General features: G+C 33.8%; 2 long non-coding RNA genes across 3 annotated transcripts; both read right to left on the bottom strand.

Annotated features, from left to right (window-relative positions):
- Positions 1-47,896: 47,896 nt before the first annotated feature.
- Positions 47,897-67,011, bottom strand: LOC149919150 (uncharacterized). The gene is made up of 3 exons (XR_016464819.1): positions 66,895-67,011; positions 48,346-48,380; positions 47,897-48,023 (listed from the first exon to the last, which is right to left on the bottom strand). It is a non-coding gene; the product is annotated as an uncharacterized LOC149919150 (long non-coding RNA).
- A 2,846-nt stretch (positions 67,012-69,857) lies between these two features.
- LOC149919149 (uncharacterized) lies at positions 69,858-105,465 on the bottom strand. 2 transcript variants are annotated; one of them, XR_016464817.1, is made up of 5 exons: positions 105,413-105,465; positions 104,039-104,109; positions 84,065-84,153; positions 71,354-71,430; positions 69,858-69,931 (listed from the first exon to the last, which is right to left on the bottom strand). It is a non-coding gene; the product is annotated as an uncharacterized LOC149919149 (long non-coding RNA). The 2 variants fall into 2 exon arrangements; XR_016464818.1 differs by lacking the exons at positions 69,858-69,931; positions 71,354-71,430; positions 84,065-84,153 and adding exons at positions 100,609-100,716; positions 102,060-102,196.
- Between the last annotated feature and the right edge of the window lie 783 nt (positions 105,466-106,248).

Below are 106,248 nucleotides of genomic sequence, written 5' to 3'. Positions count from 1 at the left end.
ATGTTACCTTAAATTCCTCTTGACAGCAAAGTGCTCTGGCCTTTGTGTGGGCAGTGAACTGGATATGATATTGAATATCTGAATACTAAAAATGCTGATCTGCTTATTTAAATCATGGGATAAGCAAAGATTATACGAATTTCAAAACAAAACAATGGTGGACCATAAATAACTTGATTTTAGAACACTACACTGACTATATGATTACTCCATTTAATAATATAAAGGAGAGCTACACTGCATTATAACAAAAGTTTGATTAGTTCTTATTTTGTATCTTGCAGCAGCCAACTGTAGATGCTCAGGAAAAAGACTAGAAATAGGCAGATGTGCAGCCCAACTTCTAAAGACATGCAGCTGGAGAACAGCCTAAGCCAAAAGTGATAAACTTCATATTTTATAGCTTTCAGTAAATTTCTTGATTCATGGAAGTTTACCATTTTTACAAGTACTTCCTTAAAAAGATCAGCAAAGTTGGATGTACACTTATTTTCTTTTGTATTTCCCCTCCCCCCCCCCCCCTTTTTTTTTTAATATAACCATTTCTATTGTAAACATCTCAGTAAAGTATCAGAAAGCAGTGTATTAATACATAAATAATACATTAAGATTTTATTTGGTTCACAATTATTTCACACCATTATAAACAGCTGTGAAGATAAAGCAACAATAGTAAAGAGTGAAAAGGCATAAATACATTCAGAATCCCCGCACTCGTTAGGTCACCAGCTCCAGTTATAACAACCATAAGCCTGAACTTAAATAGATCTCAAGATAAAAAATGACTTTTTTTTTCCTTCTTTAGCATCTACAGGTTTCCTACATTGCATTTCAAACACTTCATTCTAAACAATGAAGGTTGTAAGTTTCTGTTTTGAATAAGAAATTAATTCTCAATCTAAGCCTATAGCTAATGCACAGCAGATAAAATGGGAGAGTGAGTATTAGCTTATTAATACAAAATACCAATAAAAGATCTGCATCTGAACTATCATCTACTCTACATAAGCATCAGCTGATGTGCTCTTGCTCAGATGATGGCTGATAAACAAAACATCACCAGTTTATATTTCAACAGAAGTTGCATATTCTAATTTTCTGTTATTGACATTGGCCAGCAACAAGCACTTGGGAAAAGAATGTAGGAAACAGAGCAAGTGTGAGTAAATTGCATTTAGTGATGCTATTCAGTACCAATTAGAGTAGCAGATTCTGATTGACCTATCATTAGGTAAACCTCTTTTTCTCCATCCAGAAATATGCAATGGCAATGTATCTCACAAATTAAGTCATAATGCCGTATGTTAAAATAATACATTATTTTGTTTTGCTTAAGTCCGGCATTGTTAAGTGTAAAATGTCGTAGCTAACAGTTTTCCATTCTTCAATGATTTAAAAATCTTTTTGTTCCTTTATTGACATTGTATGTAAGGATCACATCATGCCTCTAGTAAAGACAATATTTTACACAGAAAGCTACATATTTTAAGTACTTAATCAGGAAGATTAAGGCATACCTTTAGTTTCCACCTCAGCTATGCAGTATACAAATCCTGTCCCTTCAATTTCAAAGGAGAATAACTTGGTAATTAAGCTGCAGAGTGGTTAAGTATATGTATAGTTAAATCAGTTTTGTTCAAAATCAAATATGTAATATCCTCCGCATTTTAGACTTGACTGACTTCATTTCGAGAATATCTGGGAACAGTTGGCTTAACTATTTGATCAATGCCACATGCAATTACTGGGAATAATTTTCTGCTTAAGAAATTGTGACAGAAAGTATGAAAGAAGTCCATATATTTTTCTGCCTCTGGTCTTCGTATCCTATATGAAATCCTCCCCTAGAGTACCTATAAGAGTGCCTTTGTCTTGATCACTGGAGCGTGCTTAGTTTTGCAAAGCCTTATGATGGACAGGGGAAGGGAAGAATTATTTTCAGACTTGTTTAATCTATTTCACCCACAGATCTTAGTATTTCACCCCCCCATTTATTATTCTTAGAAGCTCACAGTTGTATTCTTAAAGGATGAAAAAGACTGTGACAAGCAGTATCCAATTCTAGTTAGTAATGTATTTCAGCTGAATATTACTAGCATCTAAGATCTAAAGGATAGCCCAGCCTTTGAGGTAGGTCCTGCACTAAAATGAAGATTAGACTTACGATTATACACAATTAGTTACATAGTATAATTACTTTCCAAAAATCTTGTATTTACTCAGGGAATTATTGTGGGACAGCTCCCATTCATGATGGGAGGTGTCGGTTGGAGGACGGTCCCTATTCACTGAAGAGGTGAAAGTAATGATACCAGTTTACACTCAAAGACCGAACAAGATATCCAACAAACTAACTCACAATTCAAGCCAAGAATGAAATATAAACATACTACTCAGAAAGAGTGGTTTTGGTTTCTGAAAGTAAACTTAGATTTATGCACAGCAGAGAAATACCAAAGATGTGCAACGCATGGGAAAAAAAAATGGCATCCAATGCTGCTAATCCAAAAAACATCTGTTAGGAGATTTTTGATGTTTCTATTCTTCACATTTATATCAAAGTAAGTTTTTACTTTTAACCTCAAAAACACAGTTCACAGAAAGTAGTCTGTTCAGCACTGCAGATGTACAAACAAGCAAGGTCAAAATAGCTATAGAGCAATTAAACAAATTATTATCCAGGATATTCTGACAGAGGACGTTAGAAAATCTGAGATTTACAGTGAATAAAACTTTAACAAAGTTTCTCAGATCATAAAAGATAGGGCTTCAATTATTTACAACACTTACTGTTTCTTGTTATATTACATTGGTAGATGTAGTACCAAAATAATACCTGTTCTACTCTTATGAATTACATGTACCTTACACTTTCTGATAGTAAAACAATAGAATGTGGGCTTGGCATGGAAGTTTTGAGAAAAATAAAACCAATATTTATAATTATTATCAATATAACTTAAGATAATAATTATACCTTTGAATATTACAGAAGAAACAAAATTCAAAAAATAATATATATAATCACCAGAGTTAACTATTAAAGGAGTCAGAAATAAGAGGAAGGGACAGAAAAGTCCAAATTTTCACTTCATTTTCTCTTTTTTATCTTTCAAGGATATAACTTGACAGCCATTTCCAGAAGAACTGTCAATCATATATCATCCCAGTTAACAGACTGTCACACTGAACATTTTACACAGCTCAGTAAAATTGGCACTGCTGCATAATTGAGGCTGTTTTTTTTTTTTTAAAAAAAAAAACTTTTCAATTATACAGTAACATGAGAGTCAATAATAAAAAAGCAGCAGCTTTTTCTTATACGTGAAAACTTTGATCATGTTCTAAATGAAATAAGCAATAAGCTTTTGCATTTTAAAATCCTCAGAAGGCAAGAAACTGGATTAACTGTTCTCATTGTTAGATTAGTGTGTTCAGGTCATAAAAAAAAAAAGGCCTTTCATATAATATTTGCATTCATATTTTCGTAGGTATTCTCAAACTCCTTTTTAGTACCTAGCATACTTCCTATATATTTGGAAGATAATCTGAACATTGAAACATGAGGAGTCGTCTCTGCAACCACCTTTCAACATGATTTGTTTAATCAAGAACTGCTAGTTTTGTTTGTGCAAAATTGAGCTTAAGGATTAAGTTGCTATTTAGGACATGAGATTTCAAATAATGATTAATCAATAAAAGCTCATTTTAGTTATTAACATCTATATACATACCAAAAGTCACACATGAAGCCAATTCACATAGAATTACTGGCACATTTTTGAAAATGAAGTGCTCACCCTTATTTCAGAAAGTAGTACTCATTTCATTTACATTGTTTTTATGAAAAATGTTATGATGCATTCCCTTCTCCTAAACTATAGAGATGTGATGCAAGATAAAGATGTTAGCCAAAACAGAAAAGGATTAAATTAAATAAGCATGAAGTTTGTGATTACACAACAATGACAGCAGGGTAGCAAAGTCCAAGCTGCAACAAGTAACAACGTGCTGCTCAAACACAACATCTGTGGGCACAGAAACAGAGAGAGAAGGAAAAAAAAAAAAAAAAAAAAAAACAAAAAACCAACTACTTATTTTTAGAACCCCTCAGGTAGATTGAGATCTCCAGCAACATAGCCTTACCTCCACTGCAAACGCTTAAATGAGGTCTGGGAGGGGATGGATCCTGGTTCCGCTCCTTCTGGTCACTCAGCTGCACTGCATGCACCTGAGCTCCCCTGAGTTTGCCCTGCCTTCCCATCAGGTGCTCAATCACTGGTTCAAGCTGTGACTTAGCATTTCTGCTTCACGTATGCATGGTTATCTTGACTTATAAAGGACAAAGAAGGACAAAATTCTGTATTTGTCAATTAATCACGGGATGTTCATCAACTAGTAGTGTAATAGAAACATGAAAAAGCCACTATTCTTTATAAGTGATGAGGCCCTGTGCCTGGAATTAGCATGGAATTGTAAAAAAATTGTAAAAATTCACACACCTTGAACACCTTCAGGGATGTGGGCATCCACAGCCTTTCTAGGCAGCCTGTTTCAGCATCTCACCACTCTCTCTGTGAAGAACTTCCCCCTGACACCTAATCTAAATCCTCTCTCTTTGAGCTTAAAACCATTTTCCTTGACCTATCACTATGTACCCAAATAAAAAGTTGATTGCCCTCCTTTTTATAATCCCATTCTAAATACTCAGGATAGTCAACGGATATAGTCAATGGATATATAGAAAATTTGTAAGAAAGGAGAACATCTAATCTCCAGGTAGGCATAAACCTTTACAGAGATGAAAACTACACATCTGGAAGAAAAAAAAAAAAAAAAAAAAAAGTGAAAATGTTTTTCAGACATGGATGCAGAAGCCAGAGTGGGCATAAAGTTTGGTCCCACTGCAAGAAAGCTGTGTCAGCCTCAGCAGCCCCAGCTAATTTGCTCTTTTTCCATGAATAAGTATTCAGACAGTCTAACAGCCCCTTGTGAAGTCAGGTTTAACTGCTGATTGCATGTTGCCCCTGCAGGAGTTGCGCTTGAACTCCTTGAAAACTGCGTGAAGCTCAGTGAAATATTATTTGGTTATTAAACTTAGATCTATTTTGTACATACTTTTGTGTGTGTTCATGCATATATTGGGGGTGCTGACCTTGAGGTTTAACTGTTCCTCTATACAAGTACTTCTTAAATAACTGCTGAACTAGAAAATAAAGTAGTTTAACTGACCCCCTGTTTCATCTGATCCTGTAAACCTGCAACTGCTTATATGGAGACCACTAGGTTTTATCCTCTTTGCAATAATAAAGGATATATAAAGCATTCTTGGAAATGAAAATGATTTGGATCAAAAAAGTAACAAAAACCCACAATAACAAAAACAAAAAACAAAACAAAAAACCATAGATGTCCAACTTTTTGTGTAAGCAGACATTTATAACTGAACAGCAGAGCAGACCAATAGTATTCTGAATCTAGCCACAAATTTCCTTTGCTTTTACTGTGCAAGATGAAATTTCTTAGCAGTCTGAGTGGAACACATCTTTTAATACTAAATATGTTTTGAAGATTTTCATAACAAACACTGTTTCTTCACAGCCTTGGTTTGGTTCCAAAGGATCTCAGTCTATGTTAATGTGCATACTGTCAAGTCATTTTGGTTTCAATTGAACTTGGCATGTTGACTTCAGTAAGAAGTAATTTATGAAACTCATACAGACAAGAAGATTGCTATTTAGTTTCATTCCTTATGATAAATGTCCAGAGAACCATGTCTCTATTTTTTTTTTTTGCAAAACAATCTGCTTTTAACAAGAGCTATGTTAACAAATCTAACAAATCTGTTACAGATTGTAAAGAACCTGCATGATATGTTAGAGGTCAGTCAAAGAACTGTGATAGAACACACTCTCTACTTCATAAATAAACAGGCCACTCCTCATTTAATGCTTCACATGTATGTTTATTTTTTAAAACTTTCAGCAGCCTTACATGTTCTTTGTCAGATACATACTTTTATATAATGTGTCTATTTATGTTCCATCTTTTTTTTTTTTTTTCCTCATCAACTTAATAGTATCTGGAATAGGTGAAATGTGGTTCTTCTCTTCAGTGACCACTGAAACTAGTAGTCAGACTCTTGATGGTTCCTTAGGACATAAATAAAGGCAAAATTTAGAAATAGATAATAGTAAGATAAATGATTTCTTACAAATTAATGGGAAGTAAATTTAGAAAGATAAACAAATAAGAATAATGCAGACATATTCAAAAGCTCTTGAACTGTTATTCAGCCAGTAGATGGCAAGTGATGATCAGTGCAGAAAGATAAGGCTGAAGATCTTAGTTGTACTATGCAAATATGCTATGAAATGAAGATCCAGACAGACTTTTTTCAATGACTCATCCAATTATATACTGTGCTGTTCTTTTCTTACTGGGAGAAGGAAAAAGAAAATATACACCCTAGCAACCTGAAGGCTGATATGTTGTAAGATGCAAAATAATTCCTTTGTTATGAACCTGAAGGAGCATCATTTCACTTCCTTAGTGGATGTTCTAATCTGGAATACATTAATTTGCTTTCATTTTGGAGTATTAATCTCTGTTACTTGCCAGAGCAGGCAAGGGACATGTAGTGGGAAAAGGGAACAGTATCAATAGTTACTGAAAATAAATGCTGAAGATTGCCAATAAATCATTACTGTTTCAATAAAAAATTATCAAAGACAGAAAGTATAGCTGTATCCTGAAGTAAACACTACAATAAAAATAACAAGTATCTAGAACGTTAGTAAAAAATAATGTGGTAAAAAATAAAGAACAAAAAACTTTTTCCTTTTCTCATACAGTGAATTATATCAAATTTAGTGTTAGTGTTGACAAGAATATAAGGGAACAGCTTTTAACTAACAATACAAATTACTCTAAAAATATAAAATGTTTTTTAACAATGCAGTTCTGAATCTCAGTGCATTTGTTATATTATCTAAAATCATTTTGCCTGAAAAAAAAATGTCTTACAAGGCAAAAGCCAAAGTTTCCTCAAAAGGTATGATCAGCATGATTGTGTACATGGCCAAGCACATGCTGATTTATGTACACATCATCTGAAGAATCTAAGGGACAGATTTTTATATAAATGCTTTCCAAACAGTGCTAGTCAAACATCTGAAGGGGATGTTAAGATAAAAGCATGCATTATTTTCTCTAGTTTGTGTGAACGCTAAAGTTTTCAGCTGGCTTTCACTTACACTTGTTAACAATTCTAATTATTCTCTAAGGGTAAATGATTTTTTCTTGGCTTTCTCTGTATAATACTAGATACCATCACTCTTTCTTAAAATGTGCATTTGAACTTGGCTTTCTAAACATGCTCACTAACATTAAAAGAGCAAAAATAATTCACAGTAAAATTATGATTAATTATCTTAATGGAACTAAGGCAGGAAGAACATCACAAAAAAAAAAAAAAAAATATGCAAATTGGATCCTTCATCCTTAAAACAGTTTGCTTTTTTTTTTTTCCTTTGGTAACAGTAAAACATAAATCGTGACATGGATATAACAGCATACTACACAGAGTATGGAGTAAAGTCAGAAGACTTCAGTTTTTTACAGCCTTGATGTTAATTGGCTTAACGATCCTGCCAAAGCAATTAAAGCAGCAGTGGGTGGTTTGAGGATGATGCAGATCCTTGATGCCCTATCAAACATAATATAGTTACAGCCATATTTTGTCTGAGTGGATTCTAAATGAACCACCCACACAGGTCATAGATTTAAGAAAGCCTCTGTTTGAAACATTTTGGTGATAAGTATATCACAGAAGTTTTAAGTGTTGCACACTTCTTGGAGTATAGTGTCAGACCTGACAACTATATCAGACCAGATTTCAAAGAAAAAAAAAGAAAGAAAGAAATTGAGTAAGAAACAGCAAGTGCTGCTTTTATATGACCAAGAGAAGAAAGTACATTATCATTTTCAGATTTTGCACAGGATCAAGCATAGCCCTGCCAAAAAGGACTTGAGGGTACTGATGGATGGGAAGCTGGACTTGAGCTAGCAATGTGCCCTCACAACCCAGAAAGCCACCTGTATCATGGACTGCATCAGAAGTGTCTAAAGTATCTAAAGGGAAGCTACAGGAAAGAAGGGGACGGACTCTTTAGTAAGGTCTGTTGTGATAGGACAAGGGGGAATGGTTTCAAACTTAAAGAGCAGAGATTTAGATTAGATATAAGGAAAAAGTATTTTACAGTGAGGATGAGAAACTGGAACAGGTTTCCCAGAGATGTGATGGATGCCCTGTCCTTGGAGACTTTCAGTGCAAGAATGGATCAAGCCCTGGGCAACCTGACTGTGGATTTCCCTATTTATTGCAGGGGGGATGGTTTAGATGATCTTAAAATGTTCCTTCTAATTCTAAGTAGTCTATGATTCAATGATTCTATGATTTTAAATATTACTGCTTCTAGATAATTAATAAAACAAGGACAAATTTTATCATTTCATTTCTAAGTACATTTTAACTTTCAGTCATGTAACTGTTGTCTTTGAAGACAAACACCTTGAGTTCAAAATTCAAAACTTCTAAACGTATTCAAAATGTGCAAAAATATAAAAGCAGACTTATAAATGCATCCAAGTCAAGCCACTCTATTATCTCAGATAATTAGAAAACTTGCCAACCACTGGACTTGCTTTAGTAACTTTATTCTCAAACTGCTTGTTCAAATAACCTATGTGAAAATATCTTTGCAGTGACTTCTAAAAAAACAATGTAAATATTCTGTTAGAAATTCAGAAAATTAAAGACCAGCTTCTACCTTCCTCCACTGTATTTTTGTTCTTTTTATAATCTGAATTCATAGACCTTAACATCATAAGGAGAAAAATGAAGACTTTGGGAGTTATTTTTCTCTTTATCTGTTCCATTAGTCTCTGCATCAGAAGGCCAGATTCTTATCTACAGTAAATTAGAAGATATTTAAATTAGCTGTTTTAGTAAGACAAAAATTTTAAGAAATTTAGTAGCTGGAAGTTTTCTGCTTTTTTTCTTTATGCTTCCACAATATGGTGTATTATAGTGCTGCAAAAACTGATTATGAACTGAGACTTGACTTATTTTTTAAAATACAAGACATCGTGAAAATGATAACATTCAGTATTTTCTTTCAGAAAAAAATATTTGAAGAATGTATATTCCTGAGCAGCTTCTGTCTGAGAAAGTCCTATGAAATGCATCTGTTCTCTTTTATGGTTAGACTTGGTGTAAATTTTTCTACATAAACTTGTATGCCTATCTGAAAATTCTAATTAATTTCACTGAAATATAAAACTTCTAAAAGTATTTATTTCTACCATTAGCTTTTAACGTATCCATATCTACTGATTTTGCCCTTTTGCAACAAAGCAATTTAGCAACATCCCTCTTTCATAAGGTCTAGAATCCTGGAGTAATCTCTAACCTGCAATAATAAATACAATTTTCTAAAAGCTGACACAATTTCCTGTCCTAGCACTTTAGAATTTCCTAAGCACTTCAAAAATGTGACTTTCAGGTACTATCATGTGTATTTTACACACTATCATGAGTATTTTATTGCTAAATTATATAATTCTTCTTGAATATTTTCTGCTTTGATAGAATAGGTTTTGTATTGAAAATATTTGATTGTAAAATAAAAACAAAAACTAACCAAATGTTCATGTAAATCTAGAACTCTCTACATGTTTTCTCAAAGCCCTCTGTGACTTACAGTTTGCTCATAGGAAAAATACATATGTGTAAATTACAGAAATCCTAACTATAGATAAATCAGAAGTAAACTCCACAAAATTAATCAGGGACCTTGAATGACCAGCTGCCACCAGCTGGAAAAAATGACTAAGAATGCATGTATCAGGGTGAAGTAGGCCCTTTTCAGTGAAGGTGATGTGTCCTGACTTTTTGACATGCCAGTTTGAATTGATCTCTGAATAAAATAGATAAAAACAAGGGTGTTTTTTCTTGTTTTTGTTTTGTTTTGTTTGTTTTTGTTTGTTTGTTTACTTGTTTTACTGCTATTTTTCTCCTCATAGTCATTTATAGAGATGTTTCCTATAGAGGAAAAATAAAAGGAAAAGAAAAATGTGAATTTTGTGAGGAAACTTTGTCCAAAACTTTGTGGGTAGCTGAAGTAAAAAATGCATAACATTAACTATCTCCTTTGCATACCTGCATACATATGCCAGCGCAAAACTGAATGTGAAGGTATATTATGTACAAATAGAGAATAGGAAACACGTTGTAAAGGAACAAAAACAAAAGGAGAGACATTTATTCTGTTGGCACTATGCAAGTACTTTGACGTTGCTTAGAACAGCAAGCACTGTTTTATGCTCTTAAAATTATTTTTGTTTATTTTACTAAAAGCAGTTTCCATAGAATGCCTTCAGTAAACAAGTTTCTTCAGAGTTTACAATAGTATTTCTTATTTTTGCTGGCCAACTTAAAATATACTGTTTTAGCAGCAGGTACTTTGTGCTGTGGACTAATTGCTAACTTTAGGCACTTCATCAGCATATTAAAAAAGCTTACTCTTCTTACATGATAAATGTAAATACTACTGCATATTTCAGCCTAACACAATCACTTTACCATTTTAGAAAGGATGGTCCAGTCAATTAACTATTAGCTAGGTAGAAACATTACCATCTTACAGCATCCTGTAATACAGAAGTATAAATAATGAAGTCAAGTGTTTTTTTGTTGTCATAGCAAATAAATTATCTTTTGTCTTTTCATTATCTATTCAATATACGGAAAAGCTTCGATTTTCTTCTTTCAGCATCCTTACAGCAGACTTATGATGTCTGTATCTCCAACCTTTGCTTCAAATTTGATCTCCTTCTACTTTTTTATTGTAAAATGTACTTTTTGGCTGAAATAAGCATGAGCAAACAGAACTATATATTTTTATGCTGTCTAAGTTTTTTTGAAGAAATCAACTGTACTGTAAATGACTAAAAAGACACATAAAATTTAGGATAAAAACATTATAAGAAATTAATCAGTTAAAATATTGTTTGTTTTAGTATAGTTAAAAAGTATGCATATTTCTAAGATTTCAGAATTGTGTTTTTTTTTTCAAGATTTATTTGTTTGTTTGTTTTTAAGATGAAACAAAAAGTAAAGACATTTAGTGCATATTTTCCCATTACTATGGTGAGCTCTGAAAATCCCTTTCTAGATGTGACTGACTACCTACTAAGTATTATAAATTCTATTTTTTGAGTAGTTGTGTTAGTTAAAGCTGAAGAAGTAAGCAATATTTTCATGTATTTATTGCCAAGCTGTGCTACTTAGTCTAATTTTTCATTTGTTCCTTAAGACTAGGAATCAATACTTCATGACATCTAACTAAATAGATAGGGTAGTTACATTTCAACAGTGTTGGTATTTGTTGTGGTTGAGAGGCAATACAAAAACTTGTTCTGCTGCATTTCAAAAGATTATGGACTTTTTTCACATCCAGTAAAAATTATTTTAGTGCAATAAATTTCTTTCAAGAACATTTTTCTCATTTTGTATTTTATATTTCAGGTAGTCAAATCTATCACAGAGTTTTTCGGTGTGCCTTGCTTTACCCATCATATGCCTTTCTAAAACTTGATTCTTCCTCTGGATGGAGAAATGTTGGAGGACCCAATCTTAGAATATGTAAAATATGCTATACTCATATTATCTACTAAAATCTCCACCTTTCTTCATTGAAGGAAACTGCATGCAATTGTCTGAATACCATGTTCAAAGATCATCAATAATTCTTGCATTTCCAGAAAGCTTTTTTTTTTTTTTAATTCATTTTCTAACATTCCAAGGAATTTTCTAGCTAACTATTAAAGCCTTCTTTTATTCCAGGTGATGCTAATCACTTGCCTTAGGTGCCTAAATTAGATCCTCCTTCAAACCATCTCTAACAGTTTTATTAGGATTTGCCAAATTTTGGAATCCAAGAAAGACATAAGCCATTCACTTTGGAATTGTGTAGCAACAATATTTTAAAGCTCTATGGCAGTTCAACAACTTTCCAAAGGAGAGTCTAACTCTTCACAGACTTTCTACACAATAGAGGGCTGAGCAGTGGAAAGGTGACAAGAAAGAAATGACAGGGTCTAATTTTCACACACATTACTTGTTCATAAAATCCACCATATTGTATTTTCATAAAAGGGGCACACACTGTAATCTCTTGATTTGTGTCCATAATAGAACTGAATTTGGTGAATAATTTCACTCCCTATTGTGCAGAAAATCACTGTTATATTTCCTCTAAAACTTTTTCACACTGTCCCCTTTAGATGAGTGCTGTTTCCACAAAATTTCCACAAAAATTATTCCTACATCAAGAAAAAACATTTATATAGCCATCTTATTGGTCTTCCTTTTACTTTCATTATCTTAGGCTGTCTTTTACTTGTCTCTATCTTTTTTTTTTTTAATTTAAATCATATATAATAACTGTCTCCACTGCATATTTTTTTAATATATATTTCAAATTTTCTTCCTATGGTAGAAGGTAAAGTTGTCATTATTTTATTATTATGTTTTAAAAATTACTATTATTATTTCAGTATAAGCATTTTATGCAAGTAATTATGAGAGAGGTTAAATTTCAGAATACAGCCTCAGGTGTCTTAACATTTATTTCTAATTGGTTCATTCCATTGGAGACATGCAAATTAGAACAAACCAAAGTTGCATCAAAGGAGATGTTTTGTGATATGTTTTGCCATGGTTGAATGTTTCAGATCAATAGATCACTGTCAGCACTCCCAATTTTTACAGTTCCTAGCTAGCCTCTCAACACCAATTCGTTTTTACATTCTAGATTTTATATGGTTTAATGGAGAAGGCAGGAAATAACAGGGTTGGTTACTGCTGACCGCAGTTTGGGAACAGATTAATAATCTCCTGTAAATCTTTTATTTTGAGGCTAACATCAACACGTAATTTGGCAAGACAGTGACATGAACTTCCTAGATGGCATCTATTTGCACAGTGCTTCATACTTTTGGAAGGAGGATCATTCTGGGGGTCAGCTTTATCTGTGAAGAAGTTTAACATGATTGTAACATGATCTCAATCAGTATTTAAACATTAAAAATTTATTTTTTGCTATTTGATAATACTGGATTTCAGCAAGATCATCTGTTTGTTTGTTTGTTTTTCATTGACATAAAATGACTTCTTTTAATCACATTTTTATACTATTATAATATGACTGTAACCTTACAAAGACTCATTTCCACAGCCCTCAGCTTTACAGCTTTTATCTTATCTTGTCTTGTCTTATCTTAGGCTATTTTCAAACCTCTTGAGTTTTTCTAGTATTTGGAGTGAAAATCAGATGCAGAATATCTGCTACTTTACTGCAAAGAGAATTATTTATGAACTATCAAAAACTATTTCCTAGGAAATGTGCATTCTGCATTTCAATATACAATGCAAAAAATAAGTAAGTAGTAGTGGGATTGCTGTTCTATAGAGAAACAAAGTGAAAATAGATGAATAAAATCTTGAAAAATTGGGACACTATCAAATTACTGTTTTTGTATTTAGCTTGAGCACTGACATGTCTAGTTGCTGGCCACCAAATCTTATTAGCCATTCCTGTATGACTTCTGGGAGAGGATATTGTGTGACTATTTTCTCATCTTTTTTATTAACTCAGATTATCAGATTGATAAGTAAAGACAAACCAGGTTTTTGTGTGACTGTGGGAAGCCATAGCTTCAAAACAAGAGATCTGTTGCGACACAGACATCATTATATCCTCACAGGCTTCATGCTACTGGCATGTTTCCAGCTTCTATTAAACATTTCTATTAAATGTTCTCTGACTGGGGAAAAAAAAATAAATAAATAATAAAAAAAAATAAATAAAAAAGTGAGCTAGAAGCACAAAAGCCATCAAAAAGAATTGGGCAGAGCTTTTCTCCTCTTTTGTATATAATGAATGTTGAACAAAAGTTGCCATTTTTATTTATAGCATATTAATTCTTTACAATTAAACTATCGGAGGACTAAGTAAAAGGACATGCCAAATCTCCATAAAATAGAAGGAACTCCTATACTCTCTTTTCACTCTTTCTTTTACTGCTTCTGTTAGAACGTATCTCCATCATCCACTCTGTAGAACATTACCTGCATAAATATATTGTTTAGATACAAATTTAAAAAATATATATTAGGAACACTATATTACACACTGGAGGTTGGCCATAAATATCCACTGCCAGATTGAGAGAACTTTAGAATATTGAACACTGTCTTAACAGTCACTCACCAATTGCTTCCCTATTGCCTTTGCTGACTGGGGTAGCTGAACATGTGGCCACAGCTTCCTTGCATTTAAGCATAACAGCTAACTCAGTTTTGAAAAGGTACCCATATATCATTATATTTCCTGGATTAAAAACAAACAAACAAACAAACAAAACCAAAACAAACCAAAACAAATAAACCAGTTCTCACCCCAAACAAACAAAAATACCAAAGTGAATGAGACAGGAGAAGACGACATGCAAAAATAGTAGAAGACAATGGGAGCCTTTAACTAAGTACACATGGTTGGATAGATGGGGAGATTACTTTAAAGCCTTTTAGTGTTCCTATTTTTTCAAATCCTGCACTAGTCCTCTGAGGTGACTTCAGAGGAGATTTATTACTTCAGTCCAGGTAACACTGAATTTCACAAGTTATAGAGCAACACTAGCATTTGATGTCAGCAAAATCTCAAATTACTTCTCTAAAGATATTGTACTTTATGAATATAAAGTCTGTAGACAACAGTGACTGTTCTTGAAACCATTACCCAGAACTTAGAATCATAGAATGGCTTAGGTTGAAAGGGACATTGAAGATCATCTTCACACTTTCAAGTTTGGTTTCTACAGTAAACAGTTTAACTTTGATTTCTGTGAGTGGCTATTCCAGTTCTGACATTTTTACCAAAACTAGGAAATGGGTTGGAATGAAAGCATTCCTGAAGTTCCCCTTTCCATTATCTTTTTTCTTCAAACATTTTCTGTAGTCCAACTCACGATATGATCGTAATTTTTCTGGCAAGCTTTGCAATGACAATTCAAGCTTTTGCCACTAGGGGACCACAGTATATATACTGTATCTATACTGTATCAATTACTTATCTAGGGGTAATTGATTAACATAGAAGTGTTTGGAAAGCTTGGAATGATTAAAGGAGAATACATGCATCTCTCCCTTTTCCTCAGGTGCACACCCATCCCTCAGCAACAACAAAATCAGTAGCGTACTGTTAACACTTTCTCAACTAAAACCATATTGATATTTAAAGCTATTTCGGCATCTTAAACACAGAAGAGATTCGTGTTGACAGTAGAAGATTTGAGAATAAAATTAATAAGACTAAAGTTGAAGGATTGTTTCATGTTTTTGAGTTCCTTTTCTAAAGACTGAATGTATAACATCCACAGCTGCCAAACCAGAAACTCTAAGATGGACACTGTAACAACCTCTTTAACACTGAATGACATCAATTCTATCAGATAACCACAATGCAAACATTAAGTAATTAATACCTTGTGCATATCTATACATATTTATACATACATTGTCATATTTTTAGAAAGAAAATTAGGGTAATTGCCACACTTAAAACTGACAAAAATTCCACTTGTTTTTAGAATCTAATAATCTAAATATTCAATCTTGCTGAGATAGTCAGAAAAATTTCCCCTTGTCTGCAATGAATGCTTAGTAAACACTGTAGGGTCTTTCATTTACTGGAAACGTAAATCCTAAATGTTAGATACAAGAGACTAAGTAAAAGCCTTTCAAAAGTTTTAAACAAAGATGCTGTATCTTTGGGCGATTCTGAATTTAATGCTTTTATTTTTAAAAAGGAGTGTACATGAAGTGATTTCCTGACATATTTAATCTATTATATATTTCATTCTTCAGTTGTATTCATTTTTAGCCTTTATTTTATTAAGTTGAACAAGCTAACTTGTATTTTACACCCATAGTTGAGTCTTCTGTTTCCCTGACAATATCTATTAATTCTGTTTTAACATTTCCAGTCTTATTTATCCACTACTGAAGACATATGCCAGCTTTAATACTTAAAAATTTCTTCTAGGGATGCTACTATCCACACGTAAAATTATCATTACTACTATTATTATTATTATTATTATTATTATTATTATTATTATTATTATTATTGTAACATTGAATAATTGCCTCAAAAATGTCCTATGGAACACATTCACTAATGTCTTCTTCCCCTACTGTTATTTCATTTTGGAAAAAAAACTGCTCTTAGTGACAAATAATTAGTTAAGGTCCAATTCACTGAATTTCCCATCCAAGGCCAAAAAAAATGACAGAAAGTGTGATTCAAGAATGGAATAATCTGTAAGAAATTCTTTTATCTCCTGTTAACTCTAGAAAGAGTCTACCTTAACCATCTGTCTTCTCACAAGCAACCGAAGTGCTGGAAATACCTGTAGTCTTCTTCTACAGTGTACTTGATGATTAGTCCGTGTACAATTAAAAATGTAGCATTCACTGTATTTATAGGAACAACGTATTTCTTGCATAAATGGTTGTAGTTTGATAAAATAAAACATGATATTCCTAACTACACATAATCATATCAAGTGAAACTGAAACAAATTAAACACATATGTGTTACATATTAGATTGTTTTTAATAAATCTTATAGGCTCAGATAATTCCTTAGTTATTTGGCTTAATTACATTTCCATTTATTTCCCATTATAAAATTGTTGTTCCAATGCTTAAGACTATGTCATAGTATAGATTTAGAATTTACAATGAGAAAACAGTAGTTAAAGAAAATACCAATAAACTCACATAAACACAACAAGCCTCAGTCAGGCAGTCTTACACAGGAATAGCAACATCAGCCTCTACTCATATCAGTGACCTATACGTGTCTCCTTAAACATTTGAGAAAATAGATAGGATTTGTACAAAGCAAAATCAATATCCTATTAGTTCCTTATCCTGACCTACTGTCACACCATCAGGACTGATATACTATAGCCATGAAGAGAAGATCCTAGCCTCTGGACTCTATTTCCAAAACAAAATAGCTTTCTTTCCCAACTTTTCTGAAACCATTAGAGTTGGATACAACTATCATTTAAACCAGCACACCTATCAGTGCTACAGTATACATTATTTTCCTCCCAAGCTAAAAATATATTTCCACCATCACAATGTGTTATTTACTCATCAAAAGGGAGAATGTGTTATCTGCTTCTCTCTACTTGCTCACCTTTCTTGATGAGTTATTGCCATAACAGCCAGTTATGCCGTCCAGATGAGATTATCTGTAGGTTTACACAACACTGTGGAAAAATTCCATTTCTGTTGATATGTGCATGTTACAGGATAAAGCAATATTTTAATCTCTATGGAATTAATGTAGTATGCTCTCCATATAATCCATTAACTAAAAAAATTGTATTCATAAAATTACTTTCAAGGATAACATTTCATAAACTGACTTCAAATGAAATTATGCTACTATAAATTAAATGATAACATGAATGGTGTGGAAGATGAAACTTCTGCTAAACTAGATAACAGCAGGTAGCAATAAAGAAATTATTTTTTTTATTATCTTAACAGTAGTAACATTTTAACGCACTTTATGAAAGTTGATTCCATTTTATACTGCTCAAAACAATAAAACTCTGGTGATGGAGACTGTTTTTTTGTTTGTTTTCATTTTTCCCTTATCTTTTTTCCTTTTCTCATCTTTGTTTAATCCCAAATGGATTTAAATTACATGTGGAGTGAATGTTAGCTTCCTTATAAAATGAAGGCTGTATCTACACCTAATGCACAAACTGTTATGACTCTGGGAAAGATTTAAGAAACTACTAAGAAAGAAAGTGGAATGACTTTATAGAAAGTTTTGCAGATGAAGAAAAAAAGGTTTTCCATTTGTAAAAGTTTCAGAAAAAAATATACGAACAAGCAAAAAGATGAAATGAAAATTAACATACTAACACAAAAGAAAATGTATCAAAAGACTTAAATGAAAATATATTTGAAGAGGATAAATTTCTGATTTAATCATAGTTTGGGGGGCTTTCACAAAAAAAAAAAAAAATTCTAAATAACTTTCTAATATAGGGAAAAGCATATTATGAATCAATATCTAGTCTAAATTTAGACAACTTCATAGAAGGAAGTAGTCACCTAATGGGTATCTAATACTTTTGGTAGAAGTGGATGAAATTGATGCACTTTTTGCCTCAATAAAAATTAGAAATATTTTTGGAAACACATTTCCCTCAGGGGAAAAAAAAAAAAAAAGATAGCAGATTTGTAGTTAACTAATATAAAAACCTATGTAATTAGACCCACATTTATGTGATAATGAACTATGTGAAAACTACAGCAGTAAACTCTTTTAAAGATATCCTTCATTTTTAGGAAGTACTGAAAATATTCCCTAATTCAACTCTGTGTCTACCAGTGAGTTCAAATTTCTTCATAACTACAAAGTTTCATCATAAAGATAGCAGCAGTCTTTGCCAAGTTGAATCTATCAGTTAAGGATATAATGTTGATGTAAGATCTTTCCAACTATTCTAAATTTTGCATGGAGTCAAAAGAAAATCAATTATTACACTCATTTTCTAATGTGTAGCAGATGCAAAGACCATTAAAATCTTGTCAAAATCACAAGTATTATGCTGCAATTTGTCTGACATTCCTCATGTTTATACCATTCTGACTTTTACAGTAAAATGTGGATGACAAGAGAAAGCAAATGATATATTGTTTCTAGATTTGAAAGCATAACATCAAAATGTCTTTAACCTTGAAATAAATGAAAGCATTTTAGACAACTGTTATCTCAAAGTATCAGAAGCTGTTTCACTGAAAATGCATAAACATGATGTGTAAAATAGGTAAAAATGAAAAGAACTGAACTAACCCTACACTTTCAATGCCTTCTTAAAAAAGCTGTAACAGTGGAGCCAATCCTGCCTCGAATTTGAACAAATAGTTTGAGTCACTCATGAAATGAGTTTTTGTAGAGTTTTGTTCATATTAGACAATGTTGAAAGGCAAGAAACAGAATTTTTTATTTAAATGAAATTGTGGGTATCAAAATTCTTTCCAACCCAAGCCATTCCACAATTCTATGATTGTATAAAAGTGATATGCTATTAAAAGGAAGTTTCATGCTAACTTCATTTAATTCTACAGATTTGAGTGAAGTTTAAATTGATCCTGGTCAATGGGCTGATTAACTAAATTGTAGTAATTTTATTATGTCAGTTAGTTTTGCCACTTTTATTAGCACTAATTCTTGAGAGCACAAATCTAAGTAAAATTCAATTTTTCCTTTCAGTTAACAATTTTTCCTTTCAGAATGCAAGTGTTTCAAGGAATGACAGGATGTCTAAGAAAAGGAATGGAATATTTTCTCAGCTACTCAGTACAAAATTATCAGAATCACAAGTGTACAACAATTAGACTTTACTGCCATTGTTATACAACAAAATACTGTAGTTAAATTAGATAAAAGTTAAATATATGGTTCTGCACTGTGTTCCAAATAAGCTATCTGAAAATCTGGTCTCCAAGTGGATCTAGTCCTGCTGGATTTCCATCAGTAATGGAAAGAAAAAATACAAGCCCCAAGAAGGTGCATGTCTTCTTTCTTAGGCGTTTGCCTTGCTCTCTGAAGATTCCTCCCAGCTAGACAACTTTTCCACAAGCTTATTGACAGAAAGCAAATGAGTAGAAAAGCCTTATTATACAAAGTGGTCACAGAATGATAATGAGCTATCAGTGTGAATTAGCGGAGAAAAGATTAGGAACAAAAAAAAAAAAAAAAAAAGAAAGAAAAGAAAAAAAAAAACAAGGAAAAAAAAAAGAAAAAAAAAAACAGGGAATCACCTTTCTTTATATTCTTAAGTGCTGAATATCATTCTGTTTCCACATGTACAAGATCAATAGTGTCAAACTACAAAAAGATGGTGTAAAGAGCAATAACAACGATAAAGTGAGTTGAGCATAGGAGAAGAAACAGAAAACAGTTTATTATTCATTCTAGCAGAGTACTTCTAATGTACTACAAGATGGAATTGCTGTATTGGAAGTAGCTTACTACAGATTTAAAATGTCATCTTCTTGTCAAAAATATTTACATGAGGCAAGGAAGTATTTTTTACTAGAATCTAGAAAATTAAACTCTCTGTATGAGATACAATATAGCAAAAGAAAGACAGAGAAACAGTATGATGCCTCTTTACAGGACACAAACAGAATATAAATATCAACAGAGAAAAAATGTTTTGTTTTATCTGCAAGTCAATATTGGCACAATAATAGATGGGTAGATACCAGCTGTATTGAACCAGAAATTAGAAAAATTGTCCTGAATAGTGTTCCAGTATAAATATGGTTGTCAGCTTCAAGAAAGAAAGACAAAGATTAATCAATACAAAGGAAAATCCACATATTTTAATATGGATTTTAATAGGTTTTTAGATAGATAATAGAGCTATGATTACTGCAATAACGTAAAATTTGTTTGTCAAACACCCAGGAGCTCCCAGCCAGAGCTATGTTTCTATGTACTGACTGCAAGCCATATCTCACTGTGTAAGGCCTAAAACGATTTGGAAATAAAACTATATATATATATATATAATATATATATAAATTAAAAAATACTATTGTTATACTTCAGTTACATGATGCAAATGGTTTCTGAATAATCCTGGTAGCAATTTTTACAATAAAACCAAACATAGAGACCAAAAATAGGAACAGAAAGTGTTGGAAAAAAAAGAAAAAAAACTCAGAAATGTTAATTCATTATAACATTAAATTAATGTTCACATGCATATATGAATCTAAAAATTTATGTCATATTTAGGATTGATATATATTATGTGAGCACTAAACACAGAATACTTAGCGGCCACAGAAATAACACTTCATTTCTGCAGAAAAGATAACCCATCACAGCTACTGCTGGAAAACTTGCAGCAAATGATTTCAGAAACAAAGACTGTGCTTGAAGTTGCTAAAAGGTTTTTGTGACAGAACCAGTAGAAAATGTCCTTCTAAGTTTGTCCTTCTAAGTTTGTCTGAGTAATTGGAAGAATTTTTATCCTTTTGTTCAGTATAGTTTTAAGTGCAGGTGGTCAAGCTCCCATAGGAAGATAAAGGATAGGTTTAATTTCCCGGTTTTGTTAAATTTCCCCTCCAAAATTAAGAAAAATCATATTACCAATTACTGACCACCAGGAAAAAATGAGAATCTTGGCTAAGCGTTACTGTAATTCTCCTGTGAAACAAGCCACTGGCACTTAAGCAGGTTTTAATTCCCTTTCAGGCTTTGTTTGGTGGTAGTATTTTTGGTGAGTAGGTCTTTCTCTCTTTCTTGTTGTTTTTTGTTTGTTTTATCTTGTATTGTTTTAAATCTAACCACAAATGAAAGAGGAACAAACCCGATTGTAGAGCAGGACTGAATTTCTTTAATTCCCATCAACATGAAGGGCTTTAGATATGATTAGATAGAAGATGTTCAGAAAAATTTCACCTTAAAGATTTCATTATCAAATCTATCTACTCTCATATAAATGCACTGACATGAATATAGTTACCATGCAGACTGTGTGATTGCAAAAGAAATTTTTGTAGCATTATTTTATCACAGATCATTTATAGAAGTGAATGTGGCATATCATAAAAGAGTAATGTAATAAAGAATTATTTTGATTGTAAATATATTTTTTCTGCTTCTCTTTCAGGCTGCCATTGCTTAACATTTATTTTGATTACTAAGTCACAAATGCCATATGACTATAAACTGTTTCTATTCTGCATTAGTTTATATGGACACAAGTAGCATTACATCAAAAATAAGATTTGTAACTAAAAGTTTTGGTCACTAGACTCAGTAAGGAGTCTAATGCCTCAGTCAATTGAAGTTGGCCTATTTGACTCGTTACTGTACTCTTAGATTACAGAGCTTCCTGAACTACCTTGGGAATGGTTATAAGTTTCTTGAAGTGAATTTGCCTTTTTAATTACAAAAGCTAACCAAGTTAAATCCCTTGCCACAACTTACAAACTATCTTTAAAACATTACTGACAAAAACACTCATTGCACAAAAAGAAGTTGCTCTAAGTTAAGAACTTCATTTTTATGAATGAAACCATTGGGATTCACATATAAAGTGTACATTTATCTATCTAAACACCACCACCAACAGTGCAGTTAACACAGGAACAGTTAAGATAGGAATTGCTTTCTTTGAGCTTTTTTTTAAATCATCATCTTGATTTAATTTTATCAGTTAAAAAAAAAAAAAAAAAAGAAAGAAAGAAAACAACAGAAAGCTATTCAGTGTTCTTGAATTTACTTATTATCATAAAAACAAGTGTTGCAAAAAAAGACATTTTTCAATCAATATCTCTTAGTGGTGATTGCTCAGATACTACAGTATTAAAACACATTTAATATAGAGAATTACACAATACCTTTATATTTTTAATCACAGAACCACAGAACTGCAGGGTTTGGAAGAGACCTCAAGAGATCATTGAGTCCAAGCCTCCCCTAAAGCAGCTACCACAGGTAGGCGTCCAGACAGGTACTGAATGTCTCCATAGGAGACCTCCTCCTCCATGACCTCTTTGGGCAACCTGTTCGAGTGCTCTGTCACCCTTACCATAAGGAAGTTCTTCTGTATGTCTGTATGGAACTTCTTATGTTCACATTTTAATCACAGTAGTACCAAAAATAAGCTGATACATATAAATAAATGTGCAAGATAAATAAGTATTATCTGATATCACCTTTGTCTCACTTATGAGTACAAATAGGTCTCTATTTAAGCCACAGACTACATTAGATAATTATAATTAGATAATGCACTATTTTGTTTTGTTTTGTTTTTGTTTTCCTGACCTAAACCTTATATTGTAAGAACAGAAAACAAATTATGTTAAAAAAAAAATAAAAAAAAATCTAACAGTAACAATAATAATCTTTACTTGCTCCTCTAAAGATATTAGGGTATTATGTGACTTCCTTGTGGTCATCCTTAACTTTACAATGCTAATTTAGTAATGTATTGATCTTTGGTCATTTAACACAGCCAAGTGCTAAAAAGAACATAGATATTAAAAATTATTGAGAACTTCAAAAGCAGCATTGTATATGTTGGCATAAAACTTTTCAGACACATTTAAAACTTTGGATGCTTTTCTTCTGAGTGCTTTAGATAAATGCAAGTGTAACTGACAATAAACGGCAGATTTACTTATTAATGAAGAAGTAGTAGAAAACGTCATTACAAGTAGTAAACCTTCCTAACAAGTCCCTAGATTATTCATAACAAGTAGCTGTTTATTTCTCTGTCACTTCTAATAAACTGAAAGCATTGCATTTCTTTTGTCTATTGCCTCCTTTAATCTCATTTTATCTAATTTGAAGACCTTGAATTATACTATTTCAGTTACAAAAATGAACAGATTTCAAGTGTCATCATTATTTTCAGAAGGGAAATAATGGTAGCTACCTTCTTTATAAAAGCTCTTTGAATTCTTATGGTCAGTGTATTGTATCAATAATGTATATGAGTATATTGTATTTTTAAGGTAAAAAATATTAACTAATAACCCCAAATTATTTATTTTGTCTCTTAACATTCTGTTAATATATATTCTGTTATATATATTGATCTTTTAAAAATACACAGAATAACTGTAATTGTATTTCTTCTGTTTTATTAATTCTTAATTAATTCTGTTTTGTTAAAATTCTTTTGCAGATCATCAGAAACTACAATAACTTCAATTCTTTCTTCTTTTAGAGTAGTACAGTTTTCTGGAAACAATGGCAATATTATTTGAAAAAGCATAAACCCTTGAATTTGGTGTTTCTTTAGTGAGTTTTGTGAGGTAGTCTGATCAGTATTAGAAATGCATACAGTATCAAATGCTTTTTTCAAGAACTGCTTCAACAATGAAGCTATTTCTTAAACTTTTATTATATGGACATATATGTTAAACAATTAAATAATTTTGTATTATAGTCCATATGTAGATGAAAAGCAAGTCAACATGTCAACCTGCCTGATAGTAGGAAGAACCCTACAGAGAGATCTGAACAGACTGGATAGCTGGGCTGAAGCCAATGGGATGAAGTTCAACAAGATCAAGTGCCGGGTCCTGCACGTTGGCCACAACAACCCCAGACAATGCCACAGGCTTGTGACAGAGTGACTGGAAGACTGTATAGAATAAACAGATATTGGGCTGTTGATCAACACTCAACTGAATGTGAATCAGCAGTGTGCCCAGGTGGTCAAGAAAGGCAGTAGTATCCTGGCTAGTGTTGCCAGCAGGAGGAGGGAGGTGACTATTCCTCTGTACTCTGTCCTGGTGAGGATGCACCTCAAGTATTGTATTCAGTTTGGGGTCCTTCACTACAAGAAAGACATTAGGCCCTGGGGTGTGCCCAGGAAAGAGCGGTGAAGCAGGGGTCTGAAGCACAAATCTTATGAGGAATGGCTAAGGAAGCTGGGATTGTTTAGTCTGGAGAAGAGGAGGCTCAGGGGAGACTTTATTACTCTTTACAACTAGCTGAAGGGAGGTTGTGGTGAAGTGGGAGTTGGCTTCTTCTCCTTTGTAACTAGCAATAGAACTAGAAGGTATGGCCTCAAGTTGTGTGAATGGAGACTCAGGTTGGACATTTGGAAATACTTCTTGGAAAAAGTGGTCAGGCTCTGGAATGGGCTGTCCATAAAGGTGGTGAAGTTGCCATCCCTAGAGGTGTTCAAGAAACATTTAGATGTACTGAGGGACATGGTTTAGTGGGAAATATTCGTAGTAGGTGAATGGTTGGACTGGATGATTTCAGAGGTCTCTTCCAACCTCAGTGTTTCTAAGATTCTATATATGTTACACTGATTAGCAATATGTGCAAGACACAGCTGCCTAAATCTATAAGTGTGAGTTTAACATCCAACAAAAAACAGTGAATAATCTAGTAAACTACTATTAATTTACACAACATGGCTATATTTCTAGAAACCAGGGAATTAAATTTATATTTAGTAATATGATACTTTTTGTCATTACTGAAAACTATGACAGCTAAGGCTGATTTCAAAGCAAGTGATCACATCTAATTTTATTCTGAGATAATGATTCTTCACAGTGAAACCACACAGTGCTGCATGGAACATCAGTCACTATTACCCATTTGGATGTTTGAGTTATGTGAAAATGAAAGTCAACATCAGGAAAGAAAACCAATTAGTCACTTTAACGATTAAAATCTCTGGAAATGTAAATAACAGAAAAGATAGCATAAGTTTTCTTCCTCTCTCTGTTTATTAATATTTAGCAATGTGCCTGAAAGTCTTTGTGCTATGAAGATGCTTATTACTTTATATTAAGAACTCAAAAGCTTGAAAAATAAAGTCCATAGACGACTACAGACTAAGGTACTCCAATGTGAAGCAGAAATAAAAAATATAGTACAAAGCTTTTTTTTTTTTTTTTTCCCTAAGTGAGTAGTCATTAGAATTCTTTTCCATTTCTATTTTTACGCAAATTGAAAGCTTTTTAATTAACAGACATTATGAATACAGTGTATTTAGCAGACATAGCTTCTAGAGAATCAATTTGTCTCATATTTAAAGTAAATTCTACTTTCTGAGATAAAAATAGATTCATTCAGTTATATACAGCAGTTTAACTCAAGAGCTTCTGTATTTTTCATCCTTGAAACAAGAATATCCTAAGTGTAATAGAAGCAACCAATAAAATTCCTGCTCAAATCAAGCTCATTCCAGGTGGGTTAAAACAGAGTGTGGCAGCCACTTCTTGGATAAGAGGGTATGAAACATTTCTGCTCTTATTAGAGCCTACAGACATGGCACCAACAATAATTGTTGATTTTCTTCCCATTATTCTGAATTCTTAAGAAACTGCATTCACACAGTAAACTTTCCATTTTACACTGACAGTAAGCTTTCCATTTTACATTGACCACGGCATTCTAATGATCCTTTCTTAAGTAGGCAGGTCACAACTTGCAGGAAAATTAATGTTTGTTATTTTCATCTCAATAGTGACTTGAAACTTCCAATTATTAACAAAAGTCCCAGCATATTAGACAAAATGCAGACAAAAGATAGGCCTTGCTACAAAGAACTCATGAGTGGGTGATCATTTGAACAAAGACCTATCTTGACCAGCCCTAATTTCAAGTTAATGATTACTCATTTAAAAGGAAAGCAAGAACAATTTGACAGCTGCTTTTTGGCTTTGTGTCGGCTAATGGCAGTAAGGAAAGAGGCAGTAGATAGACTAAGACACTTACTCTATAGCTAATGCAGATAATAAAGACTTGGGAAGTTACCTCTCCAGCCTTCCTACAAGGCAGATGCTTTATGAAGAACTACCTATATTGATAACTTCAAAATTTCAAGAATCTAAATTTGAATTTCACTGCAAACTCTGATACAAATAAATCGTAACCATATAATCTTTAATCTGATGTTGTTGCTTTTTGTCTGTCAGTCTTTAATGTGTGCAAGATTAAGGATTTTCTTGTGATTTTTTAGCATATCTTCTTCACCTGGCATTTAAAAAAACAAACAAACAAACAAAAAAAAAAAACGAGAAAAAGGAACAAGCTTTCATTTCATAGCTGTTTTGATTCTACTTCTCTACTGTCTCACTTCCTGAGATATTCTTTTTTTTTTTTTTTTTTTTTTTTTTTTTTTTTTAACACATTATTTTCTTTTCTTTCTTCTAGACATGTGAAAGACAGAGAAGGTGGTCTGAGACAACCAGCATTGCTTCATCAAGTCCTGCCTGACCAGCCAGGTAACCTATGTTGGTATAACAGTATCACAGCATCAGTGGATAAAGGAAAATACACTGAAATCATCCATCCAGACTTCACTAAGGCCTATGACAAGCTCTGTCATAACATCCTTGTCTCCAAATTGGAAAGATATGGATTTGATGGGTGGACCACCCAATGGACTGGGAACTAGTTGCAAGATTGCACCCAGAGTGGTCAGTGGATCAGTGTCTGGATGGAGAACAATGATGATAGGTACCGGGTACCTCAGGGTACTAGGACCAATGCTCCTTAGTATCTTCATCAGTGTTATCCATAGAGGGATGCAGTGTACCTTCAGCAAGTTTGCAGATGACACCAAGCCGCATGGTGAGGCTGACACTACTGAGGGACAGAATGCTGTCCAGAGAGATGAGACACACTTGAGCATTGAGCCCAGGAGAACCACATGAGGTTCAACAAATCCAAGTGCAAGGTCTTGCACCTGGGTCTTGGCAACCCTCCACTACCAATACAAGCTGGGGGACAAAAGGATTGAGCGCAGCCCTGCCGAAAAGAACTTGGGGGGTGCTGGTGGATGGCAATCTGGACATGAGCCAGGAATGTGCCCTAGCAGCTCAGAAAGCCAACAGTATCCAGGGTTGCATCTAAAGAACCATAGTCATCAGGTTGAGGGAAGCGATCCTGCCCCTTTACTCCACATGGACCTGCTGAAACATGTCCAGAGGAAGGAAATGAAAATTATCTAAGGGATGGAACACTCCCCCTGCAAGGACAGGCTGAGAGAAATTGGGCTGCTCAGCCTGTAGAAAACAAGGCTCCAAGACAATCTGATATTGGCATATCAGTACTTAGAGAGGGGCTATAAGAAAGAAGAGGACAAACTCTTTAGCAGGATCTATCCATTTATAATGGATAGATTACATTATAATGGATAGAACAAGGGGAAGTGGTTTCAAACTAAAGGAGGGGACATTTAGATTGGATATAAGAAAAGAGGATAGTGAAGCACTGGAACAGATGGCCCAGAGAAGACAGAGATGTTCCTGGTCATTGCAGGGGAATTGGATGACCAAAAGAAATATCTATGATTTTATTTTTAATTCTTAAAATTTATTCTAAAAAAATCTGTGTGATTTATGGAAAAACTCTTTTACAACAAAATGCTTCATATTGATCAATCAGTAATTTGGTGCACTAATTATACTTCAAATTTTTAAATGCTACTACTTATGCAAATAATAATCGCATACTCATACTTCCATATTTTTTTCTAATTTTCACAATGATGCCAATAATCATATTATCTAATTACTGTAATCAATCTCTGTAATCATAAAACCTACTGTAATTCAAAGTACCTCATATGCATAACTCATTCTGTATTTACAGAAATTACCTTTCTTTTATAGCCGTGGTACCTCTGAGTTCAGACTCTGACTGAGATCCAAGAAAAAGTTTTCAGTTCATGTGAGACAGAATCTTTTTCTACGTGGCGAAAAGAACATCTGATCAGGTTGCAGAGAGGAAATTTCTATGTCTCATCTCTCCAGCTGAGCTTGCCTCACAAATTTCAATTTCTCAGAAATTCCAAAACAGGGAAGTTCCTCATGCTTTTGCAAATATTTTACAAATGCTTCATGCCAGACATTAGTATTTTTAAGTTTGAAGTCAGGGCACAAGAACTGGACAAAAAAGTAAGAACTGTGTATATTAAAATCTATGGCAGCTATTTTGATATTATTTACAAGGGCTGCTCCAAAAGTAATGTCTCTTATTTATTATGATAGCTCATGACATCAGAGGCTGACAGTGGTGGTGTGACAGTTAAGATTGAACTTTCCTGCCAATATTCCATTATATTTGTTGCTGTGTGACAGATGGCAGCAGAGGGGCAGTCTGACAAAATGTCATCTGATGTACACATGAAGCACAGGTGTGGAATTGAATTCCTTCATTTGAAAAAAAACCTGCATCCTTTGATCTTCATCAATGCTTGCTGAATGCTTTTGGAGACCATCTGTAGAGTGAGGAGGTGGGTGGTATATTTTAGCAAGAAAGCTGTCTTTACAGCTGTGAAACAGTGGGTTATCTCCACCGGTGTAGATTTCTGTGAGCATGGTATGCTCATCACTGGTGAAAAAGTACTGCTGATGGTGGTGAATATGTGGAAAAATACTGCTTCTCTATCAAGTACTTTTATTGTGCCCTTTGTATATGTTGTAGATTCCATGGAAATAAATCAAAGGCATTATCATTCAGAGCAGCATATGTAATGAACCCAGTTGTGACAAAGGAGTTGTACAAATCACTGTCACCCTCGTAGTTTACTAATTTTTTTTTTTTTTTTTGGCCTACTTTTTTAATATAGTGAGATATCAACATGCAAATATAATAGATAATGTGTGAGAACAAATATGTTCACACTTGAAGAAGGATAAGACAATGGAATATTACCTAAGAGGTCTGATCTTATTATCTGTATCTGATTCACTTATTAGCTTATTAAGCCTCATTAACATTCAGGTGAAATTCCTGTTCTTGTTGAATATCTAGTATTCATTTATATCTAATATTCATAATATACATTTTCTGTACATAGACTGATTCATGCAAAACTTTTCTAAAGCAAGCTTTACACCGCATTTTCTATACAATCAAAAAGCAAACATACATACAAAAAAACAATATAAAAAACTCAACTTCTTCACTGAATTTTACAAAAAACTTTATAAAACCTTGAAAACCACAGAAAATAAATATAGAATGCGTCATGAAGTACACAGGAAGCCTTCTGCCTCTTGGATAATTTAACAGTGAAAGCTATCACAAGATAAATTTTATTTCTAATAAAAATTTGAGACCACCCTTTCAAATATATATGTATACAGTGACTGTAGCACATGTGGCTTCTTTAATTTCCTGTGTGATAACATTCTTATCCAACAGTGGCTTTGGAAGCTTTTTGTCTTTTTCGCAGCATTTTAATGTTACATATCAGATGTCATAATGTTGCTGGGTTTTTTACTGAAGTAACTAGACATAACCAACTGAAAGTTGTAAGTGGATCTGAATCACAGTGGTACAATCGATAAGCATACAGAGGTTAGGCTAAGTAGGATTACTGCAGTGGAAAACTAATAAATGGAGAAAATGTTCACCAATGTTGTAGGCTCATAATAAACTCCACTAGGAGCAATCTCCAGAAAGAAATCCTTTTTCAATCGCAGTCAGCACTTAAATGGGACCTAGGAGAGGCGGAGCCTGGCTCCACCCCTTCCAGCAGCACAGGTGAACTGCCTTTACCTGTGCTCCCGTGGCTGACTCATTGCTTGCCTCAGGTGGTCAATCAGAGGTTCAGGCCATGATCAACAGTTCTCATACAACAGTTTAAATGAAGTAAATGAGATATAGCATAATAATAAGTCAAGATTTTATTAATATATATACAGATAGATGTTCACTTCTATTTTGAATAGAAAATTCCCATGCAATGTTTTCTATGGCAGAAGCACGCTAGTTTAAACTCAGAGTGTGCACTGTGCATTTAAGAAGAAAAATTCCCTCTTTATATTACTGATAATGATAATCCTGCAAAGATTTAGTATACATTTAAATGGAGAAAGAATATGAACTAGTTTTACTTGTGAAATTGTTCAGTTAATGACATATGGATGTTCGGGTAACTTCAGTTGATATCATTAGCTAGCTTGTAAAATGCCTTCTGTATGATATTTTAAAATATTCAATAAAGTAGTCTTAGCCAAGAAGAAATTAAGAAAATGTAGAAATGACTCAGTATTAATAAATGAATCTTTGGGAGAATAATTTCTTATTTAAATACTATTCTAAAATATTTTAATGAAAGGGACAAAAAATGTTAACACATAATAGTTCAAGAAAATCATCTTGAGCACTATATGTAAAAGTTCACTTATTAAGGAAATAGAATGTCAATTAAAGCTGTGATAGTAACTTCAAAATGTTTTATGTAGTCAAAATAATCCTAAAATTATGTATGAAGTGATGGGATATAAATTATCTGTACTCACTTAGGAAAAAAACTGTTGAATCACCTAATATAGTTCTTTAAAAATAGCATCTTATTGCTCATTAAGGTCTAAAGGGTCAAAATAATAGAAAATATTAGAAAAGCACATAAGAAAAAAGTAGAAATCTTTGTCACAGTTCTAACGTGGCTCAGTTACAATGGATGTGCCAATTCTCTTCTACACTTTCTCAAGTGTAAGGGGAAATGGTCTCAAGCTCAAAGAAGGTAGATTTCGGTTAGATAGGAAAAAAATATTTTATAGTTGAGAGCATGAGAGCAGTGAGGCAGTGGAACAGGTTGTCTAGAAATGTGGTGGACGCCCTGTCCCTGGAGACTTTCAAGGTGAGACTGGATCAGGCCCTGGGCAATCTGATCTAGCTGTGGTTCCCTGTTCACTGTAGGAGAGTTGGACTAGATGACCTTCAGAGGTCCCTTCCAACTCTAAGGATTCTATGATTCTGTGATTCTAAGTTGAATCATATGGACTAGCAAATAAAGCAAAAGATATTGGAAATTTCAAAATGTAAAAAGGCTCCCACAAAACAGATTGACAAAACTGAGCAGGACTGTTAGATTCAGGACTGGCAATACACCATTACAGATGATGACTGATAATTCACTAATAATAATAATAATAATAAAAAAAAATAAAAATGCCAAATGTAATGGCAATCATTAATTTTTTTTTTTTTCCCCTGAAAAATAAAGGAAATTCACAAGTTGGATTTAAAGAAGTAAATCTACAGTTCAAATTTTATCACTTAATAAATGTTTGATACACATGAAAATAATTAAAATGGGTATCATAATATAGATTATGCAGAGTGTATAACATAATTAAAGGTCATTATCTACTTGGAGAAAGCTAATGCATACTGACAGTCATGAAAATCTGATGTGGCACAGATAGTTCCACTTACAAGCTGGAAAACAGAACCAGAAATCCAAAACATCTTATTAAAACCTGTCTAGAACTGAAGATGTTTGACATGATGTCATTCTCTCTGTTTGGGAGCTAAAATGTTGATAGTGTCATCATCACTACAAAGATCAAAATATTAAAAAGAGAAAGATGTGTGATATAATAATTTAGGCTCTTTCAACAATACACTCCCAGGTGCAAGAACCTACTGAGATACAAGGAATGCAATAGAATCTTTCCTAAGTCCAGTAACATTGCAAGCCACAAAGGATCAGATAATTATAATCCTAGGATCCCTTGGATGCAAAAACAGTGAGGTTTACAAAGCAAGCTGTCAGCTTTACAATATGGATTAAAACAAAACCTTCCAGCTCCCAAAAATTGTTGATCAGCCTTTTCTTTGGTAACACTGGCAATATGGGAGGTACTGCAAGTGAAAACTGAAGAGTGCTTTACAGCTACCGTAACAAACAGGCAAACTTATGAGCCTCCCTGTTACCATTCATTCAATTCAAACCCAAATACTTTCCCATTTCTGTTTGATGGCCACATTGGCAGCCAGGAAGTGTCCCACTGCCCTGCCACATACAGAAGTATGATTAACAGAAAAGGAGATGGACACTGTCACTATCTTTACTAAACCTTCTAAACCCATTCTTTAGTATCCAATGGTGAAGTAGTTTAAATACAAGCTATATTCATCTCATGAGATCAATGTGTTAAAATCATAAGGGAAATACAGAGCTTATCTGAATATGAATATATTCAGTTACAGTGTTTAATGGTAAAACAGACAGTATGAATTTATCATAATTTTATGTACAGACTGTCCAGAACTGCCAGCTCTTACAGCACTGCTATACTATGTAAGCCAATTACAGGTATATCCAACATTAATAAAAACTGAAAAATTTTACAGATTTTAAAAGGCAAGAAAATTTGGCTGAATACTTTGCCTACTTTAAAAGTTAGAAATGCTTGTAAATGTTCTTCAAGTTTAAATATTTTCCTCCTTATAAAAACTCAGATATATGTTTAACTGAAGAGTATTTTCTGTGTCATTTACATGCTACTTTTAGATTTTAGACTAAGAAATAAAGCTTCTTTATTACATTACAAAATTATATTACAAAATACAAAGCCATTACAAAAAATAATGTAGGCCTAGAAATTTTACTTTTGTGTTTTCCTAATATGGTTGCATGTTCTTTAAAAGCTAATAATATTTAAAGTGTTTCACTTAGAATGATTTTTTTTGTCTGAATCCATATAGTATGTTGGCCTTTTTCTGCACTCAGTGCACTTTTATGGGAATTTCTGGCACCTTCTGAAGTGGATGCAAGAAATAAATCATAACAAGACACAAAGACTGTCTTGCCTTACAAAGTAACCTTACTAGTATATAAACCTAAAACTACTATGTTTTGATATCTTTATCTAAAATGAGTAATTGGACATTATTTTCTTCTATCTCCCACATGACTGCAGTCTTACAAAATTGGCAGAGTAAACAATAAATTATTTTGTTCAGTGACTGATTATATAATGATACTATGAATGTGGGATAAATATGAGTTGGGTTAGGAACATTAGATTTTATCAGCAGGAGTTTTATATACAATTAAATGTCATCAAAATTTGAGAATAAGTACTTACTGTGCCCTTTACACAGCAGGTGTCTTAATGTAACCTTTATCTAGTGAGGTTTAGAAGGCTTTTTCATTGTGATGATGATGGGTCCTGCATTCTCACACCGTAATTTTCTGCAGGATTTCACAGGATTTCTGAGTGCTTATTCTACTCAACAAATAAAACTTACTATTTCTTCATAAATAATTTTGCAACATTTACTTTAAACAGTAGTGGCAGTCCAGATCCAAGAAACCAAATATATAAAAATATATATCTAAAAGCAGCACTCAGCTTTTAGCTATCTGTACACTAGAGCATGATCAGCTTTCTAATAGATGACGTACAGGCAGTTACAAGTAAAAGCAACACAGATCTGAAAACATAACCCCTAAATACTGAACAGGAGTCCACTAGAAGTTAATACTTTCAGCAATTGTATATAGCATCTCTATAGGCAGGAAAGGTGAAACACAGAGGACAGCAGTGACCTCACAGGACAGACTCAGTGTATGGGAATTAGATCTCATCCAGTCAGGATTTGTCTATTTGTCTTCATTTTGGAGGATTCATGCAAGAAGCGAAAGTGAAAGGTTCACTATCTTTTTTAAGGGCATTCAAATTCATACACACCTAGAAATTACTTTGCATAAGTAGATGATAACTAATGTGAGGCTAGGAAATTCACTTTTAGGAAAGTGAAGAGATCCAATGAAGGAGCTGCAATTTCTTATTCCCAAACCTGTTATATGATCTTTTATTTGTGATGTCTCAATTATCAACACTCCTTAGAGCCAGGACTTCTGTTTTATTTGCAAACCTATGTTTTAAATTGAAACTGATGAGTCATCAGCTCTGGGGATGATATATAAGATATTATTATTCTAATAACTTTTTTTTTTCCCCTTAAATATAGCACTGTTTTATACCTGACATTTCTGACCGCTGATAAGTGTAAGCCAGAAAACAAACCTGAAAATGTTGACTGCAGACACAATCATCAGAGAATTTTTCTTCCTTCTTAAAAATGGGGAATATCTGTTTCCTTGTAAGTAATTTAAAAACAATGAAAACAGAAAGCACAAGTGGATAATAATTTATAAGACAGTACTTTTAAGATTTTGTTCTTCTTTTAAAATAGATATTGAATTATACCAGCCCCATGCTCTACAGAGAGACCAAAAGAAGCCAGTGTTTTGAAGTCAAGTTCTGAAGCTATAGATGTACAAACCATTTCCATGATTTACAGTCTTATTCAGGAACTAGTCCAGTACCAGACCAGCTATGGATAATTAAAAATTAGTAAGCTTTCTGAAGCTAACTTTGAAAACATGAAAGATGCTAATATAAGCAGATGTAATGAATAAAAGCCTGGTCACTGTTAATTAGATCTCACATATACGAAGGGATATAATCAAAAATTTTGTCATCTCAGCAGAAAACTTCAAGTCTATTTATTTCCCACAGCTCTGATATTGTGCAGACATGATTTCTTATTTACAAAGTTCTTTATTTACAAACTTATTTATATCTTATTTACATGAGTTCTTTATTTACAAAGAAAGTAAACAACTGAAACCTAAACCATGTAATACACCAAACTGTAATACAAAACTACGTAATTCCTTGAGAAATAATCAATATGCTACACAAAAACTACAACACAGGAGAAAATCCAGACAATGATTTCAGACATTTCTGTGGAAAGTTTGCATCGTGAAAGCTAGCCTGAAAGGAATTCACTTACTTCTGAAGCAGATGGCAAATTCTGCAATAGATGAGGAGAAATTAAACTATACGTATATTTTGGTGTGTATCTTTGGAATCAGAACAGAGTTTCATAAAGTTGGAGAATATTCAGAAGAGGATTAGAAAGCAAGAATTTGGAAAAAATATATTTTCCTTTCCTAATGCTTACAAACACTTAGGAGATAATGATTTGTTTTAATATTTGCTAGATCTTTTCCCCCCCTTTTAAAAGAAAAAAAAAATTAGCTTTACTAAAAATTAATAATAATGTAAAAGTACCTTCTGTAGTTATGAGATTATTTTCATACTATAATAGAATAATAGAATTGTTTGAGCCATGTCAGCCTCTTGCCTTCCTTTTCTGACTTCCTACACCAGGATGCTCTGCTAGCTAGGTTGTGTTGATTAACTCCCTGAAGAGCTGGAATTTGGCTTTCCTAAAATTTAGCATCCTGATTTTAGTCTTTGCTTTCCCATATCCCTCAGACAAAGAATTTTAATCCAGCATTCCAGACAATGAGAAATTATTAGATTTAAAATCAGAGATGATATGCTGATTTGCTTCAGGCAGTAGTAACAAAGTGATCTCTCTTACTTATTTTTTATTTAACAGATTGACAAAGATTTAATGCACTCTGAAGTGAAAAAAAGTAGGTACAGTAGAAGAAACCCAAAGCCAGTTATCATTAAGGACAATATTGATAACGTGACTGTTTCAGTTTTCATTCAGATTTTTTTCTTGAATGGTAATAGAAATTACTTTATTAATACTACACCCTATACTGCTACTAAATTTTCTACTTCATCAGTTGATCAGACTTGTCTGGAAAAGTCTTCTAAATACGGGAAAACATTCCCTTCTTTGATTACTTTTTGTGTTACTCTTAGCTTTTAAACTCAGCTCAAACAGAAGATACTAAAATAGGAACCAAGGTAAAGACAATAATAAGTTCAGTAAATTTAGATTTTTAAGTGTATTTATGGTTCTGAAGATGTCTAGTACGCCTCTCCAAACAATATGGCTACTAAACTTTGACCACACTCAGTAAGTGCCTTCCAGATTCAGATTCTCTTCTAGAAGCGCCAGCTGTAGTGGTTTGACACTGGCTGACCCCTGCTCATTCTTTCTCCCTCCTCAAAAGTAACTGAGGATAAAATAGGATGAAAAAACTCTTGTGTGATGATTACAGGAAGATCACTTACCAGTAAATGTATGGGCAAAGCAGATTCCATTTTGGGAAAAATAATTTAATTTATTACCTATTAAAAAGAGAGTAGGATGGTGAGAAACAGACAAAAACTTAAATCTCATTTCTACCCAAGCTCAGGCTCACTGCTTAGTTCTCAGCTTGTCTACCTACCTTTAGAACAGCACAGGAACATAAGTTTTAGGGACTGCCTATTTAAGAACATAAATATTTAACTAGGTCACTTCTAACATAATCACTCTTCTACATGGGTACTATATATTTTTTTTACTTTCTACTATACCTGCTTAAAATTACATTTTAAAAAATTCTTAATATTTTATAAATTTTTGTGTGCTTTCTTTTCTTTAGTTTAACACAAGGTTAGACTATCCAAACCATCAAGATAAAGAAGTTCTAAGTCCTATGAAAGTTTTACAAATTCCTATGAACTCAGTAGGTCATGAAAAATTTGGTGCCTGACTTTCTTGACAAAGATTAATAAGAACAGAAAATGGCTTGGCATAAATCCATTTTGTGACAAAAATTGCCATGAGAATACAAAATAGCACAATATTAATCCATTCTCATGAAACTGATGGTAATGAAAATGAGAAATGGCATCAGTTAAATCCATTTTCATTACTCTGTTATGATTGCAATCTTGTAGCTCTCAGATAATGTGTTGAGTGAAAAGATCTGTTTTAACCACAATTTTAGTGTCTTTGATGCACATTTCCTGGTCATTCTATACTATTTCATTCTATACTTCATGTTGTTATTTTAAAAAGCTTTCAAATCAGTTCCAGGTAGCTAAATCTGTCAGCATATATATTAATTGGCTGTTGCTAAACACACAGAAACAAAGCTGTGGGACTGTGAAGAAATCACAGTGTTTGACCTGATTTGTGAAAATGAGGACACCCTTCCCCCATATTTGTGAAACTTATGTAAAAATTGAGAATAGTATAAAACCGTAAGTATTCAGATTAAACTAACTTTCCCTGGAAAAAAAGAATAGATATTCCACTGAAAAGAAATATCTGAGTTTTTTTGCATTCCAAGTGGCTTAAGATATTCAAATTTTTAACAAGGGAATTTCTCTTGCATTTAAAAGAAACTTGACACATATTACAAGATGATTTTCTCTTAAAAATATTCCAATTTTATTCACTTAGAATTATTTTTGTCTTTTTTTTTCTAAGTAATAGAAATATCTTGTAATTGCAAAATGTATGATTAATTTTTTAAAAAATAGAAAGTTTAGAACTGATCAGCTTTGAATTGAATTCATAGTCTTGCCTTGCTTCTTACACCTTAGCTTACAACATTAAATCTGCCTTTGGTCCTGGTATCCTAATTAAATTCAAAACTGACCCATGATCTTCACAACAGAGTCATTATTACTCTTCTTTTTGCCCATTAGCTTTTGAAGATTTTTTTAAAAGAAAGTTACTCCATCTCCACTTGCAATCCAGTTTACACATTCAATTGCAATCACTATAACATGCATATAAATTTACATATAAAATTCTATGTAAATTATATGAAACTCATTTCAAACTGTTATTCAAAAAGACTATTGAAACATTAGCTAAGTTGGCTTTTGTCTCTCTTTTCGTTCCCACGCAATCTTTGTGCCATGTCTAGCTATCTTATTTTTTAATGATATCATGATGCTGTCTCATAGGATCTAGCTGATAAAATTCTCCCAATGAACAAAATGGTATCTCTAGGCAGTGACATCAGACACTGTCTTCAAGGTGATCCAGGGTCTTATAAAGTATTAGTGTTATAAAATTACATATACAGTTCCTTGAAAGTCATATCTAGGGCAGTTTTTGAAGAGAGCTGATCCAATGTAGACAGCAGGGAACCCAGCACTCAAATCTCAGATTAGTTTAAATAGAACTACTTGAACTGAGCAGAAGCTGAGTGGTCTACACCATCTGAAAATTGGTCTTGAACAGTCAGATTCTCTGACTGAACTTCTTTGTGTAGGTTCAATGATTTTTCTAAGGACAGATGTTACACTTAGTTGTAGTGCCCCTCATAAGGCTGCTGTGTCAATTACCATTCTTCTGTTCTCCCTCTGCTTTTTAACACAGAGCTCCTAGCTAAAGAATTCACCAAGAAACATGCAGGCTTGATGATATGATCGAAAGTGCAAATTAAAAACATCTAAGTAGACGTGCTACTGATGGACTGAGTTTTGATAGCTTGAAAGGCAAATAAAGCGAGTTACACATACAAAATTTAACAACAAAAAGAAGAAACCCTAGAAATGGGAATAACTCTAGTTTAGGAGAAGAAAACTCTCTCAATCTTAATGAGGGAAATAGTATTCTGTATAAAATATGAAAGACAAGATTCTGTATCTCACTGAAATAGAATTCCAGAGTACACCGTTTAGCTCTCACAGTGATGTTTCTTAGTAGATAATCTATATTAATGTATATATCAGACACTTCTTTCATCAGTTTGGGAAATAAGTCTCTGTGTATGTGTGTATCTGTGACTAATACTTTCTTATGTAAAGAGTTACATGCATTGTTTTCTTGTACTTTGATTGTCAACATTTTCTTACTTTTTTTTTTTTTTTTCTATTAGGATGACAAGAACTGCTAGTTTTGTGTCTGACTGTGAATCAGAAAGAATAAGCTTTTTCTCAGTACAACAGGGGAGTAGGTACAACATGCATAACACTAGTGATATGCAGAAAGGTGAAGGAAACACTTGGCCGTTTTGGTAGATCTGCAAGTTTCTTGAAGGTGTTAAATACATCTATTCTGTTCTGTTCTGTTCTGTTCTATTCTATCCTATTATTCTGTTCCTTAAACTGGGATTTGTGTCTGTTTAACAACTTTGGAAAAGTTTGTTTCAATAGAATTGGTAAGCTATTGATGTCCAGATCCACTGGCGATGAGTCTCAGAGATTGCTAGTTCCATTCTGTCTTATTTTTCTTTACTGAATCACGCAATTGCTTTATCTTTGGCTGCAGTAGTGCTGGAAACAAAACAGACCTTCTGATGACAAAAAGCAGCATCATTTTGTGACTTCTAATACAATGCAGTGTCCAAAGTACTACAGAAATGTTTTATAAGATATATGATGATTATATATATGATATAATGACTATCATCCCGCTGGTGTCCTGGATCTAAACAGCTAGTTTACACATTGAACTGCAGTAGTACAGTCCTTAAAGGGTCAAAAGATGATATATCCTCTTTGAAGCAGTCTTGTAAAAAGATGAGCACAAAAACAAAAAGCAGATTTCATAAAAGTAAGGAGCCATAAAATGAAGACTACACCAAGTGGCATGATGTAGGATGGGCATTAACAATTCTCTGATAAATGAAAATCAATATCAATTGACATATCTTATCAGCTTTCATATCAGCATGAGATGCCATTAATAACATAGCATACAAATATGCAATTAAGACATTAGTGTAAAAATGACTTTCTATAAAAAATAAAATCCAATAAAAGTATGCAATTCAGTGTGCTGCCTCGATTACAGGATTTGTTTGTGTCTTTGCTTTTAATAAGATGCATTTTGTGTGCAAAAATTGTATCATACTGTGTCTGACTTAATGTGTGAGGCACTTCAGTATGGCATGATTGTTTTCTTTCTTCAGGCATCTCTCCAGCTGTGGACCAGCACTTGGTCAAACTGATTTGTTCCTGTCAGGAAGCTAAGAACGTTAACCCTTCCAATTGAGCATTATGACTTTAGGGGGTTGTGGTGGGAAACAGCCCAAAGTGTTATCTCAGCCCCTCCAAAAGTGTACAGTTTGGTCTGCTAATCAGTCACAAGCTCTGATCTTAAAAAGGGTTAGATTAATGCTAATGTTGAAGTCTTCAAAAAAATGCTGTTGAGCTTACAGCAGTTTGTTAGTTTGTTAGACTGCACTACTCCAGTCAATTACGTACTGATTCTCACTCACGACAATGATTGTAACAAGAAGAAAATTGCAGAATATGAACCTTTTCTTGTGACAAAAGTTATTGCAAGGATTTGACAGGATAGAGAATTAAACTCATTTTCTTAAAAATCTTGAAATTATCATCTACTGTCCTCTTCAAATGCCATGATGGAGGTGGTTGCTTGGACATTGTCAGTCACAAAAATAGAAAGCAGATCTGTGTGCTCATTCTGACACAGTGAATCATCATGCGGAGATTGAATTGTAAGTGATAAAGGCTGCTACTTATGCAAATTAATTATCAGGCAAGAAATCAAGTCTTTTAATTTAGCTGAACAAGACAGGGAGAAGGGATGAAAAGCAGAGCTTGGCCAAATTGACATGTTTGGCAGAATTCTTCCTTTTCTCATGTTGAGATGAAAATGATTTGTGTAATAGAATCAAAAGAGTACATGCCCAGGCCATCCTGCCAGCTTCATTTTTAAAAATGCTTTGCTTTTTCCAGTATGTTGCTGTTTTTCATCCTCTTCTCTGGTGTGCTGTTGAGGCTACTACCATTAGTATTTAAAAAAGTAAGGCTGAAAATCATTTTTGTTTGTTTTAATTAGATGTCCTTGCAATTAGAATAATAAACAAAGATATTTCCTGAAAATCAAAAGAAAAAGGACATATATTAAACAATTCAACTGGCTAACATTATCTGAATTACATACCACAGTTTTTTGTCAGCCTGGAAGATCTGCAATTTAGAAATTAACTGGCATATCAAATGCCCTTTATGTTGTAGTCACAGGCTTTTAGGCTCTGTAATATTCATCAGAAAGCATTAATGTTAACTAGTTCAGTCATTACTGTACTGACTATTTCAGATTCATTAACACAATGGGCTAAATTTGCAAAACTTGCTGGCTGTGTTTCACAACTGAGTTAGCTTCACATTAACTTGAAATAAAGCAATTGAAATGCAGAGCTGAACAAGAGCATGACAGAGTACAACATTATTTACATGATCATTCAAATATTGTTTCAAAAATTGAACCTGAAAATCCTTCTTTGTCTTGTTCAGATAAAATACACATATTAGACTAAGGAAAGATAGATTCATTCTCCATTACATCATAACCTTTGCATAAGCAACATGCAGGTTCATTTTTACAACAGCAGCTGGTTTTCAAGTACAGTTCTTAACACTTCAGCTAAAATAATCTGAAAATATATTAAAGATAGTGAAATGTTATGCTATATGTGTTATACAAGAGAACATTCTTAGAACACACTAAGAATTTTCTTGGTTTTACTTTTTTTGTTTGTTTTCTTTAAGACTATTAATACAAATCAAATGAAGAATGATAAACAACTACGTTTGATAGTTTCATTCCACAAGCACTGTTTGTATTTTAGGCAAAAATTACTATTATTGTCTGTTTTAAAAACAAGAGAACAGTTTGCGGCCATGACAAGGTCACAGAGTCCTAGTACTGTTCTCCTTTATGTTATAAATCACCATTTGATTTTCACTAAAGTAATCCAACCTGTGCAGATGCAAAATGTGACAATGAATGAAAATAAATTATTTCCAAGGTGACAAGTTGGGAAAATATGGATGCATTGTAACAGAAAGTGATTCATCCATGTAGTTATACAATGATAAGGGCATACACTTTTTAATTATGAGATGGCCTAAAGGTGTCTTTCTTATGTTTGCTTGAGTATAAATAACTACTCTGCTTTCAGCAATGCATCATTTATCTTTAAAAGAACAAGCATGTACTGTAAGATAGCAGGGACAGAAAAGAAATTCTGATTAATAACACTGCCTATGAGTTCCTGTTGTATGATTAGCAAATATTATGAAAATGTCCAATTAGCTTTTTAACTAAATTGAATAGAAGGTAGCTCTGCTCACTACAGAGTTAAAGGTAATAAGGTAGTTCCTTCAATGAAGGGACTGCCTTTGCAGTTTAATCCACCACCTACAGAAAGTGAATAATAAACTGAGAGTTTGATAAATACAGAGGGTATTACAGCAGGTAAAGCTGACATTATGCAGTGGTGAGAGATGTGGCTTTAGAAGAAATTTTTTTTTCCTGAGAATTTGCAAAGATGTGCAAGCACCTACATTTCTCATAACCTTTCTCAAGGAATGCTGCTTTGCTTAGAATACAAAAGAATAACAAAGTGTGAGACATCAAAGGAAGGAATTTACAGAAATGTAAGCAATATCTCTAGTCTTCCTAGTTTTAGTTCCTCCTTTTCTTTATGAAATCTTTATCCTGATGGACAAAGCTGTGAAAATTTTACACATTAAAAAACAAAACAAAACAAAACAAAAAGCAAACCAGGAAATAGGAAATTTACCCTTTACTGAAAGGGTTATTAAGCAATGGAATAGGCTCCCCAGGGAGGTGGTTCCCCAGGGTCACCAGCCCTGGATGAGTTTAAAATCCGTTTGGATGTGGTGCTCAGGGACATGATTTAGAAGAGGGTTGTTATGGTTGTATGGTAAGGTTGTGGTGGGACTTGATGATCCTTAAGGTCTTTTCCAACCTGAAAAATTCTACGATTCTATGAAATTGGAGAATGCACTACTTAGTAAAAAGACTGCTCAGCTGTTGATTTTGGTATTTTAACTTTATTTCAAGCACTCAGTGCATAAAGAAATGGGTAAGCACGGGCTTAATCTATAGCTGAAGGAAGAATTGTGCTGCAGAGTTGTTTTTTATTTTGGATCAGAAATGCATTTTTTAAAAGTCTGCCTCTTCTTAGCGTGCTTCAGATCACATCACATAGTGTGTTAAAATGATTCCTTTCTAATGACATTAAACCAGAATACGCGATCCTGATGTTTAACTAAGATATCCAACAACTAACAGTCTCCAGATAGTGGCCAGACTTAATCCAAAACAAAGGTCCTGAAATGCATACCATGGGGATTCCAAGCACTTAGCTTGAATTATTTTGCTGTCAAAGATTCCCTTCAGTTGGGTCATGCAGCTTTGAAGCTTGTCGAACTCTGCTACAAAAAGGCAAACTGTCCCAGATTTTGCGTACCATGCACAGTACCCTTCCAATTTTCCTTATTGCAGCCTGAGACAGAAATATTCACTATAGCCACATGAGTTTCCTATTTAAGAGCTTTAAGGAAGACAAGAGAAAATTTGTGACTAAATTCAGAGTTCATCTTTAGGAGTGGTATTTCTCCCATGAATTCTGATTCTCTTTATGACTGAACAGTAAAGTCTGAAGTAGATTCTGTTATTTTTACCCAGAAGTTTTATGAGGTTACTCTGAAAATTACCATGCCTGGAGGAATTACAGTGGGCTAAAACGCTACTTATATTAAAAAAATGTATCTATCTATCTATCTATATAAATGTGTACAATGTTAGAAACGATGCTGCTGATTTTCTCCTTTTCTCCCAAGAAAAAGTTCTATATTGTTCCTAAGAATTTTTTTTTTTTTTTTTTTTTTTTAGGAAAACAGGTCTTCGTATCTGAAATGCTCCCTGTTACTTACTTTTGTACTTCATTACATCAAATCACCCTGGATTTAACAAAATCCTGAAGAAAAAAAAAAAAACAGTTTTTTTGTGGCCATAATGTAGAGGAAACTCTACTGCTTTTATTTTAGTAGTTATTCACTCTCATTGTTAACATTGGTTTGGTTTGAGTTTCCATCTTCTAGCTTTGATTTCTGTATATTAGTTCCTACTGTTGTGCTTATGCTATTAAAAAAAAAGATAATAATATGAAATAATTATATTAAGATGATCTAAGATAAACTTTCATTCTTGCATTGACAAAGTTATGTTCTTGAATTCTATCACAAGCATTGAGAGGTTTAGTAACAACAACTCCCCAGAGATTTTTGTGATTCTCATTATGTCCTTTTCCCATTTTCAGCATAAATGATATTAGATCACTGGTCTCACCATAAGCACGTGTAGGAGTGCAATTAATCCTCTACTCTGTTTTCTTTATTTAACTGTTAAGTTCTGTAGTTGCTTTTATTTAAGTTCAACATTGGAAAGGATTTTTGGAATAAATATGTTTGCTTTCAAAACAGCATTTTGAAATATCCCACTTTTTGATATTTTAATGTTTTATAAAAACAACAGAACCTTCAAAGTTAAGTCATAAAAATTATCAGTAAATATATAACATTTTCATAATGGCAGCAATGGTGTCATATTTATATAACTGTTCAGTCTTAATATGACAAGAGGATTTTGTGCTTCACAGACACAAGACCAGTTTCACTGACAGTTTGCAAAAATAAAATTGCTTAGAGTTTTATGCACCTCATAAACATTGGATTAATGAATATTTATGATTCCTTGTCAAGAGTGTAGTTATAAAGGACTAGAGGAACATTTGAGTTTTGTTTCAATAGCTCAACATAAGTGTAGAAGAATAAAATAAATCACTTTGGATAGATTAAAAGAAAATAATTCAGCAGCCATTTATTTAGTTTTCTTCATTGAAATGAAAAGATACAAAAAATACTTTTCCCCAGAACAAATCTCAAAGTGTGCTCCTCTTGACACAGAGTATATCTTTCTGATGTCGATGTTGTAGCATTCAGGAAGTAAACTAACCTTTTAGCTTAAGTAGTTTGGGTATTTTATGCATGTTCTTCACCCTTGTAAAATTCCTTAAATACCAGGACTTTAGTTATTCCCACTATCTAATTGAAGCTAACTTGAAATGTATAAAAATATAAACAATCAGTGAGCAAGCAGATGAAACAATAGCAAGCCTTCCCCAAGCAAGTGCAAGAAGTAGCTTTAAAACTTCAAAGAAGAAGGAGACTCTCATAGAAATCCATGTTAATCTCTTGACTATTAAAGTATAAAAACAGCTCTACAGTTTCAAACTCACTATCTATCTGGAAGAACTTAATATCTTTCCTATACTTTGCCACTTAAAAATATTTCAGGCACCTTGTATCCCCTTCTCCTATGAAGGTTTAGCTGTGTGACTAATTTCTCACTTCTTTCCTTTTTCTATTTTTCCTTTTTATTTTTTTTTTTTCTCCCATTTAACAGTACTTTGTGCTGTTAATCAAGAATAGATAAATGCAAAAAGTATCCATTCAATCTGTGAAGAAATCAAAATTCAATATTATAGATCTTTTAAGATCTATAGTGAACGTCTCTGAGCATCCAACAAAAAAAAAAAAAAAAGGAACTTACACTGTAACACCTTGATAGTGCACCAAGATATTTTACAGTCTGTATCAATGAATACTCTTTAAAGGAAAAAAAGAATCTTTGTGCCTTTTAATTTAATAAATAATTATTATGGTTTATAATTGCTGTAATAATAGGGCTCATCCAGAATATCAGTGCTCAAGATGTATCTCAAGATACATTTATAATAACAGCTTCTTTATTATGTACCTTGGAAATTTTTATTAACTTTAAATATCTTTCACACTTTAGTATGAAATTCACATTAAAGACATTTTGCGATCAAGGTGACTTTTAATATAACTCTTGTCTGAGACATGCTTTGCATTATACACATGGTGATCAGCACATTGAGTGACAGATCATGATCCAATTTTGCATTCCATTTACACAGGCAGCTCTTCAGCAGATTTTACATTGCTGTCCATTTGATTTGTTAAGTTTATAAAAAGTGGATTTGCAAATCAGCATGGAAAATGATGTTATTTTCTGTTTTACTTCATCATACATATTTTCCAGATAAATGGTTTGTATTGGTAGAATAAGTGACGTTATTTTTTCTTTTTCTGTTAACTCTCTATAGCTTAAGGAGCCTCAGGAATATGGGACTTGGATATGGCTAATTTGATTGGCAGAAGAGAATGGATGATAGACTGAGAGAATGGGGAGATAGTAATGGTAACAAAATGCATCATTATATACATGAAATCATCATGTTGCTGCATCTATCACAGTCAGTTCCTGTCACCATCTTCAGTATATAATAAATCTCACTTTCTTATAAATCTTCTATTTTCACCAAATGCTTTAAACATGCATGAAAATGTGTATATATATATATATATATTTGCAAACTTCAAATCAAGGTGTATGGCACCAAAACCAAAATCAGCTCTCACAAGTGGTTTTGTGAAGACTTATTTTCTAAGCTTATATTTATTAAGGTTTTTTGTTTTTTTTTTTTTCTTCTTCTCTAAAGCTCTCTCCTGTTACCATCCTTACATCTTTGCAAAAGATATCATGTCTGTGCCAAAGTTCCAGTAATTGTGGATATTTTCCATTCCCAATTCATCCTCAAATCAGTTCAAAGTTGCCATTAGCATCACACTATTTCCTATCCCCTTTCTTGTTGGAAGCGTATTGAGTGTGCACCTCAAATGAACAAATCTCTCAGGTAAGTTTATTCAACTCCTCTTCACAGATAAATAAATGTTGACATTTTTGTTTTGCATTGCCACAAACCACAAATACATTTATGTAGAGAAGTACATTTGTCTTCTACATTTAATACTTTTCAAATATGTCATACTAAAATAATATTCTATCTTTACGACATTTTTCCAGTGCTTATTTACATGCCTCTAATACCACACCCTTCTCTAGCAAAGGCCAGCTATCACTGATGTTTCCTGAAAAAGGCCCCCAGATATTTCCTAGATATTCTGATTACTTCAGAAAAGAGGCTTAGCCCTTAATTGTATGAACATAGCATTTTAATGAAATTGCTTAAAGATTTCTTACTAATCACCAGAATTAATGATCAAATTAGTTAACAATGAAATAAGAAATTCTAGTTAAGAGTTAAATAACTTGCAGTTATTTAAAGTTTAGTATTACACATAATTATATGATTTCATTGCAAAACAATCTAGAAGACAAAAGGGCAAAAATACTGATCATGTGAAAGTTCTTGATGCTTATTGCATTTTATCTTAGTGATGCTCTTTCTCATCAATAAAATGTCAAAGCATTGTCTCATAAATGTATTATAAAAATGTATATTATATCAAAACATTTCTTACTTTCTTCCAAAGGCACAATCTCTTTTCAATTTATGTAATAGTCACAACCAAAACTGTTTTATACAACTTTTGTCATATATTTGCTCACTAACATAAATACATTTTGTACACTAGTAACAGTACTTCAAGTTTATGCAGGTCTTTTTAAAAACATGTCAACAATGCTTTGTGTAAATATCCAAATAAATGGATGCTGTATCTAAGTAAAATTCCCTAAAAACATAATCAAACTTATCAATAGCAACAATTCAATAGGATCATAAATAAATAATGAGAAAGAATAGATAATTACTAAAATGAAATTCCCCCTCATATGACAGCTTCTCATGTCATTTGAGTGAACTTTCCACTGGCTTTAGGGAAAAAATATTTTTAGGAAAAAAAAAAAAAGACAATTTATTTGTTTTTAGTTATCAGAGAAAAGCCTTTAGTCAGGATACATTAAAAAGTACCAACAAATCAATCTTCAAATCTCTTTCAGATGCATTTTGCAATTTTCCTTAATGAAATTCAAAAGAGTTCTGCTTAATGTTCACAATTATCGTATATTTTGAGTGCAGTACAGTTGTCCATTTTGTGAGTAAGAACTCCTAAGCCCCACTTTACTTGTATGCAGCTTGCTGTTGTCAGCCTGGAGAGAGACAGCAGTGTGAAAACAGTAGCACTGAAGCTAACTTTAAACGCCTTGAGAATATGTTTTTCCTTTCAAATATATATCTAAATTAAAGTAAAGATTTTCAAGATGTGCTGCCTTAAATAAGGACTAAAAGCCCGTAACCTCTTACACTTTACAGAGTAAACTCATAAGCGCATGTGTGGGCCTACATATAGCTCAGCCTTTATCTTTCTAATCTGGTGAAGAATTCAGCAGGCCACCATCTGGTGTACACGTACATCAACAACTAAAATACAGCTCTACAATTCAATAATCACAAACTTTAACTGCTACTTACCACTTCTTTCCAGATACGAAGATTTCAGACTTAGCCTGTCAAAAAGCATAGAGGAAAAGCACAAGATTAACTGTTTTTGTTCCGGATTTCAGAAGTAGTCACTGGAGCAAGGAGAGCTCTTCTGTTGCTACAGAAACCTGACGCTGCGGATTTAATGACAGCATCAGATGGTATTGTACTGGAGATTCTCTGCTTGAGGGACTAGGCGGAAATCCCGTTGATAAGGAGAAAGAATGAGTACCAAATATTTTCAATTTGCTTTACTGGTAGAATTTTTTCATTGCCTCAAATGTATTAATTTGATAACAGATACAAAAAGCTTAGAAACAAATACACAAGTGAAACATAATCTGTCTGGAAACTGCCTAGGCAGATAACTAATCTTCCTTAAGCCTTTACTTGATGTGTAACATTGATAAAATTAATATTGCATTTCATGTTTTTAGTTTGAGGAATATTTATTTTGCTGCTCAAAACCTTTGTCCTTTAGCTGACAACATACAACAATGAAGAACTTCTAATTCCATGTACATACGTTCATTATGTACTGTTAGAAAAGGATTCAAAATTGAATTTTTTTCAATATACTACAGATTCATAAAACTCTGGAATAAATCGAATTCAGGGATTTGTTTCATAACTGGCCATTCACATAGAGTTGTAAATATTTTTATTTTGTGATGTGAAATTTAAAATATTATTATAGTTAAAAGCAGTCCGCATGAAGTGCAAGACATCGCCTGTCAGATCATAGGTACACACACATATGTGGCAGCTTAATATTTTCTCAAATAAAGGCTTTTTGCACCTGAAGATAACACCATCAATGAACCTCACAATTAGCATTGAAGGATATTTCTGATTATATTAATAGTAGGTCCAAGAAAAAGCTCTACCTTCAAAATAAATTTAAAAAAATAGTGACAGGCTGACATAGAGAAATCTCTTGATCTGAGAATATTTGGTCCTATGGGACTTAAAAAAATACTAAAAAAAAATGACTAAAAAAAATGTTGACTATTGATCCTTGGTCAAGTTAAAACAACAAAAAACTGATGATGAACTTTTTCATTTCTGATTAAGAGGAGACTTGAATAGAGTTAAGATAAGAAGGTTTCTTCAATATAAGTCTTCCTGGGTTAAACAGGTGGGGGAAAATGTAACTGCGAGCAAGTCAGCAAAGAGTTTATCTTTGATAGACCCTATCACTGTGAAACCTTGGAGGCTGGAGTGTAAGACAGAAAGCAAACGGTATCTGTTTGTGTCTAAGAGTAAAAGGAGGTTCTGTATGTATGCATTGTTAATCTTATCACACTTAAGAAACCTTTCATCCTTTACCACTGTGTTCTGGGAGAAGCTAGGCCAATTAACTGATTAGAGGGACAGGAATTCCTGGCTTGTAAGTGAATGGTATATAAGATGTATGTTGAACACAATAAAGCAGAACTATTCGGAGAACTATTCTGATGCTACAAGAAACTGTGAGAGCTCCCTAACTCAACTGAGAGCCGACAAAACACCTGGGGAAAAAAAAAAAAAATCATGAACACCTCTAGAAAAATTCAGATTTCCTTTTAAATGTAGATTGTTTCCCATGGAAAAGTTAAAAAAAAAACTTTTTAAACTATCCAAAGAATGTGCATTTCACACATGAAATATATTTATATATTTTAACTTTCTGAAAAATTCCCTTGTATTTTAGCCCAAGCTGCTCGCTAATTCAAATCTTTATTTTTTCTGTTCCTTCTTCCCAATTTCTTATTGCACAAAATGAATACTGATCAGAACCAATAAAGATTTGCACAGTATCTGCTGCACAATACCTTCAAAAATCATCCAGGAGGAGTATTTCCTAGATATATCACTACAGAATATAATATGGAAAAGAATATTGTATTTGAACAGAAAACATGCATCTTCAACTTCCTAATGAAAGATGGTATCAGAATGCAGAAAAGTCTTGAAGAGGCCCCAGCAATGGATTTTAGAAAAAGAAAATGGAAAGTCACTCTGAAGTTCTTTGAATTAGAGGGGAGAAAAAATAATCTACGATGAAATTTGCATGACAGCAAATATGATTATGGTGAAAGCTAATGAGATAAAATGTAATATGTAAATTTTATATTTGTATAATAACTATAAATTGATCTTTTTAAATCTTTTTCAATAAATCATATAAAAATCAAAATAATACAGATGTTGAAGATATCTTAGACAAATTTGCTCTTCTAATCATTGTGACACGCAGTATCTTTTTTGTTGTTGATTTTTTTCCTGGTTATACAAAATGTTTAAAAGACATGTTCATCTAGGAGTGAGAGAGGGACCTCTCACTCCTGGCAAGCAAGTGAGCATGCTTAAGAGAAGGCTCCAGAGACTACAGGATTTTGCAAAAGAATTGCAATGAAAAAGAGGAGGTCTGAATTTTTTAGAGGCTACCAATCTGCTATAAAAACTGAGCAGTTTGCTGCTCAGACTTCATAGGTGACAAAAGAAGATCTTGCTGATGTTGTTATAACTGAATTATAATTAAGTCACTGAACAGTTGAAACCAAGCTTAGGAGAAGAGACTTCCTAATAGTGACACACCCAGGAAAAGGTAGAACTGCTTATATATATTCTCTCCATTTCTGTTCTCTGTTTCTCTGAATTTTTTCTTACTCAAAATATTAACTTTATCAATCACATTTAAATAATGCGTTGCTTAAAATAAAACTTTTTGTTCTTCATTTTGATAAAGTTCTCTACTTTTCAAAAGACTGGTGGCAAGAAATTTATAAGATTGCTTGATTACTGTACCTGAAGTATGACCATAAGCCAGAATCGTTATTCTGACCTTGCAAGGAGTTGAGCTTGCTTCTGCCACCAGGAGGATCAAAGAGGGAATGAGACAGAGTGATTTCCCTGTCTGGACAGCTTGGTCCAGACAGGTGGATTGAGTATCTCGATATCATCATGCCAGTGGTCTTCCAGGCAAGATGGCATTGACAGCTACCCATTTTTTCCTAACTATATGGAGGTAGAAGTTTTGCAGGCAAAAAAGCTGCTATGTATTTTGCATGGAACTTGCTTTTAAGTGACTCTTGTTCATTATTAAAATGTGTACTTTTGAAACTTGTTAAGTATGTTTTCTGAAATGTAATTTAGAAGCCAGTTTAAAAAAAAAAATAATAATAACCAGCAAAGCCTGGAGGAAACTGATATCCCTGTTAGATGAAATTCAGATTACTCAATTCAGAAGATTTAGCAGCAGTGAATGTTATAATGCTTTGCTGAAACTGGCCACTTGTTTTACTTCCACTTTGATGATGGTATGCTATCCATAACCACAGTGGGACACAAACGATGCTATAGATTATGTGAGCAAAGACATAATAAGACAAACTTAAAAATCTGGTTCTTCTTGGGGCTGGACCATCAGTTATCTTCTTTGAAAATGCTAATTCTGTTTATTTTAGAGGAGAATCATTGGGAGACAGACTATAATAGTTTCAGACTACTGCTTAATTCATATGGAAAAGGATGAAATTGATTTGGTTAAAATAGTCAATCAGTTTATTCTGTACACTAGAAATATTCTCTTACTAGCATTATGACAAGATACACCACTCAGATACAGAACAAAGGAAAAAATATATGAGAAATATCAAAATTGTATATTCAAACAATGGGGTTGTAGCAAATCATTCCTAAAGTTAGTTTAATTTATCAAGACAGCATTCCAATCTGTCCAGGGCTCCTATCAACAGTGTTTTCTGTGGAAATTACTTCAGTATTAATTTTCAAGTGCATCATCTCATAAATTATTGTCATTAAGAATTTTCTGATCAATCCAGAAATATGAATATAATTAGTGAATTAGACAAATGTTCTGCTTCAAAAATTTAACTTGATTTTGGTTTATGAGGTTTAGTTCTACGAACATAGACAAATGTTATAATTAATAGCTTTCTGGTAGTTGAAACTCACAGCTAGCATTCAGGTAATTTATTCTATTACAGACGCTATGAAAATGAATATAAATATTAAAATATACTTGTGCATGTGCATACACATTATTTATATCTTCTGAAAATTGACAAAAGGATCCCTTTTTATAGACAGAATTTCAAATGTGTTCATCTGCAGGCATATTTCTATGTCTAACAGATGGATGTATTAAAGGAACATCAGATATTTTTAGGCTGAGTTTTGGATCTTGTGTATAGGTTTGGGAGATAACATAAGATGTACATGTTCTCACAAGCCTATTCATTCTTCTGAAGGTCTGTCAGCCTACCTCCTTATTGTTAGAAAGGTGATATTTAGATGTATTTCATATCTTCCAGCTTTCAGCATTTGAAGTCCTGATTTGACACTGGAATAAAGCTTAAGAATGATGTGCACAGTGTGGCTTTTCCTCCCAGCACATATAATCCATTTGCCTATGAGGCACATTAGTACCTAAGAGTTCTACAGTTTGGTCATACATCAAAAGAAACTACTGCTATCACAAGGTTCAGTGAGTGAGTGATATGTTTGAGGTTTACTACCAACAACCACATGGAACTCCAAGTAAAGGAAAGTTGTCATTCCAACTTTCCACTGGTACACCACAAGGTTTAGCAAGATGGAAACATCTAATTCAAAAAAAATGTACTAATAATTGGTTGGTATAGTATAATATTCCTCTTCCTGGATAATCCTCACTCCTGAATAAGGTACATCCTACTAGTTACTCAATTAATTCAAATAGAAAAGCTCGTTCTTTTGGTTCTGCGTTCCATTTCAACAGCATATGTATGTGGAGATTCATATCAAGAATGAATCAAAAACTCTCCATGACCATGAAGTTCATGTTGTCAGTTCTGTGATTTGCAATGGATTGATTCCTTCTTCTCTCTTCTCATACTGCTTTTTAAATTTTTAAAGTTTACTTCCTTATTTCCGTTAAAAAACAAAAACAAAACAAAATAAAAAATCCTGTAGGAAATTATCTAGAAGAAATTCTATTCTCACTTTAACTGTGGATATCTTTCTGTGTCACTGCAAAAAGTGGTCTCTTTTTGAAAGGAGTATGTATTTGCTCTCTTAGCTCTTAGATGCATACCTGTGAAACTACATTAAAATGCTAAATAACAAACAATAGAAAGTAAATTAGAAGTGTACGTTACCAACCTTAAATCTGGCAAGATTTCAAGAAAACATTACTGGAAGCAAACTGGGAACAGCCGTAAGTGAACTGCTTATAGATTTATGTTTTGTGACAATTTAAAGCAGACAGCTCTTTATCTGTATAAATATTCAACATATATATGAAGCCTAACAAATAAAGTAAGCACTTATAGGCATTTTGTTTTATTTCTCATTCCATATTGTTATAACCAGAACTCAGATACAATATAATATGTACAGCTCTGTGATCAACATTTTCTTATTTTCTATATATCTGAAGATTTAATGACTAGATACTAGCTTAGTTCTCTAAATAAACAGAGACATGCATTTTTATATGAAGCCTGTGAGAAAAAGATTTTTTTTAAAAAGTATTTCGCCATTGGAAAGTACCTCATAATTCAGCTATAATTTATTTACTTCCTTCTATAGAAACCCATTTTCCTGTATTATTTATATGTATTTACACGTATTTATATTTACATGTATTTTAAACTTTTCTTTATAAAATATAATTTTACTCTGAACAATGCTTAACAGAAATTTCCTTGAACATAAATATACATAGCCAAATATTCCAACTAAAAAAAATAAAATACAAACAACTACATTTATTTTCCATTTTCTCATCCTTTTTCATCTCATAGCCTTCATCTATGCATCTTAATTCCAGCAGGTACTACTTTAATGAATACATATCTTACACATATCATACTGTCTAAACACTTAATTTTGATGTGCAAATCAGTGGCAAATATTGGTTTAAGCAGAATCAGGTCAATTTTCTGAACTACATTCCCTGAATGCCTTGCAGGAAACAGATCTGCCCTTCAATCTGCACCCTGGCACTGAATCTATGGGGCCAACGGGACATCATAAAGGCCAAATTAGGTAGAAAAAAAGTGTGTAGGAGTAGATGGGTTCTTGGTTAATCACAGAATTATAGAATGGCCTGGGTTGAAAAGGACCTCAGAGATCATCTAGTTTCAACCCCCCCTGCTATGTGCAGAGTCGCCAACCACGAGACCAGGCTGCCCAGAGCCACATCCAGCCTGGCCCTGAATGCCTCCAGGGATGGGGCATCCACACCCTCCTTGGGCATGGCAAAGAGAGAAGTACATTGTGTGACAGGGATATAGAATGAAGAGAAGAATGTATTCAGATACACAATAGAAAACTATATCAGAGGGATTTTTGTTGGAATGTCAGTTTGCAGGATTGAGATAAGCATAAGAATGGAAGAAAAGAGGATTATCCTTAGCCAGAAATGCATGGCAGAAAACTGAGCTTACTGTTGCTACTTGCTTACACCTCTACTTGCATGCATCAGCAAAAGCTGATGCAATCTCATTACCAAGTGATTATAGACTTTTCATTAAAGCATGTATTCTGTCTATATTTTCTTCCTCGCATCATAGTCCAAAAGCTCTAGGCAATGTCTGCTGATGTGTTGCAAGTATCAATATTTTGTAAATTACTAAGCTTTCTCAAGAGAGATGTAATGCCCTATGGAATACCTCTAAGACAAAGAGGCCCTGAAGCCTAATGGACTTTGAAAGACCTACTGGCAAAAATCTAGTAAGGGACTTTGTTATCACCCTACTGTTTTATTTATAATATCAATAAATTTAGGTATATTTAAAGGCTTAGGGGCAAACTGCTGAAACTATGGAGTATGTATGGAGAGTAAAACTATATGAAAAATTAGCTTGGAGTTTTGCCATGCTAAGGCAAGAACATGCTTTCTTTAAGTTTAATAGGAGCAGATATCATCGCCAAGAGGAGGCAAATCTCAGGATATAAAAATTGTTTGTTTTGAAGAGGATTACGTAGTTTAAACAATAATATAAGACAGAAACATAAATATTACAAGAGATTTGCTAGGTGTTATATGATACAAACAAGAAAAATATTTCTGTTTCATACAGCTTTTTAAAAAAAGCTGTTAAATACTGATAAAACATTTTTTTCCTCTTTCTCTTTATACCAGATTAAACACTAAAGAACCTTCAGTTTTGTCAACCACTGCTAGTGACTGCAGTCCTCAATAAAGTATTTTTACATTGTTAAATTAAACATTCCCAAGGAGAAGACCCAGGAGCTGAAATGTCATCATTTAAAGTGTAAATTCTTCAGCTTACTGTGGTTAAATTCTTGAAATCATTTCTGGCATGGCTGCATCCATAGGACAACTAATTCTTTGCCAGAATTCATAAGCACAGTTCAAATGCATGAGACATTGGCCTATTCCAGTATGGAGTCCTGTTGTAGCCATAGAGTCCTGTTGTAGCCATATATATGGTTTTATAGTGCAAGATATTTTAATATTATAAAATTGACCATGCCTTGTCTGGATGTGTGACTTCAAGACCAGAAAACCTGCCATTGCTCAGTTCAGTAATATAAAATAAACCTTAATTGTTACTTACTCAAAGGAAAGTAGATGATCTCTTCAGAACCACCTTTTGGAATTCTGGTGAGTACAACAGAGTCATAGAATCATAGAGTCGTTAAGATTGGAAAATGCTTCTAAGATCATCTAGTCCAACCGTCTACTGATCAACAACCACCCTCACTAACCATGTCCCTCATAAATGACACATTACATGTTTCTTTGAATATCTCCAGGGACAGTGATTCCATCGCTTCCATGGGCTGCTTGTTCCAGTGCTTGTCCACACTTTCAGAGGATAAATTTTTCCAGATATCCAACCCGAATCTCCCCTGGTGCAACTGTTTTCCTACCACTAATTACCTGGAAGAAGAGGCCTACCTTCACCTCTCCACAACTTCCTTTCAAGAGCCTGTAGAGAGTGATAAGGTCTCCCCAGAGCCTTCTCTTTTCCATTTCCACTCCTCATAAGACTTGTGCACCAGACCATTCACCGTCTACACTATAATATAGCTATTAATTAATAAACATTCTAGACAGTTATAAATTGTGAATGCAGTTTTAAAACAACTGATTTGAGTAAAATATGTGAACCACTGTCCACAACATGGATAAATTTATTCTTTTTAGCTTCTTTCTCCTGAATAATAAACAATTAAGTCTTTGGTATTAAGGTATCAAGATTGCTGTGTCAGGATATTAAGAGAGATTCAAATGCGGCTTTCCAAAAGTCCTTGCATGATGTTGTAAAAATGACTGAACAACATTTTTAATCCAGATTTTATTTCAATTTTAGATGATTTTTAGCTAATTTCTTATAATATTAAATGATAGCACAATCTTATAGTATTATGTGTTTGGTGTACTTATATATATATATATATATATAAATTTATTATACTGTGGAAGACCACGTATTAACTCTTCCATTTTTCATCTACAAAAGCTCAGGATACTCTGAGGATGTCTTCTGGGAAGCACCAGTGCACATTTCCCAAACAAAATCACAGTAATTAAAAACAAAAGGGAGGAGGGAAGGGGGAAAGCAGACCTAGATCTGGATTCCATGGTCTATTATGGTGTAAATTTGTACTGCAGAACTGTTGTAAATCTCAGGTGCTCTCATCCTCTGGAATAGGAGTTTTTTTGAACTACACAATGATTTACTCTCTTCCAAGGAAACTAGGTTGCATAGAGGGATAATGCATGGATTCAGAATGTTTTTGAAGTGCACCACCAAGCATTAAAACACATCTGAAAGTGTGAATATTACCGATTTAACTTCCTGGACATATGCTGTCAGTTTTCATATCCTCTATTTCCCCCATGTGGAGATAAAAAATATACCTGCCAGACGCATCAGTGTTTGTGAACACATCACTAGTTTGTGCCCTTACAACACCTAAGATCCAACAAAATTCACAGAATGCATGTTTGAATATTTTCCTACTTGTCTTACCTAGAAGATCCAGTCTGATGAGTATCCTTAGAATGTGAACAGCCATGTGGAGGACTTAGAGGTCCCCAGTAGATGAAAAACTTAATATAAGCCAGCAGCATGTTCTGGCAGCTCAAAAAGCCAGTAGTATCCTGGGCTGCATCAAAAGAGGGGTGACCAGCAAGGCAAGTGAGGTGATTATCCCCCCTCTACTTTGATTTCATGAGATGCCATATGGAGTACTGCATGCAGATCTGTGCTCCTCCAGATCCAGAAAGATGTGGAGCTTTTGGAGCAGGTCCAGAGGACAAACAAAAAGATGATGAGAGGGCTGGAGCACCTTTCCTACAAAGACAGACTGAAGACGTTAGTCTAGTTCAGCCTGGAAAAGAGAAAGCTCTGGGTAGGACTTAAGCCACCTAACGGAAGCTTATAAGCAGGAGGAAAAATCAACTTTTTACATGGTTAAGAGTAACAAGTAAAGGAGTAAGCATTTAAAATTATCAGAGGGGAGATTTAGGTCAAGGGTAAAATTTTCACTGAGAGGGTGGTGAGGCACTGGAACAAGCTGTCTGGAGAAGTTGTCAATGTCACATCCTGGGAGATGTTCATGGCAAGGTTCGGTGGGACTCTGGGCAACATAATCTAGCCCCTGCTTTAGTGGTTGGCAACCTTGACCAGAGGAGTTGAAACCTGATGATCTTTGAGGCCCCTTCCAACAACAAGCTATTCTATGCTTTTATGATTCTATGATTCTATGTCATTTTGTACAAAACAAGCAGCCAACAGAGTCTGCTCACATTCAGTAGACAAAAATTCAGCAGACTTACAAGGTGGAACTATTGTCTCCAAGTTGACTTCAGCTCCTGCAGCTCTCAGGATAATTTTAACTGAATCATAGAGCCACAGAATAGTTTGCCTCAGAAGGGAAAATCATCTCATCCAACTCCCCCTGATATGGAAAAGAACATCTTTCACTAGATCAGGTTGTTCAAGGTCTCATACGACCTGACCTTGAATGTTTCTAGTGAGTGGGCATCCCCATGAGGAAAAACTCTTGATTAAATTTGTCTACTTTGTATGAAATGGACACGTGCAAATCACTTGCCACTTCACACATTTGTATCTAAATTGGAGAGGCACATATTTAATGGATGAACCACTCAGTGGATAAAGAAGTGGCCATATGGACTGCGCTCACAGAGCTGCGGTCAACATCTTGACGTTCAGGTTGAGACCACTGATGAGAGACATTCCCCAGGGGTCAATACTGTGACTGGCACTATTTAACATCTTTATTGGTGACTTTGACTTCAGGATTGAGGTAAACCTCATAAAGCATGCCAATTACACTAGCCTGTGTGACTGGAACTAGATTAAGATCCAACTCAAACCATTCCATTATTCTACAAGCTTATGAAACACTTAAGTATGCAGAGATTAAAATTAGCATCTGCCAGTTGAATTTTCTTGTTTATCAGTTGTAAAAGTAATTACTATTTGTTCTATCACTTAATGACTATTTAACGCCAATAAGAAAATGATGTTCCCCCTGATATTTTCTCATCATAATGACCTGGCACCTCAGACTATTGCTGTACTTAGGCTATTGTTCTGTAAAAAGCAGAGATTGTGTTTAGACATTTATTCAAATGAACCGTTTAAGACTAAGTACTGTTTCTCAAGTCTCTTTCAATTCAAGAGAAAATTCTCCAAATGCATAGGAACTGCTTTTCTTTATTTTTGAAAGAGAAAGTGTTGATTTATCCTGGGTGATGGACAAGCATGACTTGTGGTAGATGACTTCTCTGTACTCTCAGTGGACAGAAGAGGTTGAACTCTTCTCTTGAGTAGTCTCATAAATATGTGTTTTTGCATTTTAGGTGGTGGACAAAAGGTCCATAGCAGAATTAATGCAGGTTTCAGGCTGTTCAGCTTTGCTTAGCTGTACTTATAATTTACACTCCTGTATCCCTGTCTTTCTGCTAAGCTCAGCTTCACTTGAGATGAATTAAAATGGTTATCCCTTCAGCCACAGTTATTTCAAAACTGTATAAAACTCCACAAGAGCAAATGTTATTTTCTAAGTGGCTTATTTATTGCTTTGTTCTTTCTCTAGTTCTATAATGTAAAATATAGCCATAGGATATGATTTTCTCTGGTTAGAATTATATTTTGAGTTAAGGCTCTAATATTAAACAGTAACATTTTTCTTACTATTTTTTCTTTTTCCTTTTTTTTTTTTTTCTTTTTTCATTTTGAAAGTTAATTTATGATTTTATATAGAAAAAAAGGAAAAATGCAAATGCTATTTTTGCTAGTTGAAAGAAAAATGTATAATAAAAGATATACAACAAAGTATGTTTTGAAACATGACTTATTTGTGTTAAGTACTATATTAGCAAAACAATTTCAAGCAATATATGCTTGATCATCAGCTTGAAAATGTGAGGTTAACAATGAAAAGAATACTTTATGCAGCACGTAGACCCTGATAGAAAGATTTTTCTCTTTTTGCAAAATCAACTTATGGATTGGATTCCAACTGTGAGGGGTCTTAGGAGACCATCATTAGTAATTCAACCTTGAACAGCTACAAATAGTTTCAGAAGGACAGGTATAGTTCTATGCAACTTTTTCATTTTTATCATTTGGAACTATTATTCTGATCACCTGTCTTGGGCTACACGCCAAGAATGGCAAAATATAGTAAAATCACAGAAAATGAAGGCATGTTTAGAGCTCTAAACTAGAAGACGCAGTTCACACACTGCTATAAATCGTCACAGTTTGATTTAACTTTTAACCCAGAAGAAAAAGTATTTCACATTAAGATCATTTACTTTATAAAAAGATATGCGGTCACGGTAGGTTGCAATATCAGACTCTAGGACATTTTTTAAAAAGGTGTCTTTAAATCTGGTAATTGTACACTAATGATAATGCAATAAAAACATTTCTGATGTGCTTTGTCATATAGCCAGTTACACAAAATATATTAAAGTTTTTCTAACACACCTGTTCTGCAATCAAAAGCACTTCAAAAAAGACCATAGTCCGTAATTTTGAAAGTTCAGATTCATAAGATATTCTTTCATGTTACAATTTTAATCCTCTTTTGATTAGTCTTACTATTTTTAAATGCAGTAGGCACGATATGACATTTGTATCACTTTTAACTTGACTTTCATCCTTTCTTCAATACTTAACTCATCTGCTTTCATCTGAGATCCTCCAAATGAAGAACCTCTGTGTGTACACAGAAGCCCCAATAACATTCATTTGAAAGGCATTTATACAATAAGCAGTGAGTAGAGCTAAAGCTTTCATTTATCTCTCTAGAATATATGTCCGTGAATTCACAGAATACAAATACACAAATGTCTGATTGATGTCTGAACTCACATTGTAGCATATTGTTCTCAAGGATGATTACACAATTTCTCAAAGAGTCCTTATTTATGTTGGATTTTGAAATTTTAGCTAAAAAATACAAATATATATAATATATGTTTATACATTTGTATATCATATTATATGTAATATAATATAATATATATGATTTATTTATTTTGGATTGAAATGTGAGTTTTTAATAAACTATTTCAGAAAAAAAATAACAAACTTTAAATCAGAAATTAAAATTGAGAAATAAATACTTTTGCCTGAGATCTCTAAATATTTCAGTTTGGTATTGTTGCTATCATACTTCAGGAGAATTCTAAACACATCATATTGCCATTTTCCTCCATGGATCAGTATCTATTGTTCCTCTAAAATCTGACTGATAAATGGATTCCATAGAGAGAAGTTTTCATTCTTCCACAAAAAGTTGTTTTGTATTGCTAGAGAAATTTAAAACCCCTTTTCCTCTCTTTCTTTTGTTTGAACTCTAAGTACTTGATTCTATTTGTGCATGCATTTTATTGATAGAATTGTTTTGAGATCTCCTACTTGTGATCTGATGTATTGCCCTTCTAAATCTTCTATAGGAATGAGAAAGAAGTCATATGCTTAGGAAAAAAAAAAAAAAAAAAAAGTGGCGTTAAGCATGAATTTATCATTACCTGTCATCCTCTTAATTTTTTTTATAATTCCAGGAAGCATGATCATCTCAAAGGGAATAATCTATTCCTTTAATATGTCCAGCAAAAATGTAGATCAAAATGGCGTTAGTAAACTGCATTTGCTTAACAAGAAGGACAACAAGCTTCTTCACCCATAATTCCCTTTTATCACATAGGTATTTAGTCTAGTGCAAGAGGAAACATTCCCAATTCATTTAGCTAACAGTTTAGGATTTGTTTCCTTACACAGCCTCCCAGAACTCTACCCATATTTGATTCTCTTGTACTTTTTCTATGAGAGAAAGACAATCTTTGAAGGCATCAGTCAAAATAAAAACATCTCTAAGCCAGAAGCCCCTTCATAACTCCATGAACATGCCTATTTTTGCCTCAAGGGGTAAAATGATGGTAAGCACTAGGAATTTTTAGCACAAGTACAAGGCAGATTGAACGACTGAACATAAGCTCTTACTCCTCATCTCAGAACCTAGCCATCTCTCTTTCAGTCTGACAACCTCTTTCATGTTCAGGCAGAAAAATGAAATTGGCTGAAATCAATCAGCTTGCAAATGCCCAGAAAAAAAATGCAAAAGCAAAAATTTACTTCTAATAGTAAAAAGGCAAGTATAATCCATAGGAACCTCACCTGTCATAATTTAATTTTTAAAATCACTCTAGCCTTCAATAGTGTTTCTTTCCCAAGCATATTTTAAAATCATAACCTCTGAATAGAGCATGCATAGTAGATGTGATTAATTCATGCCTTGAGAGTGCTGCAGGCATATCTGTTCCCACACCCCCAGTCTGTTATCAGTCAATGTAACTTCACTGTTGTCATATTTTATTGGTTGTTTATTTGGCCATGTTCCTCATATTTCTTATTCTATAAATACAGATATATATGTATAACATCAGAAAAAGTATGATGTCATTGGTTAAGTTTTGGTATAGAACCCCTTTTACAATAGATTTCTCCCCACTTAGCAGTTTCTACTTCTACTGCTCAGTAGAGAATTACTCATAGTCCCTATGCAAATATAGAATGGTTACCCAATTAGCCTTTCTTTTTCAGCAATGCTTGCATAGTTATGATTGTCATCAAAAGAGCAAGACACTTAGCTTAATATTCCCAGCTATGATAAGAAGCCACCTACAGGATATTTTGCCTCCTTTTATGCAATGAACCATAGTTAGGAAAAGAGAGGAAGAGAAAGAGATAGAAATTACACCTACCATTTGCTGTTCAAAGTATAGACTCAACTAAGTATCGCTTTACTGAAGATGTAAATTAGATGTCTGTATATGGGCAAAAAATAAAGCTTATAAAAATATGTACTTATGTATCAGATTAGTTCTATGGATTTGAACAGACTGTATTCATCTCGAATGATGAGGTCCTGGCTAAATTCCATCACAAAAAGGAAGCATACAGAGAGAGGGTGGAAACCAAGGATGGTTAGTCTGGGAGGAATATAGAGAGATACTTATGATTGTCCAGAGATGAGGTCAGGGAAGACAAAGCCCAAGTAGAACAGAATGTGGCCAGAGATGTCATAGACTACAAAAGTGGCTCCAGGTGACAAAATGATGACTAGGGAAATGTGGGCCAACTGCTGAGCAAAGAGGAGAGAGAGCAACACAGGCAAAAGACTAAGGTAGTGATTATTTTCTTTGCCTCAGTCTTTACCAGAAAAACTGTATTCAATAATCTCATGACCCAAAAAATCAAGGGACAAAGCTAAAGCCAGGAAGATGTGCCTTTAGAGGAAAAGGAACAGGTTAGGGAATACTGAACATGCAGAAGTCCATTGGCCCTGGTGGAGTGCTGATGATTTTTGAGGGAGCTGGCAGATGTGATTGCAAGGCCACTCCATAATTGCTTAGTCATAGCTTAGTGGTAGAAATGCCTGAAAACCAGAACGTAAACTAGTTGATACTCCTGCCTTGATGAAGGGCAAGACGGAAGACTCAGGAAACTGCAACCTGATTAGCCTTGCCTTGTTTGCTGGGAAGGCAATGGAACAGCTAATCCTGAAAACCATCTCAAGGCTCTTGAAGAGCAAGAAGATCATCAGGAGTAATCAGCATGGATTCAGCAAGGGGAAGTCACGCTTGAACAATATGATCAGCTTTTATGTAGTAACTAGCCTGGCAGATAAGGGGAAACCTGTGGATATTGTCTGCCTGCACTTCATTGAGGCATTTGACATTGTCTCCCATAAGATCTTCAGAGATACGCTGTTGATATATGAGCTGAATGAGCAGACAGCGAGATGGATTGAAAACTGGCTGAATGGCCAAGCCTAAAGATGCAAGTTCTAGTTGGAGGCCAGTAACTAGCAGAATACCCTAAGAGCCAGTACTGGGTCCAGACTTGTTCAATGTTTTCATTAACAACATAATCAATGGAACAGTATGCATACCATAGCAAGTCTGCTGATGACACAAAACTGGAAGAAACCTCAGCCACTCTTCACAACTTCAACTATTCTGTGATTTTTTCTTTGATTCTTTACCACTGTCATTCTGACCTTGATTATGATAACTTTAGGAGAAATGTGTGTGTGTGTATATATATATATATTTGATTAGTTGTTTTTTATTTTAGGATTAGGAGAAGATAAAGATTGTTTATATAATGTATTGAGACCTTGAAGGAACATTGTTTAGAATGTACAGATATGAATAAAACACAAAGGATGTAACCTGATCTAGTAACAGAGTTAATTACAGTGCCATGAACTGTAAAACCAAAATGTGAGTATATTTGGAGATGGTGGAAACCGAGTCTCTTGAATTTGATGAGCTGATATAGAAATAGTCTGGACTAATTTATAATGACCTGTAATTCATTTTATCATATTAATGAGGATTGAGATAAATTTATACCATATTTTTCAAACAAGAAGCAACTGAATACTCTGTATTTTTTCACAGGCTGCCTCTGAATGTGATTCAGCCTGTGCAGATGGCCTGCACAGGGATGACACATCAGTTAAGTCTCAATTAGCTCCTCACTGCAGAGTTTAAATGGGATTACGTGATACATAAAACCTTGCTGGCACTGTCTGAAAAGAGATGATTTACAGTCTCTAATATGAAAGGCTAACATCTAATGATCCCTCAATTTAAGTACTTTATCATCTTCTTTAGAAAATTTAATGATATTGGAAAGTAGTCTTTTTTTATATACTTTTATTGAAAAATATTTTGGCACATTCAGAGATTCCATGTCACAAAATCTGGCAAATGACCAAAAGTATCACTCTCTTGCTTACTTGTTTCTCATATCTGTTTTCTGAGAAGTATGCATCTACCTCCTACGTTTCATGCTGCAAACTGCTACATTCCTTTAGTTTTATCTGTTACAATATTTTCAATTCACAAATAGCAAAATCTAAGACATTAGGTTCGGCTCAACCCATATTTAAGATTGAATATGATAGTTGAAATGCTCAGCAAATGTTCTGGTACTGGAACATCTAGTTCTGGGACATACATGTCTAGACAAGAAGTCAGCTGATATAGTCCTTCAAGACTGATTGTAGAATCTAGATATATAATGGTTGCAACAGAGGGTTAAAATGGTTTTGCAGGCAGTGTTTTTTCATGTTACATTATAACATGACACAAGATTCTATAAAGGCACTTATGGAAAAAAAAGAACACTATTTCCGCTCATTGGAAGCTGAACAATACAATTAACTGATTTGTAAATTACCTTCCATTCTTACAAGAGGTTTTACAGCTGAACTTTACTGACTACCTCTTTCCTTATATAAATAACTTGCACCTCTTTTGAAGTCTACTGAAACAGACAGTGAGGTTTACTCAGAAGCTCAAAGGAGCAAACTCTATCAGTACGTTCTTTTGTGGTAGAACTATTCGCAGGAGGATTTAAACTACTTATAGAATTAATGTGTTTATCAAAACTAACCAACAGAGCCTATATTTATGCTTTCTTTTGAGCCCCTGATGTTCTTGTTTTATTGCTCACTGATTTTTTACCGCTAAAATCTCTATTAATGTGTTTTGAAGTGTTCTGGTATCAGCCAGGTTAGGGTATTTTTTTTCATAGAAGAACATATGATGCTGTGTGAAAATTGTGATGATAGCATACCAATGTCTTTAGTTGTTACAGAGCAGCTCTTACACAAAGCTAAGGACTTTTCTGATTCTCATGATGCCAAACCAGCAAAGAGGCTGGGGTTGCAAAAGGAGCACAACCAGGACAGATGCCCCAAACTAGCTAAAAGGATGTTCCATGTCACATGGTCTTATATTCTGTTGTTAAATCTGGAATGAGGAAGAGTTTGGAGGGGAGGTATTTATCTAAGAAAGCATTATATGTGATGAGCTCTGCTTTACTGGAAATGACTAAACATCTCCCTGAGGATGGGAAGCTGTGAATTACTTCCTTGTTTTGTTTTCTTTGCGAGCATGTGTAGCTTTTTCTTGACCTGGTAAGCTGTCTTTACCTAGAAGTTCTTTCACTTTTGCTTTTCTGATTCTCCCTTATATACCACAAGGGAAGAGTGAAAAAGTGTCTGTGTGGTGTTTAGCTGCCTTCCAGGATTAAACCACAATATGAAGAAAGAGTCTAAAAGTATTAGGAGTTTGTAAAATGATATGTGGTAGAGTAATACTTAATGCAGGTTATTTCCACGTGGTAAAGATTTTGAAAGCAGAATGTTCATTAGACCTTGAACACTAGACCAGTTTTAATTCTTACCTTAGTAGAGATTCTCCCTCTTGATATGTAAAGGAGTGCGTCAGAAAATAATGGTGTATATATATATATGTATGTATATTTATCAGGCTTATCTTTTGTAACTGCTTTTCATTTTAATATATGAATAAATATATATGAAAAGATATCATTCTGAAAGAAGATTTAGAGAATCTACTAAAAATATTTCTTTCAACAGGAAAGGTCTAAATCTATCCATAGAAGTGTGAACAGAAGTTCATTAAACAGGAACAAAAAGGCAGCACTACATGTGTACTCAACATTAATAAGATCCCTATCAGGATACTGAAGGCACTTCTTCACTTTAAAACTTGCTTGATTTTGAGAATGACTTACAAGAATGAAGCAAGAACTGAAATACAATTTCACAAAGGTTTGGAGTTAGCCCATTGAAGTTGGTCTGTTCTGGATTCCAACTTGTAGATATTGAGGTGCCTGTAACGTTCACATCTACAAGTAACTGGAATGACTAGGCTTTTGAGCTCTTGTCCGTGACTGTCTGTTTATTTTAATAGTTAATGTGGTCCCTGGAACAGATTTGCTTCAGACCAGTTAAAACTCTCCCAGAAAATGCTGAGACCCGGGTGAAAAAACTGTTGGAGAACTGCTCCCCCTGTTGGACAAATTGTGCAAGGACTTTTTCCAGTAGGTAACACACGTTGTAAAGCAAACAAAGGCGAGGACAGAACCTTAATTTGAGACGCAGGCGCTAAAGAACAAGAAATCAAAGAAAGAGGAATTTACTCACCCCTCCCGGCAACAGTTCAGAAAAGACGTGAGCTCAGGAATGCAGCCTTCTCCGTTTGAACTCTGGCACAACAGAAGGTGGAGGTTGGGGTCGGGAGGCAAAGCACGTGGGCTATGAGTGTACGTGCGCTCCTGGAGGCAGCACCGCGAGGGAGAGGGAGTGAAGGTGGGTGTAGGCTCCCGAGCTCCGTGCACTCAGGTGCTCACCCAGGTGCTCATTTTCTGGTTCAGGTTGTGACCTGGCAATTCCATTGCACATGTGCATCACCCGGTTTGCTCATTTAGTGGGAAATTTTTAACTGGTGAATCTACAATATACAGCTCTGTACTTAATGAAATAACAATAATATGATAATTTTTATTTCTCCTCCTCTTTATGTTGAATATCATATGGGAATTCTTAATTCCTTCTCACAGAGATAAAAAGTGCTATGATACCTATATTACTTAGAAAAAAGCATGGATTTCATACTGTCAGGTTCAGTATTCCACTTTATGGCACCATTATGAGGAAATCCTTTCCCAATGTCAATTTTCCGCAAAAATATGGAACTTCCATCCTCCTAAAAACAAGCTATCTTTCAGCACACCTGGTGTGCATCTTGTAGCCGAGATGCATTGGAAGAACTAATCGTGTGCTACTACTAGCAATTCACAGTTAAATACCAATCTGCACTAATAGCCATAACAAAGTATGTACTGCTAAGATTATGATATACGTATATATATATATATATAAGCTAATTTCAAGTATTATTGTGGGATAAAGAAGGTTGTTGTATTGCTAATGAGTGGTAAAGCTCAACAATAGCTTGAGCCAGATGTAAACACCCACAAGGCACCTAGCCCTTACATGTAACCAGTCTTGGTTGCTGAGAGAACTGTTGTATTGCGCGGGTATAAAACGTGGTAAGCACCTAGAATAAAGGTCTTTTGTTCTGCATCAGCGAAGGAGTCAGCACCTCTTTTGCCACACCCGCAAGGGAGCTTGAGGCCCTCTTGCAACATATTACCATTTTTGTTAAAAAAAAAAAAAAAAAAAAAAAAGTATAATTTTATTCTTTATTATTATTTTTAGTATAATATGCTTTGATCTTATCAGTATATTTTAATTGAGGATAGCCCATGTGGTAGATCTGCTATATTGTAAAGAAATGTATTTTAGTGTGCATTTTTAAATACATATGTTGCAGTTTCTCTGTAAAGTATCTCGTGCTTTAACAAATGGGTTTCATTACAGTGTATATAATTTCTTTATGTGTATCTGCTTCGTAATGTGATTTATGAACTTAATGGCATCTATTTTCATACTCTTCCTTTCATAAAAATTAAATCAAACACTATCTGTTTATCTGTATCTGTTTTTTCTCAAGAGCAGTAATAAACTGAATAAGTGATGTAGCTCTGGTAAAGCTCAGCCTCGTCTGCATTGCTGTATTTGTATCTTCACATATTACAATTCTGTATTTCTACACTTCCCAGATTTTGAATGGACAAGAGTAATGCTAATGTCTGTAATCTTTCTGCTTGTCACCTGTCCTCTGATAAGTGTGTATTTCTTCTGCTCTTCCCTCTCCAGATAAGACCAATGCAAGAAGTAGATTACATCCACCTTTATTCCAGAACTTCAAACGTATGGACAGATTACAGTTCAACTCCTAATGGACATAGAATAGTAAGCGCAGAAGGTGACAATTTTTCAACAATCTATATTCTGATACTTTATGAAGCACAATTAAAAAAAAAAAAACAAAAAAAAAACAAAAAAAAAACCTATTTTCCTACAGATATTCCTAGTCAGGCTCTCTTTTAGGCATTTAGAATAAGGTCTTGGTTTTTTGTTTGCTGTTGTTGTTGTGCTGTTGTTTTAAGTAAGGACACTTCCCTGGAACATAGATTCATTTATCTTCTGTAGTTTCTATTCAGCCTATCTGGTAGGTGTTGTAGTACACAGGTCTGCAGGGCACCCTGTATGGGACCTATTTATCTCTGAGCTCAGCAGCGACTGGAAAAACTCCACTGTACCCCAGGACTGCAGCCAGCCGGGGAATATATGGCACCACTCCTCGGACATACTTAAGAAAGGATGGAAGCTGCTAGAAGCAAAATACGTGACTCAGCAGAGGAAATATGTGGGAAAACATGGAAGAAGACAGAAAAGACATGAGGAGAAAAAACCATAAAGATACATGTTAGAGGAGACATAGAAGTAGACAAACAAAAGGGACACCAGAAAACTGTGAAGAGGTAAAACTTAGGAGAAAATGGAGGAGCAAACAGACAAAACGCATGGAAGGGGACACTGCTGGGGACACAGCTGAAGAAGGACCTGAGTAGTTGTGAGTGACCTATGCTGAGGCAGGGACAAACCCAAGAGATTTCAGTTTGTAGAGGAGTACAGGCCAGAACGTAAGAAAATCACAGAATGGCCAGGGTTGGAAGGGACCTCAAAGATCATGAATCTCCAACCCCCCCTGTCACATGCAGGGCCACCAACCTCCCCATTTGATGCTAGACAAGACTGCCCAGGCCCCATCCAATCTGGCCTTGAACACCTCTAGGGACGGGGCATCCACAACCTCTCTGGGCAGCCTGTTCCACCACCTCACCACTCTCATAGTAAAGAACTTCCCCTGACACCTAACCTAAATCTTCCCTCCCTCAACTTAAAACCATTTTCCCTTGTCCTGCTGGCTATTAAAAAAAAAAAAAAAAGGCTATTAAGAATAGATCAGAGTAGGAAAATGAGTAAGAAGGACTGAGTAAGAAGGGCTGAACAGTAGAACAAAATCCCTAGACACTGACTCCAACCTCTTGTTCTTCCTATTGCCTCATCAAAGCTTTTGGGAGGGAGTGAGCATAAGGCACACAATAGCAAAGAAAAGAACACAAGGTAAAACTTTCACAAGGATAAGAGGGCGTTTTATTGCTATTTCCAAAATGATTCCAGGTCACATTTTAAATGTAATTTATTGCTGCCTGTCTTGCTCCTTGGTACTGGAAAAGTGAAGGCAGTTCCACCTATTCCACATATTTATCTGTGATACAAAATAGTTTTTATTTCTCTACTCCATCAAAACAACACAAATTACATGCCTTGAACTAAGATAGAAGCAATAGTGATCTGGGTAAGAATCATTTTAAATAAAATCTTTATGCCAGGTCTTTCTTCCCCATTCTGGCTTTCACATGTTTACAACCACATAAGCTGACAAATACAGGGAAAAAAAAAAAAAAAAAAAAAAAAACATTTTAAAATTTTTTTTTTTCCAAAGAACATTGAAGGATTTATAAGAGAAATTTAATAAAAACTGATCTGCAAAGTTATCATTGCCTGTCAGAATCTGCTTTTGTTTTGACAGGAAGAGAATAGTTAGAATGTTTTGTGGCATTCACACGTCTTGTGAAATCAATAAATAATCCTTTCAAATTCCAGGAATAAACTATCCATGTGCACACATACATACAGAAATCTTAGTAAAGCGTACATTTGTATTGGTGTATGCTTTTGTATTATAAACTCCTTAGTGCACTGGAAGCTGCGTTTTCATAGAACTATTTTGCAAGATAAAACAGCATTAATGTACTATCCATTTTCAATACTTAAATACATTTATTTAAAATAAGTTACATTAATTTGTTTGCTGATTAGATAAACTGCTGATTAGATAAACTGATAAAGTATTAATATCAGAGTAACATCATCACCATTTCTTGGTCTGGACTTAAGCACAAGTAAGTTCTCTCAGAGATAATAGAAAAGTTCTCACTGCAAATTAATGTATTTTTTAATACACTGGTTACAAGCTCTTGTTTCCCATATATGTTTTCTTCTCTAATGAGATTTTGAGACTGTATCTTGAGTTGAGAGATCCTACTTACAGAGCTATCACTTCAGCTTGGAATAATTCAGAAATTATGACTCTATCAGAAACATGATCCTGAATGGTTTGCTTTCTTCCTTGTTTTCCCTGATGAATTTACACAAAACATTGATAATAGTACTTTGAGTCATGACATCTGATAGCCTATACTCTGTCAATAGTACACATGCCTAATATTGAGAAAATACCTTACAGCCTTCAGTGGATCACTAGATTTTTTGAAAGCATGACATTTTCTTACTAGTACTGCTCATTTGTAACAACACAGAATAGTCAGTGCTATCCTGTCCTCAAGTAGGAGTAAGAGCAGACTCAAACATGGGGACCTTTCTATGATTCTCATCACCTCCTTTATACCAGACATCAGACCATTCTCCCATCTCTACCATTTGGAGCTATTAAATAGTAGTGGGATTTTCCGTAACAGTAGGAGCATTAACCCCAGTGTCCTGGACAAATTCCAACACAAGTAATTACACAGTGCCAGTAAATCCCTCTGCATTTTATTTGGACACTGTATTTCTTATTCTTCTAGTAAAACATTACGTGCATTGTTAAATAGATGCTGAGTCTTACCTGAAGCGGCTACATTTCAATGATTTTTTAACTGATCTCCGTAAGATGCTTCTGTTTCATGTATCAATTTGCATGCTCTGGGAAAAATAAGTTATATGTTGTAATTTTTTATACTTTATTGATAAATTAATGTAGAGAAATACTTTAAAAAGCACAAGAAACTTTAGCAATTGTGAGGAGAATAAACAGCACACTAAAAAGTTCTTTCAGTGATTTTGAATAGCATTGGGATGACCATTTTTTTTTCTCTGCATGACATCTCAGGATCTGATTAATAACCCTGTTTCATAATATTATAAAGTTATTACTATTATAGTTTTACTTATAGAAGAGTGCTTGCATCCTAGAACAACTAGTAGCTTATCATAGAATAGTTGAATGTTCCAAGTTGGAAAGAACTTGCAAGGATCATCAAATCCAATTGCTGGCTTCACTCAGAACCAACCAAAATTCAAATACTGTCTATAAGAGCATTATTCAAATGCTTCTTAAACTGGGAGTTTAGGATCATGACCACTGCCCTGGGGAGACTGTTTCAGTGTCCAGTTACCCTCTTGAAGAAGAACCTTTTCCTAATACTCTACTTGACCCTTTCCTGACACAACTCCATGCTGTTCCCTCGAGTCTGGCTAGATACAGAAGAAATTTTGATACTCTTTATGAGAAAGTATGATAAATTCTCAGGCAGATTAAAGTTCCTGATGTTTCCTAGGGAGTCTGGGGAAAAAATCTTGATCATAGAAGAGTTCTAGGAATATTTTTATGTCTTCCAAATGAGACAAAATTTTGCAAATTTTGACAAGGTACTGGCAGAATGTGCCGAATCGGAACTTCATCCTTTCTCCATATTTGAGTGAATTTTGTGAGTTAGTTTTGGATTTTCTCGGACAGCTCTAGTATTAGGCTTGTAGTCACCTCTAAGTATTTTTTTTTTTTTAATTTTGTTGTAATTAAGACTAATTTCTAACTATCAGTCATTAGGAAGCATATTTCTACATAGATATGTTTTAAGTATTGGTGCACGGCTTACCTTTTGTCCTCTGAAGCTTGTGTTAAACAAGGTAATGCTTCTGTTTAAAAGAGTAAAGCAGTAGTTGTTCTGCCCATATTTGTCAAATATTCCTAGAGGTATCGTCTCTGCATCTACATCCTTCAGGCAGAATGCCTGCAGCAAACATCACATGGCTAGTGCCTTGTTCAGTCAGCGTTATATGATAATGAGCTTTACGCACTCTTTTTACCGTATGCTCATGGAGTGTTATACTGGAAAATGGACTGTCTGTGTGCTTGACTCACAAGGCACATTTTTACAAATCTAGCCTGATTCTGAACCCTGTGTTACTAAGTATTTTAGTATAACTGCTACTACTCAGAATACTGTTCTTACTGTTAATATTAGTGCAATTATTAATTATCAAGAGAACAGACTTAGTAAAATTGAAAGCATGAATAAATAATTCAGTGTCACAGTATATTGCATTCCTGTAAAATGATAAATAATTCGAGATTCTCATTTCTTATTTATTTTCATTATACAGTCTGTTACTTTGCCTTCACTCTGCAAGAAGATCACATCCAACTATAGAATACAGAGTAAATAATTTGATGAACTAATCAATAAAGAAATAATATGCCTAACATAAACAAGAGGTATAAGTGTTGTTTGTTTGTTTGTTTGTTTGTTTTTTCCCATATAATGTAAATCAAGTATCCTCCCTCCCATAGTTAAACACATTGTTTGATATGATCTTTGCTTTCAAAAGGATATTTCATGATCAGAGTGGAACAAATGACTTGCCAGCAAGTAAAATGCACTGGAAGAGTCCATTCAACTTATGACTAACATTTTGGCAGTCAAACAATTAAATTTTCTACTATTTCTGCTACTACTGCTATTTCTGCTGCTGCATGCTTTTTCACTTAGAGGATCTCCTTACAAACTATAAAATAGCTTTGGAAGGCTTGATCATGTATGTGTGCCATTATGTATGAATGTACAAACCAAACTGGGACAAGAGAGGAATTCTTTCTGTGTTGATCTAGGTCGAAAAGACAGCTTATGAGGAAAGGGAAGTATAGCTCACAAATTTCAACAAGTAATGCCAAGATATAAGCTGCAATTCTGAAAACATTGACATTCTTGGAATGACATTTGGAAGGGTTTCAACAAAGTGAAAACAGCATAGTAAAAAATAAATAGTAATTTAAACATAAATGTGGAATTAAATAACAATTCTCTGAAAGAATGAAGCACTCAAATATAACTGAATTACTTTACATACTTTTTATACTATGCTTACTACTGTTGATTGACTCAAATCGACTCAATATTTTGAATGTCTAACACTTCGATCTTAATGTCTGTTTTTATTGTATAGTGGATCACTTTAAGTGTGTTTTTTTTTTTTTCTTTCTTCCCTTTTCTTTCTCTCTATTGTTTAAATCCCAGTTGTTTTAAAGTGTGTTTTATGTACATGGTAAAATATAAGCTTGAAAGTATGAGTAGATAAATTTCTTATAATAAGAAACGAATTTTGCAGCAATTTAAAACTTTTTAATAATTATATTGTTTATTTTAGCAGTGAGAAACATTTATTTACAGCATTTTCTTCTCGTCTGTATTTCTGATAAATTTATCAGAATTAAATTTCATTTTGTTCAGACATTTAAGTAAAGTGATGTCTTACTTTGTGAAGAAAGTTGTTAATAATTGAATATTCAGATTGTCATGCCATATTATTTATCTTACTCATTTACATTTTATCTTTCTATTCTGTTATTCACACTATGGATGACAATATAGGTAAGGATATCAGTCTATTTTAAGAGACATAGTAGTATGTACATGTAAATAACTTGCTGAGAACACCTTAAAGTGAATTATGAATCGAACTATGCCCCAAAAGCTAAGAAATCAATTAATGTATTTCCAAGCAAAACAAGCTGGAACCCTTGGGAGAATTGAGAATGCTGCCAATTGTAAAACTAGATATTGGACTGGCTTTTCAAGTTGTTAAGCTCTGATCACTGTCTTCACAAAAAAAAGAAAATAATGCAATGATAGTTGGTCAGGAATCTCCTCCAGGGAACTGCTGCATCAAAGACACTAGTACAGTAATGAATCATTATGACAACATTTTAAATGATAAGAGGCTGAAATTTTGGGTGAGTCAGTGAAGCATTTGTTGCAAATTTGAAAATATTTTAAACATAACATACAGTCCTATAAAATCTATGCTGCTTTACAAAGTAAAAATGCTTCTCCTGGCAGACCTCTTTATTTATTTATTTATTTATTTTTGTCATTGTAAGTAGAGTCAATCAAAGGGGAAAAATATTTCTGTGGAAACTAAAATTTTAATGTTTTTTTCAGAGACCCTTGTTTATTCTCCTAGTTTTATGTGAAGCAGAAGAAAATTCGTGTGTGTACAGTAAGTAGCAAGTAGTAGTATCACAAAATTTGGATTTTAATTTTGAGACACGCACACACATACCCCCACAGACTCCTCTTCCCTACTCCCACAGTGAGTTTCCAGGTACCACCATTATACAAGCATTATGCAGCTTCCAGCAAAAAATCCTGCATGGTACAGGGGACTTTTCTGCTCCTCCCACATTTCTATGCAGCAGCATTTGATGCTGGCTTTCTCCGCGTGTATCTGCCTGAGGGGGATGGCTGCTCTCATGGAACAAGTAACAAAGGATCAAAGTTGGCTAGCTAGCTCACTGGCTGATAGAGAAACATATGAAAGGCTGCTCCCTACACATGAGATGTAAGGGAGCCTTCTATTGGGACCAGCTTCTAGCCAGTTCCCCAGCTCCAAGCAACAACTATTCAGTGAACCACTCCACAACCATCCTCACTTCGTGAGGAACCTAGATTGCAGATTTTGTTTGTGCTTGTGGAATAGCAAAAGAGAGCTTTGTAATTAAAGCACATCTCAGAGAGATGTATAATAAAAAGGAATAAAATACCACAGTAATAGGAAAACCAAACAACCCATCTTCTCAAGAATTACTGTATTGCTGACAAGAAGTCTACATATTTGTACACCATTATTTATGGGGAAAAAAAAAAAAAAACAAAAAAAAAACCATCTAAACTTAATACTCTGGTCTGGATCAGTTAAGTAGGACCACTTTTATATGAGTACTACACTGGTAACATGTATGTCAGTTTAGATGTAAAATTAGTGATACACATTAAGAGAGTTCTTCCAACTGTTTGTGGATTTTTTTTGCTCATGAAGATACACAGAACTCCTTAATTTGGAGGGTCTTCACTTTCTTCAGTGAGAAAAGAGAAGAGTACAGGGTTATCTGAACAGTATGCTTTGTTAAAAAGGCCCTCTAGCACTGTAATTGCAGCACTTTCCAAGGAAAAGGATCCTATATAGCATGAAAAATCTTTTTATTTACTGCATGAAAAATACAAGAATGTGATGAGGGAAAAGTATCTTCATTTAATTCTGGAAACATTATAGACAACATTATCAAAAGTATCCTATTATTTCTGCTATGTCCAGTTTGGATATCCCCTGGAGACTGAGCACTTAGATATTTTTACTAAAAGAATTTGGATTGAGTGTAGATTGGAAGCTTTTCCATTTGAAACAATGGATCCTTACAAATTCACATTTTTACAATTAAAACAATATGGAGGCATATCTGACAGTTTGGAGTTAAATAGGTCGCTCCAAAAGTAATGCTTTCTGTTTATTTCCATTAAAACTACAACAGATACAAAGAACACAGTGACGCTATTTGATAGAGCAAATTCTCAGCTAAAAAGCACTGTTTTTTCAAGTGTGTCGCCACCATTAGTTATGCATTTTCACCAGCTGTGGAAAAAAGCTTGCATACTGTGCTCATAAAAATCTGTACCAGCAGAGGTGATGCACTGTTTCACAGCTTCTACAACCACCACTAGCTGACAGATGAGTTGATCAAGATGCTCTTCATCTTGTGGTGTGACAGAAAACATTGGTGAATGTCAATGGGTGCAATCTTTTCTGCATGGAGGAATTCAGTGACACACCATTACTTCATACATACTTCCATGTCAGACGTCATTTTGTCAGACTGCCCCTTTGTTGCTTTCTGTCACACAGCAACAACGTGTAATAGAATATTAGCAGGAACATTTAACCTCTACTGTCACACTATCAACATCTGCCTTTGACATCATGATAAATAGGAGGATGTCATAATAAAACAGCAGGCATTACATTCTGTACATTTCTTGTATATTCATATAGTGAAAGCCTAAGACAAGAAATAATAATTATTTAATTGGCTATAATTAAATATACGATAAATATTTGGCAGAATCCTTTAGTGTTTTGGTGTAGATTTGGATGACTGTAAAAAAAAGCTTTCATTCTTAAAATTATTATTTGCAACCATCTATAAAAAATCACTTCAGGAAAAATTGTCAGTAATATTTACAGTTCTCTGGTTTAATCTCATGAACGTAGGCTACTCTAACATCAGAAAAATCATAGAATCATAGTCTATTTTGACTATATATGCTAGCTCTTTGTGGCATCCTTGCATCTGAAGTGCCCTATTTAGTTCATTTGGAAGTACCACATTTACAACTTCAAATTGTATTCCTCTGAATAAATCCAGAATATAGTAGATTAACGGTAATGTAACTCACTGAAAATTGTCAGTGAGTGATACGCTGACATCATTTTTGTCAAAGTAGCTGAAATTCCAGTGTAAGTAACAAGGAATTTTCAGACTGCCCAGGAATTATAGCACTTGGTCTGTAATATTAGAAACTTTGTCTGATTAACAAGCATATCTGCATGGGCTGAAAAAAACCCAACCCAAATCCACTTAGTTTTTCAGGGATTCTGAATAGTGGCATCATTGGCACAATTAACAAAGATAGGAAAAAGACAAACAAGAACATTCTAATTGTGGTTTTATTTTTTTGTTTGTTTTTAATGAAACTTCCTCAAATTTCAACAGATAACTACAAGGGTGTTGTTTGTTTGTTTGTTTGTTTGCTCTGGTTGTCAATATTCATTTCATCTCAGTCTATCAGCCATGTTCCTGTGTCGCATGGTATGGCAGCAAGAGGCTAATGAGTAAAGTAAAGCTCTTCAGAAATCCATGCCAACTGAAGGCCAGACAGTGTAATTGATACAGCTAAGAGTCCTGCTGTGCATTGATCCCTTCTAATTGTTTTCCAGAATTGTCTTAGAGAAGTGGATATAATTACCTCAGTGTTTGCAGTGTTACTAAATACGGACATGAGAAAGACACTGAGGTATCACAGAAACAGATTCTGTGCCCTAGGACAGAATCAGCTGTAGCTAAGATTCTCCTTGCACATTCACTTTACCTTTTTTTTTTTTTTTTTTTAGTATATATATTACTGATATTGATTCAAAAGTTACCCCGGACAATGTATTACAAAACTTAATTACCCTTACCAATAGGCAGAGCCTTTCTCTTTTTTTTTTCTTTTTTTTTTTTTTTTTCTTTTTTCCTTCCTTTTATGCTCTTAACTGTCCCTCCTTCCAAATTAAACCCATTGCTTTTGGGCCAATGCAATAGAGTAGTTGTCTCTTTGTTCCAATTGTGTTTTATTTACTGCTGTTACATTGTCTCATGATGTTTACATTTTCCTGAACACGTAAGTAATAATAATAATAATAATAATAAAAATAGAACTATAAGACACATCCAGAAGTAAATTGTTAAGCAAGTAGTAAAGATATTTTGAGGTGAGAAGAAAGTTCAAAAATCAGTAGACTGTATATTTCTCAAGGGAGATTGCAGTACTTTTTAAAATGAAACTGACTATATTGTGGTGAGTCTGTCTTCCATAGAAAAATTCTATCTGATTAAATTCATTTGGGATGATGAAAGGATACATGGGTTTATTTAATTATAACTGCATTATTAGTAGGGGAGTCTAAGTTTATGAATATTAATGTAGTGAGATTGGAATAAAAAAAAAAGGATTTTTGAAGTTTTCAGATGAGAATAATTTTTGAAACACATACTGACAGTGGGTTGCATTTTTCAGTACAATAAAATCAAAGTATATCAAAACAGTTATCTAAATAGAAAAAAGGAATAAAGTTCTACTTAATTTGTCTGAAGTCAGCAGTATACAAGTTTTGACAAACTAAAGTATATTGATTCCAATATATTGTTTCTGAAAACAATTTTCCTGAGTAACAATTTATAAGGAACATCTCCAAATGATTACACTCTTTTAAAAAATGAAATAAAATCTTTGGTTATTAATTGGCTGTTCATTTGTTCCCAAATGCTGTTTTATCTAGGCTTTGAAATCATATGCATATGCAGTGTATTGTTTGCAGAATATATTTTATACTTCCTTTTTTCTGCAAGTCCCTGAAAAGACAGAGGAAACAAAATATACAAGTAAAAACTTTCAAATCTCATAAAAATCACATGAGAAGAGGTAGTAACCCAGACCTGAACAATAAAGGAAAATTCCAACAGAGCAGCAATTCAAGTAAATAAATAAAATTAACTAAGCGAGCCTAAACTAAAGTAGGAAAAAAAAAAAAAAATCTTTTTTTTATGAATCGATATATATATATATATAAATTAGCACTGACAACCTAGAAAAAAGTATGTTTTAATATCTTGGCAGAGAATGTTTTCATTAATTTTATTGTAGTTTCCACTCTGAAAATTGCAAAAAGACAGAGATTGAGAAACCCACCAAGTTATTAATATAAATCAGAATACTCTTTTTTCATTTTTTTCTTGAAATCATACTTTGTTTTCTTTAGATGTAAAGCCATCATAACTCTTGTATTTTAATTATTTATTTTTCATTTCTAAATTTATTAAAAATCAGAATGACTGAAAAACATATCTTCTCATGTATGCTTTCAAGACTTTTCATACTGAGTTGCTCATGTATCTCTTACTCGAGAAAAGAAATTTTCAAAAAAATTAATTGAATTAGAGGTTCATTCCAATAGTAATTCTTACTTTCATTGTTTACTCCAGTATAAATTTAGTATGTTTCATTTCTAAAAACAAAATCAGAAAAATAATAAAAACACCTTTTCCTTAGTGGATAGTAAAAAACAAAAAATAAAAAATAGCTCTATTCTTAGGTATATTGTTGTACATAGTTAGGAAGCATGGTGGAACTTCACTGTAGATTGCAAAATTTCAGTTGTCCTTTTCCAACTGATTTACATTTTTGTCTATCAGTTCAACAGAACTTCAGTATTTCCTAATGTGACTGCTGTAATTAGCTACAATTATAGAAACAATGAGTACTTCTGATATGAAAAGTATGATTTTCTTATTAGACAAACTTCTGCTAAGAATGTCCAAATATCTTTTGTTCAAATCACATCTGAGTTTTCCCAAGACTTTTCATCCATGAAACGCTAAGGTTGTTACTGCCGTGCTTTCATTTGATCCACTGCCACTTACAAGTTCCCACTGTAACAATGAAAAGCTACATGTGAGTTAGGTGTTAAGACATGAAATTGCAATTCAAAGGACTTCTGAGTATGAATCTCATGACACCAGGGCAGTGCTTAAAAGCTTCTGTTCTAACGAAGGGGAAATGATAGGATAAAGGATACAGGATAGTTTAATATTATTGTGCCTGTCTTTAAATCAAGATCTAACTGAAAAAAGTTTGCGTCTCCCAAGTGTATTAATTGTCCTTCACATTGGCCTGCATCAGTGGCATCCCATCAAATTTACTTCTGCTTGAAAAGTATAACTGCTGAATCCATTTTCTTTATCTGGAATTTCATCTTCACTTATTTTATTTTATTCATATCCTGCATAAGGTTTTTAACTGAGCTGAAGATGTGTGAAGAATGGGCTCACTTTCTCCCACGTGTCTTGATCTGAAGTGCTGCCCTTATAAAATTGTGCATTGTCATTTAATTTGTGATATAATTATGCAAAGCCTTTGTTCAATGGAGCAAAGACCATCTTCTAATAATGAAAGTAGTTAATTTAGTGTAGTCTTTCAGCATAAAACTTTTAATAATAACTGGCAGAACCCAAACAGACACAAGTATAGGGATTATAATGGAAAACATACCACATTTATACAATTCTTTTTATTTCTTTTAAGCTAAATCAATGTCTGGTTCACCTATAGATTACCAGAACCAAGCTAAAAGCATGTGGGCTATAAATCTTCAGAAAAGTTTAGAGACAAGTATTCTCTGCTCCTCTTGTTTAATCTAATTGCAAAATAAATGAGTTTAAAGTCCTCTGAAAGTGTCCCTCATAGAAGTGTTTGTACTCTAGATTTTTAAAAAACTGCTGTTTTATAAGTTAATTGGGGAAAAAAAAAAAAAAAAAAAAAGGAATGTAAGCAAATATCACATGTCCTGTCACTATATAAAAGCAAGGAGGAAGCATAGTCTGATTGTTGAGTACAAGACCTTGGTTTGCACATCACAGAAAGGCTGACCAATCAGTAATAATCTTAGGGAAGATTTTGATGAGGAAATACAAAGAAAAAGGAAAAAAAAGGAAACAACAGAAAGAAACATTCTGAAATAAACATTGAGCAAATATGCAGAAAGAACAGAAGTTATTATTTTCTGGAAAGATTCAAGGAAGTTTAATATTTCCACTTATTAAAATGCCTCCTCACAAACATAAAACTTACATTCTCCAACTATATTAGTGAAAAACACTACAGTGATCAAGCAACATATTTAATCTTTATATTTGGAAACACATAGAAGAATTATGGACGTTGTGCACTGAACTAAAGCATGTAGCCACTGATGGCTATTGGTTAAGAGTGTTCTTTGAGTGGAATACAAGCCTAGTTCATCCCAAAATTTGACATGTGATTTCTATAACATTTTTGTACTGAAAACAAGTTCTTACAGAAATTTATAGAAACTTGTAGAAAAACAGTTGACTTATAGTAAAAAAAATAATAATAATAATAAAGGATCTTGTAACTTTCTGAAACTGAATAATTTATACGTGTATAGAGATGATGGGGGGAAAAAAAAAGAGAAGTTTTTCCATCCTCTTTTCACAAAATATCTAGTGTCAAAACTTAGTACTTAATAGCACATTGAAGTGGTTACCTACTTTATACTAGTACTGACTGCTGGCCTTCTTTTCACTTTGCAATGCAAGTAAATTGCGGAAAATATTTGTATGTATGTATGTATGTATGTATGTATGTATTTATTTATTTTGGAAGAAAGGAAAAATCTCAGAAACTGTTCTGAGCTGAAATTTATTCCTGAATTAAAAGGTATAATGTGCATCTTCTAAGAAACGTCATTGGATATTAACTTGTAAGAGCAAATGCAACCTTATTAAGAACTGTTCCTAGAAATATATAGTTTAGAATTTTGAATAATCCAAATCTGGAAAGCAATGAAACAAAAAGGAGAAAAATCATGATATAAACACAAAAATAGCAAGGTTACCAAAATGGAGAAAAAAATACACAGAAGAAATTGTATTCAGAACACTTCAATCCAGATAGAAACCTATGTAAATATTTTAAAATATCTAGACATCGTAATACTTGGATTCTCATTATAAATTGTACATTTCTGAAGAAAACATGAGATTACAAAGCTTTTAAACACATACAAAAAATACAGAAGTGTAGTTATCAATATTGTACATACACAGGTAAATGCTTGGAGTACGTTATTAAATAAAAGGACAGAAAAGTTGGAAAACAAACAGTTTTACTATGTTGTGAAGATAGTTTGAGAGTGATGATCCAAATCTGTAAACATCACATAAAATATTCATAGAAAACATAATTTTTACTCAATGCAAAATAATAACTTTTAATGTTTAATTAATTAAACTCTTGTGGCATTGTAATTTGTAATGAGAGTTGAGATAGATAATTTCCTAAGGGTCTGAGATTATCTGATTCTAAAGCAAACATGCAAGTTTCAAGAAACTTTTCTATTAATAGCCACTTGTAATAAAGTACAAAGATAGAGCCTCACATCAGACAGTACTTTTTCAGTGATATGCACTTCTTCAGAGAATAAGCCTCTCCTGACCTGAAAGCTCTTAGATATGTTCTTTATAATAAACTAGCTTGTTTTTAAGAGAGTCTCTGGGAACAGAACATGGCTAAGAGAGGTCACCTTCATATTAAAATCTCCAAAACTTATAATCAATGCCAGAAGCAAGAAAATCTTCAAAAACCCTTAACTTATTGAATCACTGAAGAGAACTTCCTATTCCTTTCACAGCAACCCACTCACTCTATTGGGAAAAAGGAATATTTGCATGGTAATGAGGTAGAAAAGTTTCCCCAAGGCAAAAGAATCTTTTCTCAGTGACAGAATTCTTTATATGGTGTGAATTTTCAGAGAAATCCGTGGTCAGATAAGCATTGTGCCATATATATACATCTGACAATGTTAAAAAATGTGATCATATCTGGGAATGAATATAGGAAATCCACATAGATGGCAAAACACTATGCATAATTATACACGCAAAAGTGTAATTGTAAACTCACCTTCTGCTACTTAAAATTTTTGGATTGAAAAGTAAATTTTGAAAATAAAGTGTTGAAAAAGTAAAATAAATTAGCGTCATTTTCCCATTACCAAAGTGATCTAAATAAACTGGCTACAAAGTCCCTGGAATGGAACAGAATTCCCTTGTTTAAAAAAAAAAAAAAAAAAAAAAAGATGTGATCAGTTTTGTATATTTTTATAATTATTTTCTGAGAAAGTCTCTTAGAACAAAAGAGAAACACAAAAATTGGGTTCATAGACAAAGTACTTAACATTTGTCACCTGCAGATTTTTTTTTTAAGAACACTTTTTCATAAGCTAGTTGGCAGCTAAATATTTCACACAGAAATGGACACACAAAAGCCTAATTACTTGCTGGAATGAATGAAAGTTATAATTCTGAAGTCAGTGGAATAACACTGAACTGACATTCAAAGAGCAAGTGAATTTACCGTATGGCATATGGAGTATTTGCAAGATTTATGTAACTGGAAATCATATCCTGATACACTAGAGGAAATCAATGTATCTGATGTCCATGGAGATGTTAGCGCTCTGAAAGTGAAATCCTATTTAGGACTGATATTTGCATTTTAGGAATAAATGATTAACTTTGATCTTAGCTATCTACTTCCTCCCTTGTGTCTGACTATTCACTTCTGCTAATAGTCAAATAATACTAGGCCAAATACACCAAAGTAGCACAGTAAAAACTTCCTTCATATATATCAGAAGTATTCTGCTAGAAAGTCTGTAGGGCCTTAAGATGTTCAGGGTAGAATAAAGAATAATTAAAAAAGCGAAAACCATAATAATTAAATGTGGAAGGGTGGCTTGAAAGGCGAGGCCACCTCGGGAATGTTAAGGACATGGTGACTTTATGAGGATTCAAGATAAACAAGTGGTTGCTGAGTTGTGTCCAATGAGGAGGTTGGTGGGGAAAAAATAGGCGGTCTGGGTAGTTCCGCGTTGTCATGGTGACAGGTTCCATGTTGTCACAGTGACAGGTTTCACTTGGTGATAGGATACACATGGTGATAGGTTATGCGCAGACTTGTATAACCAATCGTACGTGGCCAAGAGTACTTGTTGGCGTATATATTGCTGTGTTAACCCATTAAATTTGGGCTTAGCTGTTAACTCATATTGAGTCGTCACTGAATTCCACAATCCCGCTCCCGCAATTTAATATATTCTTTACCTGTTTGTTAACTGTGGAAGAAACTGAGGATGTTTCCACACTGGAAGCATTTACAGGGAGCTCAAAATAGTTGTGAAATTACATTCATACTGAAATTCAAATAGTGAAAATAGAAGTTATTAAACAAATTTATTAAAAATAAAATACAATCCAGGACTAGATAATATATGTTCACGAATTCTAAAAGATTAAATTATTTATCTCATTTGTAGTCACTGACCGTCAGTGATTCAACCTGGCCTTTCATACCTGGCTGGTGACTAATATAACGTGTCTACAAAGCAGTCAGAAGCATCGAGTTCAACTCCTGGCTCCATGGAAAACCATCCAAAATTAAAACCTTGTTTCTGAGAGTGTTATCCAAACTCTCCTTGAACTCCAGCAGCTCAGGGCACTCCCAGTTTAGTGTCATCTACAAACTTAATATAAATTTAAGTCCTGCATCCAGATAATTTACAAAGTAGAGGTCTGTGGAGTCCCACCAGTGACTAGGCACCAGCCAGATGTAACCTCATTTACAATAACTCTTCAAGCCCAACTCATCAGCCAGTTTTTCACTCATCATATGTATTATGTAGCTTGTAGATACGGAATTAATCTAATTCATCTATTTAATTGAATTAATTTATAAGGACTCTCCAGTCTTTATAAATCCATCAAATGCAATACTACAAACCATGTTCTTTAGCTTTTAAATTGGATGAACTTATTATTTAACTTAAGTTTGTGATAAAAATATTTTGTTTCACAAAGAATATTTCAAACTGACATTAAATCACCTATGTTAATAAGAAGAAAATAAGATAGCATGAGGAAAGTACTCTTGTATAGATTCAAAAAAAAAAAAAAAAAAAAAAAAGGACCAAATTAAACAATTTCCCAGGCATACTAAAATAAAGATCTATGTGACAAGGTCTCTATGGAATTATACTGGTTTCATTCCTAATCAATAGAGGGTGTTCATATCTGATTGATTTACTAATCTCTTTCTTGTGAATCAGTTTTAATCTTCTGAGATTTAATTTAATTGCATTTATTGTATGATTAATTGCATCAGGGTGCTTGGAGCCTTGGACAGACTTTTATAATAATTTACATCTAATTAAAACCTAAAAATATTAAACGCATTTTAGGAAGTTATAACAAAAGAAAGTAATTCTTGAAATCTAAGGGAAAAGTGGTATCTCCAGTCTTGGATATGCCATATTAAATGCTGATTTTCATTATGTATTCATTTACTTATAGTGTAAAAATAGTAGAAAATATTGTTGAAAAGTTTGCTTTAGAAAAGCTATTGCTTTTTAAGTCTATAAATTGAATTTAGTGTGAGGTTTTCATGAGCCTTATGTCTGATTTGTCCAGCTTCCATGTGCTCATCATTTCTCCAGGTATTGCCCTTTTGTAGGATGTGTCTGCCAAACCAAAAATAAATATAATAATCATTAATGATTATAAATCATGTTTCTACCTATACTTCCAAAATGAAATTCACAGGTGTAGAACTGCTTATGATACCAAAGAATGAAGCTCTTTGAAGATCTTATGGGACTAGGAATTACAAACTGGCAACATACACTATTCTATTGACAAAATTGGGCAACACTTAAACCAACATAAATGTAATTTATGAAGGGATACTTCCATAATAAACTGTTCAATATGTGAAAATTATATGTGAGACTTTAAAATTGCTGCCTTTTTAATTCTACTCTCATATCACAGCTGCAATCTCTTCAGGGATACCAAACACATTTGTCAGTCTCTTTTTCACCTTCATTCTTTATCTGTGAACTTTCTAACAGCCTGATGAGAATGATTATGTAATCTTTTCCCATCTTAATCAAATGAATCAACTAGATTTTTCACTTATTTTATAATTTCCAGCACGGTAAAATTTCATTTTGAATAAACATCAAATCTGCATCATTCTGTATAAAATATATCTTAAATATATGTTTTTTGAATTGTTCTTTTACATATGTGATACAAAAACCCACAAAAGTGCTTATATATATGGATAGAAATTCTGACAAAAATGCAATATTTCACATTCTCAATTGAAGCAAAAATTCTGTATTGCTTGTTTTGAGGAATCTGCTATTTAATCTTTTGCATATAAAGTAAACAATTCATCCTGTGAAAAGATTTTATCATATCTTATCTCAAGATTTCCTCCTATGCACACTCATTCATTCAATTTTTCTTCCTGTTGACTTCTCATAATTTTTGAGTCACGTTCCTTATTCTTATATTTTTCATAAAAATTGCACTGGCACAGTAAAAGGCTTCAACATTTTCTTAATCTTTCTTTCTTTTAAAAGATCAGACTTTTCTGGCATGCTACTCCCTAATCCCTCTTTGGTATTGATTACAGGCCATACTTGCCATTGCAATCACTCTTACAGAATTCTATCCCAATGTTACAATATATTTGGACATCATGTGTAGTTAGAGTAGGAAGGTAACAGAAAATTCACTTTGATAACATTTCTCTCTTGTACTGCTATAAGAATCTAACTAACTAACTAACTAACTAACAAATATATACACATATATAAATGATTCTCTAAAGAAATTATGGATAAATCATATATATAACCATATATATGATTATATAACCATATAACCATATATAACCAATATAACCATAAGGAAAGAAGTTAGGTTTTTCAGTTCAATAATCTGCTGTCTTCCATGAGCTTCATTTGGAAATCAGACTTATAATAATTTCTGTTGTTTTCTAAGGTGCTTTTTTTTTTTCTTTTTTAAACTACATTTCCCCCTAAGATATGCCTTCTTTTTTAATTAATAATTTAGCATACTATTATAATTTTTAGCCTTTAACTGCACATCCACTGAGGCTTGACCCTTCTCTAGATCATTACATCCAGTGTACTCATATTCAGTCAGATTCTTTTTATACTTGCTCAAAGGCATCTTTCCAATGGTCTCACACCCTAGTAACCTTGTACACCACCTCTAATCTTGATTTTCTAACTTTCTACTTACTTACTTCTACTTAACACTCATGAAATGACAGCCAAAACCTAAAGCAAAATTCATAGTCTATTACTTAAGCTTTATAATCCTTCTTCATTGTTCTTGGGCAATTTTTCTGATATCTGAATAAAAACAAATCTCTTATTTTCAACACCCTTCCAGACTCCAGCAGCTCTCAATTATTTAATATTTTTATATTAATATTTCTGTCTATTTTCAGAAGTTGAGTCTGGCTTCATATTTCTTTTAGAAACAATAATTATTACCACAATGCAGAAACTACATGTGTTCCAAAAGGAGGTGGGAAATCATTCTATCTAATTTGCTGATATTACAAGAAACTATTCTTATGAGCCAGCATATCACATAGGCCAGCACTATAATGAGTTTGACTCTTCATTCTAACTAATTCAGTTTTTATGAAATGGAAATTAAGCCATAAGAATTATGCAGGCTCTTTGAGAAGTAAGTTTAATTTTCACCAACTTTTGAATCAACTGTGGTGGTACAGGACCACTGAAACAGTATTTGCTGAAAAAATCTTCTAAGTGTACTCTGTGAAACAGAAGCTCTTCCTCCCTACTGCCATCTCAGAGAAAATGAGCTCCTTGAAGGATTGCTCTATTCTATTCTACTATACATTAGATCTTTTATATTAATATAATACATTTAATCCATTACTTAAAGAAATAATTCCACTTTCCTTTTCCCTTTAAAGAGTTAATAACCTAGCATAAAGAGCTAAAGTCCTTTATCCACGAAGATAAAGTGCCAGTATTTCACAGTGATTAAGTTCTGGATAATAGTCACCAGGCAAAAATATTTTTCACCTTGAGATTTGAGCTATTAACAAACTGAATTATATTACATGTATACCAAATGAAATTAAAACTCTTGAAACTCTGGCATGACGTTACCAGAAAAAGAAAATACAGAATTTAGAGCATCTGATATTACAGTGACATTGAAACTATTTTAATAATGTGAAAACATAAGAAAAGAAGCTGAATAAAAACCTACAGTTGGATTAGGGGGAAGAAGAAATAAAACTTAAATATTGAAATAAAAACTGTAGTTACTTTTTCTCTGAAATAAAAAGCTCTATGGATATTTATTTATGTATTTTTTTCTTGCAATGTGAGTAGAATACCTGCCATTCTGCTCATGTTAAGCTCTACAAAATATTGTCAGATATTCTGAATGATTCTTTTATCATAACTAAGTAGTAACTGATAAAGGTAAGCTATATCCTGCACAGACTGCTTTTCAGAATACTTTTTCATTTGTAGAAGTTATGACTCAAGTAGGTATTCCACATGTAGCTATTCCATGGTTCAACCAAGGGCAGATCATTGCTGACAAATATAGAAGACTCCATCTTCTATGATGGAGTGACAACGTCATTGGAAGGGCAAATGATGTCATCTACTTGGACTTGTGAAAGGTCTTTGACATGGTCCCACACCAAATCCAGATCTCTAAATTGGAGAAATATGTATTTGAAGACTGGACTACTCTAGTAGATAATAAAAGACTGGACTAGACTAGTAGACAATTAATTGGTTAGATGGTCACAGTCAGAGGATTGTGGTCATTGGCTTTATGTCCCGCTGGAGTCTGTTCATGAGTGATGTCTGTCTTGGAACTGATGCTCTTCAATATCTTGTTCAGTGACATAGATGGTGGGACTGAGTGCACTTTCAGCAAGTTTGCTTATGACACCAAGGCTGAGCTGTGCAGTTAGAGACTCAGAATCATAGAATCACCAAAGTTGAAAAAGACCTCCAGCATCATCTAGTCCCACCGTTCACCTGCTACCAATATTTTCCCAATAAACCATGTCCACCAGTACAACATCTAAACATTTCTTCAACCCTTCCAGCATCAGCAACTCCCTGGGAATGGGCAGCCCATTCCACTCTGTTGAAGAAGTATTTCTCAATGTCCAACACGAATCTCCCCAGGCACAACTTGAGACCATTCCCTCTAGTCCTACTACTAGTTACATGGGAGAAGAGGCCAACTCCCACCTCACCACAACCTCCCTTCAGATAGTTGTAGGGAGCAATAAGGTCTCCCCTGAGTCTCCTCTTCTCCAGGCTGAACAATCCCAGATCCTTCAGCTGCTCCTCATAAGGCCTGTGCTCCAGACCACTCAGCTGCTTCATTGCTTTTCTCTGGACATGCTCTAGAGTGTCAATGTTTTTCTTATAGCGAAGGGCCCCAAATTGAATGTAGTATCCAAGGTGCGACCTTACTAGTGCTGAGAACATGGGGGGATGGTCACTGCCCTGCTCCATCTGGATGCACTATTTCTGATATAAAGAAGTTGATACAATGGAAGGAAGGGATGCCATACAGAGAGATTGGGCAAGCTTGGAAAGTGGGTCCATATGTACTTGGTGGGATTCAGCAAGTCTAAGTGCAAAGTGTTTCACTTGGGTCAGGGCAATCCCAGATCTCTCTATAAACAGAGAGAAGAACTCATTGAAGGCATCTCTGCCAAGAAGGACTTGGGGGTTCTGTTGGAGAAAAAGTTGGACTTAAGCAACTGCTGGCAGTGTGCATCTGCAGTCATTCTATGATTCCATGATTCTATGATTTTATGATTCTTTGTCATGTTTGGCAAGTAGGCATCTGACCTAGTTGCCAGAGAAAAATCACTTTAATTACTGCTGAAAAAATGCAGACTGGCATTTTAAGAAAAAAAAAAAAAAAAAGTGTAATTTGGGAATTTTGTATGCTTGTGAATTTTAATGCTTTACTGTAATTGGAACACATTTTTCTTAAAATGGAAAAATCTTGGAAAAAGAATACCTAAGCATTGAGCCTAAAACTTTGTGTGAAGGGATTTTTGCTTTCTCAGTAATTGTCAACAGTTTACAGGCTGGTTCAGCCCAGTTCCGTGACTAGCGAGGCGGAGGGATTTCACAAAATCTGCGCCTCCAGAAAAAAAGGGAACAGGAGACCCCAAAATAATTAAAAACAGTGGCAATGATCTGAGGAGAAACAAGATAATTTACTAAATATAGTATCGGAATGCAAGATAACACACTATAATACAGTATAGTTAGTATTGAAGCTAATAAATCAAATATAATGGGAAAGAGAATGTCCAAAAGGTGTATAGGCCTCACCACAATGGTGAGGTGAGATGCCCAGTCCGGTTGAGCAGCAGGGAGACAGCAGGAGAGCCTGATGAAGAAGAGCAGGTGAAGAAGAGCGCATCAAGTGACCTTGCCAGGAGTTATATCTCCTCTCTGTGACCGCAAAATCCCCTGGGGAATGTAGTTCTTCTCTTCCAGGCAGGTACCCAGGACTTGAGCATTAACAGTTAAACTCCCAGTGCCCCACATGATGTTATGATGTGGCATACTGAAAACCAAAAATCATAAAACCATGACAGTAATTAATATTTAAAATCAATAAAACAGTTAAATTTACCACAATTATTTAAAAAAAAAAAATTAAATTAATGAAAGAAGCATATAGCCCTATTTGCTTTAAAATGAATTTAGACATCTTCAACAATCTTGAATTTCAAATAATTTTGGTATTAACAGACAAGAATACATAGTTTGTTACACCAATAATTTTTAATAATGAAATACAGACTATTGTACCAGGAAGATGACCATATTTGTTTTATGTCTTGTTTATATATATATATATATGTATTCAGCAAGAAGACAATAAGTATAATCCTGAATTGCAAAGTGCTGTTACTTATTTAAGTATAGGGTGTATTTAAAAATAAACCCTAAAAACAGTTGTCAGTCATTACATGAGTTCCATGTATATAATAAATAAATAAAGTACAAAAATATTTGAAAGGTATCAGAGTGCCCCCCACTTCTTTAATTCTCTTCCATGCTATTTTGTTCATTTTCATGCTCTTAGTTATCAACATGGGGCAATCAATTATTTATATAATAAGCAATCACTAGCATTAGTTCTGCTGCTTTTTAATAAAGATGCTTTGTATGGACTCTTGTATAAAGTGTAGCAATGAAGTTACACTATATATTAAGTACTGCAAATGTTGGCACAAGGATTAGGTTCACTGGCAACCTGAACATAACGTACAGCTCTGATGTCCAGGTACGTAAATGGAATTCTAATGTTTTGCATTTCATTTGCTAAGTTATCAAAGTTGTTTTCAAACTGTCATCAGAATTCTGAATCCTAATGAATAATTCACCTTTCTTTTTTTCTTTTTTTTTTTCTTTTTTTTTTTTTTTATTTTCCCTGAGTGATGGATTTCCTGACATTATCAATCCTGCAGAGATACACCATCCTGTACTTCATGAAATGTCAGGCTTAATACTTCAACATAAACATTTACATCAAGATAGGGCTGAGCAAAGAAAGCTTAGAGTATCTACTTTCTTCAAGTAGCAATTTTCCAGGTTCAGTTGATGGGAAGCTTGATATTCAGGCTCCTTAAAAGCTATTATCATATTACATTTGTCAAATGCTCTGAATGTGTGTCCAAAGAGGACATACTTACCCAGAAAATATCAAGCACATTCAGTATGACAGTACTTACTGGGAAGACAAACGGACAGAGAGAAAAATGAAACCAATAGTTGTAAGTAGAGAAGTCTACTCGTTCTATATGCTGCCACAGTAGCTGGCATATATAACAGAAATATCAGATCATAATTCCAGGATTGTATACATTTTATTTGATGTAATTCCTAGCCATCCTCACTGATCTCATGGAAAAAGGAGAAAATACATGAAAATCATTAACTAGAATGGCAAAAATTACAAAAATAGCCAAAGACAGTTTTTCAAGCTCTGTCCCACTCTCAAAAGAGATGCAAGACTAAAATGAATAACTCTATTTGAAATTTAAAAGGATTCAATAGAGATTGAGTTTCATGGTGTACCATAATTATTCACAATTGCGCTATTTTCCAGATTTTCAGTATTTCATACAACAACTCCATAAAGGAACGTGTTATATCACAGACTTTGTTATTGAGCTCATTGCCACATCCTCTGCTTCACGTGCAAAGGCGTGAATTCCCCTTTTCTCACATACTATCTGATCAACTTATATTAATGAAGTTAATCATCATTTTGAACTAAAATTTAAAAAAAAATCAGAAATACAATTTTTTAGTTATGCTGACTTCAAATATCTTAAATTATATATATATATATATATATACATATTTTTTTTTTTTAAATTATGTTTGAGATATACAAGATTCCTTTTGTATCTGACCACAGAGGAGTATCTGGAAGAATTATATTACATAGTATGTGAAGGTCCAAATGATGCTGTGTGATTATCATCTTTACTTAATGTAATTCCTATAACATTATAGGAAGAAAAAAAAAACCCCAAAAACATAAAACAGTGAATGATTTCAAAAAGATTTATATGAATAGAGTAATAAAAAATATGTTGACAAAGTCATCCACATGTAAGGGAAAGAATCATAAGGGTTTTATTTATTTATTTATTTATAGACAGAAATTTACAGAATGTAAAAACAGAAATTAAAAAAAAATACAAGCAAAAAAGACAAAACAAGAAATAGGAGAGAAGTCTGTCTGTGTTGTTGTCATGGTTTTGTGACTTTTGGTTTTCGGTATTCCATATCATAACATCCTGTAGGGCACTGGGAGTTTAACTGTTAATGCTCAAGTTCTGGGTACCTGCCCAGAAGAGAAGAACTACATTCCCCAGAGAACAGTTCTTAAGGTTTCCCTTCCCATCATCACTCCTGTGACTGAAATCATTGGAGTGTGCCTTAACAATACCACTCACTGATACATTACAATGGTAGACTTATTGTACTCTGGAATGGTTTTTCTCTCCTTTCCTACAATAAGTAGCCAACCAAAAATATGTGTATTTGAATGTTGTAGACATTTTGCTGGGAATACTGTCTCATTTTTTAAAAAAGTTTTTACTACCTGTTCTGGAAGTTTCCATTACAAATCCGAAAATAAATGGTTGCTATGCTGTTTAAAAAACTTCCACTTGTATTCTGCAGACACTACTTTTGTTTTACTTTCAAATTCCTAATAGAGTTAAAATTAAAATTAATGTTTCTGTTTACTTGCCAGTATATGCAAAAGTATAATCAGTGGTGTCAGCCTATATCAGTAATAATGTTTGTCTGTTAATGTCTGATACAAGGGAAGCATGAGGCACACTATTTAGCAGGCCCATCACTGAAGGAGTTTTATGTTGCCAGCTGTGAGCTTTCTGAGCTGTAATAAGTAGTACAATTAGTAGAAATTAAACATAATACAGACAAGATTGAAATGGTATTGAACAGGACACTTTGCAAATGCACAATTTTTTACCCCAAATGATTATAAGCTAAGAAGAAAGAGGAAGAGTTAAGCAGAAGCTTACTGAGAAACTGAAGAAAGTTTTGGTATCTCAGAACAATGAGCTACCTTCCATGAGTAGCCTTTGTAATGCAAAAGTGCCAGTGCCTCTGCATAAGGTTCACCAATTCCAAAGACAATATAAAGATATCCACCTATCTCCATGTCCACCTATGGCAATATGTGTAACAGCAGAATACATTAAAGCACTGTGAAGCAGAATAATCAAGGTTTTTCACAGAAAGCAAGGATATTTAGTTACAGCTACAGAGCAGCTTCTAACAAGCAAGCTTCTTCTGCATGCAGAAGCTAGAGGAAGATTACTCAAGCCCTTTCTCACAGACTAGTCGTCTGTTCAGGCTGTGATCCATATTTCTCCATGCAGTCTTCAACTCATATATATCTGGATTCCTGCAAGTCCTGGGCAAGGGTTGAGAAATCCTTTGTCTGGAGAACACTGATGGACAAGTTCTGGGCAAAGGTGGTGAAATCCTTTGTCTGAGGGACACAGATGGACAAGGCCAGGGGCAACGAGAAAGAGAGAGAAGTGAAATTAAGAAGATTAATGGCCAGGAAGCAGTCTTTTGTGTGGGCTTATCTCAAGGAAGATGGCCATCTCAGGAGATGCTGCACATGACCCTTATCCAAGCACCCAGGAATACCACGCTGGCAGAAGAAGGATAAAAAGGGGACCTACAACCATGAGGTTAGGTTTTCTGGCAACATATTCCTCGTGAAGAAGAGGTTTCTGCCATGAGAAGCCTCATGACTTGCCTCTCTCCCTTCTGGACTTGCTCTGCGCGCTACCAGCATGCTGAAGAACAAAGGTGTCTGCCATCAGATTCCTCACTATGGAATGCCTGCATGCTGACGGACTCTCCTGGGCCTGCTACCTGAGTCCTGCTGCTTCCTCCTGGACTGGCTCTGCAACTTCTTCCTGCTATCTACTTGCTGCCCAAAGCCGGCCATGCTGCTGCTGCTCTCCCCCTGCACTTTTGCCTCGGACCTTCAAAATGGCATGCAACAGCACTGCTGCTGGATCCTAGTGGTGACTATCCCCACTTCACGCAATACTTTCTTACTTCCTATCTTTTCTATCACCCTCATTCCCTTCCCCATTACCCTAATTCATAATAGTCACCGTCCTTCCCTTCCCCGTCTCCCTGAATAGGATTTATAATAAACTTGTTGGACCAACATTTGAACCACTGGATATACATATATTAAAAAGAACCTCCTCTTCCTCCTATAAATCAGAACGAGACAGAGATGTGAATATTGAGTTACATTTTCAGGATATTAATGGAATTTACAGAGTCAGATTAACACTGAACTGTCAAGATGGTTAAGAAGAGCAGTTCCCATTGAAGATCCTCCTTAAATTTGATAAGGGCCAAATAGAGTTAGGCCAAATTAATATGTTATGCTCTTGATCAATATATCTGCTATTATGCTTCTAGTACTGCCACCAGTGTATTCAGTTTCTTTCTGTTCTTACTAAACTGTCATACATTTTACTAGGTTACTGTTTTATCTTCCAGATTACTTCCTACTATTTTTTGTTACCTTCATGCCTGGCTTAAATCTATTTCAGTTGATCACACACAACATAGAAAATTTGTTCTGAAAGGAAGAAAGTGAGATATTAACAAAAAAGGAAATTAAAACAGAAGATGATGTAACTAAGAAATCGTTTTACCTTTGTTTCTAAAAGGAAGTATCACCAGTGGATCCAACATTTCTAAGAAAACTTTGATCCTAGCAGTGATAAACTTCTGCACTAATTATCTGAGAGACTACTGGCCAGGTTTATGTGATTTTCACTATTGTTCTCTGTTGCAAAGTGTCCTGTTGCAGTGATTGAATTCCTGGCTAACTTCATGGGTTGATAATCAACAAGACTAAAGGTGAATAATGTTGAAAGGTCAGATCTACCTGGGCACACACTTAGTTTTTCCTTGCCTACAACTTTGGTTGTTAAAGCAGTGAGTCAAAGAAGTAACCTTGAGAATACCCTCTGGCCTTTTACACAGAATGCTGTTGATTTATAATTGACAACAAATGTTGGTCTTAAGAAAAAACAAATTTGTGTCATTCACTCTAAATTTTCACCACAAATAATAAACACTTGCTTTTTTATGAGAGTAGTATAAGATTTTAAATCTCAATAGATATTAAAATATAAAATATCAAGTTATTTTAAAAAATCTTTATTGATTACAGACTGATAAGATCACTTCCCTCCTATGCATGCATGACAGAGATGGAGGGCTGAGACAGTAGACATCTGTTTATTTGTAAAATATCACAAAAGATATTTTATATATATATTACTGTCAATAGGGATTTAACTTCATCAGTTTCCAGTAGCAGGGCAGTGAGCTTGTTTAAATATCTGGAAGAAAATTTAGTCTTCTCACTAGAAAAACAAACAAACAAACAAACAATCCTGATTGTCTACATAGGGAAACATATTAATGATGTTAATTGCTGATTGTTCTACATTTTGATAAAAAAATATATATATGATGAACATAATTCTGCAATGCTAATTCTGTTCTGCACACTTTTTTGTGGTCAGTGTTTCAGAAACATGAATACAAAAATCTTTCCACAGCATCTCACTACTTCTAACTTCTTGAGTACTTCTTCTTTGAAGATTATGTTTGATTTCATATACCTTACTTTGATCAGCTTTGTTTTCACATAATGGGCCACTTAGAGATGAAGAAGATACAGTAAAACTACCTAAGTTTAAATTGTTCTCATAAACATCTGGGGACCTGTTCTTTCTTGTGATCATTTTTTAATGTTATGATTCATGTCAGTAGTGTTAGAAATAATATTTTCTTGGGATTAATACAAGATATGTGCAGGTGCTACAAGATAATAATTGATAAAGTGCTTAACTATTAAAGTTAGTTATTAACTATTAAAGCTTCTTTATCTAAATGTAGTATCATGTAAGGTTCCTTGGAGGTCTTTACTGAGTACAGTGTTAGGATTTTCAGTAAGCATATAGATAATGGAATAGAGAGTTAACATTAAATTAGCAAACAACAGAGAGGGACAGAACATTTGTAGCAAATCAGGATTCAAATGTTAAATTATTTTGAAAAATTGGGAAATAATCTGATAAATGTGAACTATAATTCAATAGGGACCAAAATGACTCTTGCACTTAAGAATGGTCTTCTGCATAAATGCAGTTTGAGGACAAAGACTAGCTTAATAGAAACAAATATAGGGAGAATAAACAAGTTGCACATGCATCATACTACTAATCTGCTGCTGAAAATGGCAGATGATGTATTGACCAATAACTCTGAAAATCCTGTCTATGTGGAATGCAGAGAGAATCTTCTTCTTTACCTAACATTGCTGAGGTCTATGCTGGGAAGTTACATTCAGACTCAGCCATGGTACTTCCTGAAATATCTCAAATCACAGTACTAAAATGAGAGCAGTGTAAACTACCAACTTAGAAATCAGAAAACAATGTGCATAAGGACACATCTAGAAAGAGATTCATTTAATTTCTAAAACTTTAAGTGTTGAAATGCTCTCCAAATTCAACAGAGGCTGATGCTAAGGGGAAAGGAATTATCTCTGCTTTATGTCCACATTCAGGAAAAGTGGATTTCAATCAGTACATGAGGGATGCAGTTAACAGAATAATAATAAATAATAATCTGATTATTATAAAAATGGAACAGTTAATATAAGGAGTCTGTTGATGCTATGAGAATCATAGCCAGAGCTGATACTGCTTTAAAACTAGAAAGCTGCCTAGATTTCTTTGTTATTTTATATGGGTATACAGACACTTAAAGATTCCTTAGAAGTATGTAGGATGATCAAGAAAACAAACAAAAAAGCCACACACACACGAAACAACTACCAACTGTAGTGGCATACATGTCACTGCTCACATTTCACTACGAGATTTTTCCAGTTCTAGTAGTGTTAACTTTCAGTCTTGGTGACCTGAATCTGGTTTGAAATCTAAATATGCTTATTTTTATGTGGTATGTAATGTGATTATGAAAAAATTTTAAAATATTGAAGCTACAAATCCAATTTGAAGACACAAATGTGCCATGACTTGTGACAAGGGGAGACACAGTCACTTGATTTTTTATAAGAATTTCATATTTTTATGCTCCCATACTTTTTAAAACATTGTATTCTGTCAAGATTTCACTGATGCTTTATTTTTCCATAGGAAAGTGCTAAGCAACCATGTCTCCCTTTTGCCTTTGAGTATTTGGCCCAATCTGAAAACACATATAAATCTTTCTAATACAAAAGTTATAGCTGCATACGCAGGACCTATGCAACAATAACATTCAGATGTTTTTGAAATGCTTCAGCACCAAGATAGAGTTTATTTCAGATATAAAATAGATAGAACAGGTGCTATCAGACAGTTTTATTTCCTTTGTGACATAAAGCCTCCATCCCATGAATGAAAACCTAGGTCTTCAAACACTAAACTTGTTGAAATACGAATTGAAGAGGTTTAGGATGGTATCCTTATGGTTTAAAAGAGACAGTGCTATAGAGAGAAGTATAGAGCAAACTAGTCAAACAATTACTTATTGAGGGAAACCAAAATGAGAGAATTCTATGCTTTGAATGAGATGAATGGAAGGGTTAATCTCTCATTTTGCACTTTTTCTTATAATGAGTACATTAAGGAATATTTAAAAAACAACAACAACAACAACAAAAACAAAAACAAACAAACAAACAAACAAAAAAACCCTGTGAAATAACATTCACTTAAAAGCAAAACTGTGTGATCCCAAGTGCTGTCATTTAAAGTGGTTAGAGTAAGAATTGTTTAGCTATTTATTTTGCTATACCTTAAGAGATATGTATAACTAAGAAATTATTTCATTTTCTTATTCTTCTGGAAAAAACATGTTATACTTTTCTAAGTCTAACACAGCATAGTTCTTTACTGGATGTAAATTATCTGCCACTTCACGTGAAGTGAACAATTTTAAACCTGGGTCTCTTTGTAGGAAACATCTAGAAATAAAGAAATGTTGAATTGTTCAGTTGGAAGTGACCTACAAAGATCATCAGTTACAACTGCCTAAATATAAATGTCTATATTTCAAACTGTGTAGAAAACCTAGCAGAAAGCCTCTTTTTAGTTTTGGTCAGTGTTCTAGTTGAAAATTTGCTTGACATTTAAGTAGTAATAATAGTAGAAGAAAAAATTAAATATACTTTCATATAACTCCTTTCAAAATATGTAATTGCACATGACATTTGTTAAATTAAGTGAAATTTTATGAAATCTAACACACAAAAAAGTATCACTTGATCAATTCTAATAATTTATTTCAAGAAAACAAAGCAAATATTGCATCCAAATATTAGTCGCTTTAGGGAGCAAAGGAAGAACAGATTTTCGGAATGGGTAAAATTTGTAATGGTGTGTTTGATTAACAGCTATAGGATAGGAATCAAATCTTAAAAAAGATATCGCAGAAGAAATTTCATTTGTCTTGGTATTTCTAATCAAACAATTGAAATAGACAAGCAGTGCAAGGCAGGCAAGATAATGAAACTGAATACAGGCGCCCATATTCATCCTATCTAATTTTGAGTTCATGAATAATATACAAAGTTGAGAATTTATATGCCTAGGGATCTGTATAAAATCGATGGAGAGAAACAGACTTCTCTGGATGGTGTTTCTGTTCACTCTGAATCTTAAAATACTTCATGAAAGTGCTCTCTCATGCAAGTTATTGTGAATAAATTTTGAAAAGGCAAAACTGGGCCAACAAATATTATCTTAGTATAATGAAAATAAACATGTCTGGTGGAGGAATGCATGCAGATCAGTGAGGCCAATAAAAAGACTTAAAAAAATGGTATTCACTTCATCTTTCTCAATACATATGAACAAAAAGGGAGGGACGGGCTTCTATGATAGCCTGAACATGACTTTCAGTTGTGCAGATGTATTAGATCTAATCATACAGAGGCTGAGGAACATGGCCCTATTCATCTAAGACAATTAATTTGTATGTAATTACTCTGAGTATTCAAAGCCTTTTGAAGTTTTTCTGGAGTTTCTTTGAAGTGTTTGTGGTGCTTCACACTTTGATTTTAGAAGTCTGAAAATGTGTGAAGAATACACTTCATTGTTGTGGGGAAAACTACTTTCTATACTTTATACTATAAAGCTTATTCGGTAATTTATAGGTAAATATCCTTTCCAAAAAATAAAAACCCAGAAATCTCTTTCCTTCTCTCTTTCTTTAAGCATATTTTCTGTAGAAACATATTACAAATGATGCAAAGTGGAAGTATCTTTATCTCCAATTCCTTTTGCTGGAACAACACAAGTATAATGCAGCAGGACTTGTGAATATATATTACTGTAGAAGCATATAATAGGTTGTTTTATAAATTTACACATTGTTTTATTTGTTTAAAAACTGTGAAAAACAGATAATCTGATCCCAGTAAAATAAAACAATATTTTGTGGTGAAAACAATTTCTCCAAACAAAAGAAAGTAATTTTAGTGTTTAGTCTATATTTGAATATTTATCAAAGCCTAGCATTTTGATTAATTTTACCTTTCAGAGTCCTCTTTCTACTGAATTTACATAGTGTCATAGGATTTCATGCACTGGTTTGCAGAATGTTGTCAGATAATATTTTTCAGTGAATTTAAGTATTTAGATTCCTATTTGCAGTGATTTCACCTTTTTTAATGCATTCTATTTCCAGTGCAATGGTACACTGATGCATTTTAAACATTTCCCCATGAACACTGAGAGCTTGACCAATGATTTGGTATTTGAGTGCGAACTTGTAAGTCTCTAAAGCCAGGAACACCAAGTAAGATATGAATGTCTGAAGAAAAAGAAGAATTTGACTTCTTGAGAAGACAAAAATCACTCAGTACTTCTGCATTAAACAAAAGAAAAATCATATTTTAAATACTCTAATTTTATAATTCAAATAATCAATATTTTAGATTTTTTTGGTAGCTGAAGAGAAAGCATTTATGCTGAGTTTTGGTATACACATAAAGAAGATGTACACCATGTTGGTTTTGTGGGTTTTTTTGTTTGTTTGTTTTTGTCTTAATAGTACTGTGGTTATAAATAAAACACACAAACAGAAAAGAAAAGGCTAAAGTTTCTTCAATTATGCTAATGGTGATAAAATCATCTCTGTTCTTTAGATGAGCACAACTGTCAGTGAAGTCAATAAGAATCCTGCTGCGTATAGGAAGGCATGGCATTTAGCCCTCAGCATCTGTAAGAGAAGTATTGTGTGACAGTGGTGCACGACAAGCTTGGAAATGACAGCTGGAAGATAAATGCTAGGCTGGAAGTAAGTCTGAGTAAGTACATTTTTGTATCTTTTTGTATCTTATTTTATAATAATATATATATTTTTTTCACTCTTGCCATCAGCAGCTATTTTTATAAAGCCAGAATAAGCAGGGTAGCCTATAGGCCAAATGTTTCTATGAAGTATAAAAATTCAATTATTTCTTGAAGCTGAATGACATCCAAGTTACTGTACCAGTAACAAAACCAACTGGCTTTAATGCAGAAATGTGGGCACTGGGACAAGCAGGAAATAATACTAATAAAAATTATGCATTGTTTCTTGCTGGCTGTGAGTAGACTCACAGCTGTACCAAAAACAAACAAACAAACAAACAAAAAAAAAACCCAAACACATAAACAATGTCAGAGAATCAGAAGTGAAGCATGTTTGGACTGTGCCATTCACATAATTTTTTCTGGTAGTGGATTTTTTGGTAGTATTTTAATACCACATGGGAAATGTGAAATGGAATTGTGAGTCCTCTAGACAGTTTTAGAACCTTGTAATTCAAGTGTACATAAACTTAAATTACTACAGATTAACTTCATAGATGGATAAAGTTTTTCTTTGTTAAATGCAGACAAAATTTCAATCATATTGAAATCCACTGCATTTATACTCAGATTCATTTTTATTTATTTATTTGTTTGTTTGTTTGTGTGAAAAGACAATATAGCAATTTTGTGAAAATAATTTCATCTCAAGAATTTAGGTAGACATAAAGTAGCCCAAGATATCAAATACTGTTGAGCGTAAACACAACTGTATTCCCTATATCACCTTCAGTGCATTTCATAACTAAGTAAAATGACATTATACAGAGAAATAGCACTGTAAATTTAGATGGTAGTGAAAGTCTATCTTTGGTTTCTAGAACTCACACCTGAATCGCATATCTTCATAGAATGGCTTAGGTTGGAGGGGGCATTAAAGATCATCTATTTCCAAGGATTGCCAGACACTAAGTCAGGCTGCCTCGGTCTCCATCCAACCTAGTCCTGAATGCCTCTAGAGATGGGCTATCCACAGCCTCTCTGGGCAACCAGTTCTTGAGCCTCTCCACCATCTTGGTAAAAATTTTCTTCATAACATGTAATACAAATATCCCCTCTTCTAGTTTAAAGCTGTTATCCCTGATCCTGTCACTGTCAGATCATGCAAAAAGTCTCCTTCCTGCTTCTAAGATCCTCTGAAGCATTGGAAGGCCACAATAAGGTCTCTCTTTTCTAATCTCTCAGATAAATAAATGCAACTTCCTCAACCTTTCTTCATATGAGAGGTGCTCCAGCAATCTGATCATCTTTATGGCCTTCCTCTGGATTCCAACAACTCCAACACTCCAACAGCTTCACATCCCTCCTGAGGGTCCAAGACTTGGAAGTAGTACTCCATATGAGACCTTACAAGTGGAAAGTAGAGGGAGACAATCAACTCTTTCTCCTTGTTAGTCATCCATTTTTGGTGTAGCCCAGGATACAGTTGGCCTTCTGGGCTGCAAGAGCACACTGTCTGCTTGTGTCCAGCTTTTCATCCATCAGGACCCCCAGATACTTCTCCATAGGGCTGCTCTCAATGAATTCTCACAGTCTATACTCATATCTGGAATTGTCTCCACCCAAGGGCAAGAACACCACTAAATTAAGATTCAGAAGTGAACTTTTTAAAATGAGTAGTGTTTTTTGTAAACTCTAGATGTGTAAAGTCTTCCTCAGAAGTCAGCTCTCTTGAAAGTATAAGAAAGATAAAAAACACCACAGACAGTATTGGAATTGAGTTTCTGTGGAGGGGAGGGCAGACATTTATTATTACACAGTGAAGATTCTTTTTTTATAGAGGAAGTCCTTGAAGTACTTACTTATCATAGAATCATAGAATGGTTTGGGCTGTAAGGGACCCCAAGGATCATCGGATTCCAACATCCTTGCCATAGGCAGGGCCACCAACCTGCATATCTGTTACTAGACCAAGTTGTCCCGGGCCCTGTCCAAGCAGGTCTTGAATACCTTCAGGGATAGAGCACCCACAGCCTCTCTGGGCATCTGGTTACAGCACCTCACCACTCTCTCTGAGAAGAACTTCCCCCTGACATCCAATCTAAACTTTCCCTCCTCAAGCTGAAAACCATTCCCTCTTGTCCTCTCACTGTTTACCTTTGTAAAAAGTTAATTCTCCTCCTGTTCATGATCCACTTTTAAATACTGAAAGACTGCAGCCTTCTCCAGGCTGACCAAGCCCAGCTAAGATTGACAATAAAACTTTCTAAAACTTGATAATGGTACTTGTATATTTCAAGTTGCATTTCTACATTTTCAAGCATACTCTTATTTTCTTGTGAATTCTGAAATTTTTAACTTTTTGTCCATTCAGAACTATTGTAGGTACTCATACAAAGTACCAGAATTTTGACATAGTTAACATTCATTACCAATCCATTAGAATTGAAGTAGCAGAAAAGTCCAAATAAAGGCCAATAAACCAACCAACTGAACAATAACAAAATACTTAAAACAAAGAAAGTGTTTTCAGGAAATGATTTCCGTAGCAAAATAATTTCCTATATTAATTATGAATTTGAGTCTTTCGGCTTTCTTTTTTAATAAAAATTGAAGACTTCTGGAAACTGTTATTGCTTTAGCTCTTTCCTAAAATAGTGTAATGTGTGCTCCTTAATAAAAGAGATCTGGAATAATATTATAGTAAGCAAATTTAATAAAGCTTTAGGGTGCATTTGAAAACCCTTCCTCCAGTCTAATAATCAATGTAAGCAGATTCCATAAAATACTAAAAATACAAACCTGGATTCACTCTAGATTTAAATAGCTGTAGCTGAGGGCTCTTTTACTTCAAAAGCTATAATTTACCTACTAAATGATTTTTTTTCTTTTTCCTTTGCAGTATGACAGCTCAAAATGTATATCTGAATTTCACTGGCACAGGCCCCACGTATTCATAAAAACAGAAATGTTTTAAAGCAAAAAAAAAGTAATTATCTTTTTAAATATATTTAATTTCCTTGTCCTTTTGCATCTTATTCATATAAGAGGGATAATAATATCTGCCACATCTGACAAAAAATATTTTTTGTAATGAATGTCTTTCAAGATAAGCAGGTAAGGATTGTAATTAAACAAAAAAAAATAAAAAATTGTAAAATTTATTATTCCACACAGTGTAATATTTGAAACACAGATATCCAGATTGTTTAAGTCAATGGAGCTACTAAGTGTGAAGAAATGCATACCTGAACAGTGTTGATGAGGACAGACTTAAATGAGAAAAGGATAAGAAACCAAAATGTTACTAGACGAACTCCTGAATGACAAAGAATAAGCATAAAAAAGAATGAAATTAGTAAGTTACAAACAACTAGACAAAAATCTGATGCATCCTAACTTTTAAATGTTTGAAAAGCAGTCTCCTGGTCCTTGTCTCAATCTGTCATATTGTAGAGTGATGACTTGGTGGACACCTGGCAGCCAGTCAAGGCTAACACGCTATTCTTCATCTACATGCTATGAGAATATAAGCAGTTGATATTTAAAATGTCTGGATCATCCTGCAGATTTTTACATATATGATTACATGATTACTGGGTAAAGAAATCATTAAGAAATTCCTATTTGTCCCTATGACAGATTTCAACATTAGAATATAATGTCAGAACCACAGAGACTTAAAATAGATCTCTACCACTGTTCTACTTGCAAAAGTTTTCCTTTATTTTATATGTAGAGAAGGTTGCCCTTTTAGGGTGCAGTGTTTCTTTCCTGTTTTAGATGACACCTTAGATAAGACGAAACAGATACAAAAATTTTCTCTCCAGGACTATAAAGGAAGTTTATATGTTTAAATTTTGAAAGACAAATCAAGCCATGGGAACATTAAAATTAGATTAGTGGTATTATAAACATTTACCCTGTAGCAAAGATTAGTTCGCTAATCTTTGTCTAAAAAAAAGATGTCTTCCAGCTGCTGAATGTAAAGCATTAAAACATCCATTTTTTAACAATCTGCAAAAGACCTATTTAACAATCATCCTATGGTTATGTCTAACAGAAAACAGAGTTCTTTGCATCTGTTATAGTTTCCATGGAAATAAATAGGAGACATTACTTTTGGAACAACCTAAGTTTATGCATATCTTATTTCTCTTGAAACATTTTTTTTTTTTTTTCTGTCTGCTTTGTATTTTTTTCAGGTGGAAAAAACAAACCTCAAACACATTTCATGAGTAACATACTGCTGCTTTCCAGTATTAACATACTCCAGTATTAACATACTCCAGTTAATTAACAACTCCAGTATAACAACCCTCATCTATACTATGATAAAAGACATTTCCTAGCTAAATACAGAAAGAAATGAGGTGAAATGGGACAGCAAATCAAACATCTCTAAAATTTAACTCAATAAATGTTAGCCAGTTAGAGCTGGGCTTATCCATTTTAGGTCATAGTTTCAAGCATAGCATTGGTTATCTCTGACACTGTGAGCACAAGAAGGGGAAAAGGAAGAAGCATTAAAACCATAAGAACAAATAGCAGACATATTTTGTGCTATTATGTGAGATAGCGTCAGAGTCTTAGTGGATAGTAGTTGTGTGAGTCTGACTTACCTTTAAGCAAACCGCTTCCCTAGATACACAGTCACAATTGGAGTACAATTACTATAGAATCATAGAATCACAGACTGGCTTGTGTTGGAATGGACTTTAAGGATCACCAAATCCCAGGCCCCCTAGTCCATGATCTAATTATCAAGAATTCAGTTTGTTATCAAATTTATCTGGAAGTGGCATAGACAGCCCGAGCCTGTTTGTCTTCTACTTGTCCACTGCACAGATAAACTGCAATTACCACAGACAGATGAACTGGTTATGTAGATGTATTTGCAATGTAGGAGTCCAGAAGAGGACCACAAAGATGATAAAGGGCCTAGAGAATCTCGCATATAAGAAAAGCCTGAGTAACCTGGGTCTGTTCACCTGGGGGAAAGAAGACTGAGGGGGGAACTGATTAATGTTTATAAATATCTGAAGAGAGGTAGGAGAAAAATGGATGAGGGCAGGCTCTTCTTAGTGGCCTAAAACGTGAACATAGGAAGTTCTGTACAAACTTGTGGTAGATCTTTATGGTAAGGGCGACGGAGCACTGGAAGAAGTTGTGGAGTCTCCCTCTGTGCTGATATTCAAGACCTGTCTGGATGTCTTATCTGTGTGACCTATTGTAGGGTACCTGCTTTAGCAGGGGGATTAGACTCAGTGAGCTCTTGAGGTCTCTTCCAACCCCTGTGATTCTATGATTCTGTATAGGAATAGCTGCAGCTTTCTGAGATTCTTTCTGTCTCTGTGGAGATAATTTCAGTGTTACAAATGACCAAAATAAACAATGAAAAGCTCAACTGATTCAACTGATTAGTTTGCACATGAATTTAATAATTTAGTAAAGTTGT

The sequence above is a fragment of the Phasianus colchicus genome, chromosome 2 (assembly GCF_987193195.1).
Source record: "Phasianus colchicus chromosome 2, bPhaCol1.hap1.1, whole genome shotgun sequence".
NCBI classification, from domain to species: domain Eukaryota; kingdom Metazoa; phylum Chordata; class Aves; order Galliformes; family Phasianidae; genus Phasianus; species Phasianus colchicus.
This window is presented reverse-complemented; position numbering and strand designations above follow the sequence as displayed.